At 35.8% G+C, this 144,179-nt stretch overlaps 2 long non-coding RNA genes and 1 pseudogene across 3 annotated transcripts; 2 read left to right on the top strand and 1 right to left on the bottom strand.

The window, feature by feature from the left end:
- Window positions 1-66,071: 66,071 nt before the first annotated feature.
- LOC127550213 (uncharacterized) lies at window positions 66,072-72,254 on the top strand. The gene is made up of 4 exons (XR_007950793.1): window positions 66,072-66,458; window positions 67,139-67,269; window positions 69,705-69,843; window positions 72,019-72,254. It is a non-coding gene; the product is annotated as an uncharacterized LOC127550213 (long non-coding RNA).
- Window positions 68,254-112,313, bottom strand: LOC127550214 (uncharacterized). Of its 2 annotated transcripts, none has more exons than XR_007950795.1 (3): window positions 110,613-112,313; window positions 106,376-106,416; window positions 68,254-68,928 (listed from the first exon to the last, which is right to left on the bottom strand). It is a non-coding gene; the product is annotated as an uncharacterized LOC127550214 (long non-coding RNA). The 2 variants fall into 2 exon arrangements; XR_007950794.1 differs by lacking the exon at window positions 68,254-68,928 and adding an exon at window positions 105,453-105,631.
- Window positions 112,314-115,342: 3,029 nt separating this feature from the next.
- On the top strand, window positions 115,343-116,176 carry LOC127546755 (aurora kinase A-like; annotated as a pseudogene).
- Window positions 116,177-144,179: the final 28,003 nt, after the last annotated feature.

Below are 144,179 nucleotides of genomic sequence, written 5' to 3'. Positions count from 1 at the left end.
GGAGCACAGCATGCGTTTCACCGGGGGGGGGGGGGAGGGGGGAAGAATGGCGGGAGACGGACGATGCACACAGAGGGTACCGTAATGTAGCATGTAGCGCAGGGGATCACCTTCACTGCAGTAGCAATCTCAATAGGGCTTATTTTCGGGGGAGGGCTTATTTTAGAGGAATCTTACACAGTAAGGGAAGGGCTTATTTTCAGGATAGGTCTTATTATCAGGGAAACACAGTATGTGCTAGGCTTTGTGCAAAGTGCTGGGGATAGAAAAAAAGGCAAAAACATGTTCCTTGCCCTCAAGGAATTCACTTTCTTTTTTAATGTATTTATTTATTTTTAGTGCATTTGAATTTTTTTGAATTTTATGAATCATGTTGGGAGAGAAAAATCAGAAAATGGAAAAACCATGGGAGAGGAAAGCAAAAAAACAGAAAAAAGAAATGAACATAGTATGTATTGATTTACATTCAATCTCCATAGTTATTTTTCTGTATGCAGATAGCATTTTCTGTCCAAAGCTTATTGGGATTACTTTGGATTACTGAACCACTGAGAAGAACCAAGTCTTTCATAGTTGATCATTGCACACTCTTGCTATTATTATATACAACATTTTCCTGGTTCTGCTTGTTTCACTCAACATCAGTTCGTATAAAACTTTCCAGGCTTTTCTAAAATCAACTTTTTCATCATTTTTTATAGAACATAATATCCCATTACTGTCATACACCACAGTTTATTCAGTCATTCCCCAATTGATGGGCTTCTACTAATTTTCCAATTCTTTGTTACTGGATGATAATAAGGATGGAAGAATCAAGTAAAGGGTTTTTTTTTTCAGGATATGGGAGATATGAATATATTTTAAACAGGAGAATAGATTGAAAATAAGTGAAAGACAGGAAACAGCAAAGGGATCACTTGAGATACCAGATGTGTTAGCCTTGGTACAGAGTAAAATCACTCTATCATATGAGACAAAAGTGAAGAAAAGGATAGCAGAAGGCATCTGAGTGGTAAGATTTGAGTATAAAAGAAGAAGAGGGCACATATGGGAACTGGCCTTAACTTTTTCTACAAAATCTGAAACAAATTCTGGGTTGTGAAGGATATGAGCAGGTATAAGAATGTTCATATAAAAATGTTCATCACTGAGTGGAGAGCATAGATCATATTCCCAGCAGTGGCTGGAAGTCAGCTTGGAGACAAGTACAATATGAGATGAGAGACACATAGTCAGATGGGGAAATCCAACATAGTCAGATGGGGAGGCCCTATTTCACAATTCTTCCTTCCAAAAGCAAGGCACTTTTTTCTTGCCTTCAAGAGAGAAAAAGGGCAAACCTGCATAGCAAGAAAAAGAAAATCCATTCCCTACCAGTTTTCCTCTTTCTCTTCCCTCAAAGGACCTGAATAGCAAGAGATGGAAGGTCTAATGCCAAATGATAGCCAGCCTCACTTTGTCCTAAAGGTTCCCTACATCTCAATTTAAAGACTGGGCTAGCAGCAAGAGTAGAAGTTGCCTTGCTTGTGATGGCACAGTTGCAAGTTATTATTTGAGGATAGGTGTCCCATTCCCTTCCATCCTGTCCTCAAGGATCTCCCTATATCTAGCTGAAGAAAAAAAGTACAAGGTACTATACACAGTCACATCTGGAGGTTGCTGAGTTCTTAATGTCACATTTTAAGAAGGACATTGACATGATGTCATCTACTGGGTGACAAGAGGAATTGTAGATTAAGACATATGAAAATAAGACAAAGAAAGCTAAATGCTTACCTTAGAGAAAAGAAGATTAAGAAGAGAACATTATAATCTATGCCTAGAAGAAAGATAGAACTAAATAGCTAATTCTTGTGGAAAGACAGATACAAGTTCAATTTAAAGGAGGAAAAGCCCTAACAACTTGATTTGCCTTAAAGTAAATATGCTTGTCTTTAAAGGAAACAAAAACTCACATTTTTATGATACTTTACAGTTTATAAAACACTTTCCTCCCAATAATTCTACATATGCTGGGTAGCATATTATTATCCTTATTTTTCAGATAGAAAAACTGAAACTCAAAGTAGTTAAACCTAGGGTCACACATTTAGTAAATATAGAAGTTTCAACATGAATTCAGGTCTTCCAACACAATTCCAATATTTTTTTCCATTTTACTATACTTCCTTTAGGGGTCTTTAGACAAATTCTAGAAAATCACTTATGGAAGATATTTTAGAATGGAATATATATTGAGCCTCAGTTTTTCTATCTGAAAAATAAGGATATATTTCATGTCTCTTATTGCACTTTGTACTAATTTAATGGCTTTTGTGTACATGCCTTGTCTTTCCCTATGAGATTGTAAGCTCAGAGGGCTATATGTGTATGCTAGAGAGCATTTCTGTCTTAGCTTTGCATCTCTCTCAGGGTCTAGCTCAGTGCACTCCTAGTGTAGTAAAAAGAGCACATTTGGAAGGGATCCTCAGTCTGCTATTTATTGCCTGTAAGTCTCAGACCAAATCATTCCACCTTTCTTGGTCCATTCCCTCATCTGTCAAGTGAAGAGCTTGGACTCATTTCTGAGGTCTCTTCCAACTTGTAATCTATGACCTTATGCTTGCACATGCTAGGCATTTAGTAAATATTTGTAGAATGAATCACTGCCCTGGTTTTTAGTTATCACTCTTTTGCTCCCCTGACTCTCTGTCTGGACTCCAGGACCCTCACTTTTTCATCATCAACCTCAAAAAAAAAAAAAAAAAAGAGAGTTCACTAGTTATTCTTATAGAATATTAAAGTAAGAAAGGACCATAAATAAAAATCATCCTTCATATGAGAGATGAAAGAAATAACTGAGGGCAGGGGTCATGCAGTGAGTCAGTGACAGAGCCAGCATACTTTCCTTCTGCCTTAAAAAGAGCATTAATAATAATAATGATGATGATGATGATGACAGCTAGCATTTATATAGTGTGTTTAAGTTTGAAATGTACTTTGCATGTTATTTCATTTTATCCTCAACAACAACCCTGGTAAGGAAGTGTTATTATTCTCATTTTACAGATGAAGAAATTGAGATTGAGAGAGATTAAGTAGAGCTAATAAGTATCTGACGCCAAAGTTAAACTGAGGTCTTCTGGACTCAAAGGTCAGACTCAGCCCTCTACTCTACCTAGCTGTAGAGTTATCCCTTTTCTGTTCAATAATATTTCAATTATCCCTTTTCTAATTACCATTTTAAGTCTGGCTTGCCCTACTCTTTAATCCTTTTTTTAGCTCTCCACCTTCTTCACTCTAAGTATCTGAATTAGTTTTAAAGATAGCAAGGTGGCAGAATGGATAGAGCTCTGGACCTAAAATAAGGAAGAACTAATTAAAATCTAGTCTCACTAGCTTTGTGAAACTAGTAAGTCACTTAACCTCTGACTGTTTTGTTTTCTCAACTGTAAAATAGGGATCATAGCATACCTCCCAGAGTCATTGTAGGGATCAAATGAGTTAATATTTGTAGAACAACTAGAATAGTGCCTGGCACATAGAAGGTGCTTAATAAATGCATATTTCTTCCCCATTGAATCTTCCAGTACTTCTGACAATATGAGTCCATATTGTGTGTGTCCATCAATATATTAATAAATTTATGGTGTATTCAATACACCTATCTCCAGAATCTGAGAGAGCCTCAAGGGAAGGAGGCTGGTTGGAATTAAAGGGGAAGAAAAGCTTTTATATGGGACCTGTGCCACCAAGGAGTTCTTTTTTATGAGGTTATATGCCCTCATAGCATAATGAGGTCAGAAATAGGGGTCTATTCCCAGGTCTGCCGCTAACTCACTGTGTGATGTGGAGCAAGTAACACCCTCTTTTAGTTTCCTTTAGTTTCCCCATCTGTAAGATGAAGGGATTGGAGCAGACAATTCAAAACTTTCTTCCAGCTCTGACATTCTATAAGATACGTGAAAATATAACAAGGCTTTGGAATGTCTCTGAGAAGCTCGTGGTAAGCAAGCCAAACATACAATTAAGTGCTAAATTTTTATATAAACACACAAGCACAAATACACATAGAACAGTACATGTCATTAGCTCCCTAACACAGATCCTGTTCCAAGCTCAATTTGAGTAGCATGAGCAAGGAACTATGGACAAAGATCTTGCCAGATGATGAAGTTGAAATGTTCCATCATCATTATTACAAATCCTCCTCTGTAGCATATGGAATGTCTTTATGTAATTACATATCTATGCGCACAGACCTGAAGCATCAGACTCAAGGACTCCAGTCCTCTTTCTCAGATGTTCAGCATATGTTGTTAGACATTGTGGAATTGCAGAACCTCTGGAGAGTGACCAGAGAGGGGCACACAGGATGACAAAGGGGCTCAAGACTGTGCCATACAAATACCATATGAATAATAGCAAACATTCAATAGCATTTGAAAACTTGCAAAACCTGTTGCATATATGACCTCACTTTTGAGTCATACAAGTCATAGTCCCCAGTTTACAGATTAAGAAACTGAGAAAAGTTAAGTAACCTACTAAGGATCATGAAGTTAATCAATATGAGCTGGATTTGAACTTCATATCTGCTGGATTTCCTGTTCAAAAATCTAGTCACTCTGCTGAGTTGTTCCATGAAGGGACCTCATCAGCTTGGGAAAAAAGAAGATAAAGGAGCTGTGTTTGCCAGTTTGAAGAGTTTTCTTGTGTAGGAAGAAAGATAATTCTGGTCTTGTTTGTTACCAGATGACAGAAGTAGGAGATAGGAGGTACAAAAGAGGAGATTAGGTTGAATGCAAAGAAAAGCTTCCTAAAAATTAGAGCTATCTCAAAATGAAACAGCAGCTTTGAAAAGAAATGGGTCTCTCCCCTCAGAGGAGATAAAAGCTGAAGGAGTAATTCTATTATTTAGAGATTCAAAGAGGCTATTTTGAAAGAATTGAAAGAAGTTGAAAGGTTGAAAGAAGTCTTTGAAAAAGACCTAATATAAACTCTGAATTTTAGTTATCGAAAGTGAGGCCCAAAAAAAAGGAAATGACTTGTCCATGATCACACTGTTACTCAGTAATAAATTTGAATTGAGAATCCAAACATCCAGATGTTCTTTCTACTGTTCCACGCAGTTTCTTGTTCCTTTCAATTAGGACCTGAAAAGTACTTTAGGTTTACATTTTAATTTTAGGAAACAATATGCACTTATATACATTTATACACAAAATACATAAAGGGTAGTTTTGAAGGAGAAAGGCACTACAAATATTATAAATCTATAATAAAGTACTATAAAATATGATCAGCTATTCTAAAAACAAGGAATAGAACAACAGGGAAAAAATGAAGTTGTTTCACATTTCTGAGATTTTGTTGTTGTTCCTTCAATGAACATCAGGAAGGCCATAAGGGGGCAGCTAGGTGACACAGAGGATAGAACACCAGACCTAGAGCCAGAATGATCTGAAACAAGTTATTTTCCAGATCTATAAAGTGAAAGATTTGGACTAGTCAACCCCCAAAGCTCCATACAACTATAGAATTGTGATCCCTATTAGAAGGGTTGATTGCATCAATCCATATCACTTGCCCCATTTAAAGTAATTGACAAAATACAACACCTGGATACCTTCCTTAGATGTAGATACATTTCAATTGACTTGATCAATCTGAAGTGTGGCCTGGCTGTGAGAAACCTGATCTCAGAGAAGTGTCTAGCTGTATAACCTTGGGCAAATGACTTTACCTCAATTACCTCCCCCCAAAATAAATAAACTTTTTTAAATTTCTAAAATGATCATCAGTCTTGTGACACAGAAGTAGTTATATTGAGTTGAGATTTTTAATATTTACTGGAATTTGATATATTTGTGTTTACATCAGTAGCAGTGGATAAGCTGTTGACTTCTTAGTAGATTTCTTGCTTAATACCAGGCAACCAGTAAAGCATCGAGTCTGAAAGCAAGGCTGCCCACAAGAGTGGTTACCGGAGAGAGGAATTAAGAAAGTAGCCACAAAGTTACATTGGCATTTCCTACAACTTCATTCAAAAGAAGAACATGCTACATCAGTGGAGACTGTGGTGTCACCTACATTCTAATTCCTAAAGTGACTGATTTGTTGTGATCTTAGACAATTTCCCTGATCACCCCCACCCCCACCCCCAATCTCCTCCCATGGATTCTCTGTTTCCTCCACCAGGAAATAAGAGGGGTGACGTGAATCAAGGGTTTTTAAGCTGAGTTCATGGGTCTATGGGTTAATTTCAAGAGGTGTCTGAACTCAGATATGAAAAAAACTAACATTTTCTCTAACCTTTGGTTTCTTTTGTAATCCTATGTTTTTTTTTTTATGCATTTAAAAACATAGGTTTTTCCAAATTGCAAAAGGGCTCCATGGCAAAAAAAAAAAAAAAAAAAAAAAAAAGTTAAGTATTCTATAGGGTGAATCCTAGCCATGACATTCTATGTTTACTTTATTTCTTTCTTATTTTTCTTTGCTGAGGCAATTGGAGTTAAGTGACTTGCCCAGGGTTGCACAGCTATGAACTGTTAAGTGTCTGAAGCCAGATTTGAATTTAGGTCCTTCTGACTTCAGGGCTGGTGCTCTGTCCTCTGCACCAGCTAGCTGCCTCATTCTATGTTTATTTTCAAGTCTCTGATATTCCATGTTCTATAATCTCAAGTCTCTCCCAGATCTAATATTTTATGTTTTAAGGCTTTCCAATTGTAGTCTAGTCTCTGCATCTAGTCAGTATTTAATCGGAACTTCAAAGTCTCTTTCGTGTGTGTGTGTGTGTGTGTGTGTGTGTGTGTGTGTATGTCTAATGCCAAAGTGGGATTCTGATTGGTTTTTAGAAATACAAATAGCCAATATCTCCTTTCTCAGATCATCTATCTAGTCTGAGCAATTAGATGTGGCCACTAAGCCTCACCAACCCTAGTCAAAATTATTGAAGGCTCTATAGAAATAAGATTCCTTATTGACCTTGTTTCCATTAAATTAAGTGATTGAAGCAACCAGTACTATAGTTGGTTACTAAGGTACAACTGGACCTTACTCCTATTGGAAGAAGATCTAGTAGTCAGAGAATAGGAGGTCAGAGACGCACAATTTGCTGTATAAATCTGGATCATGGATTATTCCTGGTTTTAGCAGCTGCTTCATGAATATTATCACTATTTATTTCTTCAACTAATTCCTTTCTCTGTTCTAGGATAAACAAATGTGCCAAAGCTATCCTCCTTAGATCCTTTCAATGTAATAGTGACAAAAAGGTTAAAATGAAAATTCTTGCTTTTAAAATATACTAGATAGTAGCAGGAAGTATCAGTCTTAACCAGCCCCAAAGCAGCAATAGCCAACTTTTAGCATGAAATTATTCCTGGAGAAAATTTGGCAAAGTTACAGAAGCAAGTATCTCAGTTAGGATTTGGACTCAGGTTTTCCTGAGTCCAAGTCTAGTGGATCTATTGAGAGTAGGAGAGTTTAAGCAACTTATCCACATTTATACTATGGATCCTAAAAGTCTTAGTTAAGTTTAAAGTTTAGCTTTAAAATTGGTCCTAACAAATTAGAGTAGGTAATGAGGAAACCAAACTATCACTCTTTGCAGATGATATGATGGTATACTTAGAGAACCCCAGAGATTCTACTAATTATTTTATTAGAAATAATTTATAACTTTAGCAAAGTCGCAGGATACAAAATAAATCCCCATAAATCCTCAGCATTCTTATATATCACCAACAAAATCCAACAGTAAGAGATACAAAGAGAAATTCCATTCAAAATAACTGTCGGTAGCATAAAATATTTGGGAATCTATCTACCAAAGGAAAGTCAGGAAATATATAAGCAAAACTAGAAAACACTTTCCATACAAATAAAGTCAGATTTAAATAATTGGAAAAATATTAAGTGCTCTTGGATAGGCTGAGTGAATATAATAAAGATGACAATACTCCCTAAACTAATCTATTTATTTAGTGCTATACCAGACTCTCAAGAAAATATTTTAATGATCTAGAAAAAATAATAACAAAATTCATATGGAACAATAAAAGGTTGAGAATCTCAAGGGAATTAATGAAAAAAAAATCAAATGAAGGTAGCCTAGCTGTACTTGATCTAAGACTATATTATAAAGCAGCAGTCACCAAAACCATTTGGTATTGGCTAAGAAATAAATTAGTTGATCAGTGGAATAGGTTAGGTTCGCAAGACATAATAGTCAACTATTAACATCTAGTGTTTGACAAATCCAAAGATCCTAACTCTCGGGATAAGAATTCATTATTTGACAAAAACTACTGGGATAACTGGAAATTAGTATGGTATAAATTAGGCATGGACCCACATTTAACACCGTATACCAAGATAAGATGAAAATGGGTCCATGATTTAGGCAGAAAGAACAAGATTATAAATAAATTAGAGGAACATAGGATATTTTATCTCTCAGACTTGTGGAGGAGGAAGAAATTTGTGACCAAAGAAGAACTAGAGATCATTACTGATTACAAAATAGAAAATTTTGATTACATCAAATTAAAAAGCCTTTGTACAAACAAAACTAATGCAAACAAGATTAAAAGGGAAGCAACAAACTGGGAAAACATTTTCATAGTTAAAGGTTCTGATAAAGGCGGGGATGTGGGAAAACTGGGACACTGCCGCCTTGTTGGTGGAGTTGGGAACGAATCCAACCATTCTGGAGAGCAATCTGAAATTATGCCCAAAAAGTTATCAAACTGTGCATAACCTTTGATGCAGCAGTGCTACTACTGGGCTTATGCCCCAAAGAGATACTAAAGAAGGGAAAGGGACCTGTATGTGCCAAAATGTTTGTGGCAGCCCTGTTTGTAGTGGCTAGAAACTGGAAATTGAATGGATGCCCATCAATTGGAGAATGGCTGGGTAAATTGTGGTATATGAATGTTATGGAATATTATTGTTCTATAAGAAATGACCAGCAGGATGAATACAGAGAGAGGATTGGAGAGACTTACATGAACTAATGCTAAGTGGAATGAGCAGAGCCAGAAGATCATTTATATACCTCAACGATACTGTATGAGGATGTATTCTGATGGAAGTGGATTTCTTTTTTTTTTATTGACAGAATCCATGCCAGGGTAATTTCTTCACAACATTATCCCTTGCACTCGCTTCTGTAACAATTTTTCTCCTCCCTCCCTCCACCCCCTCCCCCAGACGGCAAGCAGTCATATATATGCTAGATATGTTGCAGTATATCCTAGATATAATATATGTTTGCAGAATCGAACAGTTCTCTTGTTGCACAGGGAGAATTGGATTCAGAAGGTAAAAATAACCCGGGGAAGAAAAATAATCCAGGAAGTGGATTTCTTTGACAAAGAGAAGATCTAACTCAGTTTCAGTTGATCAGTGATGGACAGAATCAGCTATAGCCAAAGAAAGAACACTGGGAAATGTATATAAACTGTTTGCATTTTGGTTTTTCTTCCCAGGTTATTTTTACCTTCTAAATCCAATTCTTCCTGTGCAACAAGACAACTCTTCAGTTCTGCACACACATTTTGTATCTAGGATATACTGTGACCTATTTAACATGTATAAGACTGCTTGCCATCTGGGGGAGGAGATGTAGGGAGGGAGGGGAAAAGTTGGAATAGAAGTGAGTGCAAGGGATAATGTTGTAAAAAATTACCCAAGCATGGGTTCTATCAATAAAAAGTTATACTTATTTAAAAAAAAAAAAAGAAAAATAAATTAAATAAATAAATAAAATTGGTCCTAACAGTTGCATCATGAAGATAGAGCAGTTTAGTTTTAAGATTGTACTAAGATTCTTGAAACACCCAGTACAATTAGTATGTGCAAGAATGGGATTTAAACTTCAGGATTAGAGATCTTTTCACTCATGTAAACTGCCTCATAAAGGAAAAGAATAAACCTTGTGTCAAAGCGAAGGAGACTAGAACTTATAGAATGTGATTCTTGAAGGGAGACTCTAAAAGACTCCTCCCTTCACAAAAGCATTGTCCCCATTGGCTTACCATAATCCCTAAAATTACCACAATCAGGGATTCCTCCTTTGGGTTAAGAAAGAGGGACAATAGTCACCACTAAGAGCTAGTATGGCTTTAGGAAGAACAACTCATGAGCAATGTCACATTTTTTAGTAATGATTTGAAGGCAAAAATGTCACCATTATCAACTTTCCAGATGATTCAAAGCTTGGTAAAGCTGGCATGACAAAGCAAGCATGCCAAAGGTAAGATGCAAAAAGCCTTCAATGGAAAATCAATAGGCTGAAATGTTGTAGGAAACAATGTCAACTTCTACATATTATTACAAAGAATCAACTGCACAAGATGGATAAAGTGTTGCTACACAAAGTTTTTCTAAAAAAATTAAAAAATAGTATATGTGCTACATATTATCACAAACAGCAAAATAATTATAATACTATATATTACACATGCATAAGATGTAATTATATATAAAATTTCAGAGAGAGAAAATTAATATTTATATAGCACTTACTATGTTCCAGTTACTGTGTAACATGCTCTACAATTATGATTTCATTTCACCATCATAACAATTTTGCAACGCCATTTTAGAGAGGAAGAAAGCTGAGATTAAGTGACTTGCCCAGGGTCACCCAGCTAGGAAGTGTCTGAAGTTGGATTTGAACTCAATTCTTCCTGGCTCCACACCTGGACATCAACTATCTGTCATAACAACCACAATAACAACAAATTTGAGAGATTTAGTGAATTAGAATTACTATATGGAATAAAGAGTATGACATGGCATGATTTTGCTTAAAAAGCTAACATATTCTTAGACAGCCAAGAAAAGAAGTATAGCATCTCAAATAAGAAAAGTGATAAACTCATTGCTACATTCTTCAACACTGCATCTGAAGTACTGTGCTCAATTATAGGTGTCATATCTTAGTAAGAATGTTGAAAAACTCCATTTGGAGGGTAATCAGAATGGTAGAGAGTTTTAAGATGATTTCACAGAAGAATTAGTTGAAGGATTTGGAGAGACTTAGCTTATAGAAAAGAAGGAGAAACATGATTATTGTTTTCAAATATTTGAAAAGTTAAGAGAGATTAAATTTGTTCTGCTTGGTCCTAGAGGAAAAATTAGGAACAAAGGGTGGAAATTACAGAGAGAAGGGTTGAAGGTTGATATGACGGGAAACTTCCTGTTCCTGAGTTATAAAAGAGAGATTGTATTTCAAGAGTTTTAGTAGTTGCCCTTCTTTGGGGGTCTTTTGATGATCACTTGTCAGGGATGTTATCAGAGGGGATTCTTGCTTAGCAATACATTGGATTAGATGTTCTCTTGAAGTTCTTGAGAATCTGTAATTTTCTAACTTTCCTAGCTCCAGAAGTTCCCTTTCAAAATGTAATTGTCAAAGACAATAGTTCTAAATCACTTTTCAGAATGACTAAAAATTCACAGCTGTGGACAGATAGGTGGTACAATGAATAGGGTGCTGGGCATGGAGTCAGAAAGACTCATGTTCGTTAAAGGTTCTGATAAAGGCCTCATTTCCAAAATATATAGAGAACTGACTCAAATTTATAAGAAATCAAGCCATTCTCCAATTGATAATGGTCAAAGGATATGAACAGACAATTTTCAGATGATGAAATTGAAACTATTACCACTCATATGAAAGTGTTCCAAATCATTATTGATCAGAGAAATGCAAATTAAGACAACTCTGAGATACCACTATACACCTGTCAGATTGGCTAAGATGACAGCAAAAAATAATGATGAATGTTGGAGGGGATGCGGGAAAACTGGGACACTGATGCATTGTTGGTGGAACTGTGAACGAATCCAATCATTCTGGAGAGCAATCTGGAATTATGCCCAAAAAGTTATCAAATTGTGCATACCCTTTGATCCAGCAGTGTTTCTATTGGGCTTATATCCCAAAGAAATACTAAAGAAGGGAAAGGGACCTGTATGTGCCAAAATGTTTGTGGCAGCCCTGTTTGTAGTGGCTAGAAACTGGAAATTGAATGGATGCCCATCAATTGGAGAATGGCTGGGTAAATTGTGGTATATGAATGTTATGGAATATTATTGTTCTGTAAGAAATGACCAGCAGGATGAATACAGAGAGGCTTGGAGAGACACATGAACTGATTGCAAGTGAAATGAGCAGAACCAGGAGATCACTTTACACTTCGACAACGATACTGTATGAGGATGTATTCTGATGGAAGTGGATTTCTTTGACAAAGACTCAGTTTCAATTGATAAATGACAGACAGAAGCAGCTACACCCAAAGAAAGAACACTGGGAAACGAATGTGAACTATCTGCATTTTTGTTTTTCTTCCCGGGTTATTTTTACCTTCTGAATCCAATTCTCCCTGTGCAACAAGAGAACTGCTCGGTTCGGCAAACATATATTGTATCTAGGATATACTGCAACATATCTAACATATATAGGACTGCTTGCCATCTAGGGGAGGGGGTAGGGGGAGGGGGGGAAAAATCAGAACAGAAGCAAGTGCAAGGGATAATGTTGTAAAAAAAAATTACCCTGGCATGGATTCTGTCAATATAAAGTTATTATAAAATAAAATAAAATATTAAAAAAAAAAGAAAGACTCGTGTTCATGAGTTCAATCTGGTCCCAGACAATTGGTAGTCCTGTACTAGTTCTGGGTAAATTGCTTAATACTGTTTGCCTCAGTTTTCCCATCAATAAAATGAACTGGAAAAGAAAATGGCAAGACACTTTGGATTGTTTCCAAAGAAACAGCAAAATGGAGTCACAAAGAGTCATACACAACTGAAATGACTGAACAACATGGTGGATACAAAGTTAAGCAAAAATGAGTCTAGTAGAAGAGACAAGGCAAAAACAAAAGTAAAGTTAAAGAATAATATATCAATGAGCTACTCTCATGGCACAGATTATAACCCACCAATTCTTTCCCATATTTTGTGACTTTGGTCATATTCTCCTTATAAATTCTTCCATTGTGAGCTCCCTCCTCCTATCTTCACCTCCCCATGTTGGGAACCTATCTCTAGATCATAGTATCATAGAAGTAAATAGATGTAGATGTAAATGGGATCATAGAGGCAGAGCCAGAAGCAAACTTAGAAGTCATAGTCCAACTCTTCATTTTACAAATGAAGAAACTGAGCCTCAGAGGGTTTCAATGATTTGTTCAAAATCATAGGGGTAAAAAGTCATAGAGTCAGTATTCTTTTGATCCTAAGTTCAAAGCAATTTCTTTTTTCTTTTTTCTTTTTGTTTCATTTTATTTTCAGTTCTGAATTATCTTCCTCCCACCTACTAAGAAAGCAGAACACATTGAAAATTTGTATAGTCAAACAAAACAAATTCTACAATAGCCGTGTCCAAAACAAAGAAATGATTCTTTACCTCTATCAGGAAGTGGATAACATGTCTCATCATGAACCTTCTAGAACTATAATTGATTCCACTGTAGTTATCAATTCTAAGTCTTTTAAAATCATTGCATAAATTATTCTTTTGGATATGTTCACTTCATGTTGCATCAATTTTTACAAGTCTTTTCTAACCATTTTCTTCATAATTTCTTATAGCAAAATAGTATTCCATCACACAATAATATCATAATTTGTTTAGCCATTCTTCAATTGATAAGCATCCTCTCGGTTTCCCATTCTTATCCACCATGAAAAGAGCTGCTTTAAATATTTTTAAAATGAGTCCTTTTCCTCTTTCTTTGATCAGTATTGTAGACATAACAAAGGTGTTGCTGAGTCAAAGGCTATAATCATTATTTAAAACCTTTGGAAGCATAATTCCAAATCATTTTTCCAAATGACTGAACCAGTTTACAGCTCCATCAAACAACTCACAATTTGGAGTATTTGTAGATTGTGATAACCAATGAACTGCAGCTTTATAGCAACCACAAAAAATATTAGTAGTAAAAAGATTTTTTTTTTGTTTTTTAATGACAAAATTGGGGTAACTGAAGACATTATGCAGAAAATAAAAGATCCCTTATGTTTATTGTTTGTTGACTATTTTTAAAGAATTTATTTAAGTCAAACAAAATTTAGCCTATAAACTTTGCTTCAAGAAAGCATGTCCCATACAAATAAGATGAGACAAGACTAGAAAGAGTGATGGATTTGAAATCTTAGGGCTTAGATTCAAGAACTGGCTCACCTACTTACTCTGTGTCCTTGGATCCCCCATTTTACCAGGGTTATTTCCTCCTATTAGAAGAGAAGGTTGGGCTTAATGACCTCCAAGTCCTTTCCACTTCTAAACTGATGATCCCATGATAAGATTTCTTGATATATACAATAGAAGGAAAAGATTACTAGCTACATAACAATCCAAGAAATCAAAGTCATCTAATCTAAACTTTTTGTATTTTTTTAGATAAAGCTTATAGAGTGTGATGATCGTGTATTTAAAATCAGCCGAAGTCAGGAATTCAGGTTAAGGGAAAAAAATTTTCAATCTTTATTCTTTTTGAGGTGAAGGGGAATTGGGATAGCAATATGGGCAACTGTGACAGGAAGCCAGCCAGCAGAGGTGAAGGGGGATTGCAGGTGAAGGGGGGTCAGGATAGCAATGCAAGCAGCTGTGTCAAGAAACCAGCCAGCAGTCTCTCTTCCGCTTCCCTTTCCACTCCCCTGCCCACCTACCAAAATCATCATTTCCTATACAACACATCAGGACTTGCACAAAGAGTGGGCGGGGGCCATTCTTTCTCCAAGTATATATATTTAATAGAGTATGGTCCAATTACTATTTAGCCTCACGTGCTTGGGACCTCAGTGTATCAACTTAAGCCTCAGCCCATTACAATAGAGGACCAAAGAGAAGTGACTTGAAATATTTATACGGCAGCACAGAGTCAAATGTCCAATGAGTAACACATCAATGCTATTAGTTCAGAGGAAGAACAGGTCACTGTGAGTGATGTATTCTAAAATGCTTCATACCCTGAAACATAAGTTTATTAAGTATATGAAGTAAGCAAAACACTAAATTATCTACTAAGACACAAAAACAGATATAACACAAACCTTGCTTTTGAGGAGCTTAACTGGAGCTGAAAGACATGCATACAAATAGCTCTGTACTCTGGAGTCCCAAGTTCCATGAGAGGGTATTTTGAGTAATCATAATTGTACAACAATGGCTCAAGCTCCTATTTGGTACATTCTCTAACAAATGACTAGGTGGGAACCATTAAAGCAGATAGCCAAATTTTTAATTAGGATAGAATTGCAAAATAAATAACAAGAAAGAATAGAGTAATAGAATAATTCCTAGCATTCTACCTCCTGGATACATGAAGAGGTACAATCTCTCACAGACTCCCACAACAATGAGGGAAAGAACACTTCCTGGAAGATTCATGCTCTTATATGAAAGAGATTTCATCTTGGCCGGAAAACCTTTCATTTCTCTGTCTCCTGGCAACCAACTATGTCTCACTGATTCTCAGCTTTGCCTCTTCCAGCTCCTTTGGCATGGAACCCGAGCTACCCTTACTATTGTGACTTTATTCTATCCTTGAAACTGACACTTCATTACCATTCCCTTTTGTCTCTAAAGATGTCATTCACTGCTTCACTGGGGAGCTATTACCATCTGCTAGAGTTGTCTGCTACTATGGAGTATTCTTCCAGAGAAAGAGCAGTGTTCTCACTTTTTGTGAGTATGCTCAAGGCCAAAATCGTTCAGAGGTCAAAATCATCAGCTGAACTCAATTCAGCTAGTCAGTAGCAGATTAAAACCTAATATATCTGAGTCAAGTTCATTACTTTTTCTGACACACCTCAGTGACCTGTTCATAAGGTGAAAGGTGTACATAATAATAATATAGGAGAGATGCATTAGAAAGTTTCAGAGCAAAATGCTTTGGGAGGTTCAAGGTAGGAAAAGTCATTGCAGGTGAGGGAGTCGCAGGGAAGTTTTCCTGGAGTTAGTGGTAACTTGAGTTGAGTTTTTTTGTTCAGCTTTTTTGCTAGTCAGATACACTCTTACAAGGTTGGTACACAAAGTCCTACCCAGCAAAAGATACCCAGTCTTTATTCCCAGCTGGTCAGGTTGAGCACATTCCTTACACACCATCTTGTATGCACATACACACACATGTACTCACACACATAAACACACAAATACACACCACACACATTTTTGGATCTAGGAGGTGAGGATGGGAGGTATTTTCCTGGAAAAGGTAGTATATAATTTGAGTCTTAAAGGAAGGGAGGAATTTAATGTTCTCTACACTATATTTACTCTAGGCTACTCACTTTCCCCTATGTACACCCGGCATTTTTGGCCTCTGTGTCTTTGATCAAGGTTCTCTTTGTCTGTAATGTCCTCTTTTCCTCCTTCCAATGTTGAATTCCTACCCATAATTAAAACTCAACTCAAGTTACCACTAACTCCAGGAAAACTTCCCTGCGACTCCCCCACCTGCAATGACTTTCCCTACCTTGAACCTCCCAAAGCACTTTGCTCTGAAACTTTCTAATGCATCTCTCCTATATTATTATTATATACACCTTTCACCTTATGAACAGGTCACTGAGGTGTGTCAGAAAAAGTAATGAACTAGACTCAGATATATTAGGTTTTAATCTGCTACTGACTAGCTGAATTGAGTAAGCCACTTCTGAATCTATTTGCTCATCTACACGATGCAAGCATAATCCTTGTACTAGAGAGGTAATAGAGTAGATGGATATCTAGCTTCAGAGTTAGGATGTCTATAGTTCAAATTCCACTTCTGACATTGACTGGCTGTGTGATTCCAGGCAAGTCACTTAACCTCTCAGTGAGCCAGTTAACAGTGAGGCTATAAGTTACAAAAAAAGTCATTGACCTGAACTAGTAAAGGAAGTTCCTCACAAGAAAGCTCTAACATAGCTCTGGTAAGAAAAAATATATACTTGCATTATTGACCTCACAGGACTCTCATGAAGAAAGCATTTTAGCAATCTTAGAGAGAAAAATTTGAGCTATTGTTATTCTTATTCTTCATGTTTTTGTTCAATCTTACGAAAGAGTAAGTAAATTTTACTAAAGAGAAAGCTCCCTGAGGATAGGAATCATTATTTTTTTTGGACAAATACCAAAAAAAAAAAATTTTATTAAGCATCTACTATATATAAAGCTCTCTTCTACCTCAACAAGTACAAACACACAAAGTCCCTAAAGAAGCTTACATCTACTGAGTGGATATAACTTGTACACAGATAAATAAATCAAAATCATTTGGGTTCAGGGATAACACTAACAACTGAGGGGATTAGAGACAGCCTTGTACAGGTGGCAGCTGAGTTGAGTTTTCAAGGAAGGCAAGGATGTTTAAGAGGCTGAAATAAAGGAGTACATTCTAGGCATGGGAGACAGTCTGCATGAAGTTCAAGCAACAGGAGATAAAATACCAACTACCAAGAATTGCTAAATGGTCGGTTTGGTTAAAAAGTAGATCTCATGAAGGTGATTAATAAGAAATAAGTTTGGAAAGAAAGGTTGCAGATTGTGAACAGCTTTAGATAGTAGATTGTTTTCATTTTACCCAAAAAGCACTAGGAAGCCACTGAAGATTTTTGAGTAGATGAGTGACATGATCAAAGTAATGCTTTATTTTGGAGCTCTCCAGAAGATAGATTGAAGAGAAGTAAGATAATTAGGGATTTACTGCAATAGTCCAGGTGAGTAGTATAAAAGCCTAATGATAAGGTTGTTGTTGATGTGGAGGGGGGGGGGGGGGGGAAGAACTATCAGGGATGTGAGTAGAGATATAATTATCACTTCCATATGGCAGCTGTTAAGAGTACCAAAAATCCACATAAAATTATTTGGCCTTCACTTTATATCAGAGAAGTCTGGCTTTTTTCTTTTTGTCTTATGGAGTATTTACAATACTTTATTATAAAGTTTAGGTTAAATATTTGGTTGTTGACGCTATCATCTGCTGCCTCTACAAAACTCCCCCCAAAATTCCCATTTAATTTCTTATGCCAACCCACAATATAGCAAAACTATGATGGTGTGGAAAGGATAATTATAGAAGCAAAAAGACTTAGCAACTAAGGGATATAGGGGAGAAAAAGTGAAATAATAGAGGTCATAGTCATGAACCTGGATCATTGGACAGATATTAGTTAGGCCCTCAACAGGATCAGGGAAGTTGGGTAAGTGAAAAAATATTTGAAGGAAAAAATCATCAGTTCTATTTTGCACATGTTGAGATCAAGGTGCTGATGGAACACAAGAATAAATACCCAGCAGAGCTGAAGCTCAGGAGAGATAGTATTTGATTTGCATGTCATTTAAACTTCAGTCTCCTGGAGCATAGTGCTGTCTACATACAATAGACACTTCATAATTGTTCATTGTATTAAATAGAAACAGCCACGTCTTCACTTTCCTTCCTAGCCTTTTCTGAGATACTCACACATAGAACTAGGGCCTGACACCAGTCTCAAAAATGTGTTTCTTTAGGGTCATATAGAAAAATACACTTAAAGTACTGGTTTCAGAAACCACTGTGTTAACATGTAAATATAGTTTCCTCAAGAAGGATGGTTTAAATTATCCTGGGATTGCAGGTCACTTAGTAATTACAGTTTCACTAAAAGAAAGACATTAGAAAATTATTATCCTTCAGTATAAGCAGTGTGCAGCACAAACAGTTGATACTAGACAAGCATATTTTTAATGGGATATGAGAGAATATGGGACCCCATCCAGTAGGACCAGTCTGCCCTGGGACACCTTAAGTAGCCAAGGGTGACATGAGCCTGAGAAGGTGGGGATAGGGGTGAAAAATATGAGGTGAGGGATGTAAAAGAAGAGAAAGGATTGTGCCAACAGACAAGTTTTCATATTTCATCTGGAGAAGTATTATATTGTAAGGATAGTAACTGTTACATTTCAACTGCATATTGCCAACACCCAAAAGAGTGCCTTGCACATAGTAGGCACTTAATAAATATTTATTGAATTTAATTTAATGTTCTGTCTCCAACTAGCTTTGAAAATGTTTTTAAATTCTTGGCCATTAGATAATAGCTCACAGGCTTCCAGATGGCAAAGAAGTGCCTGGTCAAAACAGAAAGACTACTGTTGTATATTTTTGAGTGAGTTACACCATCACTCTAGTTGTGACAGAAGTATGGGAAAGAGCACTAGATTAGAACCCAAAGGATAATGGTTCAAATCCCAATTCTACTATATACAGAGTGACTTTATTAATAATAATAATACCTAATAGTTATTTAGTACTATGGGTCAATTACTATCCTAAATGCTTTACAATTATTATCTCATTTGATTCTTACAATAACTCACCAAGGTAGGTGCTATTATTCCCAAATTCTACAGATGACAAAACTGAGGAAAGCAAATTAAATGACTTGTCTAGGACCACAAAGTTGGTAATCTCTGAGATCAAATTTGAATTCAGGTCATTTTCACTCCAGGTCCAAAACTCTATTCGCTGTACCACCTCGCTTTAGGAAAGGCATTTAAGCTTTCTGGAGTTCAGTTTTCTTTATATAAAATAAGATTGCTGGATTTAGATGAAGATATTCTTAACTTTTTTGGTATCGTGAACTCCTCTGATATTCTGATGACTTTTAGGGATCCCTTCTCAGAATAATGTTTTTCAGTGTATAAAACAAAATACAAAGTGTTAAAAAGAAACCAATTTTTTAAAAATATGGTTATCAAAATATTAAAAAAAAAAAAGTTCACAGACCCCAGGTTAATAACCATTCTATCACCATAGGAAAATTGGTTCATGAATACTGTTCTAGTGCACTTATCACATAATGCTGTTGTAGTTTTGTATGTATTTTATTTCTCTGCTAGATTTTAAGTATCACAAGGGCAGAGATTGTGTCATATCAAAACTTTTGTATCTTTTCTCTCCCCTACAGTGGTCTGAGTAAAAGTTTTCAATTAATGAAATTTTGTCAAGTTATTGAAGTTGTTTAACTAAATCTATTGGTTTAGTCAAATGCGTTTCTGGATAAGTCATAGGGAGGAAAGGGGAAAGGAAAGGAAAAAGGAAAAGGGAAAGGGAAGAGATGGAGGAACATCCCCAAAAAGAAAAAGCTATTAATAAAGAAAAACAAAATGTCAGAATTAGAAGATGCCTTATAGATTATCCAGTCTAAGATTTCATTTTATCTAAGAGAAAACATTGGCTTAAAATGGAGAAAAGATGATTTGCTCCAGGTCATACAACCAATAAGTAAAATCAATAGCACACTGTATTTACACTTAATTATTGGCATGAATCTATCTGGATACTGAAGTCCTCATAGGTCCTCCATGTCTCACAGTGTATATTTATACCTATAAGTCCTTTGGGGCATGGAAAACATTTCATGTACTTTTCCCAAGTATGTTTATGGTACTGTACCAAAATCATATAATGGGCAGTCCATAGATATCCACTGATGAGACAGGATTCCCTCCTCCTCATTTGGAGAAGAAAAGAAGGTTAAGCAATCCTGTAGTGGAACTGGTACTAGAATTCAGGTTTCCTGACTGTTGGTCCAGTGTTTAGTACACGAGACTTAAGTTTCTCAGATATTGGCATCTTGCTAAGGCACCAGAAATGACTGGATGTGCCAATGGTCTGATCTGGTTGGGCAAGAGTGACCAAATTTCCGAAATGGAAAAAAAAAAGGAACACCCATCAATAATGTGAAATTTTAAAAACAAACCAAGAAAAACTTCTCTGTGCCTGCTGGCCCTCCTTCCCCTGTACAACTAAAGGGAAGAGAAGTGAAGCAGAGAGAAAAGGAGACAGAAAGAGGAAGAATACAGACATAATGGAAAACAAAGAGAAAGAAATAGAACAATAAGACACTGACAATTACCCAGAGAATGAGACAGACACATGACCATGTACAGAGTGGGCAAGAGACAGTCCCATAGAAAAGAAAGGTCATTTAAAGAACCCAAATCCAGAGAGTGTAGGATCCAGAATTCATGAAGGCATTTCCAGATTTGATTAAAAATAAAAAATCCTAATGCTTGCTGCTGTGAACAAGAGAGTTAAGGGAAGACATCTGGGCTGGTGGCTAATTGTATAATTAATGCAAACACAAGAGGCACAAAACCTTAAATTGGAATTGGAGTGATTGTGACCAAAGGCCTCAGAAGAAATTTAAGCTTAAAGAGATAGTTACATGGTCAGATAGATGGGGCAGCCCCTGGAGTCAGGAAGATCTGAATTCCAATCCAGCCTCAGACACTTACCAGCTGTGGGACTCTGGCCATTTAATTCGGTTTGCCCTCAAAAAAGAGAGAGAGGAGAGAGGAGAGAGGAGAGAGGAGAGAGGGGAGAAAGGGGAGAGAGGGGAGAGGGAAGAGGGGAGAGAGGGGAGAGGGGAGAGAGAGGGGAGAGGGGAGAGGGGAGAAAGGGGAGAGAGGGGAGAGGGGAAAAAGGGGAGAGAGGGAGAGGGGAAAAAGGGGAGAGAGGGAGAGGGGAAAAAGGGGAGAGAGGGGAGAGGGGAGAAAGGGGAGAGAGGGGAGAAAGAGGAGAGGAGAGGGAAGAGGGGAGAGAGGAAGAGGGGAGAGGGGAGAAAGGGGAGAGAGGAGAGGGGAGAGAAGGGAGAGGGGAGAGGGGAGAGGGGAGAGAGAATTATAGCAGTTCTGACGGGCAGCCAGGAATAGAATAGAGCCATTTTCAGAGTCATGGCTTTCAGTCTTCCCTCTGTAGAATGTTGACTATGTGACAATGGACATGTAACTTGACAATGTCCCAGTGGTCCTCTAAGGCTCTAAAATACAGGTGAATTGCCAGTCTGTGCGCATGAAGGGTGTTTCTACAATGGGAGATCATGAAATGATAAAATCACAAGTCTAAGACAACAATAAAAATGGAAATGTGCCTATAGTTAATTAGGCTTTTCTTTAGAAGCAGCATATAGTAGAAAGTTGTATAGAGTTAAGAGAACCATAAACATATCTCATTTTTGTCACCTGTATGACTTTGGGCTTGACTTCATATTTTGGAGCCTCAGTTTCCTTATCTATAAACTGGGAAAAATACTACTTGTATTACCTACCTAATACCTGGAGTGTTATTAGGAAAATGCCATATAAATGTGAGTCCAAGCTTACTCAGGAAAGATTGGAGGCAAATCAGGGAACCAGATAAAGCCTCCTGGGTGGATGCTTGATTTGCTACATTCTGATTTCAGAAATGGTTCAAGTATAATCCCTAGATTCAAAGAGTTCTACCAATTCAGAGTTCATGGTTCAAAGTCAAAATTCCTAGTGTCAATTATGGCCTGTATGTTAATGAAGCTTTTCATTAATTAAAGTCACTGTGTAATATAGACGGGCTTTATCTTGTATACACTTACACAAGCAACTATTCCCAAAAGATTGGGTACTAAAAACTTATTTTATGTTATTTTAATTCAATGTGTGAACACAGGTGGTAATAGATACAGAACCAGAAAAGCCCCCAGGAATTCACCTAGGCCAATCCCCTGTTTCTACAGTTGGGAAAATTGAGATCCCTGATGTCTTACAGGTCATAAGCCTTCTATTAAAGCAGGATATTAACTTAATCCTTTGATTGGGTTCCAGATCTAATGTTCTTTCCCCTAAACCATCCCATCTGCCAGCTGCTAGGATCCTATAAGCCAGGGGTAGGGAACCTTTTTTTCCTGCCAAAAACAACTTGGATATTCATAACATTATGCAAGGGCCATATAGAACTGAAGTAGTGGGAAGTTGTTGAGCCTAGCCTTCAGCTCATCAACTCTTGCAGTTGCCTTAACCACTGATTTTGTGGGCCTTATATAATCCATAGATTGGACACTCCCCAGCCCTGCTATAAGCAAACTCATTAAGCATGTTTTCTAGGGATGCAGTTCATTTTTTTTTATTTTAAGACGGAGTATCCCTTTCTGAGGGTATGTAGGTGGCACAGTAGAGAGAATGCAGGAAAACTCATTCAAATCTGGCCTCAGACTCTTACCAGGTGTGTGATGCTGGACAAGTCACCCATATTTGCTTTAGTGTCCTCATTTATAAAATCATCTGAAGAAGGAAAAAGGCAAATCACTTCAGTCTTTGCCAAGGAAACCCCAAGTAGAGTCACGAAGAGTTGGCAGACATAACTAAAATGACTGAACAGTAACAACTCATTTTCTTAGCAAGATGGAAGTATAGTGGCCATTCATGGTCCAGTCCTATTATAAATGGCACAGAAGCTTTGACCTGTTGCATTTTTGGCCTGGGCTGGTTTGTCCCAGGGAACCTGTGGCCAACCTCCCCTTAACCCCTCCCAGTTCACTACACTAGAGATTTAGTTCAATAATTTGATTAGCTAATGACTCCTGAGCTTCTTTCTGACAGAGATTACTGGTATCCTAACTATGCCTGCCATGAAAATCCCCAAACTCCCATAAAGATAAATCAGAAGGCTAATATCAATAGTTCCAAAAAAAATTATGACCACTATTAGAAACAGTTTGTTTGCCTATTCATTCCAAATAAATGCTTTTTCTTCCAAACATAAGATATACTGGGAAAACTACTTAATCTGGAGTCAGAAAACCTGAGCTCCAATTCCAACTCACACTTTTATTGATTTTATTATTTTGGCCACATTATCTGATGGACTTTAATCTCTTTATTATTTAAGTGAAGAATCCTTGAAGATCTGAATTCTGGGATTCTATGTTATACTTCCTTTAAAATTGCCATGAAAGGAGGGAAGAACTCAAATTTCTAATCATTAACCTCCAACACAATATATAACTCCTTACCTTACTTTATCCCCTCCATCTAAAGACAGAGAATTAGACTAGATCATTTTTTTTAATTTCCTTCACTTATTAGCTACTTATTAATAATAGCACAGTTCTGTAGAGCTTTAAGAGTTACAAAGCATTTTCTCACAATAATCCTATATGATGGTAGCTAGTGAATTTTTTACCTATAAAGATTCTCACTTTTCCATATAAAGATTCTAAATAGAGTTCAGGGGACTTCAAAATCATGTAGTCTCACTTCCTTACTTGAAGGAGCTGCAGCACTATTGGATAAATGTCCTTGCCCAATGTCAGAGACATATCAATGATAATAAAATGGTTTATAGATTGATGATCCATAGGAAATGAGTTAGAACTCAATTCCTCAAGAAAGCCTTCCACCATAACACCAAATCACTATGAATGAGAACCAACAACTTTGGATGAATATGAGTGTAATTACAGGCTCAAAACATTTTTTTAATTTCTTCAAGAGAAGTAATACTTAGTAGATATTTTTGACAGATAATGTGACCTCTTTCTAGAGAAAATTATCATAGATTTAGAGATAGAGAGGACTTCAGACTCTATCTACCACAATTCTCCATTTTATAGATGAGGGACCAAGACCCATGTCAGTGAAATGGCTTGCCCAGGTTACATAAGTGACAGGTATAGAAGCTGGATTCAAACCCATATTTCTGTCCAAATCCAGTGTGCTTTCCACCATAACACACTGTCTCGTTTACGTAAATGTGCCCATGCTTCTTCAGCATGCTTAGAAGGATAGATTGTTAGAATTTTTATTTAAGAAGGTCCTCAATGAAATACAAAATGAAGACTCTTCGTTTGGCACAAAGGGTCATTAAAATCAAAGGAACTACTACTGCCCCAACACACACACACACACACACACACACACACACACACACACACACACACACACCCCACAGAGAGAGAGAAACCCTCAGGCAAACCATCAATTTTACCAGATGGTCAATTCCCCCATGAGAAAAGGAGAAAAGTCATGAGTAGGAATAGCTGTGCTTTCTGTCCTGAGAAACATCTTGGGAAGTCCCAGGAATGTCTCGCTTAGCTTTAGCTCAGTCCAGTGATTCACTGTGAAGCCATTTTGCTTCCAATAACTGCCTCAGTTTCTTTACCTATAAAAATGAGTCTGGCCAAGATCATCTGGCTAAAAAGAGAAAATATAAAATGTCCATAGCCAAGTGATGAATTTGATCCCACCTGGCATCACTGAGCAGACAGACGGAAATCATTCACTCCACCCTTCTGACTGACTCTGAGAAGGACCAAATATAGATGTCATATGACATCATCTTTCCAGTTTCATTGCTGACTACATCACTTTACTTCAACAGAAGTGGGTCTATGATTCTCCCATCTGGTTGGTACAACATGTTTGTGTCAAGGATATTTCATTAGCCTCAACGAATCATTAAACAACTGTTTGTTCTATTAAGAAAACAACTCTGTGAGACCTTAAGTGATTTGTTATCCATTTACATTTTATCTATAAAAGATATGATGATCTGAGATAGTTAATAAAAGAGAATATTAGAATATTCAAGCCATGAAAGATCTGAAAGAAAAGACCATGGAAAAGACCAGGATCTCAGAACAAAGAAAAAAAGAATGTCAGAGCTGAAAGACACTTATGTTCTAAAATATGTTAGAGCTAAAAATAATCTTAGATTATAGAATATCAGAACTTGAAGGACCTTAAATTATAAAGTATAGAATAATAGGATTGATAGGAACCTTAGAATATAGAAGAGAGACTATCAAAGGTAGGAGAAAGCTTAAGGTCTGGAAAATTAGAAGTGGAAGGGATCTTAGATCATAGAATGCCAGAGCTGGAAGGAATCTTAGAGGTCATCTATATCAACTTCTTTGACAAATTGGAACATAACTTCTCAATGACTCACTCATGGTGGCAAAAACCAATCTAGGATTCTTCCCAGACCATTCCTCTTAGGGCTATTTTTGGCACCTCATTCTTTAGAGAATAAATGAGTAAAAAACATTTATTAAGCACTTGCTGTGAGCAAGCACACAGGAAAGTACCTTAAAAACTGAATGGCTTTCCAAGAAAAACAGGTAATTAGGTCAGAAGTCCTATATTCAAATTTTCACTTTGCTACTTATTAGCACTCTGACCTTAGGTAATTTATTTAACTTCTCTAAAATTCTATTTCCTATTCTTGTAGGATAATAGATATTGTTGGATAACAATACCTGCCTACCTACTTTACAAGATTGCTCTCTGAATTGAATTGGTAACTTCTGTGAAAGCTTTTTGTAATACATCACTATGCAAATATGAGTTTAATAATTTTTATTAGGATTTTTGATCTGGGGCAAAGATACTTAGCCTTGGAACACTCGGTTTCATAGGTCAGAGAGACAATGATGTGTCCTGGAAAGAACCCTGTGATTCACTATGGAAACAGAATGAGGCAGCTGCTGTCAGACATAAGTCAACGTATCTGTTTTGTATCGCTTTACTTCTTTATTATGAGTGTTCTATGCTGAGAACACACAGATATTTGGGAAATATTCTATAAACAAAACAAAACTATTAACAAAAATATCTTCCTTTTTAATTTTTTTTTAGTATTTCCCAATTACATGTAAAAATATTTCAGCAACTTTTTAAAAATATTTTAAGCTCCAAATACATTTGTCCCTCTCTTCTTTCTTGGGAAGGCAATTTGGTATTGATTACACATGTGAAGATATGCAAAACATATTTCAATATTAAATATGTTGCAAAAGACAACACAAATGAAAATTTAAAAATAAAAATAATTTTTTTAAAAGTATGCTTCAATCCACATTCAGAATTCATCAGTTCTCTCTCTGGCAATGGATAATATTTTTATCAAGGGTCTTTTGGACTTGTCTTGGCTCATTGTATTGTTCAGAGTAGCTAAATCTTCCAGTTGATCACTCTTACAATATTGCTGTTTCTGAATTAATTGTTCTACTGATCCTGCTCGCTTCATTTTACATCAATTCATGTAAGTATCCCCACATTTTTCTGAAAGTGCCCTACTTATCATTTCTTATAGTACAATAGTAGTCCATTACAAATACCATGACTTGTTCAGCCATTTCCCAATTGATAAGCATTTTCTCAATTTACAATTCTTTTTTACCACAAAAAGAGCAGCTATAAATATTTTTATATAAATAGGTCCAAAGAAACATTTTTCAAAGAGAGAAAAAACCCTGGGTGTGAAGTCATAGGCTTGCTATTCATGTTGTGAGTTTCCCATTTACTATCTGTTTAATCTTAAATAATCCATTTCCCCCTCCACACTTGCATAACAAGGAGATTGTACGAAGGTTCCCTTTGCTTCTAAATATCATCCTAAAGTATTCGAGCTAGCAAGAATCTAAAAGAAGAAATAGACAAAAGATCAGAGCCAGCAAACATATGGAATAGAACTCAGCCAGTAATCAGAAATATCTGAGTTACAATCGAAACTCAGATACTCAATATCTGTGCAACCCTAAGTTTTTAATCTATGTAACCTGTTTGTCACAAATTTTTCATCATAGAAATAATAATATCTATCTACCAGGATTGAATGAGGATCAAATGAGACAATATTTGTAAAGTGCTTGGAACCATGCCAGTAAATACTATGTAAATGTTAGCTATCACAGAATTTGAGAGAGGAGGGACATCAAAAAAAAGCATCCAGGTCAACCCCATAATTTTACAGATAAATAAATTGAGTTATAGAGAGGTGAAGTGATTTGCCCAAGATCACACAGAGACCGGGATTGTAAATTCATGTCTTTTGGCTCTGAATCCAGTGTTCTTTTCAAAGTACTATACTCCAACTCCCATATTTTACTGAATGTCAACCATAAGAACAAGAGGGAATGTGGCACTTTGTTCAAAACTAAAACATTCAAACCAAATTTTTTTTGGATACTCCTACTTTTTTCTTCCATATCTATACCACTGGAGTAATATATACATATGTGTATTATGCATGTTGCATATTTGCACAGATATATACATATAAAGTTTTTTATTTCTGAACACAGATATATATGCATGTATGTGTATACATGTATGCATTTATATAAAAAAAAAGAATCTAATAGATCCAGAGAAGGTGCAGATAAGGATATCTAACATGAGCAAGGAATATCATTTTATAGAGATACACCAAAAAAGGCAAAAAGGTGATGGCGTCCTTTCAGTTTGAGATCATAAACTAACAATTACTATTTCTATAGTGGTTTAAGGTTTATCAAATATTTCCCCCAGAATAACACTATGAAATAGAGAGTGCTTCAATCCCTTTCAATGCCATTTTTCAAATTTGGATACTAAGGCCCAGAGAGTTTGTAACATACCTTTAATCAGACACCATGTAAGGATTAGAGTTTAGATTTTGCCACTCAGAGCTCCTGTCTCTAATTCTAGTGCTTTTCCCATGATACCCCCTGCCTTAAATAGAAAAGGAATACAATATAAAATTTACAAAGCATCACAAAAGGAAAGCCTTATTTATCAGATTTTAAGGAAAAAATAATAATTCTTTTAAAGCTTGAGAAATGTAAGCTTGGGATAAATTATTAGGAATATGGCTTCATACAATAACCAGGGGATTTGTGAAAGTCATTACCATTACCATTACCACTTCAAAGTGATACTTTATCGTTTTAAGTAACATCCATTTTTTTCCAAAAATCCATACATACAGATTACATAAATTTCACTATACACATTATATATCTAATTCAATGAATAATTCACATTTAGATTAGTATGTTAAAATTTACAAACTGATTTTCTCCCAAATGACCCACTGAGGTAAATAGATAGTGCTAATATTTTGCAAAGGAGAAAACAGAGGTTCAGGAAGACTGAACAATTTATACAATGGTAAAATCATTGCTTGTGGAGTCAGGGGACATTGATCCAATCCCATGACTGACATGACCTATATGGCTTTGGCCAAATCATTTAACTTTCCTGGATCTCAGCTTCCTACTTGCCTGGATGCAAGTGGGCTAGATCACCTGAAGTCCATTTGAACTCCAGATCTATGATTCTTTCATCTATGATCCCAAGCAAGAGTCAGAACCAAGATCTGAACCAGATCTCTTTAATTCAAGTCCAATTCACTTTTGTAATTGAGTCAACTAAGCCTACATTTATCAGCATCAGATACAGAAATAACCACAGTGGCAAGGAGATAGGTCCTATCAACTCTATGGGAAAATTAATTAAATTTTTAAAATTTCTACAAATTCATAACTCAGAGTTAAGTGGACTGCATTTGACCTGTGGGCCATATTTTAGATTTCTGGTATTTAAATAAATTCACATGTGAAATTTCTTTTTAGTTGATACATCTATAAATATTGAAGATAAAGTCGCTGTCTCTCTATTTTTCTGACGATCTTGCAAGATAATGACTATGAAAAGTCTTTGGAAAAAGAAAATGGAAAAATAATTTTCTTTTAAAATATTTTGCTCAAATAACTGTATGGACATGTATACTTATATTGTATTTAACATATACTTTAACATGTTTAACATGTATTAGTCAACCTGCCATCTAGGGGAAGGGGTGAGGGGAAGGAGGGGGAAAAATTGGAACAAAAGGTTTTGCAATTGTCTGTGCTAAAAAATTACCCTTGTAAATAAAAAGCTATAATAAAAAATAAATAAAATAAAATATTTTGCTTCACTTCCAACCCAACAAATTAAGCAAGATGACAAAAGATGGCAATAATCAATGTTGGAGGAATTGCAGAAAAACAGGCACAATAATACATTGTTGATATAACTGTGAATTATTTCAGCCATTCTGGAAAGGAATTTGGAATAATGCAAACAAAATAGCTAAAATGCCCATACTCATTGTTTGATTTAGAAATGTACTTTAAGGCATGTACCCCCAGGAGGTCACTGACAAAAATGCTCCAAAGACACAATAATATTAATAGTATACTTTTGTGGTAGCAGAGAACTAGAAATGAAGTAGAAGTCCATTATCTGGGAGATAACTAAACAAATTGTGGTATATGAATACAGTAGAGTATTACTGCAATGTAATTTTAATATTGACAAATGACAAATACAATGAATACAGAGAAACAGGAACTTAACTGAACTGATGCAAAGTGAAGCAAGCAGAGCCAAGAAAAGAATATACTCAATAACTGCAACTATATAAATAAAGACAAAATCACCACAAAATAATAAAAATGAATGATGTAAAATCATAAAGAATGATAGGAACTCTGATCAGGACAATGACCAAACATAAAGCCAAATTCTAGTGTACTGTAAAAAGATATTTTCTCCTCACTCATAGAGACATGGAGAATATCCTAAGATCATTTGCCAACTATTTTTAAACACCTTTTAATACATTTGTTTTATCTGAGTAAATAACTCAGAAATAAATCTAACTATTACTTCAAGAGCTTGAAGCTGAAGATGGCAGATATACATCTACAATGTATATACAGTAGATTATAGAGTCAGAGGACCTGAGTTTCTGTCCCAACTCTGTACCTTACTAGTTGTGTGTCCATTCGTCTCTTTGGAGCTTCATTTATTCATTTGTAAAATGAAGAGTATGAATATTACATGACCACAGGGGGTTATTTTCCTCCTCTAGTTGTATAAACCTCAAAGATCCTTAAAGAATAAAAAATCCAACCATAAGCCCTTCTAATCATCCTTATCAACCCTTCTCAAATTACCTAAAATTAGCTATGGAACTACCTACCACGGCCTGATTCAACAGCCCTCACCCTCAAGGCATATTAACAGTAAATTTCTTTCATGTTTACACTAAAATCATTTGCTCTGATGCAGAGTGAAGGGAACAAAACCGGGAAAACATAAGAACAGCAACAATATTATAAAAACAAATCATTGTGAAAGACTTAGGAATTCTGAACCTAACAATGATCCATCCACCGAACTTGTGATGAAACATACTACCCACCTTCTCACCCACAGAGAAATGATAGATCTGTGACTGCTGTGGGAATTTGTTTTGATTAATTATACATATTAATAATAAGGTTTTTTTCTTTCTTTCCTCAATGGGGCAGGAAAGAACAAGGAGGAAGGGAAAGAATGCAAATCATAAAATAAAATAGAATTAAAAAAAAACTTTTAGTTTAAAAAAGGGAAAAGGACACAACTTACTTTTGAATTAAAACCAATGTTAATCCTTATTAACAACATCAAAACAAATCCCAAAGACTTGTCCAAATTTCTTATCATATCTTTAATCTAATTTTTTGCAGATCTACAAATTTAACTAGCTCCCATAAAGTGCTATTTGTCCAGGATCTGAAGAACCCTGTAGGGACAGAGTATCTATGACTTTAACCAAATCATTTCTTTTCAGGGTGGATCAGATGATTTCTAGGTTCCATTCCAGTTCTAATGTTTGTAGGATCACAGATTTTTAGAACTGGAAGGAACCTTCAAAGTTTTCTGTATTAACCACTAACTTTTACAGATAAAGAAACTGAGACCAGAGTGACTTACTCATAGTCACAGAAATATTAAGTTCTCTGTTGCTATGAAAAGGTGAGGCCCAGTGCATCACTGGTCTTATTAATTTCCTCTTAGAAAATTTCTACAAATCATACTTTATTACTTCAAGAATCTGTCACTTTGTCAGGGTTCAGCATAGCCAGCCCCACCCTCATCCAAAACAATCCTCAGGAGATCACATGCATTAGGGGATGGTCTTGGCTAGCTACCATGAAAGCAGCAACAACATCCATCAGCCATTAACCATCAACCCTCTGGTAGCCAGGCTTTCGTTACTTTTTTACTTTTTACTTTTACTTAAGTACTTAAAAAATACTTTTTATTTACTTTTTACTTTTTTTAACTTTTTACTTACTTTTTTACTTAAGTACTTTACTTACTTTTACTTTACTTTTTTTACTTTATTTTTTATTTTTACTTACTTTTACTTTACTTGCTTTTTTACTTGTTTTACTTTTCCAATTACATGTGAAGAAAACTTTCAACATTCATTTTTGTAAGATTTTGAGTTCCAAATCTTTCTGTCCCTTTTTCACTTACCCTCCCTCCGTAAGACACCAAATAATCTGATATAAGTTATAAATGTATAATCATTTTAAATATATTTCCATATCTGCATTCAGTCTCCATAGTTCTTTCCCTGGATGCAGATGGCATTTTCCACCCCAAATCTATTGGAATTGTCTTGGATTACTGTGTTGCTGAGAAGAGCTAAGACTATCACAGTTGATCCTTACATAATGTTGCTGTTGCTGGGGACAATGTTCTCCTGCTTCTGCTCACTCCACTCAGCCATCAGCTCATGTGAGTCTTTCCAGGCTTTCCCCAAATCAGCCTGTTCATCATTTCTTATAAAACAATAATATTCCATTACTTCATATACCATAATTAACTCAGCCATTCCCCCAACTGAGTACTTAAGGTTTTTAACCTTATTATCCTATTATCGCTGTCTTTCAGGTGAATAAACTGAAACTGAAGGGCAAGATTTGAACTTGGGTCTTCTTGATTCTAAGTCCAGATCATTATCTACTGTGCTACTTCACTGCTACTAATAATAATAATAACTAGTATTATTTAACACATTACAGTTTGCACAACATTTTACAAAAATAATCTTTTTATCTAATTCACTATATGATTCTGGACAAGTCATCATCTCACTGGCTCTCAGTTTTCTCATCTAGAAAATGAAGGGGTTCAAATATGTGATCTTGCTTTCTTCTAGATCTAAGAAGCTATGACCTCCTTTCTCTTCTGTGCTGTGGCAAGCTCTTCCAGAACTAAGATGAGGAGACCAAGAAGTTGAACAGGAGAGAAGGTTCTTACTTCCTTTCAAGAGAAAGTTTCTCTCTATATCCTCACTCCTTTTTCATTTAGACCTTTTCTCTTCATCAACATTAAATAGCACTAAATTTACAACATATTCCATTTTTGTGGGAGATTTCTTTTTTGATTGGCCGATTTCATCATTGATGCCTTCATTCAGTTTGTCCTAAGTCTAACAGTGATGTTGATTTAAGTAACTATCTTTTCCACTGAAAAAAGAGAGCTAAGAGGATGCAATACATTTCTTCTTCATTATCTTGCCTCAAATATTCATATTCTATTTTCCAAGTCAGCCACCTCTAACTTAAATTGCAAATCATAAACCCCTTCACAGGTCCTTAATACATTCTGGGATACAGATCAAAGCATTTTAGATTGAAGAAGACTCAAGAAATCATCTAGTCCAATCTCAATTTCCAAGTGAGGAAAAAAATGAAACTCAAAGCTCTCATAACCTTTGCCTGTGGTCATGCAGCAAGTTTATTACAGAGCTAGAAGTAGAATAAAAAAGTTATTCTACTTTTAGTTATTCTACTAAAAAAGTTATTCTAGTGATTGAGAAGCAAAAATTCAATCGCCAGTCATCAACCTCATGATGTCATTCTTCTTCAAGAATGAAGGACAAAAAAATGACAAAAATTAACTTAGCATTTAGTCCTAAAAGATACTGCTAGTTTTAGGAAGGCAGTTTATTCATAAAAGACTCCTCTAGGAAGGCTGACCAAAAGATATCTGACAAAGATCCAACAAATTAAGAGTAACATTTGCAACTGTTAAAAAAGCATAACTTGACCCTTTTGTAATATGTGTCCATTTTAGATCTATTGACCTAAAGTACCAGAACCGTCTTCAATAATTTTGTTCACTTTGGAACAAGAAACTAGCCTTATTTCAGAGATTGGTTATAATAAATAAGGGGACTAAAGACTTCCCTATGAAAATTGGTTGAAGACACTGGGATTGTTTATCCCTAAAGGAGAAAAGTCTTAGGCATGATATGAGAGTTCCCTTCAACTATCTGAAGGACTGCCATTAGGATGAAGGATTATACATATTTTGCTTGGCTACAGGAGGCAAGAACTAAAAGTAATGGATGGAAATTGCAGAGAGGTAGATTTCAGCTTGTTAAAATGAAAAACTTCCAAACAATTAGAGCTCTCCAAAAAAAGGAATGTGCTGCTTTGAGAGGTAGTGAGTTTCCCCCCACAGGGGGTCTTCAGACAAAGGCTGGATGAATATATTCCAAAGAATTTTTTTAATCAAATTCAGGTTGAACCAGAATGATTTTTGATTCAACTCTCCAGACTATAATTTTTTTTTAATTTTGTAGATAAATAAACCTGTCTAATATCCCAGAGATCCCTGAAACTTTTTTTTTCATTTTTAAAGGAGCAAATGATCTCCCTACCCAGAGATCTTTAATTGCCCAAATCCATTGGACTGGTGGGGAAGTGGAAACATACCAATGTTTGCTTGCCACTGTGGGAGTGCCCAAAGAAATGGCACCAGCCACAGGGAAAACACCAAGCATGGCTTGTGTCTGCTTTAGGCCATCCTCCTGGAACCTATCCCTGTCCTGCATTAAAGACAAATATGACCTCCCTTTGTTCAGGTACTGTTTGCATGGTTATTTTTCTAGTTGTTGACTCCTATAAAAGATATTCATAAATTTATTCTTAGCGCTTGCCAGTGTCAAAGTGATGTCTTCTTGGACAGTTGCTCCATATTAAAACAAGCCACTCAAATCTAACTATAAATAATTGTCTGGGCTTCATTTAGCTAACAAATGGCTTTTCTTTTTTTTTTTTTCTTCCTCTCTTTTTTTTAAGAACAAGTCTAAAATGATATCATAAACAACAGGAAGAATTTCCCATTAATATTAAAGTACGTCTGGGTTGGTATTTTTAATAGAATTTTCCAGAGAGAACAAGTCGTCCTTCCATCTTGTCCATGTGAAATCTGTTCCCTTTTCAGAATAAGATGCTTGGCAGGCTGGGTTCTGTAAGGCAATGTCTGAGCTTCCCCTCCCCATGGATCGCACATTCATTTCTTTTCCTCCTTTGACTAAGGAGGAGGGGCCATGGTTAGGCCATGATTAGGCCATTCAGATTGATGCCATGGAGAAATTCTGGTTTGAGGAGTTGAAGGATGTGACACTGAATACCAGTTCTTCTTGATAACTGAAATCCTGGCACTGAGGGGGATCCACTGGATTTCTCTATTCTAGTAACTAATCAAAAGTATGGGTCTTCAAAGTGCCTTACCTTCTTTCCTCCAGTCAGTACACACACTGAAATGTTTCTGATGGAAATAAAAGGGAAAGGATGTTTGATTTAAATTTATATATCTACAGAATAAAAAAATAAAATAAAATCTCTAGGACAGTCAAGCAAACCATATTATTACTCTGAGATATTTATGGTGTTTCTCCTCTGCTTTGAGTTCTTTCAGTTTTTACTCTCTCAAGCATAATTAAGCCATCATGATACCTAAAGTTAGTAGAATGGACTATATGACCTCTCAACTGCCCTTTCCTGGTCTTACAAATCCAAACTTCAGCAATTATTCCACTCTATTATATTCACAGAAGTTTATGTAATTTTATTCTTAAGAAGGATTTTTCTTTTTCAGCTTCCTAGTCTTTTGGGGCTGGATCGGAAGGATTTTGTCAATGAGCTCAAAAGCTTGGCTCTCCCTTTCAAGTCAGGAGAAACAAGTGCTCAAAGGACAGGAAGGAATGTCCTCTGCCTCTTTCCTGGATCCTTCCAGAATTGTGCCAAACTCAAGGGGAGAATTAATTAACTTCCTGCAGTAGGAAGCATCTAGTTAACCTCATATTTAAAGGGCCTAAGAAAATCGAAGGCAGCAAGTTAGTCTCAAATCAGGAAGCTTCATCTTCCTGAGTTCAAATCTGGTCTCATACACCAGCTGTGTGACTCTGAGCAAGTCAATTAACCCTATTTGCCTCAGTTGGCCTCTTCTGTAAAATGAGCTAAAGAGGGGAAAAAGCTAATCACTCCAGTATCTTTGCCAAGAAAGCCTGAAATGGGGTCACAAAGAATTAGAAACAGCTGAAAAACAACTGAACAAAAGAAATAGGGAATACGGTTCCCTATTGAAAAATAATTTCAAGTCTATCTTGGCTAGATCTGATCTCACATCTAGATAGAACTTAAAGTTTAGGAAATCGCTTGCTTCACAACTCCTTTAGGCAGACAATGCAAATGTTATTACCCTCATTCTCCAAAAGAGGATACAGAATGGTTAGGTACCAGGCCCAGATACCCATATTTGGTGTGCAATTCTGCCCAGAAGCTTCTGGATTCAAACTCATGGTTCTTTCCTTTGTTCTATCCTTCTAATCCACCTTAACTCAATCAAAAAAACTACAATATTCTTTGGAGAAATGAGAGAACAGAACTAAAGCTGTAGCCCAGACTGAAGACATTTGTAGTCGTGTTGACCCTCCCTACCGCTATTAACTTCTGAGTTCTAACTATCTCTGGAGTCTTGGAAGGCTACCTACACAAAACAAGGAGCTGGAAACTAATAAGTTTCAACTAATAAGTTGAATGAACCTGGGCAAGTCACAACTCCAATTGCCTTGCAAAAAATAAAAAATCTCTTAGTTAGCAGAAGAGTGCCATCTAGATTTTCATAAACCTCTCATCCCTGTCTCTCTTCAGAATGGGCCTAAAGGCAAGTGTGCTTGTTGCAATTGGAGGCAAGGAAGAACGGCATGGGCATCCCCTGGCTTGCAATCCTACTCTATTACACATCTCCCAATGGAACCTCACTTTAAACGTTTTGATTGAACTCTCTGTGTTATCCCAGCCCCTGATGGAGTGGAATTAGGTAGAAGGATTTGGGAATACAGTAGATCTCTCTTACTTCTTCCCCTCACTTGGGTTTGCAGATAAAACGGGAAGGGATATTAGAAGGCATTTAGTCTGACTGCTCTCATTTTATAGATGAGGAAACAGAGGTCCTTAGAAGTAAAGTAATTTGTCCAAGGTCATACAGATAGTGTATTTACATCATTAGTGGAATTTAAACTGAGATCCTCTGATCCCAAAGTTATGGCTTCTGTATCACACCATACTGAGTGAGATCCACAACTGTGTTGGAAGCACTTCACCCAGGCTATTGGCTTTCTAATGTACATTTAAGAAGATGGGAAGGGGAGAGAAAGAATCACCTAGAACCATTTTTAAATGCCCTAATCTATTTTCAATTGATTGAATGAGAGCTACTCAGTATAGCCTAACCCTACAGGGAGCCCTCCAAGGATATTTTAAAAGGAGCCAAACAGGACTCAAATGCCTGAAAAGATTGGAGTGGGGGGAAGACCTGGGCATCTGAAAATGAAGCTTGATGATATAGCTAGTGGCTTAAGGAAAGCTGTCTAGTCTGCTCTCCTATTCCCTCCCCAAGCTTGGTAGGGAATGTGGCAACATTCCAGGGATTAGTTACTGGTTATCTGAGCCCACAGCAAAGCAGCCTGGTCCCCTAGAAGGGAGGGGAAAAAGTCTTGGAAAAAGATGAGAGCAAAAAGGATTATAATTATGACTAAGAGATAAGAAGTTGGGCTCCACAGGGAGGGAAGCTGACCCAAAAAAAATGTACTTTAGTAACCTCAGAGTTTAATGCACATGTGTGATAAGGTGAGGGGAGAAGGGAGAAAGGGAAATTGTTCCTTGCACTTGGGGAGGGCTCTACAGGCTGAAGGTTTTTGAAGGGAGGGTACAGAGAGGACTGTTTTATTTTTGTCTTGGTATACCCAATGCTTAAGATGGTGCCTGGCATGTAGTAAGTGCTTAATAAATGCTTGCCAATCAATTAACTGATGGCAATCAACTAACTGAAACTACATATGACAATATTTATAATAAAAATTGACATTTATATAGGGCTTTACAATTTGAATAGTATGTTAATATCTCTTTTGATGCTGGCAACATGATGAATTAAGTCCTTATACCATCTTTTTTTTTCCCATTTTACAAATGAGAAAACTGATGCTCAGAGAAGAAAAATGACTTGTCCAGTATCACATAGTTAATAAGCATCCAAGGCAGGATTCCAATCTGCTTCTTCCTGATTCAAAATTCATTACTCTTTCTACCAGGCATCTGATAGCGTTATGGATACAGAGCTAGGATTGGAAGCATGAAGACTTGAGTTCAAATTTGACCTCAAATATCAGCTGCATGGTCCTGAGCAAGTTATGTTTATATTTACCTCAATTTCTTCAACTGTAAGGTAGGAATAATAATAGCATTTACTTTGCAGGATTGTTGTAAGCATCAAATTAGATAACATTTGTAAAAAGTACTTAGCACAATGTCTGGCACATAAGAGACACTATATAAGTACCTTTTTATCTACAATATTATGGAATAATGTCTATATATGTCGTACATAATGAAAGGTTAGATAATAATAATAAATATAACAATAGATAATAAATACAATAAAATATAAAAATAAATAAATAAGGGGAGCCTGATAATCAATAAATAAAAAATAAAAGTAATATATATGGGTTGCTGTTTTTATGACCCTGGCAGTATTATAGGGTCCACCATTCATAACTATGGTCCATGTGGATGAAGTCCTATAGTCTCTCCTTTTATTCTGCTTACTGTCTGGGACTCAGAAGATGTAATGATCTCACCCATGTTGCTGGTCAGTTGCAATTCACAGACTATAGCACAGAGTATCACTGACCTCGATCTTAGCAGGATTTCTATTGTCCCTCTAGCCTGTGCCCAAAACCACATACCTTGGAAAACCTAACTTAACCCTTGGACAAGGCATTTGCATTTCTCCTATTCTCTTGATAATTATACAATTAAAAAAAAAACGACTTCTTGGCTATCTTAAATTCTTTTGTTCCAAAAGGCACTAATAGACAAAACGATCCTCTTTAAGGAACAGTGTAGGATATGTGTAATTCCATGGTGTTCCTTACACATGAGAAGAATAGCCCCTGGTGAGACTTCTCATATAATGCTTTGTGTTACACTGATCTATATCTTTGCTTCTTCCTAGACTAAAAACTCCTAACATAGGGACTGACACATAATAGGTATTAAATAAATGTTTATTGATGGAAGGGGTGAGTGCTGATGGCTACTCTTATCTAAACTGTGTATTTTTACTTCTTTGCACAGTGTCTAATGAAGGAACAATGGAACAAAGAGAAAGGAATATTGATTTGGAGTAAGGCTTAGTTCAAATACTGCCTCTGACACTAAATAGCTATTTACAAATTTATTTCTCTTCTTTGAGCCTCATGTGTAAAATAGAGATAATTTTACCTCACAGAGTTTCTATGACACTTGAACGAATTAATATAAGTATAGCTCTTTGTAAACTTATAAATATATAGAAATTGTCATGTAAATGTAGAAATAAATATATAAATTCCAAATATAGTTGTGTTATATAATAGTATATAACAAATTATATAATTTATATATGTATATGCATATATTAAATGATATAAATTTTTTTGGTTATTTTGATTTTTTATTTCTTATTATAGCTTTTTATATACAAAACATATACATGAGTAATTTTTCAACACTAACTCTTGCAAAAACTTCTGTTCCAACTTTTTGCCTCCTTCCCCTCACCCCCTCCCTTAGATGGCAGGAAGTCCCATACATGTTAAATATGTTAAAGTATATATTAAATAAAATATATGTATACATATGTATATAAGTTATAAATTATATAATTTATATGTGTATATACATATGCATATATAAAGTAGATTAGAGGATGTGATCCAAATTGATTTAAAAGTATAAGCAAAATACTGTTCAGTGCCATGCTATAGAGATCTACTTAAACAATTTCAAAGTGTTGACTGTACTCATGACCTGAAGACCAGAATCATGGTTTCAAGCTGTAAGGACAATATCATAACGAATATGAATTTAAAGAAAACAGCATAGAGGAAGCAGCTCATGCAAAGTTTTTTTTAATAGTATTTTATTTTTCCAAATACATCCAAAGATAGTTTTCAACATTTACCTTTGCAAAACCTTGTGTTCCAAATTTTTCTTCCTCTCCTTCTATCCAAGACAACAAGCAATCAGATACAGGTTAAACATATGCAATTCTTCTAAACATATTTCCATATTCATCATACTGCACAAGAAAAATCAAATCAAAATGGGAAAAACATGAAAAAAAAAGCAAACAGATAACTACAACAAAAAGGTGAAAATAGTATGTTCTGACTCACATTCATTTTCTATAGTTCTCTCTCTGGATGTGAATGGCACTTCGGAATTGCCTTCAATCTCCACATTGTTGAAAAGAGCCAAGTCCATCACAGATCATCACATAATCTTGTTGTTGCTGTGTACAGGTGGTCCTGCTCACTTCACTTAAAATCAGTTCATGTAAATCTTTCTGGAATTTTTCTGAAATCAGCCTGCTGATCATTTCATATAGAACAATAATATTACATAACATACATATACCATAGCTTATTCAATCATTCCCCAACTGATGGGCATCCATTCAATTTCCAGTTCCTTGCCACTACAACAAAAAAGAACTTCATGCAAAGATTTTGCAAGAGATAGTATCAGGTAGGTATGGAATAGCAAAGATCCAAGTTTGAATCCTACCTCACCAAAGTATCAATTTGCTAGCTGTGTGACTATTAATAAACCAATCTACTTATCTATCAGTTTCTTTACTTGAGAATGGAGGTGAAAATGTCTATAACACCTGAAAGTGTACTCCCAGGGTTATTGTAAGGTTTAAAACCGATAATGAATATGAATAAGGGAGGTTGTGAATTTGAAAACAGACACAACCCTCACTAAGATAGACTTGCTAAGATAACTATATAAATATGTATACATATATTGTATTTAACATGTATTACACTACCTGCCATCTGGGGGAGAGGGGGGTAGGAAGAAGGAGGGGAAAAGTTAGAACACAAGGTTTTGCAAGGGTCAGTGTTGAAAAATTACCCATGCATGTTTTATAAATAAAAAGCTATAAAAAAGATTGACTTGCTACATTATAAGCTTCTTAACCAAAGCAGGTAACCATGGCTTTTTAAAATTATTATCCATCTTTCAGTATAGTGCCTTACTCACAGAAAATTCCCCCCAAATACTTGGTGAACAAATGAATGAAAGAAAGAAAATGCATAAATGAAATCACAATCAATTCTTCTTTGTGCCCAGAAAAACACAATACCCAGGGTACCCAGGGGAGGGGATTACTGGAAAAGATGGGAAATAATGATAGTCAATCCATGCATCAGAGTTGGAGGCAGCCCAAAAGTTATACTTTGACTCCTTCACTTTTCAAATTGCCTTGTCTCCTCTTAATGCCTTTGGAATGTTCAGCAGTTGCCAGTTTAGTTAACAAGGCCCAGTGGCCTGGAACCTTGATGGGCAGCTATCCAAACCCATCTTGAATCAGTCCCATGATGACATGTACCAATATCATACAACAGGAATCTCAGATCCATATCAATATACACCATGAGAATCACAGAACTCTCTATGAGGCTCTCTGTGAAGCCTAAATATTTCTGCTGCTACAATTAAATAAAATTTCTCCACAGAGGCAAAAAGGTCTCAATTAGTAACTTATTTCTCCACTTCCTGTTTCTAAACTACACAGTAATAGGTCTCTGACCAAAATGAGCTTTTAATTTAGCTCAGATAATTCAAGTCTAATCTATAAACACTGATGAAGCATCTACTTAATAGACAACTGTGAATAAAAATGTGAATAACTCTTGTGAGTTCTCACAAGAAACTCATAATATAATAGGGAGATAAGATATATACAAGCAAGATACTTCAAGGGAAATTATTATAAGAGCTGAGAAGAGGCAGAGTTAAAAGTCATCTCAGAGTCCATTTGTCCAAGCTCTTTGTTTTACAAGTAGGAAAATTGAAGCCAGGGAAGTTAAATAACTTGTCTAAAGTTTCACAAGTCCCAAGCATCAGAGATGAGCTTTAAATTCAGATTCTGTGACTACAAAGGCAAAGGTTCTTTCTTTTATATTATACTACCCAAATAAAAGTATCCTAAGAAAACTTGGAGAGAAAGATTAATTTCATGCAAGGTTGACTGTCAGGGAAAGCTGTACCTTAAAGGAAAAGAAAAATGTCAACAGAGAGCTATGTGGAAGAAATGAGGTTCCAGGTATGGGGACACCTTGCATGAATACACAGGAGGTAGAAAAGAGAGCTTAGAGGACAGTTCAGTTTGTTCAAAATAAAGTACATGGAGGGAATGGATGCCAGAAATTTACTAAGTGAATTCTAATTCCCAGTGATTCTTGGCTACTAATAAAGATTGATCATCAAAAAGAGCCCTGGACTGGAAGTCTGTTTACTGCTTTATAGAAGAGAGATTTTAGACCAATTATGTAATAAAAAAAAAAAAACTCTGAGCCTCAACTTCATTATTCATAAGACTGAACTTCATTGTGATAATCTAGAATTTCTATTGGCACAAGTAGGTGATTCAGTGGATAGAAAGCTGACCTCATGAATGAAGAAGAATCATCATCCTGAATTCAAATCTAGTCTTATACACTTACTAACTGTGGAAGCCTGGGCAAGTCACTTCATCCTGTTTGCCTCAATTTCCTCATCTGACAAAAAGATGGAAAAGCAAATGGGAAAACACTCCAATATCTTTGCTAAACCTCAAATGGAATCATGAGGAGCTGGACACAACAACAACAAAGAATCTCTGAATACTCTCCTTGCTACATTCCTTGTTAGGATGTAAGCTCCTTGGGGGCAAACTCTATCTTGTATCTGCAGTGCCTAGAATTTAATAAATATTTGCTGAATTGCCCAACAGTGCCTAAAGTCTCTGTTACATATGTCCTGCTGTCTCAAACTATTTTACAGTATTTATACTTTACACACAGGTCCTTCCCTTGATTATTTGGTAGCTTAGGCAGCACAATGGATAGACTGCTTAGCACTGGAGTGAGGAAGATCTGAATTTTAATCCTGCCTCGGATGCCAACTCACCTAATCCCTCTGAGTCATCTATAAAATCAGGGCATCTGACTCACTGGCTTCTAAGGTGCCTTTCAAGGCTAAATCCATGATTTTATAGAACAAGTAATGCCTCAAAAAATATGTGTCAATTTATTTGTTTGTTCACTGATTTCAGAATCCAGCAAGAATGGCTATAAAGACATTATCAGTGCCCATAGGTTTGTGGATAGGGAAAAGGGAACTGGGGAGACAGACCACTAGCTTCTTCCTGCATTCTTTGTGCTGCTAGACTTGGCCCCCCTCTGCAGCCTAATTATTTCAGCTCTGAGCCCCATTCAGGAACAAAGTCAGAGAGATAGGGTGAGATCAAGCACTGTGTGTGTCCTTGGGACAGACTTCCTCTGGGAAGTCCCACAGCTGCTGCTCTGAAAGAGGTTCAGGCTTCAAGCAGGAGTCATGGAGGCTGCTCCTGACAGATGAACAATGCTACTCCTGAACTAGGAGAAATTCAGTCAAATCAGAGGCTAACTGAATCAAATTGTAAACCAATAACTACAAACAAACCACATTAATTTGCTGAAACATTCTTTTCTTTTTTTAACTGAACAGTGAACCCAAGGGAAGTTTTTTCAAAAAACACCTCGTGAACCAGTTCAGACCAGAGTTAAAGCTGTGTACATTCTCCAGCCACTGAACCTGAACAATACAGGGGCAGCAAAATATCTCCTGATGAAACCAATATTTTCTGAGGTGCGTAGCCTTAAGAAACAGGACGGGTAGGGCAAAGAGGAAGGAGGGTTTTCTTCCCCCATGGCTCTGCAGGGTATGCTATTGTGCTCTGAAGAAGAAGAAATGAAACAAACAACAGGCCAATCTGAATTTTTATTAAGAGCCTACCATGCACAAGAGGCTCCAGGCTCTGAAACAACAGTGGCTCTCAGTAATCTTTGAAAGGTACATTCTGCTAGATGGAGACAAGTATGATAAAGAACGCAAAACAAGGCAGGGACAGTAGGGCCAGCCGGCTGAAAGATTACTAGATTGGAGGTCTCAGCACAGGGCTTCTCACCCTGCCTTGTTACTCACTACCTGTGTAAATTTGGGCAAGCCATTTAATATCCCTGGGACTAAGTCTTCTCATTTGTAAAGTGAGAAGACTGGGCTACACTGTTTCTAAGGTCCCCTTCAGTTCTTGCTTTGTGACTGCAAGTATTATATAACATTTGGAATGGTGAAGGAAATAAAGAGCTCCAAGGAATATTGAGGACGATGGGAAGGAACACTTTCAACATCAAAAATCAGATAAGGAATTGCTTGAGCTGAGGCTTAAAGGAAATATGATCCCAAATGCTATAAGAAGGGGTGTGCTCTAGCTATGGGGTAGAGGCTACACACAACACATGAAGGCTGGAGATGGCAAGCCAAATTTTGGAAAAACATTAGGTGGTCAGTGTGGCTAGAATGTAGAATACACATAAAAAGAGGAATAATGGGAGTTCAAACAAGGCTGGTATAGATTGGAACTGGATTGTGAAAGTTCCTAAATACAAAACTAATAGCTAAGGAATAGAATATTATAAAGCTACTGAACATTTTTCAGTGAAAGCAGTATAGTCAGAGTTGAACTTTTGGTATACTACTTCAGCAGCTTTGGGATCTGAAGGACTGGAGAAGATAGAGAGATGAGAGACAAGGAGATAAGTTAGGAGGCCATGACAATAGTCTAGGCAAGATGAAATGAAACCCTGAACTAAGGTTATATTAGCACTGTAAGTCCCAAGATGCCCAAATCCAGATGATGTTGAAAATATCTTTACAACTCATTGAGTTGAAATAAGAGAACTAAGATAACAGGATGTGAAAGATACCAGGGAGATAAAAATAGATGGAAGAATGTGATTGACTAGATAGGTAAAAGAAGAGTCAGTAAGTTTTTATGACTGAAAGTATCAATGGGACATCTATGGGAACAGCAGTTTGAAAAAGAAGGCATCTTTGGAAGGAAAAAAGATAAGATCCATTTTGACCAGGTTAAGTCTGAGGTATCAGTGAAACATCAAGATGAAAATGAACATCAAGGATTTAACAAGATTGAACTGAAATTACAACAGGCTAAGGATGGAAAAATAGATTTTGGAGTGATTGGCCTTGAAAAAAAATGAATGTAGATGAGAATTACTGAGGAAGAAAGGATAAAGAGAAAGAAAAAGAAGATTCAGTACAAATAGAGAGAGGAATACCACCCTAGAGAGAGGAACAATGAAATAGGAAATAAGAAAGTTAATCAAGAAGGCACAGTTAAACCAGAAAGCCAACAGTATTATTAAAGGCAAAAGAAAAACTTGGAAGAAGAGGCAACCAACAACAATGAATGTTGTAGATAAATCAATAAGCCATCAGATTTAACAAATAGGAGATTCAATAAGTCAATCAATAAGCATTTATTAAGCTTCTATAATATGCTAAGATAACAATGACAGATAAAAACCAATCCTTTTTTTCCAGGAGCTCACAGTTTAATGGGGGAGATGACATGCAATGCTCCTAGTTGGAAGATGGAGTGTAATGGGAGAAGAAAGGCAAGAAAGCCAGTGTTGTTGAGTGGCAGAGGATGTGAAAGGTAGTTAAACTTAAGAAAGCTGAAAAGGTTGGAAGGGAACATGTTATGAAGGACTTTGAAAGCTAAATAGAGGTTTTGGATTTGATCTTGGAGGTAACATTAGGGTTAATTGAATAGGAAATGACATATTCAAATTTATATTTTAGGAAACAATGACAGCTGAGTGAAGGAAATACTGGAGTGGGGAGAGATGAAGCAGGCAGAAACACTAGCAAGCCAATCTAATAACGCAAGCATGAGGTTATGAGGGCTGAAAGCACAATAATGGCAGCATCCAAGGAGAGAATGGGCTGATAAATGTGAAAGATAGAAATAACATGACAACTGGTTTGGAGGTTTGGGGGAGTAGAGATTAAAGAGTTGGACATGATATCCAAGTTTCTGAGTGGAGTGACTGGGAGGATGGTGATACTCTCCACAATAATAAGTAGATTCAGAAGAAGAGTAAGTTTGAGGAAGAAAGATAATAATCATTTTAATTTGGGATCTATTGAGTTTAATGTATCTATAGGATGAACTGGAAACATCTAAAAAAGCAGTTAAGAGATATAAGACTGGAGATCATAAAATAGGGTAGGGCTGGACAAACAGATCCAAGAATCATCAGCATAGAGATGATCATTGAATGCAAAGGATATGATGAGATTACAAAGTGAAAAAATAAAGAAGTGAAGAGGACCCAGGTCAGACCCATGTAGGACACCCACATTTAACAAGTGTAAAGATATAGCAAATGAAACAAAAATTAAAATTAAAAAAAAATTTTTTTAAAGATATAGCAAATGAGACTCAGAAGGAACCATCAGACAGGTTGGAGAACCAGCAAAGAACTGTGTAAATGTCATGAAAACCTAACAAGAAAATTAATAGTGTCAAAGGTTGAAGAGATGTCAAGAAAGATGAGAATTAAGAAAAGACTATTAGATATGACGAGATCATTGGTAACTTTAGAGGGAGCAATTTCAGTTAAATAAGGTCAGAAGAGAGTGTTTTAAAAGTGTTTGAAAAAAAGGAAATGGGGAGCTAAATGTAGACTTCTTTCTCAAGAAGTTTAGCCATGAAATGGAGGAGAAAAGGAATACAGCAAGGACAGGAGGATTAAGGAAAGGATTTTTTGCTTTGTTTACTTTTTGGGATTTGTTTGTTTGTGAGAATGGAAAAGAGGGGACATATTTAGACTTTAAGAAATCAGTCATTAGATAAGAAAAGATTGAAGATTCACAGAATCATTTAATCTTTGAGTTGAAAAAGATCTTAGAGACCATCTGACTCAATCAATTCCTGACCAAGAAGTCCCTCTATTACATCACCTATGTTATTGTACAATCTCTGCTTGGATAACTCTGGGGATAGGGGGATCCATTGCCCCTTTGATAGCCTCTTCCACTTTTAGATAGATCTAATGAGTATGATTTTTTTTCCTTCTGCCAAGCCTAAATCTCTACATCTTCCATCCACTACTCCATTGTCTCTCCCCATTGTTTATTGCAGATATGTGTATGGATTAATGGAATAATTCAATTTCATATCTGGAAATTTTTTTCAGCCATTTTATTTGTAAAGGTCTATTTAAGGTACTTATTTTTACCCATTGAACCCTTTGGCAGACAATGTACTCACAGCATTATGGTAAGTTTTGTCATTTATTCTGTAGACTTAACACCGGGCATTACACAAAAGTGACACTGACACAATTACTCAAGTTACTAGACCCCTATCCTCAGTTTTGGGTACTTCATTAGTTTCTTCTTCTGTAAGATGGAAGCTATCATCACATCCACCTCTCAACATAATGCTGAAGATAAAATAACATAATATCCACAATGTGCTTAGCACCGTGGCTGGCACATAATATATGCTATTCAAATATTAGCTATTATTATTATTATTATTTTCTGATAAAAATGGAATTGTCCACTTGTCTGGGACAGAGATTCTGAAATAAATGGAGCATCGTCTAAATTCACTTTTAAAAAACAAATGTTAAACAAAAATCTGCGCATTTTTAGGGCAAGGTATATAAAATCAGCTAATCAATAAACATTTATTAAGTACCTACTATGTGCCAGCCACTGTGCTAAGTGTCAAGGATACAAAAAGAGGCAACAGACAGTTCAATCCACAATCTAAAGGAATAATGGAGTAAATCTAATGGAGTGATGCTAAAGAAAGCTAATGTGATTCTAGGGCATATTAATAGAAGCAGAGTACCAGAGTGAGATGATAGTTCTATTGAGCTCAGACTGCATCTGTTTAATTTTAGGATTTCCTTTCCTTTTAGGAGGATATTGACAAAATTGAAGTATATCCCAAGAAAAGCAAGCAGGGAAATGAGGTAATTGGTAATTGCTATATCGGGATCATTAGAAGGAAATAAAGATGTTCCACTAGAGAAGAGTAGACTTTAGGAAGAGATGTTATCATACTTTAAATATGTGAAAGGGTATCATGTGGAAAGGGGTCTAATTCTTCTCTTGTTCTGCTTAGCTTCAGAAGTCAGGGTATAAATGAGTCTCCTGAGCAGATCTACCTGATGCCAGTAGTCATATGTCAGAAAGTACATGTAAAAGGATCAAGAATATTGACTCCTGGAAAGCAAAGTTTTAAATAATATGGTTTACTCTTTTATAGAATCATTGTAATTAAAAAAGAAGTCATTCTAACCATCCACACAGAAAAACAAAGTGGCTGAAAAAAATTTCCCAGTCATACTATTGAATTTATCGATTACACACACATACACACACACACACACACACACACACACACACAGCACTGGAAGACAGATAATGGGCCAGGTTCCAGAACTAATTAGGAAGATATTAAGTTGTAACTCATCAGAAAAGCTGTATAGCATTTTCAATGACTCCAGATTGTCCCCTTTTGATAAAAGTCTTTTTCTCACACAATATTTCGCTTGTAATGCTATGTAACTGTGAATGATGAAACACAGGTGGCTGTTTCAGAAGACTGCATCATATTAACAATAAAGACTGGTGCATAAAAAATGGCACAAAAGATATTAGCAATGATATGCATAAAGAGAAATGAAGTAAGCCAGTCATATTGTGAGAGTTAGGGACAACAGATGGGCAGCCCTCTGTAGCACATCTCTATCACACAGATATTAAAAGAAATGAATAAATCTTCCTACACACATTCAGATCCTCAATGGAAGAATGAAAGACAATAATTCTTGATACTAAGGCATCCGAGGCTGATGAATTGCTTAAGTTTTACAGTCCTGAGCTGTAGCAGGACTAAAGTAGACCAAGTGTCTTTATTAAGACTAGTACCAATATGGTAACATACCCTACACACATGCCTATGAGCAGGGGTGACATCAAAGTGGCTAACAAGGACAAACTACCCCAGGTTAAAAACAGAGGTAGTCAAAGCTTCCAGGGCAATCAACAGCAATGACTCCTACTGCCTTTTCAGCATAGGTGAGATAGGGAGAACCAAGGTCTAAAAATAAACAACAACTGCAACAACAACAACTGCAAACAAGAATTATACAGTATGAGAAAGAATGGCACCTACGCTGGTAGATAGAGTACCTATATGGATGGGATCCTGTATTTCTCCAAGTTTTTAAGGATAGAGTCTGTGAGCTAAAGTCTTTTGTAGGTAATGAACTCAGTTCTCTCCTTCAAGTTTAAGAATATTTAAAGTATTGATCCTGCAATGCCAGACTGGGTTTATATCCCAAAGAGATCATAAAAGATGGAAAAGGACTAACATGTGCAAAAAATGTTTGTAACAGCTATTTTTGTGGTGGTAAGGAATTGGAAACTGAATGGACACCCATCAATTGGGTAATAGCTGAATAAGGTATGATATTTGAATGTAATGGAATGCTATTGTTCCATAAGAAATGATGAACAGGCTGATTTCAGAAAAGCCTGCAAAGACTTAAATGAACTGATGCTGAGTGAAGTGAGCAGAACCAGAACCTCTAACACAGTAACAGCAAGACTGGGTGATGGTCAACTATGATAGATTTAGCTCTTCTCAGCAATACAGTATTCCAAGACCATTCCAACAGGGATAGGAAATGCCACCCACATGCAGAGAGAGAACTTTGGAGACTAAACACAGATAGAAACATTCTATTTTCACCTTGGTTTTATTTTTGTTTTTTCTTTCTGTTGGTTTTTCCATTTTGTTCTGATTTTTCTTTCACAACATGACTAACATAGAAATATTTTAAATGATTGTATATGTATAACCTATATCAGATTACTTGCTGTCTTGGAGAGAGGGAAGATAAGGGAAGAGGGAAATTTGGGGCTCAAAATCTTACAAAAATGAATGTTGAAAACTATCTTTCCATGTATTAGGAAAAAAATAAAGTATTAAATGGGGGGAGGGAAGAATATATAAGTTATTTGGGTGTGGATAGGTAGTAAGACCTGACAGAACCTTCCAGCCTTCTTTCCTCTACTAAGATATATACACCTACACTAAAGAAGGCTATAATGAGTCAGTTAAACATAGTTTTAAAAAAAAAAAACTCATTTAGTGTGCATGATTAGGAAAAAGTACAAAAGAATGGGATCAAGGGCCTGGACTGTTGAACTCTGGAAAACAACTAATTTCCTCATCATAGGAGTCATGGAAATACACTACAGACATCAGAAAGAGGTAGTAATTCCTCAGTTTTAATCCCCCTTTGGCCATGCTAGAAGTCAATTATAAACAGAGAGGGTACCAAGACTTTGTCCTATGGTGCCAAAATCCAATGGATGTTTATATCACCTATCCTACTTCAGCATGCATAAACAACAATTAAAATAGCATCTAATTAGAGAAAAAGAATTCTGTAAAATATAAAAACTACCAGATATGCATGAATTGTTAGTAAGACTCATCTGTGAACCACTATAATAATTAATTTTCCTTCCTGCTTAATCGAGTTTGTCTTAATCACTTCTTTTATTATTTTCAAAACATAAATTATAAAGTTGATTTTGGGGTACATTTTATACTGTTTGCCTCATGGGAGATACTGCTTGCCCAAAGTGCCAAAACTGCTGGTTTCCAGTTCTTCCCGCAGCCAAGGAAACATTTGTGAAAATTACTCTTCCTCTATATGAGAGAAAACATCATCAGGTTTCCTGGCCATGGAGAATGGGATCATAGTTTCATTACAACTAGGTTCAGGGATTCAATAATTAGGAGTTGACTGCATAAATGGTGTTTGTAAAGAATCACCACTTTAACTCTGAAACATTAGAACAATATAAAGAAACAGAAAAATAATTACTCAAAGAGCACAAGGCCAAATGAAACTTTACTTAAATACCAAGTGCTGAATGCTGTCCAAGAAACTGTTTTAACATAATCAGTTATAAAAACAAATGCCTTTAAATCAACAAGTTGAGAACCAAAGAAATATCAAAAGAGATTAATTAGTATCAATTGTTCCAAATATCCCCCCAAATTAATCTTACATGCTTTTTTTTTTCAAGGCCACAGAATCTGAATCCATGAAGATGAGGTCATTGAATTGCAAAATTTTCTGGACCAGGACAGCATTCTAAAATCATAATTGTTACCCACAGAAGAAATTTGTTGGAAAGAAAGAGAAAATAAACTTGTTTACTTATTTTTCCTAGAAGAAAACAATTGAATCTTCAACACTCATTTGGGGCTGACTGAAACCAGATTGTGCACAAGATGGTCTGTGAGCCAGGGACAGCCAAGATGACTTGGTCTTCCTGTGGAGTTTCTTTGTGCTGGCATTAATGTGTGTATGTGTATTTTCCTTTTAAAGAGAGGTAAACTTAAAGAGAAAAAGTTGTTTGTGAGCTGTGAAGGATTGATTTACAATATAGAGAAAAAGATCCAAATGAAGAACTTCAGGGGGAAAAACAAAAAGAAAATTCAATTTGTGAATGGAGCATAATAATCCAACCCTGGATACCACTATTGATTCTAAAGTAGGATTAACCTCTGGACATCTCATTTGGTTTCTATGGACTCTAGCTTAAATACACCTCCTGAAATAGAACTGCTGACCCCAACTCTCTCCAGAGGGTCCAGATGGTAAATACATATTACGTGGTCATCAAAGCTAAGACGCTAATGATTTTCATGATGGCAGAACATCTTAATTAAAACAAATTATTAGGTTCAACATCAAAAGTAGAAAAATAGGACCAAATAAATGGATTTACAAAATGTTCTTCTCTTCTGCCCTTAGGGAGAGTCAATCCAAGGTAAGAAAGGATGATAGATAATAACACAGTAAGCAGTTTTCTAGCAAACATGTTCACACATTGACTTTGGTAATCAAGACATAAAATCTTATTTAAGCTAACAAATCACCAATCTTCAAGATGGAACTATGAGGGATTCTAATGAATGTGCTAATTGTCTTCCCCATTTAAAGACTAGCCTGGATGCTATGGTGCAATAATTGTGTTGATTGCTGGGAGCTCTAAAGCATTCTAGGGCTGCTACAGTAAAGCTTGCCATTCAAAAGAGATGGATCTGAATGAGCATGCTGTAAAAGGGGAAGCATTGACTCCAGAGTCAAGACACTTAGATTCAAATCCCAGCTCTGCCCTAACTTACCACCTGTGTGACCTCCTAGGAGTCTCTTGGGAGTAACAACCCCTGAATGCAGATCCCAAGTCTACCATGAGTGATCTTGGGCAAGGTGTAGAGACCCCAGTTTCCTCATCTTTAAAATGAGACAAACTGGACTTAGATGACCTCTAGTGTCCATTGCATTGCTAAATCTATGATGCTATTTTACACTGGGGACACAAAGATATGTACATTCATCCCTGCTCTCAAAGAATTCACATAAATGGAGAGAGGGAGACTGGGAATAGGGAAGGAGGAACAAACTGCACAAAAATCAATAAATACAAAGTACATGTGAAATAAATGCAAAAAAAAAAAAAAAAAAAGGTGGGTAAAGAAGCAGGAAAGTTCTCTTAGAGGACAAAGAATTTGAGTTTGTCCTTGAAGAGATCTAAGTTTCCTTATCTGTATTCCACTGGAGACCCCTTTTCACCCAAGAAATTTTTACGTGACCCTAGGTATGTGTGTATATAAAATAAGTATACAAATCAAATATTTACTGATAATAAATCATAACTTCATGACACATTCAGCCATAAGACCTCATATGAGGTTGAAACTCAGTTTAAGAAGCAGGGGACTAGAAGATCTACCCCTAAGGTTCCTGAAGAAATTAGTTCTTTCATGTCTAGAACTTTCACTCTCTCCAAAACTGATTACATGAGGCACTGGGGAGCCCACCATGGTCAGCTCCCACATGGCTCACATTCCTTTCCCACTCTCTTCATCTCACTAGCTGCTCTGCACCACTCTTCCACCTTCTTTCCTCACCAGTCCTTCTAGTTCTGGAACCATAATCAAATCAATGTGACCCTTGCTACCTGAAAGGATGTATCAATATACCATCTCTGTAATTTTCCAAATCAAAATACATGCCCTCTCCCTTAACCGCTTGTTTATATGTATTAAAGGACAACAAGGGGAAGTCAAAAAGAATCATCTTTATGAATTCAAATCTGGCCTCAGACACTTACTAGCTGTGTGACACTGGACAAATAACTTAACCCTGTTTGCCTCAGTTTCCTCACTTGTAAAATGAGAGGGAGAAATAAATTACAAATAAATCTAGCATCTTTGCCAAGAAAACCCCTAAGGGGGTTATAAAGAGTCTAAAATGCCTCAACAACAATATATGATCCTTCCCCATTCTAATATAAGCTTTTTCAATATAGTCTCAGTTCTCAGCTTCATTTCTGTAGCCTTGGAGCTTAGTGCAGTGTTGGACACATACTAAGGACTTAATAAATGTACCTTCATTCATTCCTTGAATGAAATCCCAATGGACTCAACATTGCTAATGAGTAAATTGCAGTTGATTAGCAATGAGAACTTTTTGAGAGACATGATAATATGAAGAAGAGCTAGGAGAAACCAATCTTTTGCAACACTCTTGATGGGACTTCAATTAGATGTAGATCCTTTAGAGAATATGTTATAAAAGTAAAAACAATGCTCACACTTTTGCTCTACTGATTCCATTGCTAGTACTTTATTCCATAAATATCATATAAAGAAAAAAAAAAAAGACTAACTGTACAAAAATTTACAAGTTCCCTATTTGTAATGGTAAAAACAATAATTGAAAACAACTTATATATCCAACCTTTGGAGAATAGCTGAAAAAAATATGGCACATTAGTATAATGGAGTATTATTGATGAGATTGAGGTAGACAATTGACACCAAATAATGAGATTGATATAAATACACCAAATACTGAGGTTTTGTCATGTGATGGATTCACAATGGCCCTTCTCTTTGACAAAAGGTATTTTTATTTATGAGATGTTGCAAACAAAATTAAGAGTTAAAATACCAGAAGTAGAAAATATGAAATAAATTTGGGAGAGCATAGAGTTAACAAGGAAAGGAGTTTTAACAATTAACAATGGAAAAGACAAGTTCCATAATGGAACTCACAATTAACTAGGAGAAAGGAAATATACCATAAAGTGGGAGTATGTCATTGATTGACAGGCTAAATCCTAAAAGAGATTAGCACCCTAAAAAGAGTTAGTTATAACAACTATGACAAGGAGAAAGACATCATGAAGCATAAGGGAGGAATGAGAAAAGACCATGAGGTAAAACACTGTTACAGGCTAAATGAAATGGGATTCAGCAAAGATGGTGTAGGTCATGGGCAGATTTGTAGGGGAAATTAACTTTGGGGGTTTGACTTCATAAGTTGACTTTCTAATTGGATACAGTAAGTGAGACTGAAGTTCCAATTGAATGAAATTACTTCAATGTTGTCACTGCCCCCAGGCCTAGATTTCCAGTAGAATGAGACCACTTAAGTTCAAGCTAAGTAGGAATGATCCTGGACTAATTTTCAACTCAATAGAGGGTGCAGCCAGCTACTCAATAGAAATATTGGAGTTACCCAAGACCTTTATAGAGGGTGGGACTGTAAGGGTGATCCTCATCAGTGCCCTTCCCTGTTTGCCTTAGGGAATTATCAGTACTTCTTATCAGTACTTCAGGCTTTCTCTGCCAACCCCACCTAGTTACCCAGAACTTCATCATTATGGTGTTATAAACATGATAAATATGAAGCATAAAAGAAACAAGGCAGGATTTATATCAGTTAATGCAAAAACCAACAGATTCAGAACAGAACTGCATGTTAGCATATGAAAGAAAAGAAAGAAAAAAAGGAAAGAAAATAGGACATAAGTAAAAGAACTTTCCTAGAAAGAGACCCAGAAGAAAAGCAAGTTCTTTGCCTATTTACTGATTGCTAACTTGCTTAAAACTAAGAGTTTGGAGAGAATTTTAAACCATATTTAACCTTATAATCCTATGCCATATGGCAGGCATTGCAGACACAAAGACAAATAGATCTAATGCGGACATTCCCAATCAGGGAACCAAATGATGCAGTTAGGGAACCAAATGATGTGGTGGGTGGCAGTGCAGAGAATTATGGGAATTTTGGTCAGCACACAGTCAATGTGAAAGAATTCACAAACCCGAAATATTAGACTGTCAAAAGGAAGTTTATTGGCACCGCAGTGCCAGCTTTTTCTAGGAGACTGACTTCTTCAGTGGCAAGATCCTGACAGAGAGATAAAAAGGAATTAATGATGAAAAAAGAATGTCTTCACAACAGGCAGGGGTCCTGGCAGGCAGCTATGCCAAAGAGAGTTCCCTTGGTATGGTATGATTCCTGCTTTTAGGCCTCTGCAAAGAAATGAGCCCCCAAATTGCCCTTTAAATAGGAAATCTGAGACTGAAGTTCCAATTGAATGAAATTACTTCAATGTTGTCACTACCCCCCAGGCCTAGATTTCCAGTAGAATGAGACCACTTAAGTTCAAGCTAAATAGCAATGATCCTGGACTAATTTTCAATTCAATAGAGGGTGTAGCTAGCTACTCAATAGAAATATCAGGTCCAGATCTTCAGCTAAATGAGACCACTTAAGTTCGAGGTAAGTAGGGAGTGGTTCTGGGCCAATCTTAATAAAACCACTTAACTGCCCTAAGGGTGGATCCCTGTCAGGAGAGTTTCAGGGCTCACTCCAAATGTCAGATCTACCCCTAACCTCAGAGAGCTTTTATTAAGGGAGTGGGGCTTGGGGGAAAGTACAAAGTATAGGCAAAATAAATGCAAAAATAATTGGGGCAGCAAATTAACAATTTGTTTTGTATATTTACTTGGTTGTTTTTGTTGATGAAAAATAAATTTAACAACAGAGGTCAAAGAATAATAGGTTTAGAAATGGAGTCTCACCTCACCTTTTACAAAGGAGAAAACTGAGGCTCAGAGAAATTATTTGCCAAAGTTCATAGAGACAATAAACAGCAGAGCCAGCATTTGTATGCAGGTTCTCCTCTGTCTCCAAATACAGCATTCTTTTCTCTATGCCATGCTATTGCTCATATAATATGCACAGAATACCTAATTATGTAGAGAGAGAATGCCTCCTACATTGGATAGATCTTGTAATAATAGTTCAAATTTCTATAGCTTTACAGTTTACATAATACTTTCTTCCCCAACTGGCTCTTTAAAAATAGTGCAAGAACTACCTTTTTTCCCTCCCTGAGGCAATTGGGGTTAAGTGACTTGTCCAGGGTCACACAGCTAGGACATATTAAGTGTTAAGTGAAAGAGGCCAGATTTGAACTCAGGCCCTCCTGACTTCAGGGCTGGTGCTCTACCCACTGCACCACTTAGATGCCCCCAAGAACTACCTCATTTTACAGCTAAGGCAGATGAGGTTCAGAGAGAGGTTAAGTGGCCTGAATATAAGTCACTTAACTAATAAATTCCAGATCCAAAATTCAAAAACAGATCTTGGTTGCAAATTCTCTGCTCTATTATCCCATGCTGTCTTTCTGAGAATTTATAGAAGGATATGAACAAGAATAACACAAGATGAGAGAATATGGATGGATCCCAAGTTGCTTAGGAGAGGAATGACCACATCTGTGAGATAACAAATTTATGGAAGTAACAAATATGTACAGCATTTCATCTTTTTTAACTCATTGTTGGGAGAAAGGAGGCAGTTCAGGCAAAGCAGAAGAAATTTAGATCTGGACTCAAGAGAGATTCAGTTGCATATCTTAGCTCTAATACACAACAATTGATCCTGGGCAGTCACTTCAGTTCTAAGCTTCAGTTTCCATATCTCCAAAATGATTATAATATTTACATAACCAAATGTCAGTGTTTGCTATTACATAGATGCATTATAAATCTGATATCTCTATTGAAAGATAAATTATTATTTCAGCTGAATACAAGTAACATTAATTTCACTATTTTGATGCTTAATTTTTTTTATACTTAGATTATGTTTGGCTAATCAAAGACAAATTATATTTGTATAGATAATCTCACTTAACTTGCTAGATTCAGTAAAGTCTCATAAGTAAGAGGACCTCTATTAACTAGGTTATGGCATATAGGAGCTTCATTTAACTTTCTAATTAACTAATAGCTAATAAAAATCCAAACATGATTTGGTAACTCTTCCTCCTTCCTTGTACCTAACACAATACCTTACATATGGTAGCACTCAATACATATTTGCTGAACAAGTGAATTTCAGCCCTCCCTGGAAAATCTCTCTAAAACATCCAGAATAGTATAAACAATGACGACAGTAATGTAAATGAAGAGAACACTAGAAGAAAGTCATGCTGAGAGTAATTGTAATAACCAGTCTTGGTTCCAGATACAAATAATGAAAATTATTCCCTCTCTCTCAGCAGAAAAGTGGGAGAACACAGAGGCAGAACATATTGTCAGATGGTCACTAGATAAGCTATTTTCACTTGGATATTTTTCTTTGTTAAAAGGGAAGGTTCAATTCCAAAAGCAGGGGATTGGGGAAGAGTATATAAATGACTTTGATATAAAAGCAAAAAGTTTCAATAAATTTTATTTTTTAAATGACTAGGAAAAATGCATTTGTATACTTTCTTGACTTGTAAAAATCAAACACTGAATAACAATAGTTATTATTAATAATTAAAAGACCTCTAGGTCATGTTCTGAAAAACAAATCTTACTAAAAATGACAATAAAGGCAGAAATATTTACAGAATCATTAGAGTCAGAATAGATCACAAAGGTGATCTATTCAAACTGTATCTGAACAAGGATCCCCCTCTAGTACTTATCTAATAAGTGGTCAGCCATTCTTGGCTTAATGACATTCAGTGAAGAATTCACTCAAAGAAACTTACTGCATTTTTGTATAGTTATAATTGTTAGGAAGTTTTTTTTTATTATTATTATTATTTTGTTTTGTTTTTCTCACATCAAATCTAAATCTGTCACTTTGTACTTTATACTTATTCCTGTCAAGGAGTCTTAATATATCCCCCTCACTGGCCCATAATAGAGATTTAATAAATATGGAGGGAGAATATTTTTTTAATTGATCTGTGTCTTCTGGAACCAAACAAAAAGCATTTAATCCATCTTTTACAATTCAGGCCTTTCACAGAATTGAGGACAGCTCATACAACCTTAAATTGTCTCTTCTCTAGGACAAACATCTTTACTTTTTCCAAGTGATCCACTTATGGCAAGATCCTTCCTCTCTCTCTTTCTTTCTCTCTCTCTCTCTCTCTCTCTCTCTCTCTCTCTCTCTTTCTTTCTCTCTCTCTCTTTCTCTTTCCTGAGGCAATTGGGACTAAATGACTTGCCCAAGGTCACACAGCCAGAAAGTGTTAAGTATCTGAGGCCAGATTTGAACTCAGGTCCTCCTGACTTCAGGGCTGGTGCTCTATCCACTGTGCCATAGTAAGATCTCAAGCCTTCACACTGAGTTTCCCATTCCTGAAGTTCTCCAAGCAAAAGCTAGATCATTACTTCTAGATGATGTAGTAGAGGGAACAAGTGGTCAGGAACAATTGAATGAGGTGGTCTTTGAGATCCCTTCCAAGTCTATGATTCAATGATTCTGTGAAGTTTCATTCTCTCCTTGGTTACTGACTTCTTCCCTAACGCCTTCAAACATACCCACCTATCCCTCATCTTCATTTGGTCTGTCCAAATGTTGTTGTTGTTCAGAATTTCCGATTCTTTAGTGACACCATTTGGGTTTTTCTTGGCAAAGATACTGAATTGGTTTGCCATTTCCTTCTTCAGATAATTTTATAGATTAGGAAACTGAGTTAAACAGGATTAAGTGATATACTCAGGGTCACACAGTAAGTGTCTGCAGCCAGATTTGAAGCCATGAAGATGAATCTTCCTGGCTTTAGGCCTAGAACATTATCAGTTGTGCCATCAGGATTATTATACCATATCTCTTGCTTTATCTCCCAGTGTCTCTACTGACTTTCCTTTCATTCTCAATGCTTTGCTATATGCCTTCTGAACATATCATTCACTTGAAGCTACTCTTTCCAAAGTGACCAATGATCTTTAGTTACCTCTGGACACTCTCCATTTTATCAACTCAACAACCAGAAGCCATTTATTAATCATTAAGAATGTACAAAGTGTTAATAAGGTGCTGGGGGATATGCATTGAATCTAGATAGCTTCATAAACGGGATTTTGGAATGTCAATTTGGCAGTTGAATGGAAAATAGGTTGAAGAGGGAACAGACTAAAAGCAAGGAGACCAATTAGGAGACTAATGCAATAGTTCAGGCAAGAGGTAGGAAGACTTGAAGAGGGATAGAGGATTTATGTGGGGGAGAGATATGAGAAATGTTATGGAGGCAGTATTAACAAGGTTTGACAATTGGTTAGACATGAGGGATGAAGAGATAGGAAGAATCAAAGTTCATGCTAAAGTTGTAAATCTAGAGGAATGGAAAAATGTTGATGCCATCAACAGAAATGTGAAAGTTTGAAGAAGGATAAATATGAGGGAAAATAAAATGAGAACATGTTGAGTTTGAGGTACTCAATGAAGCAATGGATAATACTATACAAGAGTTCAGAAGATTATGACTAGATTGTATATTTGGAAGTCATCTTTACAGAGATGATAAATTGTAGTGTTCTCTTCTTTTTTTATAATATATAATCATTCTCTCTGGGAGCAGGTTTCTTGGAGAGGTTTTCTGGAGGCACCCTTAGTTTCAGTTCCGTATAATAATCACCTCAAATGCAGCCAGCTGATGAAATCCAAACGTTTATTTTCTCCTTCCAAGTCTTGTCTCTTTCCTTGGGCCTGGTTAGTTTTCTTAGAGGCCTCTCTCCCTCCTTGATTCCAAGAGCTCTTGCAGCTTGTCTTTTGCCTCTGCCAGCTTCTGCCTCTAGCTCAACTCAGACTCCTGGCAATCTTCCGAACTAACTGACTGACTGACTGACTGACTGACTAAAGCTCTTTGTATGCTCTTTTAGAGGTGTAAACTCAAAGGTTAACTCCTCCTCTGAGAGTGAGATTATGGGAGGTGTGAATCTGGATATCTCATACTGAACCCTGAAATCTCCCAAAGTGTGAACTAATGTGTGAACTCTCAAAGGTGTTAACTTAAGCATTGTTTCTATCAATACTAGTGACTTAACACCTTGTAAGGATTTGCTCTAATGTGTGAACCAATAAGCATTGTATCAATTCCATTGAGTTAACACCAGTATTCTAACAATAAATGACTCCATGAAAGGTAATAACTAATGGAAAGGCTTAACCCACCCTCCATTTGAGCCAAATAAGCCTACTTGCCGTTAGCCATGCAAGATATTCTATAATCTGCCTCCATGCTTTTGCACAGATTGTCCATCATTCATAAGATTCATTGCCTTATTTGTAATTCCTGATATATCTTAAAGGCTCCACTCAGGTGGTACTGCCTATAAAATTCTATTTTTTTCCTGACCACTATCCCAGTTGTTAATGCCTTTCTCCCACCTCTAGTTCCCCTGACTATACTTTGATGCATATCGGTTGAATTTTTCTCCTTCTTCAAATTTTCCTTTCAATAGGGAAAGGACAATTTTGTTTTGTTTTTTTCCTTGCTGTCCCTATCATCTAGCACATAATAAATGCTTAATGAATGCTTTTTTAAAAGTTTGATTGGATTACATTAAAGAATAAAGCCTCCTTCATCAGCAGAAAAATTGGGAACTGCTAAGACAGAAATATTGTCTATATGGTCAGACACAGTCATTGTAGCATACTTTTTACTTAATCATTATACTTTAATCACAAGAGATGGCTCAATCCAGAGGAGGGCTCCATAGAAATTGCTTACATAAAGATAATATTTGTCAAGAACAATTTTTACATTATAATATATGTGTGTATATATGCATATAATTTATATACACTAATACATATCATAGTATCATAGATTTAAAGCTTCAAGGTACCTTAGAAGCCATCCAATTTAACTTTTTACAGTGGAGTTCAGTGAAACAGATAGATGGATGATAGAAAGATAGATAGATAGATAGATGGATAGATGGATGGATAGACAAAAAGAATATCATAGATTTAGAGCTACAAGATAGCTTAGAAACCATCAAGTCCAATTCCTCATTTTACAGATGATGAAATTGTGTCACAGTCACAGGGTAATGTAGATAGTAAATATGTAAGACAGGATTTGAACACAATCTTACTGACTCCAAGTCTAGTATCCTATCCACCATGCCATACTATCACTAATCAAATTTGTATACATTATATTCTCCCTCCTCACCTCCCAACACATACACATATATATATACTTAGGCACACACACACACGCAAATATAAGTTCATTAAGGGCAGAAGCTTATTATTTCATTTTTTTTTCTCTGTATACTTAGTGTTCAGCCCAGTGCCAGCCAAACAATATGACTAAAATGAAATTTTATATTATATGTGTCAAAGTTAATTAATGAAAATGTGAATAGTAACTAAGTTTATTTATTTGCCCTCATATTCAATGTTTAAATTTGAAAAAGATATAATATTCAAGATACATAGAGAGTTGAGATAAATAGATAACAAAGTTATCTATTTAATAAAGGCTTGATGGATTGGAGTGGGGATAGGGGTCAGACCCCAGACATCCAGAAGGATGGAATAATTTCAAAATACATGAGCATTTCCAAATATTTGGTCATAGTTATGAAAAAATGACAAAGTTAGAAATCTATTAAGCAAGTATCAAGCACTTATTAAAATATTTCCTATGTGCTGTACACTGCTAAGTTCTGAAAATTCAAATACAAGCAAAAAGGAAAAGAAAAAAAAAAGACAATCTGAATCCATATTCTAATGAGGGAAGACAGAACATAAAAAGAGACTAAAAGGGCAGGGGTTGGAGGGAGAAAAAGAAATCAGTATCTGCCTGTGAGATGATCAAGTCCTGAGAGTCAGAAACACAGGCAAGAGAGACATGGGACTGTCTTCAAAATGGAGACTTTAGAAAGAACTCATCATAATGAGAAGGGGGTCAGCATAGAGCAGATAAATTCCAGGATGAAAAGGTAACTGAGTAATGGTGACAAAGAATCAATTGTAAACCAAGGAGAGAAATGGATGCAATATTCAATTAATCCATCTGAAAACTCTAATTTGAAAAACTTCAAACAAAAAATTCAGAATTTTAAAAGAAGTGGAAAGGGGTTGGAAATAGTAGAGAAAGAATTATTTTCCATTTTCAAAAGCTGCCCTTCACATTCATTTCAATTAATCTGACAACTTGTCTTGTGCATACATCGGGTATCAGTCTTACTTTAACTTCCTAGTAGAAAAGAATATCCACAAGTCAGAAGTTCACTAAGCCCTGTCTTATCAAGCTCACATTTCTTTAATACTTAAAGATTAATAATGTACTTTCCTTAAATCAATGGAGTCAAGTGGGAAAAAAACATTATTATTGTCTCATTTTATAGACTTAGAAACTAAGGCCAAAATGACTTGTCTATAGAGGCACAGCTAACAAGTAACAGAGCTAGTACTGAATGCCAGGATCTTTAATTCCATGTCCAGTTCTTTTTTCCATATATCATACTGCCATCTCACAGCAAAATGTTATCCTTTAAAAAGCATTTAAAACTTTTTTAATTAAAGGTGTTATTAGAAACTTAACATTGAATTTCTTTTTAATCTTATTTTTATTGATAGTATGTTTTTACATTATCTTCATTTCCAAATATATCCATACCTATACACATATATACAGCAAGTCATTCCTTATGGCATCGATTAAAAAAAGAGAGAGATTCAAGCAATATAACCAACTGTGTCTAATAGAAAACACAATATGTTATACCTATAGGCCCCACTTGAAAGAAGCAAAATGCATCTTCTTGACTCTTCTTCAGAGCTAAGCTTTGTCATAATTTCATAATGTTCAATTTCAAGCTTTTGTTCTTTTTATTTATATTGTTGTCTTCATTGTGCATATTGTCTTCCTAGTTCTGCTTTATTTCATTCTGCATCCTTTCATATAAATCTCCCCTTGCTTCTCTCACTTCTTCATATCCATTGCTTTTTATCTCATGGTAATATTTCTTTATATTTATGTGCCAACATTTGTTTAGCTATTCTCCAATCAATGGGCATGTACTTTGTTTCTACTTCTTTGCTATCGCTGAAGTGTTCCTATGAATATTTTACAAATAGCAGATCTTTTTGGTTTTGACCTTCTTGAAGCCTATATCTACCAGTGATCTCAAGGTCAAAAGGTATAGACACTTAAGCAATTTAAAAAAAAAATTCCAAATAACTTTCCCAAAAGACTAGACCAATCCAAAGTTCCATCAAAAAATGTGTAACTTTTTCTGGTTTTTTCAAAGCTCCTCCCACACTCTTTCTATCCTTTATTATCTTTTCCAATTCACTCAATGTGAGGTAAAAGCTGAGGTTGTTTTCTTTCCTATGTTTCATATTATTAGTTACTTGAAGCAATCTTTCATATGGTCAATAATACCTTTCAATAGGTTTTTTTGAGAAGTTTTCGTTCATATCTGTTGATTATTTGTCTGATTAATAATGGCTTTACCAATGTTTATGTTAACTCTCTATATATCTTGGATATCAGATCCTTATCCAATTCAAACACTGAATTTCAATGTAAACAATTGAATTTGCTCAGTAACTAGTCACACATTTTTATTCCTTAATTTTAATACAAATCATATAATATGTCTTTTTAATTCCCATTGGGAATCTTTGTTCATTTATTTCCATTTACTTTTCCTCATGGATCATAGCATATATTCCATTTTTTAAAGTACAATTGATTTTTTAAGTCACTATCATTGATCATCCTACAAGCTCTCCCTTCCCCAGGAATGTGGAATGAAGAAGTTTAAGCAAAACAAATGAACATGTTGATCATGAGTGATAAAATTATGTCATTACTTACCTATAGTCTCTTCAGAGGAGAGTATATGTTTCACTATAGTACTCTGGATTCAAAATTGTTCATCACATTGATCAGAGTTCTAAAATTTCTGAAGTTATTTTCTTTTATGTTATTGTGATCATGTCAATTTTTTTTGGCTCTTACTTCACTTATTCTCCTTTAGTTCATATAATGTCTCCCCAGTATTCAGTAAATTCGGCATGTTTATCAGTCTTACAAAAAAAAGAATTTTTTGACAGACTACAACTTATTCATTTACCAGCTAGTGAGCACCTATTTTGTTCCCAAGTATTTGCTACAACAATAAGAAAAACCTGTGTTTTACATGCCCATAAAAAAGAAGCAACTCTTGTGTACTTTTAACTTTAATTTGCAAAATGCTGAAAAATATAAAATAAATACACTAGTCTAAAAAATCCTTTAATGATATATTCAAAAATAACTGAAAGGTGTCCTGCCCCATGGTTGATAACAACATCCAGAGTCAAAGCTAATCTTCAGTGCTTCCTACCTATGACTTTAGGTAAGTCGCCTGAATGCTCTGTGTCTCAGTTTCTCACCTGTGAAATGGGAAGAAGAAACAAGGGGAAATGGGTAGAAGGTGAGAACGCTACATCCCAGAAAAAGCATGGGTTATTGGTACAGCCTTCTCAGACACTGCTGGAGCAGATAAGCCAAATCCACATCTCCAGTTCACTGAGAACAAGACTAGTTTCAGGTATGTCACCAACCAAATTCTTAATTTCCCAGATCACAGGCTTTAGAGCTAAAAGACAGTTCAGAGAGCATCAAACCCTTTTTTTTACAGATAGGAAAGTGAAATACAGAGAGGGGAAATATCTTGCCCAGCGGACATACAATCCTGAGTGCGAAGATTAGAATTCAAGTCCTTTGACTTTAAGCCCTGTATGCTTAACTCTGAAACATATTATTTGAGGCTCCATCATTCAGCTCATTCTAAAGTGATCAGTATTTTTAGGCAGACAGCATTCTTTTGGGTCCTCCAAACTCCCCCACCCCCTAGTGGAGAGAGAAAAAACTGCACCTCAGAGCCACCTAATAACCCCAGCTTCTGACTGGCAGAACTAGAGGCTTTCAGCAAGCCAGGACAATGCAGCTTGCCTTTGCTGGGGAGGGTCATTCATTCACAAAGAAACAGGAGGCCCCACCTCTCCAATTTCTTATCTAGTCATTTCTCTGGGGATGTCTACCTGTGGGGTCTTCTAATCTTTTCTGGGCTACTAAACTTCAGTTAAGACTGGGAGCAGAGAATGCCAAGTGCCTGGGAAAAACTGAGACTTTCTAATCATTTTGAGAGGAAGAGGAGGATTTGGAGTCCTTGCAGTCTGGACTGAAGATTTTTAGATTTAAAAATTTAGGGTGCTGACTTTAAGCTGGAGTAAACAGGTTCAGATTGCAAATTGCTCAAGGTCATAGAGATAATTAAGTATTAGAATCAAGACTTGAATCCAAGACCTCTAACTTCATGCATCCAGTGAATCCTAAACCACACTGTGCCTACACCAAGCTAAAGAGACACAACCCCACACCATCTGCTTGTTGGAAGAAGTTTTTATCTTTCCTCCCTGATGGCTAAAATCATATTCTCACAATTTGCAACTGTTCAAACCTGGATTTCCTAATCAGAGAGAAACTAAAATATGACCCTTAAGAAAGTCCGGGCAGCTAAATAGGTGACACAAAGCACCAGGCCTAGAGTCAGGAAAAGACTCATTTTCTTGAATTCAAATCTGGCCTTAAACACATATCAACTGTGTGACCCTGTATAAGTCACTTACCTCTGCCTCTGTTTCCTCATCTGTAAAATGAGCTGGAGAAGGAAATGGCAAATTATTTCAATTATCTTTGTAAGGAAAATCCCAAAAGGGATCACAAAGAATTGGACTGATCTGAAAAAAAAAAAAACAACTGAACAAAAGAAGAGCTTCTTCTCTTCCCTGTATGTCAACCTCCTCACCTATAAATTGAGGGGACTGGACAAGATGATTGCTTTGGACACTTCCAGCTCTAAATTCTTGATTCTCTAATCCTGAGTTTTAGAATCCTTCAATCTTCTGTGAATATTGTTAAAAGAAGATCTTGACAATCCAATTCTACAATGGGAGTAAGAGAAAATCCCCTAGTCCCTAACCCAGTCCTTATTGCCCCATATTACTGCACCATTTAATGAGGCAAGGGAAACAATAAGAGCAAAGCTTCTAGACAGTGGAACAGAGGGAGAATGGATCTGTCATTATGTCATAGAATTAGGAATCAGGATGACTTATTGGATGATTGGAATCCAGGATGACATGTCTTCCTGGACATGAAAGGGGAAAGGAGATATGGTACATGGACGGAGGGAATAACTGGTCTTCTTGCCAAAGTAGCTGAGACAGTAGATAGCATTCTGTCAATAAAGTTAAAATATGATAGAAAAGCTGGGAATAGCAAAAGATACAGATCAGTAATCAAGTTGGGAAAAGAACAATGGATAATATAGGGAACTACCATTAGCCCAGTCTAGGAGAAGAGATGTGATAGCTCCAAGTTTTGATAAACATCTGTGTGCATTCAGGAAGAGTTTTGAGAAGCAGACAACTGCACCTGAGAAATAAGATACCTGCCCTATTATAGGTTACCAACTCCGCGTGTGAACTAGTGTGATGTAATAGAGTATAGAATTTGGAGTCAGAAGTCCAGAGTCAAAGCTAATCTTCAGTGCTTCCTACCTGTGACTTTAGGTAAGTCACGTGAATGCTCTGTGTCTTAGTTTTCTCACCTGTGAAATGGGAGTGTGGGACTAGCTAAGGTCCTGAGGTTCTTTACCACTCTTAAAAATCCTAGGATCCTGCTATTCTCAACCACCTGATCTGGTACTGGCCTTGGGTGGAGTTCCCTGTAGAAAGCTCAGCCTGGCATTCTGAGTAGGTGTTGAAGCCCCTGACACTGTCTTTTACTTGGGGAATTCAGAATTTAGCCAAACAGGATGTAGTAGAGGGAAAATGTTGTCTCAGGAAGCAAAGGTTCCAAGACAGAGGACGGTACATCTCCCTCCGATGATGTAAGAGGATGATTATGCTTCATACTGAAGGCCTGGGTGAAAGGGGAGGGATGCCAAATGCTACTAGAACTAACGGGCAACACCTGTTGCAATGAAAACTGCTTCCTCTCCTTGACTCTATGAGAAGTGTTTATCTTTTGAATTAGGAAATGATCCTCCCATGTCTGAACTAGATTCTAGGAATACAAACATGTGTCTGGAGTTGATGCGTTGGCTCATGAGACAATTTAGAAAAAGAAAACAACTCACCAGAATACAAGGTCCAATTTCTATAGCATTCTCCCATTTACAAAGCACTTTCCTCCCAACAAGCCCATGAAGGAGACAGTGCAAGTATCATTATCAACCCTTTTTCTACAGATGAAGAAACTGAGGTGAAAAAAGTCATATGATCATAGACCTGAAACTTGAAGCACTCTGAGAGGTCATCTAAGATCAACCCTTCATTTTACAGACGAGGAAACTGAGGCCCAGGAAATTTCAGTGACTAGGTAATGGGAAATGAAAGAGTTAAGATTAAAACAAAAACCCTGTTATTCCAAGTTCTGTTCTTCTTTGTTGTTCTTTCCCTGGGGTCACTTTGCCTTCCTCCCAGATAAAATGACTTGGTCAGTAACATAGATGATGAACATCATGGCCAGAATATAAACAATAGAACCAGCCTCTGTCTCCCAGTCCACTGCTTTCCATTCTATGTAATGCTTAGTCTTTTTTTTTTGCTAGATGAAACATATCTATATTGAAATTTCACATTTTTTTAATCTATGGAATAATAGTTTCCATGGAAAAGTTAATTTACCTTATTTCTGGAAGAGACAGTTCAACTAGGGGAGAAAAAGAGAGAGAGAGAGAGAGCGGGGGATAAGGAGGAATAGAGTATGAAGAAGAGGAGGAGGAAAGAGAGGAGGAAAAAGGAGGAAAAGGAGGAAGAGAAGGAGGAAAAAGGAAGAGAGAAAGGAGGAGGAAGAAAAGGAGGAAGCGGAGGAAAAAGAGGAGAAGAATGAGGAAAACAAAAAGAAAACACTTCAACTCCTGGTATGCAAAAAGCAGTAGAATAAGACCATTTCCTTGTACAATCAGCAGTTTGCCCTTCTCCTCATAGGACTGCTCAGCTGCAAGCCTAGAGTTTTGTAACTATCACACTTTTCATTTGGCCACCTTCCCATCTAGGCCTGCCCCTTCCCCACCAACCCAGGGATCCATGTTAAATGGAAGTGTTAGGAAGGGATCCTCAGCCTTTGAGGATTAGGATTACAATTCCCTCCCTTGATCTCCTCAGCACTGAGGACAAAGTAAGCACTCAATAAATATGACAGTTGCTGTATTTTCTGTCAAGATTAAAAATCCATCCCTATCTTCTTCAGTTATCATTTGAGGGAGCTTCAAATCAGAGTCAGAGCCCTTGCTGCATATCCTTCTGGAGTTCACTGGATTTCTCTGCACTGTCCATGACCTATGGCTAGCAAATTCCTCCCCTTGGTCCTATAAACTCTATGATACAAAACCGACTTTTGTTTATCCAAAAACCTTTGCTCTCTGCTATCTGTTCCCATACTTATCGCTGTCTAGCTCAGCTCTAACTCTCACAACATATCCTTATCATCCTCTTCCCTTTCCTTTCTCCTGGACACCGGAGAACCCATCTCTATTGTTAACAAATGTCTCCTCTTTTTAGAACCCTCTCAAATACACAGTTCTGGTTCTCAGTGAAACCTGACTTTATCCTGAAGATACTGTATCGCTGGCAAATTATCTAAAACTGTTTGCTTCCTTTCTTAAACCCCCAAAAAGAAATCAACATACTGAATGTTCCATGATTCTATCTGCAGATACTCCCTCTATAAACATTACTCAGAAACTACCTCTTCTCATTCAAAGTTGACTCCATTTTCTTCAGATCCTTATTGCTGTAATTATGGACTTCCAAATCACTCTCCCCTCTTCTCAGTAAGTTTGAAACCTGGCTCACAGGTACACCTTAATCTCTAGTCTCTTCAATCCCTTTGGCCCTTCAATTCTTCAACCAGTTCTTCTCCAAATTCCATGGACCTTTTCTTCCATCTATACAACTATGAGTATAAATGGCCATAGCTTAGACTTAATCTCTCCTTGTCCAGCTTCAACTGAATTTGCTTCAGGTGTTAGAATTCCTAGATGGGATGGAAGAAAGAAATATAATTATATTGAGAAACTTCACATTTAAGACTATAGATAAGTCTAGAGATTTGACAGACATCTTGTGAAAGTAGAAGCAGTGTCACAATGCCATACTGGGTCCATGATCCCAAAGAAATAATAAAAGAGGGAAAAATATTTGTAGCAGCCCTTTTTGTAGTGACAAAAAATTGGAAATTGAGTGGATGCTCATCAATTGGAGAATGGCTGAATATGTTATGGTAAAGGAATATAATGGAATATTATAGAATAGAATGATTTCAGAAAAGCCTGGAAAGACTTACATGAACTGGTGCTAAGTGAAGTGAATAGAACCATGAGAACACAGTGCACAGTAATAACAAGATTGTGTGGTGGTCAATTATGACAGACTTAGCTCTTCTCAGCAATATAGTGATGCCAGACAATTGCAATAGGCTTTGGATGGAAAATGCTATCCATCTAGAAATAGAACTTTGGAGACAATGAAGACCAAAGCATACTTTTTTTTTCACCTTTTTTGTTGTTGTTTTTATAGTTGTTATTGTTTCTCATGTTCTTCCCTTTTGTTCTGATTTTCTTTCCAAACATGATTCACATGGAAATAAGTTAAAAATTGATTGTACATGTATAAGCTATATCAGTTTGCTTGCTGTCTTAGGGAAGAGGAAGGGGGGAGAGAGAGAGAAAGAGAGAGAGAGAGAAAGAAAGAAAGAGAGAAAAAGAGAGAGAATAAATAAGATACTAATGGCTGCCTAACAATAAATCACAGGTTCACAGAGTTGGAAGGGACATTAGAAGATAAAGGTCATCCAGTGAAGGCCTCAAGTGAGAATGCACTACTGCTCAAGACAGTACACTTTGGAAAGTATCAGTCCTCTTTACAGTTGCCTGAATAATCTTGCTCAAATGTAAGTCCTTGTAAGAACATTCATTCATAGGTGTGAGTTTTGTCTTTCTCGTCCTTTAGCAAAGCTTTTCTATGAGTGATTATTATGTGTGTGTTTGCAAGTCAAGAACTGGTTTTAGTGAAGTAGGGATTACCATTCATTTGGTTTCCCAGGTTTTCTAGACAGGGAGTATATGCCAAAAAAAAAAAGTAAGAAAATCTTCCCAAATGTGTGTACACACAAGTCCTTCATGTTATAAGAAGCATTGATTGACATAAGGATTACCTTTTCAATGCCAGGATCTCAAAAGAATCACAATTGCTGATAACCCACAGGACTATGAGAACAACATTATGTTTGTAAATGGATAACAAAACATTATCGATGATAGCACATTCAAGGAGAAGTGAAACAGACATTCTCATAAAAAAATGTGCATCAGGAATAGAAGTGGGGCTTGTCAAGCAACAAGACTGAGAGTATCTGGACACCCTGAAGGAGGCACTAGGTTGTTTATATTTGGGTCAAATATGACTTCATCAATATAGGGAGCCCCTTCTAGCTATGCTGATCAACACCTTCTCATCTTAGAGATTTACCTGAGAGCTTGGAAGATGAATGACTTATCCAGGATTAGTCAGACAATATATGTTGAGTTAAACCTGAATACAGGTCTTCCTGACTGAAGAACTAGTTGGTTCCACGCTACCTCTCAAATATATCCCCAGTATTAAAAGAACCAGAAGAAAGTTTCCAGCACATTATATGGGTTCTATATTTAGAAGTTATTGAAAGGCAAAGACAAGATTCACATCAAAGGCATAGAGGGATTGAGATCAGCATCATCAGAGGGAATATACAAAATAATGATGATGATGATGATGATGATAACATCTGAAATTTTATTGAGCTTTAAAGTTTGCAAAGTACTTTATGTAAATTAAATTACTCAAATCTTACAATATTACAAGGCAAATACCATGAGTATTATTATTCCTATTTTACACACTGGGAAACTGAGGCACAGAGAGATTTAGGTGATTTACCAAAAACCACTCAGCTAATAAATGTTAGAAGGAGGATTTGAGCTTGTCTTCCTATCCACTATTATATCACATGTGTCTCATGAGATCACAGATTCAAAGAAATATTGAAGTATAACATGATTCTTACAAAATGAAAGACTGGGTTTTTTACTCAAACCAAGCAAAAGCTCAATAATAACAATAATAATAGCTAGTATTTATATAAAGCTTTAAGGTTTACAAAGGATTTTAGAGATATTTCATTTGATCCTCACAACAAATCAGGGAGATAAGTACTATTATTATTATTCTCTTTTTACATGTGAAGAAAGTGAGGCAGATGGGAGTTGAATGATTTGTACAGAGTCATGCACCAGTAAATATCTAAGGCCAGATTTAAACTCAGGTCTTCCTAAATTTAAGCCCAACAATCTATGCACCAAGCCACCCAGATCCAAATTTACAAGAATCCATATGCATCTTTTATTTGTATTCAATTCAATAAATACTCATTAAGCACTGAGTATATACAGAGTATTGTACTGTGTGAAATACCAAATTTAAGTCACTTAAGGAGGGCCTCTCCTCATAAAACTGATTATGGAGAGGAGAAAGGGAAGAGAGCAAGCACTTACTCAGCTTCTACTATTTGCCAAGCACAATGTTTTACAACATTATCGCTAACTTAGCAAAGTCAATCTGCACTCACTGAAAATGGAAAATGATCACTCTTCTTTGTGTAGTTTCTCAGTCTTAGAATGCCATATGTTTTAGACAGGGGCCACATCTTTCCCCTTTTCTGGATCTAAAAAACACCCCCTGATTTCAGTTTATACTTTTGTTTATTGTAGGATAATCACAAAAATGAAAATAACATTAAAGAGATCAAGACAGAAAGACTCATAATGACACAAGGAAATATCTTGCCTTAATTTGAAAACAATGTTCTAAAAAATTAACAGTAAATATGTCATATTTTTGTTATCATTCTTCGTTATTTATTGGGTACACACAGTTACATCCAGACTGATATAGTATTTTAATATTGTTGTTCATTCTTGGTTTTCAAAAATCAATGACATCATGGGGTGATGTCTTGATTTACAAGTGAATTGTATTTAAGTGAGATAGAGTTGCACAAAGTCATCAACTTCAGTCTCTCTTCTTATAGGCATCTAAGTCCATATGCAAGACAAAAATCAAGACAATTGGCAATGGCCTGGGAGGCAAGTATTTGATTTTTAAAGCACCTCTGTGTGTTATCTTGGCAAAACAATCTCAACACACCATTCTGTCATCTTTTCTGCTCATTTCTGAAGGCTTTCTAGATTTATGAAAAGTTCTGGCTTTGGAATTAAAAGATCTGGGCTCTTAATGCCAACTCTAAAATTTATCATGGTCTTGGGAAATCACATGAATCTGTTTACTGCTCTATAAAATGAAACCATTGAATTAAGACTTTTGTGGTCCTTTCTAGTACCAGTTATCTCTGCTCTATAGTTATCTTTGATATACTACACATATTATATAGTTATATTATGCTCTAGTTATCTCATCGTTTTCTGTTTGTTATATGACTACAGCATTGCATGCTGGAAAAATATTGAATCAGAATCAGAAGACTTGGTTCAAGCCCTGATTTTGACACATTCCAATCATTGGACCATATGGCACTTGACCTGATTTCCCTGGGCCTCAGTTTCTTTCTCTGTAAAATGGAGATTCATTTCAATTAAATTCACTTCTATTCAATAAGTACTTATTGAATGCCTGCTATATTTCAGGCAGTATGGTAGGCACTGGGACGCTAAAGAAAAAAAAAAAAAAAAAAAAACACAGTTCTTACCCTCAAAAAGGCTTACATCTATGGTGGAGGAGGGGTAGAGATTGGGGAAGAGGACAATGTAAACATAGACAAATCATAGGAGAAAAAAAAAACATATTCAGGGGCAGCTAGGTGATGCAGTGGATAGAGCACCAGCCCTGAAGTCAGGAGGACCTGACTTCAAATCTGACCTGAGACACTTAACAATTCCTAGCTGTATGACCCTGGGCAAGTCACTTAATCCCAATTGCCTGGGGGTGGGGGGTGGGGGAACAAAGTTATGTTAAAAAAAAAAAAAAGAAAGAAAGAAAGGTGCCTGGCACATAGCAAGCACTTAAAAATGTTTTATCTAAGTGGGAGAGCACTTAACAACTGGAAAGATCAGGAAAGACATAATGTAGGATATGGCATCTAAAGTATTCTTTAAAGAAAGCTAGGAATCTCATCCCCTTGATGAGACAAGTTCAGCATTTCAGGTGTGGAGGATAATCTATGCAAAGGTATATTATACAGACATTTTGGGCAAAACACAGAGTGAAAGAGATAAAAGGATGGAAGGAAGGAAGGAAGGAAGGAAAGAAGGAAGGATGGAAGGAAAGAAGGAAGGAAGGAAGGAAGGAAGGAAGGAAGGAAGGAAGGAAGGAAGGAAGGAAGGAAGGAAGGAAGGAAGGAAAGAAAGAAAGAAAGAGATAAAGGAGAGGGGGAAGGAGAGAGAAAAGAAAGGATGGAGGGAAGGAGGAAGGGAGGGAGGGAGGAAGAAAGGAAAAAGCATTTATTGAATACAATAAATGTGCAAAGTCCAAGAAATGGGTGAGCCTAGAATCAGAAATCTCTTCTTCCTGAGCTCAAATCTGACCTCAGACCTATGTGATTCTGAGAAAACAGTAAATCTGTTTGTTTCGATTTCTTCATATGTAAAACAAGATGGAAAAGAGAATGACAAAATAACTCCAGCTAAGAAAACCCCAAATGAGGTCATAGTCAGACTTTACTAAAAAGACTGACCAGCAACAGCTAACAGTCCAACTATTTTACAAGCAGTAAAACAGTTCTTGTCCTCAGGAAGTTACAGTCATTTATTTCAATTTAGAATGAATCAAAAAAAAAAAAAAAAGGTGTAAAAATCTTCATATCCTTTGATCTAGTGATCTGGATTTATACTCACAAAGATTTTTGTGTGTGTGTGAAATATTCAAGAATGAAATTTAAAATATTCAGGAATAAAATTATTCCATGCATGTTTTCCAACTTACATAATCATGTTTTAAAATATCTGTTCAGACTATAAACAATTATTAAGTACCTACTATGTGTCAAGCACAAGTGCTATTAGCAAAAAGTGGAAACAAGTTACATGTCTAAAGAGTACAAAATGACTAAATAAAATGAAGGTACAAAATATTAGAATGATTCATTCAAAAATTCAATTCAATCAGCATTTAGTCAATTAAGCACTCTACCACATACTGAAAATGCTAGTACACAGAATAAAACAACTCCTAGTCACAAGGATCTTGCATTCTAATAGGAGAGACATAGAACATACATAAATAAACACAAAATAAATATAAAGTTGTTCAGTAATTTTTTAGTCATGTACAATTCTTCATGACCCCATTTGGATTTTTCTTGGGAAAGATATTGGATCAGTTTGCCATTTCCTTCTGGAGCTCATTTTACAGATGAGGAAACTGAGGCAAACAAGGATAAGTGATTTGACCAGGGTCACAGCTAGTCAGTATTTGAGGCTCAATTTGAACTCAGGAAGATGAATCTTCCTGAATCCTGAATACTGTATTCACTATGCCATGTAGCAGCTTATACAAGACAAATATGAAAAGACAAATATGTAAAAGATACAAAAAAGTTCAAAACATGATAACTTGAAAGGGAGGAAGGACATTTTAAATTGAGAGGATTAAGAAAGGCTGCATGCAGAAGGTTCTGCTTGACCTGAATCTTGAAGGAAGAAAGAGATTCTGTGAGGCAGAGATAAGAAGAGAGTGCAGTCCAGAAAAAGAGTAATAAAATATCGTGAATGAGAAACAGAATCAACTCTGGTTTAATTGGTTCACAAAAGAGGAAGAGACATAATATACAATGAAGCTAGGAAGATTAGTTGACTCCAAACTGTGAAAGGCTTTAAAAGCTAAATAGTGGTACACTGGATACAGCACAGTGCTGAAGTCAAGAAAAATCAGGATTTATCTGAACTGATACTGAGTAAAGTAAGTAGAGCCAGGAAAACATTGAACACAGTAACAGCAAGATTGTGTGATGACTATGAGACTGAGCTCTCTACATAGTATCTATCTATGTGGCTTCAGACACTTTGTAGCTGTAATACCCTGAGCAAGTCACTTTACCACAATTACGTCAACAACAACAAAAAAAAAAGATAAGTAGACAAGTTTATGTTTGATTCTAGAAGAGAAAGCCAATGGAGCTGATTGAGAAGGAGAATGACATGGTCAGATCTGCATTTAAGGAAGTGAGGTGACCAATTACGAGGTTGTTGCCATAACCTAAGTGAGAGGTAAAGAGAACCTAAATTTGGATATTTCAGATATAGAATCAGAAAAAAAAATCTGGCAAACTAATTGAATATGTTGATTGAGAGAGAATGAGTAGTTAAGGATATTGCCAATGTTACAAATCTGGCACTCTAATAGAAGAGTTGTCCCCTCAGCAGAAATAAGAAAGTTTATAAGAAGGAGAAGGGTGAAATATATTGAGTTTCGTTTTGAATATATTAAGTTTTTTTTAATATTTTATTTTATTTTATAATAACTTTATATTGACAGAATCCACGCCAGGGTAATTTTTTTACAACATTATCCCTTGCACTCGCTTCTATTCCAATTTTTCCCCTCCCTCCCTCCACCCCCTCCCCTAGATGGCAAGCAGTCCTATATATTGAACATATTAAGTTTGAAATGTCTATAAGACAGCTTATTTGGAATATTCAAAAGACAATTGGTGATATAAGATCAAAGCTTGAGAAAAGGACCAGGGCTGGATATATAGATCTGCTAATCATCCACATAGAGAATTCTAATCAATAAGCTATAAAAATATGCGGTCCTTTTGATCCAGACTACAGGGTCTGTATCCCAAAGAGATTATAAAAGAGGGAAATTTACCCACATGTGCAAAAATGTTTGTAGCAGCTCTTTTATAGTGGCAAGGAACTAGAAATCGAGTGGATGCTCATCAACTGAGGAATGGCTGAATGAGTTACGGTATACGGATGTAATATAATACTATTGTTCTATAAGAAATGATGAACAGTATGATTTTAGAAAAATCAGAATTTACATGAACTGATATTGAGTAAAGTAAGTAGAGCCAGGAAAACATTGAACACAGTAATGGCAAGATTGTGTGATGACTAACTATGAGACTGAGCTCTGTATAGTATCTATCTAGTTCTCGTGATATGAAGATAGACAAATCTATGAATCTATAGCACTGAGACCACTTTACTGGTATACAATCTACACCAGTTTCTATTTGGTAGCTAGCCAGTGTGAAGTGTAAATGTGATTCAATTCTAGAAAAGCCTGACTTGTAATATAGGGACAGTGGAGAGTGATTACATTATAGCAGTGGTTCTCAAACCTTTGTTCTCAGTATCTTCATATTGTTAAAAAAAAAAAAAACTATCGAGGATCTGTTCAAAGAGTTTTTGTTCACATGGGTTATATTTATAGCTACTTACTGTTGGAATCCTAATGTTAACTCAACTTGAAACAAGGTGATAACTCAAGGGAGATGTTAGAATCCTAGTGTTAACTCAATGTAATTGATACAATGCTTGTGTTCACACCTTTACTCATTGGAGTTCACATGTTTGGGAAATTTCAGGGTTTAGTATGAGATATCCGAATTCATACCTCCCTTGAAGCTCTTAGGGCCAGAGAGCATGCTGGGAGATATCCCACAATTCCTCTCTTTCATATATAAGAAACAGACAGAGGCTCTCAGACAGAATTCAGCTGAATTACATGAAGAGTGGAGCTGAATTTAGATTGAGAAGGGAGCGTCAAGTGAGTTCAGCCAGAAGCCCTCTCTGAGTGAGGAGTTTTACTTCAGAACATTGACTGGGGTCAGAGAGGAGCACTCTGGGAGATTGAGAGCCAGACGCCCTCTCTCAAAGGCAAGACAGATTCAACTTGGTGTTGGCTCGGGAGGCTGAAGAAAGCAGAGGCAGAAGCAAAGAACAAAGCTGCAAGAGCTCTTAGAACCAAGCAGAGAAATAGGCCTCAACTAAACGGGCTATTTTGGAAGGAGAAAATAAACATTTGCATTTTATCAGCTGGCTGCATTTTGGAGTGATTATTACTTTCAACTGCAACTAAGGCTGCCTCCAGAAAACCTCCCCAAGAAACTTGCTTTCTCCCAGAGAGAACCATTTTTTATATTATTTTAAAGAAGAACAAAACACCACAATTTACTATATTAGAAATAAAAAATAATTTTGAATTTGTAGACCCCCTGAAAGGGTTTCAGACAATTCTTGGGACTACATTTTGAGGACCACTGCATTATAGGAATAGAGTACAGAAGCATGGCAACTAGAGATGAGACATCATATGTGAGCAACAGCAAGTACATAAGCAGTACACATGGTCTGTAGAACATACAAGGGGAAATAATAATCAAAAATACTGGAAAGATAAGTTATAGCCAGGTTTTAAAGAACTTTAAATGTCCAAGAGAGAAGTTTCTATTTGAAGCTAGAGGCAAAAGTAAGCTACTAGAGTTTTTGAGTTGTGGGTGACATGGATTTAGCTTTAGAAAAATCATTTCAGTAGCTGTGTGGAAGATGGGTTAGAATTAACTGAGTATTACAGAAAAGGAAAAAATGCTGAAGTGAACTTTAAAAAATCAAACAAAATTCTATTTTACAAGTTATCATTATAATACATTAAAAACCACATATGCCCATTATATATCTCTTCGTTGCCCATTGAATTGTTCTCAAGTTTTATTCTCCAGGGAAATGATTTTGATTCACAATTCACTGCCATCTAGCTCTGGATCTGGTGTTCAAACAAATCCAGGCCTGATCTAGCATAGCCTCTGATCATAACTGGAAGCTAGCCTTCTTTCCCTAGAAGAGCTCTTCCCTTGGGTGCTATTACTTGACCTTAATCACCAGTGCAGAGCAATGGAAAAGACCAACAGTGGCTTAGCAATCACATCTGGAAGGGTTTTTGTTTTGTTTTCCTGGGCTTTTTTTTTTTTAATATCCTTGGATATAATCCATCTAGGCTCAGAGACTTGAACTCATTTAGATAAGCTAAGTGCTATCTCCTCAGCTATCTTGAACTTCAATTCCTTCTTAACTATGTTTGTCCTACTCTTTCCAGTGGAAGATCATTTTCCTTGATAAAAGAGATAGAAGCAAACTAGAAATTGAGTAATATTAATTATAATAACATTCTGCTTTCTATTATCTATTAACATTAAACCATCTGGCTTAAGCACCAGACTTATCTCTTATTTCTTGGCCTTCTTCTGAACATAACTTTAAAAAGTCTTTTTAAAATTTCTTTTGCTTTTACAAAATTCAGTTAATTTTCAGCCTTCTAGAAACTGTTCTTGGGAAATTTGTACTGGTCTTTTGTCATCAACTTTGGTTACATTTCTCTTCTACAGCTTATTCATTTCTTAAAGATATAAAATATTTCTACTTTTTATAAGCATTAGCAAAAGGGATACAATGGTGATCATTGAAAAGTTGCCATGTAGAAAGAAGAATTGTACTTTAGAACCAGAAAACAGACAAGAACAATGGAAGTTACGCCTTAGGTTCACCATTAAGAAAAAAATTATAATATAGATGTCCAAAAATGGAATGACCTGTTATACTAGGTAGTGAATGAGCCCCAGCAATGGGGCTTCAGGTGCTAGCCATATGACCATATTATAGTCAGGCATATTATAGAAATGATTTTTATTCAGGCACATGTTGGATAATCTGGAGAAAATGGATGGTTTCTCCCTATTCTGAAATATGTGCTTCCATTATTTTGGGAGGTAATGTGGAACTATGGGAAAATATTCTGTGAAATAAATCTGATTGGATTAATAACCAACATCAGTTAGATCTTCTGGTTTTCCCACTTTCCTACATCTTGGCCCCTTAGAACTGAAAACTGAACAAGGCCCTAAAGATCCTCTGGTCTCATGAGTCTCATAAAGCTACTAAGTGTTAAAATAAGGACAGGACTGTGTATGTGAAACCAGATTAAGATGTAAATGTTGCTAAACAAATAAAATTTTTAAAATTCATAATAAAATAAAAATACAGTAAAATGCAATACAGATATAATATAATAAAATATCAATTTGTGGGGTTTTGAAGTCACTATTTCTCTGCAAGGATCCCTTTCTTTTTGAGTGGGACACCACTGATCCAACCCTGATATCCATCTCTATTTTGTAGATTAAGACATCAGTCCTAAATAAATCCACTGACTTGCTCAAACTCCCAGGATAACTCAGTAGTAGAATTCACACTGGATTACAGGTCTCCTGATGCCTAAGAGACTTACCTTTTCTCACTATATCACAAAATCTTCCATCTCTGAGAATATTTCACAATACATCACTAATTGTATAAGGCCACATTTGAATTTAGGTCTTCCTTATTCCAGATCCAACAGTCTATTCACTGAGCCACCTGGCTGCCTCATATAGCTTAATAAATGGTAGAAATGGAATCTAACACAGATCCCAGTCAGTTATTTATATCCATGACTTCTGTACTATTTGATGATAAACTCTTAGGTAATAGAAATTGACTTTAGATGGAGCTTAGAAGTTTATAGTGCACATTATCCCAATTAGCTTAATTGTTCTTTATTTGCAAACCTGTTAAATAGTTGATAAAGGTATGATAATCCTTTTTTTTTACAGGTTGAGAGGTTAAGTGACCACCAAAATCACACAGGGAGGAAGTGTCTGTGGCAGAATTTGAACCTCAGGCTAGCTCACTCCAAGTCATAACATCCCCAGTGCCTGACTCAGGACCTTGTGAATGGTAGGCACTTCAGTGTTGGATGGATTGAATTGAAGCAGTCCTGATTGCAATCCCATGTACAGTAACACAGACTCTGTGTTCTGAAGCTACCCTGCAATAACAAATCCATGTGTGTGGCCCAACACTCCCCACTCTAGCAATCATGTCAGCGCCTCACCATGAATCCCCACATGAATTTGGCCAGTGATGGTCTATTTTGAGTGTTGACCTGGTATGGCTCGTTTCATCTTTGGGACAAGAGTTGGTTCTGGATAAATATGTTCTGGGAACATTTGCAATAGCCAGAGAAGGAGTACTTCCTTATATGCAGAACACAAAATTATCACATAAAAATCAGACATAACTGCCAATCCGGGGTTTCAAATAAACAAACAAAACCCTAAAATTACCTCTCTGGGCTGGGCAAGGGAGTACCTCTGGGTCACAGACTGAAATGGTGGTGAGAAGGCTATAAAAATCGAACTGCGGGAAAGGACATAACAAAACGGCTCTCTTGAGAACAGCTAGAGGACCAAAGGCTCTGTTTTTCCTCAGTGTCCAAGCCCTCATCTTCACTGGCACAAACATGTCAAATCTCCACCCTTTAAAAAAGCAGTGACAACAGAGATTTGGCTCAGTTCTCCCCACCTACCTTGGCTGAGGGCCTCCCCAGAATGACCTGGTCACTGTAATGCCAGAAGACAGATAGAATTGCTCTTTACATCCTATGAAGAGCAGAAGATTGGCTCTGAATAGAACCTTCAAGACCAGCAGCTTCCTGACTCTCTGCCTCTTGTGCCCCTTTTGGGAGCTCTGCCCTGGATGACTTCAGTGGATTTAAATGAAGGGCCTTGAAGATCCTCTAAGTCAATTCTTTTTTTTTTTTTAATGTGTTTGACTTTAGTCAAGTCATGTAGCCCATCTAGTTGTCATTTGTCATCTGCAAAATAAAGACCATGCATGAAATGATATCTAAGATCCCACCCATCCAACCTAGAGCCTGTCAATCTATGAACTGGCAGGGGCAAATCATCTAACATTTTTTGGGATTTGGGGCAATTGGGATAAAGTGACTTGCCTAAGGTCTCACAGCTAGTAAGTGTTAAATGTTTGAGGTTGAATTTGAACTCAGATCCTTCTAAGGCTGGTACTCTATCTCAGAGTTGGTACTTTATTCACTGTACCACCTAGCTGCCCCATTTAACCTTTTTAAGGTTAGCTTTCTCATCCAAAAAATGACTATGCATGCAATCACCTACCTGGATAGGTTGTTGTAAGAAAAAATCCTATGTAAATCTCAAAGCACTGAAGAAAGAAGGACTATCATGATAATAATATAGTAATATATGTAACATAAAATGTTATATAATATGACAGTATTATAACAACAATGCCTCAAAACAGAGGAAGCATGATTATGATCACATTGCCACTTTGTACAACTTTTCTTTTTTAAATATTATTTTACTGATGTTTTACTTTATATTATCTTGATAATTAAACATCTTTCTCCTCTCCCCTCAACTGTAAGTCTTCTTTTTTAACAAAGATTTTAAAAGAAAAAGAAATAGAGCAATTTAACAAAACCCACTAAGACATCAACTCTGTCTAAATATATATAAATATATACATATCTATGTATATATGTATGTGGAGAGACCAAGACAGAGAGGGAGAAAGAGAGAGAAAAATATGCAATTAGGTGGTACAGAGAGTAGGCACTGAGCTTGGAATCAGGAAGAATCATTTTCATGAGTTCAAATACAGTTTCAGACATTTACTATGTGACTACTTATTGTGTGACTCTGGGTTAGTCACCTCCTTTGCCTCAGTTTCGTCATCTATAAAATGAGCTAGAGAAGGAAATGGCAAATCACTCCAGCACTCCAGTATTTTTGTCAAGAAAACCCCCAAAAAGAGTCATGAAGGCTTGGACACAACTCAATGACAACAACTATTTTATTTATATATATATATCATACATATATACATATATATATATCATACATATATACATATATATATACCCTGTATGTATATATAATATTCACATACAATCACCTACCTCTACAAAGAAGAAAGGAGGATGCATTCTCTAGACTCTTCTCCAGAGCTATTATATTAGTATTGTAATTGAAGTACTCGGTTTCAGGGATTTTTTTTTCTATTTACATTGTAATTATTGTGCACATTCTTTTCTTGCTCCTGTTTTTCTCTACATCAGTTCATATAACTTCCCATATTTCTCTGCTTTACTTATGTTCATAATTATTTACAACACTGTAATATTCTATTACATTTATGTACCATGATTTTTAAGGCATTATTTAAGTATTTAACTGACATATCTACTTTGGTTCCAATTCTTTGCTACCAGTTCTTATGCTGGCATATATGGGACCTTTTTTTTTTTTTAAGTCTTTAATCAATCTGGCAGTAGAACCTTTGGGTATGGACAAATACTCACTTTTTAAAAGTATAATTCCAAATGGCTTTCCAGAAAGCTGGGACCAATTCACAGTTCCACCAACAGTGTATTAGTGTTCCTGTTTTTTTCTCACAGTTCCTCCAGCAATATTTATATATTTGCTATATATGAAGCAAAATCTCAAAGTTGTTCTAAATTGTAATTGTCTTATTAGCAAAGTCCCTTCCATATCTAAGATTTATGATTCTGTATGCAAATATTAAATAGTATCCAGATCAAAGATTTCTAAGGAACCTTTGAGTTCTAATTCAACTATCTCAAATCCCACATTACTCTCCACATGATTATCTTTTCACTGTTGAATGAACTCTTTTTAAGTCTTAGCCTGGGAAAAAAAAGGGAGGGGGCCTGCAGTGAGTGTCTCTGGCTTGTTTCTGATGCCCCCCCCCCAGCTCTGTTTGTCTTTTTATATTATGGAAATACAGCTGTTGAACGTTGACCAGAATTGGCTAGCCCTACCTTTCTTTTTCTGAATTTTACTCGGGCCAAAATTGGAAAAGGATTGAGGAAACTATAAATAGAGTCACTTCCCTAGGCCAATAGGAAGAATCTATCCTTCTATCTCTGATTTAGTTCAATTAAACAATTCCACTCAAGTAGCAAAACAAAACAAACTAACATAAATTAAGTGCCTATTGTGGAGGCATTATGGTAGGGGATGAGAATAGAAAAATTAAAACCAAAACAGTTTCTGCTTTCAAAGAGCTCACATTCTACTGGAGTTTTGAAGATGCTCTAACATAAATATGCTTGTAGTCATTTCACTCTCCATGGTGGAGGTAAAGGGATGGGAAAACATAAGAAAAAAGCCCATATAATAATAGCATATGTATTCCCAGAATAACAACATTGAAGAAACATTAGACTTGGAATCAAAATATCTGAGTTCAAATTTGCCTTACTCTACCTTAATCTCTGGTCAAGAACCTATAAAAATCTCAGTTTCCCATCTATAAAATAAGGACATTAAGAGATTTATTGTAAAGGAAGTGCTTCAGAGACTGCAAATAAGTGAAATATTTGTTTTGACAGATCTCAAAACATTTCCTACAATATCATCTATTTCTTCCTCCTTGAATCTAACAGGATCATAGAATCATATGATTCAATCAGAAAGAACCAGAAATCATTTAGTCTAGTTTCCTCATTTTACAAAGGGAGACATAAAGTTCAGTTACTTAGCCAAGGACATAGGTAGTAAACAGCAGAGTCAGGATTTGAATTCAGATTATTTGACTCTAAGAAGGTATTAGCTCTCAGCTCTGAACCCTTCTTGGATGGGCATGAAATGAACAAATCTGAAATTGTGTGCTCCATCACCATGGTGACCAGAGGATTCTAGAGAGATCATATATTTAGAGCTGTCATGTACCTGAGAAGCCATCTAATCCAACATCTTCTCCTGTAGAGGAAAAACTGAGGTTCAGGCATGGAAGAGATTTACACAGAGTCCAAAAGGCATAATCGAAAGAACTAAAATTCCAATCCAGGTCTTCTGACTCTAAATACAATTCTCTTTCCATTGGCGCCACTAGGTCCTTGGAATTTGTTTAATCACTTAAAATACTGCTGAAGAGACTGCAGGAATAAGAAAGGGTTGAGAGGTAGGAGATATGAATACAAGAAACAGTGATATGAGTTGAAACAATGACTTAACCATGGCTATCATTGCCAGTATGGAATGGGGGAGGTGAGAAGCAGAGCTCTGACTTCCCAGGCCAATCCTCACCCCCTGTGGACCACGCTAAATTCCAAACATGAATGATGGACCTTTGGCCCTACCCCCTCACCAAATTGTAAATTAAAAGGCTATAATTCCAGCCAGGGGTTTCTGGTGACATCATAAACCACAAGAGCCACAAGCTCAAGTCCCTGAAACCCTGAGATGGAATTACACCCTTTTTTCCTAATCCAGGCAGCTTTGGTCATTGCCATTTTTGTATGATATGATAGCAATGAGCAATATTGTAACCCTTTGTGAGATTTTTCTTATCCAGCATCAAACTCTCCATGTTCCTGCACTCCCAGACCATCTAGGACATTTGCTTTCTTCTGGTCCTCTCCTTCCCCGACTTCTTTCTGCTTCTGACAGCTTCCATTTCCTAACAATCTATCCTCCAGCCATCCCCTAGCCCACTACCCTCCAAAAGCACTTTCTCCATATTCTCACCCCTAAATCATTGAAATTTTCTTAGGATTTTAGAATTGGAAAATATTGTTATTAATTTTTTTGAGGCAATTAGGGTTAAATGAGTTGCCCATAGTCATAGAGCTAGTAAGCATCTAGATATCAGATTTGAATTCCTGACTCCAGGGAAGACATTCTATCCAGTGTTATCACTTAGCTGCTCCTCAACAACCATTTAGTAAGTGCCTACTGTGTTTCATGGACTGTTCTAAGCACGAAGTTTACAAAGAAAGGTTTGGGGGGAAAGTTCCTGATTTCAATAAGTCAGATTAGCCTACATAAATTCAAAAGAGCCATTGTTGGACTGGCCAATAATGATCTTTTTTTTTCAGCTACAGGTATACATATCAACCATCTGCCAGGGTGTGAGAAGAGGGGAGAGGTAGAGAATATAACCTGTGTATTACAAAAGGGAGAGTGTAATGCTTTACACATGGATGGCATTTAATAAATGTGTGTAAGATTTAAGTCCAGTATTAGCCTGTTAAACTGGTAGTTAACAGTCCTAGGTTGTTAAAATTTGAATGGAATGTAGAGATCATCCACTCTATCCTCTTTTCTTTACAGATGAAGAGATTGAGATCTAGAGAGGACAAGTTGTGGACTAGACTAAGATCACATATCAAGACAATACCAGAATAGGGATCAGAACCCAAGTCACCAAGGTTCTTGCTGTATAAAGACTCCTGTGATAAATCTATTTTGTGAAGCAAATAACACTACTCCCAAAACATCTGCTAAAAGGATCCAAGAGTCTGTATATAATCTTTGTGGTGCATGAAGTATGTCTAAGACAGAATCATAGATTGAGAGTGAGGAAAGACCTTGGAAGTCATCTATTAACCAATCACTGACAAATCTGGATCAGGATTACTGATGTCCCAAGGAAGCTCCACCCAGACTCTAGAGTTTGAGTTGGGAGGAGAAACAAAAGTGAAAAACAAATCAAGAAAAACACCAAATTTGGGCCTATACAAGAGAAACATTTTCAGCACAAATAAAACACTGCCCATGACTTCCGAAGGTCTAATGTCAATGCACTGAAAATTTTTCTGTTTTGGTTCTACCGTTTCTAGGAACAATAAAACCCAAGGTACACACATTTGTTCTACCATTAAAAAAAAAAGATAATAAATAACAATTGCTGAAATCCTTAAAAAAAAAGTACAAGTTGTACTAGCATACCTAAAGTTACAGCCAACAAATATTTATTTTGTTATTGCTCAGTTGTTTTGGTTGTGTCCAACTCTTTATAACTCCATTTGGAGTTTTCTTAGCAGAATTAAGGGAGTTTCCTCTTCCTCCAGCTCATTTTATAGATTAAGAAACTGAAACAAATAGGGTTAAATGGCTTACCCAGAGTCACCCAGATAGTAATGTCAAGATTACTTGCAAACAAGATTAGAAGGGAAGCAATAAACTGGGAAAACATTTTTGAAGTCAAAGGTTCTGATAAAGGCCTCATTTCCAAAATATATAGAGAATTGACTCTAATTTATAAGAAATCAAGCCATTCTCCAATTGATAAATGGTCAAAGATATGAACAGACAATTCTCAGATGAAGAAATTGAAACTATTTCTAGCCATATGAAAAGATGCTCCAAGTCATTATTAATCAGAGAAATACAAATTAAGACAACTCTGAGATACCACTACACACCTGTCAGACTGGCTAGAATGACAGGGAAAAATAATGTGGAATGTTGGAAGGGATGTGGGAAAACAGGGACACTAATACATTGTTGGTGGAATTGTGAATACATCCAATCATTCTAGAAAGCAATTTGGAATTATGCTCAAAAAGTTATCAAACTGTGCATACCCTTTGATCCACTTCTGAGCTTATATCCCAAAGAGATCTTAAAGAAGGGAAAGGGACCTGTATGTGCAAGAATGTTTGTGGCAGCCCTCTTTGTAGTGGCCAGAAACTGGAAACTGAATAGATGCCCATCAATTGGAAAATGGCTGAATAAATTGTGATATATGAATATTATGGAATATTATTGTTCGGTAAGAAATACCAACAGGATGATTTCAGAAAGGCCTGGAGAGACAAGAACTGATGCTTAGTGAAACGAGCAGGGCTAGGAGATCATTATATACTTCAATAACAATATTATATGATGATCAATTCTGATGGACCTGGCCATCTTCAGCAATGAGATGAATCAAATCAGTTCCAATGGAGCAATAATGAACTGAACCAGCTACACCCAGCAAAAGAACTCTGTGAGATGACTAAGAACCATTACATAGAATTCCAATCCCTATATTTTTGTCCGCTTGCATTTTTGATTTCCTTCATAGGCTAATTGTACAATATTTCAGAGTCTGATTCTTTTTGTACAGCAAAATAACGGTGTGGACATGTTTACTTACTTTGTATTTAATTTATACTTTAACATATTTAACATTTATTGGTCATCCTGCCATCTAGGGGAGGGGGTGGGGGAAGGAGGGGGAAAAAATGGAACAAAAGGTTTGGCAATTGTCAATGCTGTAAAATTACCCATGCATATAACTTGTAAATGAGAAGCTATTAAAAATTTAAAAAATAAAAATAAAAAAAGATAATGAACACATAGGTGTCATGTTATATAGAGCACTGTATTTAAAGTTAGGAATATCTGAGTTTGAATCTCACCTTAATTGTTACTAGCTTTGTCTGCCTCTCTTTTCTCATGACATGAGAAGAATAGAATCAATGGTATCTGAGATTCTTTCCATCTCTAAATTGACAATCCTATGTTGTGATTTGTAATTTTTCAAATATTGGTTATACCATCACAGATTATAAATAAATTATAGGCTCTCAAAGTTGCAATGAAACTCAGAAACCATATTGTCCAATGAAAATGCATGAGCCACTAACTTCATTTTCTCCCCACACTAATAAGACAAAATAGTATATTAGAAAGAGTACTCAATTGACAACACAGCTTCTTCTAACACTGGCTTTGCCACTTATCAATTGTGGCTGTATGGGTACCCACCTGTGGAAGTGTGCATAATATATGTGTATAGATATAATATAACATGTTCTTGGCAGAAATTTATTAAATAAAATATTGTGTTAGGTGATTTTGCTGAATTGCTTTTCTTTTCTGTTCTCTTTTTCAAATCTTTTTTTCAAAGTAGAGTTTGTTGGGGAGGGGGAGGAAGAATATATTTGAAAATTAACATGATATAAATACAAAGTCTCAATGATTTTTTAATATAAAGCCATTTCCTTTCAAACCAAAAAGTATTTCTTAAGTACCTACTTTGCATTAAGCTTCATGGATACAAGCATAAAGAATGAAACAATTCTTACTTGCAACAAATTTATATTCTATGGGAGAAGACTACAAATAAAAAATATAAACAGCATAAATAAAGAATTAATAAATACAAAGGAATACAAAGGAAAGGAAATAGAAGGTAATTTGGGAGGGAAAGTGCCAGCAATTGTGGGGATCCTATAAGACTTCATGCAGAAGCATGCTTGTTCCAAGTCTTAAAGAAAGACTCTGTGTTCATGGGGTCAGGGGTGGGTGAATTCTAGGTATGGAGAAAGGGATGGCTAAGGATAAGGGATGGAAACCATCATGTGTAAGGAACAAAGAAGGCCAGGATGTTCAGATCACAGAGTATGGGAAGAGAAATAATGTCCAACAAGGCTAGAAAAATAGGATGGGGTTAGAATATGAAGGACTTTAAAAACTAAACAGAATTTCTATTTTATACTAAATGAAGTAGAAAATCCCTGAAGTTGCTCATATCTAATCAAGGAAATGGAGATAGCTAGATGGTACCATAGTGTAACAGAGCACTGGGCATTGTATTTAAGAAGTTTCCTGTACCTCAATTCAAATACAGCCCCAGCCTCAGACACTTACTAGCTGTGTGACCTTGGGAAAGTCTGTTTGCCTCTGTTTCCTCATCTGTAAAATGAACTAGAAAAGGAAATGCCACACCACTCCAATAGCTTTGCCAAGAAAACCCCAAATGGGATTGTGAAGAGTCAGACATGACTAAAAAATTACTGAACAAAAACTGAATCTAGGAAAATTACTTTGGCAACAGTGTGTATGAGGACCTAGAGCTCTGAAAAACTTGAGGTAGAAAGACCAGTTAGGAGGCTATTGAAATGATGCAGACAAGAAATGATGGAGGCTGAGCTGAAGTGGTAGTTCACTGAATAGAGAGAGGGTATTATAAAGAAAAAAATGACAGCTGACTGGATCTTTATGGAAGGTTATGCAAGAGTAAGGATTCCAAGATAACATTGGGGAAACTGAAGGAATGATCATTGCTTTGACAGAAATAAGTAAGTTAGAAGATGTAAGGATATAGGGGAAAGATAATGATTTCTGTATTAAACAGTATAGTAGAAATGAAAAATTTAAACAGAGCAATATATTGAACTTGGAAATTTGACCTTGAGCAAGTCAATTGTCCTGAGTCTCCTCAATTATAAAATAAGGAAATCTGACTATATCAGATATAGCTCACAACATTCCAAAGAACATCTTGAATCAGATTAAAATGTAATTGTTAAACATTTAACAAAATATATGAAAATGCAATGAAACATATATAATATTACATTTTAAAACTAAGTTAATATACATCTCAAAAAGGATCCTTAGATATTAGTAACCCTTCTTCTATTTGAGTCTGTTACCACTGGTCTAAGATTTCTTCTGTATTTAAATCCTATGAAGTTTTCATTGTTAATGAACCCATCTGTGATGGGGACTTTCTAAGCCTTCTGAGATGGTTGAGCAGCACTTCATTATAAAATGCTGTGACTTTTGTCGTCCTTCCCCAGCACTGCATGCAGCATAGGGTGGTACTGATTGCCAACTCTCCAGGCCAATACTGATAACTGCAGTGCCGGCTTCTAAATTAAGAGCAGTGTGGTGGACATTCAACAAAAGTCAGAGGAGTGAGTACACAATGTCAGAACTGGAAGAAAACTTAGAAATCAATCAGTCATTCCTCCCCCTTGGTTTACAGAAAAGGAAATGAAGGCCCCAAAGCAGAGAACCTGGGACCAATCCCAGGTGTCTTTGCACTACACTAAGCAGCTTTTATTTAACTGAGCTTCCCTTTTATAAAGTCCCATCAATAATTCTAAAGTACTTAGCACAATGCCTGGCATATAGCGAGCCTTATTTAAATATAAGTTAACCTTATAATAATCCCTGAAGTTGGTTGTCTCCCTCAAAGAGATAAAGTCATCTGATTTAGATAAAGATGGCCCAGTTGAGACTAATTAGGATGATCCTGTGGCATCCTAGCCTCCTGCTGCAGGGGTCCACTCTAAAGTCATTGCCCTTCCCCTATTCCATAGTGATCTGAATCCTACCTTTAAGTGTAATTAGCACAGGGAGTCTCTCCCTCAGATAAGATTGTCTTCCCATCCCAAATCTAAGTTATATCATACAGTGGATCATAGTGAGAAGGTAGCTGTTCTCCAACTCGGATTAATTTCAAATTCTGGCTCCCAAATTTCTTAACTATGAAAGCCTGAGCAAGTCATTTTCCTTTTAGGACCTTCAGTCATCTTATTTGTAAAACTGGAATAATAAAGTTTGTATAATCTATTTCACAGAATTTAAAGTTGCAAATGATCTTGAAGGTCATCTAATACATTTTCTACAATTTATCAGTGAAAAACTTGAAGCCTTAAGTCTTAAATTATTAGATTTATCTTATTAGATTCAGAACTGGAAGGCACATTCAAGATCATCTAGGCTCATAGCTCATTCATTTTATAGATAATAATAATAAAACAGCAACAATAACAATGGTGATGATGATGCTAATATAAAACCAAAGCACTTAATAAATAATACCTCATTTAATACTCCCAGCGACCCTGGGAGGAAGGTGCCATTATTACCTCCCTTTTATAGATAAGAAAATTAAGGAAGTGAAGTGATTTCTGAAGTCAGAATTAGCACTTCATCCACTGAACCACCCAGGGGCTTCTATACCACCTTACTTCCAGATGAGGAAGATAAGAATCAGAAAAGTCACACAAGGCAGAGTGTATCAAAGATGATATTTGAACCTAACCCTCTGATTTTAAAACCAGATCTCATGTGCCTACTATCCCCACAGAGCTTCTAGACTTTTCCAAGGACAAAACTATTAGGTGGTAGAGCCCAGATTCAAACTCAATTGGTATAAGGAAAATATATTTTAAACTTCAAAGTACTGTATGGAATGAGTTATTCATTATTTCAAGGGACCATAACTTCATTATTGTGTGTCCTCCTCCACTGATTTGTCAATTTTTCATGCTTTAGTAGGTAATTTCATTAGTTGCTGAGGCTCCCTCCCAAGCTCTGCTCCCCAAATCATCAGCACATACTTAAATTTTTAGAACTGAGCATATCTCCAAACTTGGCTAAGTTGGTCTTCAGATGACAGACTTACAAGATCTTCACCAAGATAGTATCAGAAATCTTTTCAGCTTGATAGAACTTGCCATAGACTTGCTATAGACTACAAAAAAGCCAAGTACACCTTCACAGCACATTACAGCTCTGGAGGAGGACTTGAGAGAAACATCATTATTGTTGATGTTAATATTGAATAAAATTGATTCTTCAATTTCTCTAGACTGATTTGATAACACTCTCCTTCACATATGCCACATTCCTGCCAGACTGGACTACTTGTTATTCCTCATAGACAGTTTCTGGGCTTTTGCAAGGCTTCTGAGACAAGCTTGGCTCTATGATCTAAAGCTGGAAGTGCCATCTACTCCAAGCCCCTCTTTATATAGATGAGAAAACTGAGGCTGAGGAAAGTCGTGACTTGCCCAAAGTCATACAGGTAGTAAGTATCAAGGTCTTCTGATTTCACAGTTAAACTGCCTTCCTATTACAGAATTTGCTTGTTGAAGTCTATTTTTGAAATGTTGTCTTCCCTTACCTCTGCTTCTCATAATAATCCCTAGCTCCTTCTCTCCAGGCTTAGCTCAAATGTTATTTACTACATGAATCTTTTTTGCAATCCTTTCAGTTGTTCCTACCTCTAATCTTAATTTATACTTCTCCCTCTGTCCCTCCCTTTTTTCCTTCCTCCCTCCCTCTGTGTCTCTGTCTATCTGTCTCTCTTTCTCTGTCTAATGTATCTCCCTCCTCCCTTCTTCCATATATGTGTGTATGTGTACATGTGTATATACATATATGCACACACTTATATGTGTACACACCACATATTATATATAAACACATAAATATATATATATATGTTTTTACTCATATGTATATATTGTGTTCCGCCACAGTAGAATATAAATTCCTTTGCACAAATCAAGTGATTAAAATTCCATATTTATATCTATCCCAATAAGAAATGCCCCATAAATACCAAAATATATATAGCAGCACTTTTGTAGCAGCAAAAAAAACTGGCAACAAAGCAGCTGCCCCTTGACTATGAATAGCCAAACAATTGTAATATATGACTATGATAGAACATTACTGTCCTTTAACAAAAAGTCAGCCTGATGAATGATGAGAAACACGGAAAGAATTATATGAACTGAAGCAAACTAAAGAAGAATTAAGAAAGCAATAACTAAAACAGGATAAATAAAAAGAACAATCACTGCAAAGTAATCTAAAATGAATGATGGGAAACTATAATGATGAAGTTTAGCCATAAAAAAGGAGACATTTTTCTGCACTTCCTCCTTTGGCAGAAGTGGAATATTGCATATATTGTCAGACTTGTTCAGTGTGTTAATTATTTTTGCTAATATTTTGTTCTTCCTTTTAAAAAACTCTTTGTTGTAAGAAATATCTCTCTAGGAGGTAGAAGGGGAAATATAAACAAATAAAAACAAAATATATGAAGAAAAATGCATTTAAAATAAATAATCTATATTCCTTGAAGATGGATCTTTTTTTTTTGTCTAAGTATCCCTAGTTTTGGAGGGGGCAGGGGGTTGGGTTTTTTTTGTTTTTTGCTGAGACATTTGGGGTTAAGTGACTTCCTCAAGGTCACACAGCTAGGAAGTGTTAAGTGTCTGAAGCCACATTTTAACTCAGTTCCTCCTGACTTCAGGGCTAGTGCCCAGTATCCCTACTTCTTAAGTAAAATACTGGCACTTAGAAGGAACTTAAATGATTGTTGAATTACATAAGACAAATTGAGGCCAGCACAACTGTCACTAGTAGTTTATATGAATCTCAGAGAATTCCTTCTCAACTCAAGCTTCAATTTAATTCTTTCCATCTTAACTTTGACAATATGGATAAAGTCCTAATTTTCACATAGATTCAATAGCTGAATGATATTATCTATGTTTCTAACAGTAGCACTGGAGCTAAATATAATGTAATCACTTAGATTAATTTGTATCTTTGTGGTACTTTTCTCACAAATTTGATATAGTAATTTCAAAACATCTACTGAAAATTTCCCTTAGAAGAGAAAAAAAGTTGGTGCTGGAACTGATGTTTTACAAGGTGTTTTCAGATCCTTTATCAAGGGTTCTCAAACTACAGCCCACGCGCCAGATGCAGCAGCTGAGGATGTTTATACCCCTCACACAGGGCTATGAAGTTTCTTTATTTAAAGGCCCACAAAACAAAGTTTTTGTTTTTACTATAGTCCGGCCCTCCAACAGTCTGACGGACAGTGAACTGGCCCCCTATTTAAAAAGTTTGAGGACTCCTGCTTAGATCATAGTTACTGATTCTCCTCTCTCCCATCTCACCACAGCTCCCTCTCTTCTGTCCCCAACAAAACAAATGTGAAGATAAAATAACAAATATTTAAATAGCACTCTAAGGTTTGCAATGCAATTTAAATGATCTTATTTGATTCTTAAAACAATCATGTTTGATAAGTATTATTATTATACCCATTTAGAGACCTATTATTTATAGGCTGAAAGAGTTCAAATGATTTGCCCCAAGTCTTGCTACTTCTTAGTATCAGTGGCAGTATTTAATTTCAGGTTTTCCTGATTCCAGGTCTAGAACTTGAGGAAATTCAATTTCTACAGAGGAAATAAGAATTGATGCTTCACTGAGGATTGGAATGGCATACTAGGAGGATCACTGGATTGTAAGACTTGAGTTTCTTTAGTACTAGCTCTACCTTTTAGTAGCTGTTTGAACCTGAAAGGGTTACTAAAACCTTCTGGGCTTTAGTTTTCTCATCTATAAAATAAAGGGTTTGAACTGAATGTGTGGGTTTCAAAATATGGCATAAGATCCCCTGGAAATTCTGACCCTTTTAGGACATCAGCAAGGTCAAAAATTATTTCCATAATAATATTAAGATGTTTTAATTTTTAATACAGTAAATACTTGTAGATAAAACCCATGTCAATGAAAAATTCTTAGGAGTGTCTATATATATATATATATGTATGTATGTATGTATGTATAATGGAGTATTAGGATCAAAAAATAATAATTTGAGAATCTCTGACCTTAATAAGGTCCTTCCTAGCTCTTATATTATATGATTTGGTTATCTACTCCACCTCCCATAAAGAGGTAGTGATACTGTCTATGCTACTACACAAAGGTAGGACTTCATGCTCCAAAAATTGACATGGCATGAGCCAAGGACTATGGCTCAGGAAAGAAGATGGCAATGCTAGGCTAGACTAGGGAAAATATAAATAGTCACTGCTAGGAGACTTTATATCCCTCCATGCCATGAAGGCAATTCCTCCTAAACCCAAAAGGGAACATTCTATTTAAGTCTTTATTCTAAAATTCTGTGTAAAAGAAATTAAAATTTGTATTAATTTAAAAATTTTTATAGACTTAATCATCTTTATTTATCTTCAGGAATTGAATAATTAAAAGTCATTATAACATAAGTTTTGGGAACTGAAAAGGACCAATACACTCATTTTACAGAGATGAAAATTGAGGCAAACAGAGAGCATAAAATCACTAGCCCAAAGTCAAATAATGTCATAGGAGGAATTCAAATTTAGGTTTTCTGGCTTCAAAATCAACATCAAATGGTCTCTGAGTAAAGTTCATCACACTACCTATTAGCAGCCCTAAATTATCCTGAAATGATACTCTTCTACTTAAAAGGATTGAAAGGGAGTAGTGATAAATATCAGTAGCCAGAGGCAAGAGGATTGATGTATGTGTGTTGAAAGAGGAAGGGGAGGAGTTCTGAGTAATGGAAGTGAGAAAAGCATAATTCTAACCATAATCCTCTCCTTTTTCCTTTTCCCAGTTTCTTCAGCTTTTCCCAAATTGTATAACTTTAACTAAGGCAAATGACAAATCAGCTTTTAGTTTCACAAAGCTGAGCAATGGCTTGGATTCTCTTAAATTTGATGGAGACAGCATGAGTTAGAGAGAAAAGAAATATTAGTGATTCATATTCAAACTTTGTGCTTTACTGTTTGGCCTCTGACTTTGGGCATAACTATTGGTCATATATTGGTCATAATGGTCATAACTATTCACACTTGGATAGAATCTGATTTTAAAAGGCCTTTCCTTACAACCTCCTTAAACAGGTAGTATTATATATGGAGTCTAATTTTATGTGTTAGAAATTGAAGCTTGAAGAGGGGATATAACCTGCATAGGGTTTCAAAGCTAATGAACATAAGAGTTGTAATTCAAATCTAGAGCTCCTAATTCCAGTCTAGTGTCCATTTCCCCACCACTCCACATTGTCTCTCAGGTCACTTTATTCTTTGGAGTCTTAATTTTCTTTTTGTACAATCAAATTGTCACACCCATAAAAATGGCAAAATGATACATAATGGAAAATGCCATGGATTGGAGAAATCAAGAAATCAAGCAAACTAATACATCTTTGGTGGAGATGTAAAACAGTCCAACCATTAGCTGGAAAACAATTTGGAATTATATGAGAAAATTTACCAAATTAATAATGCTATTTGTAACCCAAGGAAATGAAAGTCAAAAATAATGTTTACAAAGTGTGTATAAAATTATATATAACTGCATTATATATAAATATTATATTGTGTATATGTATACACATATGCACATACATACTTATTTATACTTACATATGTGTATTCATAATATCATTCTTTTTTATTAAAAAGTGGAAACAAAATGTATATATATTGATCAAAGAATGGTTGAACAAACCATAGCATAGAAATTACCACAATAGGATATTTTTCTTACATAAGAAACAATGAATATGAACAATTCAGAGAAAGATGGGAAGAACAGTTTTAACTGACTCAGAGCCAAGTAAGCAGAATTAGAATAACATTCACAATGATTGCAACATAAATAAAAATTACATTTAAAAAAGCAATGGAATTTGTGTAATTGCACTGACCTATAAGAAATCAAAGCTGGCTGAATATGGATGCTGAATATGGCAGGCATAGCCCCAGTTGCTCTACTGTTTTAATTTTGCTTAACTGTTTTTCTTTGTTACAAGAGGTTTTCCAAGAGAAGATCCTAAAGGTGAAAAGGTTGAAAGGAAGGGTATAAAGTAATATTAAAAAAACTTAGAGACATTAATAAAATTTTAAAATGAAATGAAAGTATAGGATCTGATGAACTCTACCATCCCATCTAGCTCAAAAGCTTATGGTCCAATGATTTGAAACTGACCTGCAGCTGTAACTTGATAATGACTTAATTAAATTTATGAGGCATCAAGTACAGCTAAGACAAAAAACTCTTCAAAAGATACACAGGAAGCCAAGAGATATAGCAAGTCTTTTAAAGATTCTGATTTTATAGAACCAATCCCATAGTCAGCTCTGATCTAGTACCCTTCCTGGCTGTCAGCTGGGTATCATTTTCCAACTTTGCTCCTGAGGCTAGCACACTTAAGGTTGTGTATTTCTTTATATTGATGTGCTATATTGATAGGTCCCCTTTTCTACCTGAGAAGACAAACATAGAAAAGCAATTGAGTTTGCCTGGAATTTCAAATTCCTTTCCTTTAAACATGGGGATAAAAATACAAACATGTAATAATCATACTAATTTTATCGTTCAATCATTTTCAGTCATGTTTAAGTCAAGACAAACACCTCATTTGGGGTTTTCTTGGCAAAGATATTGGAATAATTTATCATTTCCATCACCAGCTCATTTTACAGATGGAGAAACTGAGGCAAAAAGAATTAAGTGATTTGCCAAGGGTCACACAACTAATAAATGTCTGAGGCTGGATTTGAACTCAAGAAAGTGAGTCTAACTCCAGGCCCACCATTCTGATCAGACTAGTAGACCCATGGTATTCTTAGGTCTTTGGGGCAGAAATTCTGCTATTCACAAGGAAAGAGGAAGGAAAGCCCTCTTGCTTCTGGCTGTGCTATATATTGAGTAGATTTCCCCGCCCTACATTTCTGATTTGTCTCACTTTCTTCAAAGGCAAGTACTTGTTCAGTGCTACCTCTGTTCCCGCTCCTCTCACTATAGTGAAATTCTACTCTGACAGCCAATTGAGGGAAAAAATGAAGAGTAATCTATCCTGTCCGATGAGCATGTTTTCAGAGGTGACACTGATTGCTCACTTAGATTCAAGATAGCCACTGAACTCTTTGCAGAGCTTCTTACGTTATTTCTCATGACACCCTTGACAGTATAGTGGGAAAAACACTGAAATGAGAGTGAAAAGGCCTGGGATCAAATTCCAGTTCAGCTAATTAATGTCTATGTGACTTCAGGCAAGATACTTGATTCATTCATCAACATTTCTTAGGCTCTTAGTGATATAAAGGTAAAACAAAAACCAGCCCATACTCTTTGGAACTCACTTTGTTCATGTTTTAAAATCAAAAGTTAGAAGTAGATAATGTCTTAAAACTTCTCTGGCTCTAAATTCTATTGTCCAAATTTGATCCAAATCTTCAGGAAAATATGGAAGGGAAAGGCTGAAGAAATGAGAGTGCAGTGAAGAGAACAGTCAAGAGATCTGGCAAACCTAGATTCAGCTCTGCCACCACTGTCAAAATTCTTGGTTGCTTTGTGCCTCAGTAGCCATACCCTCTCTAGCTATCTCAGAAGATTGTTTGGAGGAATCTCCTTTGTAAAAAGGAAAAGAGTGATACAAAGAATGAGAAATTATATAAAAGATATCATTGAGAAAACGTGTGACTGAAAAAGGAAATGGGCATCTCATGTCAAGTAAGAAACAACAAAAGGACAGTTCAAGTGAAACTGTGGTATCCTTATGAAATCAAAAGTACCACAGGAAGTTCTCCAGCATTTTGAATAGGGAGATGTACACAAGAGTCACACAAGAAGAGAATGCATAAAAGGTCTGCAAAGTACAGTGATGGCTTAAGAAGAAGGCACATGAATAAGATAGTGAAGCCATCCATGTTTCTAAATTACTAAGTGTTGGATTTTGGCTATTATTTAATCTAACATTTTTATAGTAGCAATTTAAAATAGGACCAAATGGCTTTGGAAGCAGAATCAGTGTCCTTCTTGGCTTATTGAGATACCTTCCACTCCCACAACTATCTCTCAGCTATTTCCAAGGTTGGAAGAAATGCACTCCCTACTCTTGATGGAGAAAATGTGAAGCAGAGCTTCTTAGAGAACTCAGAGACTAAGAGAACACCAACCATCATTTGTGGTTTCTTTTTGGAGCCAATGGCCTTGATGCAGAAGTTAACCAATGACTGATGAATGAAAAGATTTCAAGATCCTTTAAAGCAAAAATACTCTATCCTGTTAATTTGACCAATCCAGACCATAGGACAGTGTTTTAAACTGACAAGTACTCACTCGTGGAAAGAGACTATTGAGCCAAGTCAGAGGGTTAAAGGAATTAGTCTTTATGACAGCACCAAGGGCTTGTGTCAGCCTACCAACATTTTTTCTGAGACCTAAAGCACAAGAATAATTGGGTTAACATTAGGTAAAGTTCTTAAAGTCAAGCTTTGATATCCTTAACAGTTTTTTTCATGGGGCATCATTAAGGGTTTATCTAATCAGAAAAGGAAATGTGTCAGTCATTCATTTTGCAAAAGGGCTGGTTAATTTTATATATTTTGCTTAAATGTTTTGCAATATTGAAGGAAAAGTTCTACTGAAAGTGGAAGGGGAGGGAGAATCATATCAGTAATACTTGCAGTATAAAAGGCATCAACAACATTTTAAAAACTTATAGTTGACAGATGGATCATCCAAGTATCACATAATACTTCAAGGAACCTAAATATTGTGTAGGTACAGGTACTCCCTTCATGGATATAGACAGCATCCCTTTCTATAATAATTAACACTTATGTAATATTCTATGACTTGCAAGAAAATTTACATGTGTTATTTCATTTTAGCTTATAATAATACTTTGGTAGGTACTATCATTGCCTCCATTTAACAGATGAATAAACTGAGGCACAGAGATTAAGTGATCTGCCCAGGGTCACCCAACTACTAACTGGATGAGATATATCACTTATCCACTGTCAGCCTCAGTTTTCTCATATGTAAAATAAGGTTTATATGAGCACCTATCTTAAAGGGTCGTTACGAAGATTAAATAGATAATATTTGTAAGGCCCTTTGCAAATGTTAAAATTTTCAAAAATTCCAGCTATTATTATTATGATTTTTATTATATCTAAGCTCAAGTCTTATAAAGCCCAGGTTTGTTTCTGGGATTTTTTTCCATTCCATTTTCAATGTTCATTACATTATTTCAAATTCCCACTGATACACATCCCTATCAGAGGAAAAACAATTCTACCTGGGACAATGAACAATATTCACTTGTCTATTCTTGGTCTCCTTGGTGGTATAAGGACATGGAGGTAGAGAGGGACTGTACACAAATTACATTAACAAAGAACACATAATGAAACTGTTTGTTCCATTATGAATCTTGGTGCTCTGAAACCACAAACAAAATTAAAATAATTGAACCAAATTATTTGGAGACTGATTTTCTAGACATCTATCCTCAAGAAAAAAAAAAAAAACCTAAAATAATCATTTCTCAAGAAGTGATAAACAGCCATGAATGGTCCCATGTTGACTAGCTCAGTTGTAACCCAATCTCTGTATTCTGCTGACAAGCTGCTCTCTCGTGGTTTATGAGCTCAGTGGAATCCTTCAGTAGAATTATACCCTTTTATTCAGTCCTGAACCATATATTATCATGAATCCTAAACCAGTTCAAATGGTCCATCCATCCTGCCTTAACATTAGACAAAGCCTTCAGCAATTACCCATCTCTTCAAAGAATGTATTTTCATTGGCATAGAATCCTGCTGAAATCCAAAGTGGATAGGTTTTACTGCACTTTACACTTGGGACTTCATGTCCACTCCAGAATGATGAAAAAATTTAGTAATTCAGACCCTTTGGGATCTGAGATTGTGACCATTTGTACAAAGACTAAACTTTTTTTTAAAAGGTTTCACAAGTAAAATAATAGCAGCAATAAGACTTCATGTGGAGGGCATTTAAACTATTAAAAGAATAAACTCTTCTCAAGCTCTTCAGAAGTACTATTTAACATACAAATAATTGATGTACTTATTACAAATCATTGGATCATACACTTAGAGCTGGAAAATGCCCTTAGAGGTCATTTAGTATGACCCCTTCATTTTATAGCTAAGGAAATGGGGGTCCAGAAAAGTTATAGCACTTCGTAAAGTCACTCAGATAGTAGTAAGTTTTGTTGTTGCTGCTCTTCAGTTATTTCATTGATATCTGACTCTTCATGATTCCATCTGGAGTTTTCTTGGCAAAGATATAGGAGGAGTTTGTCATTTCATTTTATAGGTGAGAAAACTGAGGCAAACAGGGTTAAATTACTTGGTTAAAATCACACAGCTAGTGAATAACTGAGGTCAGATCTGAACTAAGGAAAATGAGACTTGCAGATGCAGCACTCTAGCCACTATGCCACCTACTGCCCTAGTAGTAAAGGTTGAGATATTCCAAGGCAGATCCTCTGTCTATACCCACTTTCTTTTCTTAGATGATTGCTAAAGCAGGTTTACTTTATTAACCTTAAGTTAATTATTAAATTATTATAGGTACTTGAAAATAATTTTTAAAAAAATTCATTTCTTCCTACCATAAAAACTCCTTACTCATTCCATCAGACTTCTTGTTCTGTCTCCTTAGCATTAATCAAATTCGTGATATTTTGCTTTGTTAAAATACTGATTTTTTTAATCAATTACTTTATTATCAAGGTACTCTCACAACAAACCATTATTATCAAAGTAACTCGATGATCTATAAATGAGATAGATTTATTCTTCAAATAAAAATATTATTTAGTACTTGCTGAATCAATAGCATTGTGCTAGGCACTTGAGAGCATAGGATTTAAAATTGGAAGGGACAGACCCCCTCATTTTATTATTGACTTGACTGAAACCATGAGGTCAAATGGCTTACCCAAAATCCCACAGACAGCAAGGATTTGAAATCAGTGCTTCTGATATCCAAATTCAAGTTTTCTTGCAATGAGTGGAATTAAGAGTGAATAGAAAAGACATTTATTGGATTGCCATGTTAGAAAAGGCTAATGGAATGGAAGGGCCTTAAGGGCAGGGATTTTCTCACTTTTAATGGAAAACTCCAGCCCCTATGCATAGTGCTGAGTAGAGCAGGCAATAATTAAATGGTAGATTGATTCATGTAGAGAAAGAGGCTTAAGCTGAGCCTTAAAGAATAGGTAGGATTTAGATAGTCAAAGAGCAGGAGAAAAAAGCATTCCCAGGAAATATTAGCAGTCATATGTAGAAACAATAATGAATGAATCATATAATGTACATTGACTAGCCTCACTAGAAAGGAAGCATTATATTTCAGGACAGAAGGCTGGAAAACTGAGATAAGATCATAGAAATTTGGAATTGGAATTGACTTAAGAGATTAACTAGAATAAAAAATATGGAACCAAAAGGAACTTTATAGAATAACATTTAGTTGAAACCCTTAATTTTCTAGAAGACACTGGTCTTTTAACTAGATGACTTTTCCAAGATCTTATAGATAATAAATAGAAAAGCAAGCAATCAAATTTAGTTCATTTGTGTCCAATTCTATACTCTTTCTACTATGTTTTCTGCTTCTCTTTTATGCAAATTAAAATACATTGAAAAGCATTTGACTAGACTGGAAGCAGTAAGAATATGAAAGAAAAGGTGTCTATGTGAGAGCATTGAATTTGAATGTCAAGAAATCTACATTCTAATCCCAGCATTGTACCTAATAGATTAATGATATTAGGCAAATCATTAAACTCTGAGACATTCAATTTATTCATTTGTTTTTTTTTAATAAGACCTTTAAAAAGTTGTTAGAATATAGTAAGATAAGATTATGCAGCACTCTGTAAATAATAAAGCAGTTTGCCAATATAATTTATTATTATCATTAACTTATTGGCAGAAAAAGAAAAAAGTTAAAGGACTACTAGATAATAGAATTCTGAGCTACAGGAAACCTTAGAGTTTGTAGAGTCAAAACTTTCTCATTTTAGAGATGAGGAGATAAAACCCTATCAAGGTGAAATGATTTGCCTAATGACATACAACATAAATAGCTTGGCTGAGATTTAAACCCAAGGCACTTGATGACACATCTAATATCTTTCCCTCTGCATCCAGATTTTAGTCTTGAGAAATAATGGTGCCATTATGTGAAATCAGCCATCAGTTGGGGTTGGAGAGAGGGAAGATAGCCATGAAGATAATGAACTGAATTTCTGATATGTTATTTAATGATACAGTGAGTCATCCCAGTGGAAATGCCCAGTAAGAAGATAGAAATATATACCAGAAGTTGGATAAGTCAGAATGAAATCAAATTTAAAACCATTTTAAGTGCTCATTATGTACACCACAGTACATATTAAGGATACGATTAAAAAGCAAGACAGTATCTGTCCTCAATAAGCTTATGTTCAATAGGGGGAGAAAACATATATAGAAGAGTGACCACAGAGGAGTGTTTTTCTTTGGGAAGTCACTGAGATGGTAAATGGAGCCTTAAAATAGTTAACTGTCATGTCCTTTCCAGTAGAAATGGCTATTATTGACCCAATTATAGAATTTGAAAGTAATGGAGGAGGGAGAAAGAGGGAAGGGCTGAGATGGGGCTTACAAAATCATTGGAGTAAAATGAGAAGAACTAAGATTAGTTAGAAATAGGGAACCATGTATCTCATTCACTAATCAAGAGAGAGTTAAGAATCACCTACAAAGAAGTGATGGTTTAAGTAGATAAATTCCCTTAATGAAAAACTCTAAAGAAAAAAATTAAAGTTTAAGATTTCATAATAAATAAAATGATAGAAGGAAGAAAGTAGCTTATATTTATTTTAATGGAATAAGGAATGAGAGAAATGGATTTCTCTTCTTAGACTGTTTTAGAGCATTAGAAAATGAAGCCAGAAAAGCTTTTCCATTCTTCTCCCAGAAGCTCTCCATCATGGCCTTAGACTCAGAAGCAGGTGATCACAACAAGACCCATGCCCATTGAAATTAAATCTCATTTTAAAACAAGCAACTTTGAATATCTGTCATGATCCTCAACAGGGATAGAGGCAGCTATATGGTATCCCCTAAGAAAAATCAAGATTGCCTATTGAACAATCTTCTCTTTCCATTGCCTTCATCCCTTTTGAGACTATCCCCAAAGGACCATCTAACGGCAATATGACAGAATCTATTGTCCAGTTCTGATCATATACTTCCATGGCTCAAAAATCTTCTCTAATTCCCTATTATCTATAGGATAAAATACAAATGCCATAGTCAGGCAATACAAAATGGTTTCAACTTATCTTTTCAGTCTTCAGATCATTGATCTAGTGTTGGAAAGGTTTTCAAATGCCATCTAACCCAACTCCCTCATTTTATAGTTGAAAAACCTTAGGTCCAAGGGAAAAGGGAACTGAATCCACTGGAGAAATACTTGCTCATACAGATCAAGTAGAGGAGCAATAAAGCTTCTGGGCATCCTGGGTTTATGCTAGATCACTTTCTGCCTATGAAGATGAGGCAGTTCATGGATTTTGATTCTCTGGAGAGAGAATGTCCCAATCTAGATATTGTGACAATGGAGAGAAGAGGCATTTCAGGTTCCGTGGCTCTCCTGGGATAGGATCAAAACTGGGGGCAAGACAAGACTTCTCTATTGATAGGAAAGGAACTAGAGGCATTTGGGGATCCTGGGTCATCTGGGGCAAGAAAGGAGCTCTTCTTGAATAGCCCTGGAGAAGAATTCCCAACACATAGGAGTTCTTAGAGTGAGGTTCTTAAAAGACTTCCCAGTATATTATACCTGGGGACAAGAGGCATTTCTGCATCATCTGCTCCCAGGAAACAAGAGTCAGGATACACCAAGATTAGGAATATATTTTTTCCATACTCCAAGCAGTTCAGGAAAAAGATTATTATAACTTCTAAGAAGTCACAGGATAGGTGTTTCTACCCTCAAATGGATTTGTCTCTTGAGGCACAAATCTTAATTACAACTCTGTTTCCCAACAGTGTGATACCATTCTGTGAATGTAATGGAACTTAATACTCCCACCTATGATCAGGGCAATGAAACTAGAGTTCTGTTGCTGGAATCAGGAAGATACATCTTCCTAAGTTCAAATCTGACCTCAGACACTTACTAGCTGTGTGTCCCTGGCCAAGTTACTTAGTTCTGTTTGTTTTGTTTTCCTTAACTGTAAATGCGTTGAAGAAGGAAAAGGCAAACCATTCTAATTTCTAGACATAATTGATAATGACTGAAAAGCAATGATCAAGGTACATCTCTTTAGGAAAGTTGCTCCAAGGTAGTACATATTCAATTATCCAGGGAAAATGTACAAACAAATATTGTTCCAGGAGTCAAGAAGAGAAAGTTCATTTTGTCTTGTTGAAGGCGGGGGAAATCACTGTTCCCTAATAGTCCTATCAGTGGTGCCAATTTTTTTGGTTGATACCACGTTAAAAGCAGCAGATATTCTGAAACATCCTTCTCTCTGTCACTCACCTTCTGCTTTGTCATACCATGTTCCAATATTCCTCTATATTTCCAACATCCTTTATCTCCTTCCTATACTTTTAACTTAAACGTAATTCTGAGAGGATCTAAGATATTATCTATGTGGGTATACCTTCTTCTAGTGAATATCATTACCCCTATATAATAATCTATCAAAAGAATACTTTAGTGGATAATAATTAATCTATCAACAAGCATTTATTAGGCAATATATTAGTGCTTAAGATAGCACGCAAAAATACCTCATTGAGTTTATATTCTATATTCAGGGTAAATATGTGCATATATGTAAAATAAATACAAAGTAACTTGGGATGGGAAGCAAGTTGCAACTGGAATGAGTCAGATAAGGCTTCATGAAAAGAGCACTGTTTTAATTGAACTATGAAAAAAACTGGAGATTCTAAGTAACAAGAGTGAGGAAGGAATGTGTTATAGATGTGCTTGTGCATTCCTATAATCTCTGCTTTGGGAAAGCCTGAGACTGGTGGATTGTTTGAGCTGGGGATCTGATCCAGAATCTGATGGGGTATCCTCATGAAGCTCAGTACCAATAGAGGAAGTACCTAATAGTAGCTGAAGGGAGACCAGCCCAAGTCAAGTGTAGAGCAAGTCAAAGTTTCCATGTAAATGACTTGTGTGCTAAACTCAAAAAAGCTTGTATCTCTTGCAGTCAAAGAGACTTGGTATCAAATAACAGGAATATGTTCTTAGTATGGGGGATAGCCAACACAAAGACATAATACATGAAAAATAATACAAAGCCCAATCTTACTAGACTATGTTGTATATAAAGGAGAATAAGCACAAAGGGGCTGGAAAAGTAGATCAAAGCCAGTAGTGAAGTTTTTTAAATGCCAAGGAGTTTATACTTGATTTCAGAGCTATATGGCTTTCCTGAGATGAAGAATGACAGGTTAGGCTAACATTTGTAAGCTGCTTCTTGAAAGGCTGAAAGATAGACTGCAATTCTGACTCTACCACTACCAGTTGTGTGAAAATAAGAAGTTTATAGTCTAGTGGGGAAATAAAATTTCTTCATCTGTAAAATTAAAATAATTCTTTCTCCCCTACCTAGCTCCCAGAATTGATACAAGTATCTAATAAATTCTAGTTATTTGATACCTTAGTGTACAGAGCACTGGGCCTGGACTCAGGAAGATTCATCTTCCTGAGTTCATATCTGGCCCCAGATACTTACCAGCTGTGTGACCCTGGATTACTTATTTAACTTTGTTTTCCTCAATTTCTTCATCTATAAAATAAGCTGGAAAAGAAAATGGCAAACCACACCAGTATCTCTGCCAAGGAAAGCCCACAGAGAGTCATGAAAAATCAGACTAATCAATTGAACAGTAGCAACATATATACAATTAAAGACCTCATAGCATCCCTACATGGTAGATACTATTATGGTTCCCATTTTACTGTTGAGGAAACTGAGGCAGACAGAGATTAAATAACTTGTCCAGGATCACCCAGGGAGCTAATGACAAAGCAAGGACTAAAAGCTAGGCTTTCTGACTCCAAGTCCAGTGCTCACTACAATCAACCATGCTGCTACATATAACCAAGCATTCTCCCTTTCTCACATTCTCCCACACTTCCCCTCTCTTCATATAAGCTCACATCTTCTTACACACTTTCTTATTCTCATACATTCCCTCTACCTCACATATTCTGCATTTTTGTTTTGTTTGGTTCCTTAAAAGTAAAAAAATGGAGAAATCATGAGTTTTATTTATTTATTCCATCATTTATGTGCTTATTGACATAGTTGACATAGTAAGAGGCTGGACTTGAAGCCAAGGAATTTTGAGTTCAAATTTACCTTCAAATATTTATTAGTTGTGTGACACTAGGTAAATCACTTGTCTCTCAACTTGAGTTTTGTCATAGGTAAAATAAAGATAATAGGGATTTGAAGGTTATGAGAAACAAGATGGTGGACAAGGCATTTTCTGCAGACAACAGTAACTGTAAAAACTCTTTAAAACAAAAAATTATGTACCAGAGATAAAGGACCTTCAGCAGTTCCATAGTCTAAGGCACCTAAAAACCAAAAAAAAAAAAAAAAGTTAAAAGAAAAAACCCTGATAATCCAAGAGCTAACATTCACTAACCCTGAGCTCACTTAACACTCCTCTGCCTTCAATGCTACCAGAAGTATGGCCACATTAACCAAATAACTCAAAGGATAAAATACAGGTTACATCAAAATCCATCCCTTCATTCTTTTACCCCCTCCCTCTTTCCAGTGCTATAGATATCCCAACTCCATCTGAGAAAGTTTGCTGAGGCCTCAAGAGTCAATTTGATTATAGCCCTTCAGAAGTTGGGGGCTACAGAACTCTAAACTGACAGCCCTAGGGAAAGTAGGTTCTAAACTTTTGGTGCAGGCCAGAGAACTAAGAAATGAAGGGAGTGGGACAGACCACAACAGCAGCATGCTCTGTACACAGGAAACTGTGCAGCACTCTCCCAAGCTTCTGTGTTTGTGAAAAGCTTCTTCACAAACATTAATGCATATAGGATAAGAAGGGTAGCCAATCAAATGGCGAAAAAAATTATTGCATCAAATTTCTCTGATAAAGGTCTACTATCCAACATAGACAAATTATACATATAACTATTCACTAAGAGATAAATGTTAAAAGGATATTTTCTCAAAAAAGAACTGCAAAGTATTTGTAAGTACATAAAAAATTTACTGCAAATCACTAATAATAAGAGAAATGCAAATCAAAATTGATAAAAAGATGGTAAATGGGCTGGATAACATTCTAGAGAGTTTCTCCCTGCCCCCAAAACCAAAGTACAAAACAGAATACCCTAAAGAAGCTAAATATCAGGTTACCCAATGAGCAATGGGAAGATCCATGGTGAATATGTAAGCAGGCTATGTGTTATATATATAAACACAACCAATGATGCCTTCTAAGCAATTAATTGCCCCTTTATGGGACTCATGTTCTCTCTCAAATGGAGATATTAGACTAGATTAGTCCACAAGGTGCCTTCCAATTTGAATTTTCTGATACAATTATGTTAAGTCATCCAGAAATCTAAACATATTTGAAAAACTGTGTTGAATTTAGATGTTGGAAAACGCATATGTTAAACATAACCAAAAACCTAAGGCTTCTGAACATGCAAAAAGATGGATAAGTCAAGGGCAGCAACTCTAACAAAGGGGAAAAAGAAGCAAGGCAAGGAACTTATTCTTCATGTCTTAGGTTTTCAGTAGCTTTTTTACGATCTTAGATGTAAAATGTACTACAATGCCAGGATGATCTGAGTCCAATTTCAACTGCTATCAACTGTCTCTGTGATTTTATATATTTTGGGATATTCAAGCTAAAAAATAAGAGAGTAGTAAGGTGGATTTATCCTTTCCTGAAAGATAGAACGATACAGCAAGGACTCTTCATTTGAAAACAAAGGACCTCACTTCTTTTGTTTTAAAGTGATAAAGATGAACTACATTCTCTTCTCAATTCCCTTCTGTCTCTAATTCTATGGTCCTACCTAAGATTTCATAATCCTAATAAATACTATGTCATTCCCCACTATATAAATGATCAAATCAAAAGAAAAAATGCAAATTATCAAAAAACACATGAAAGAATGTTTTAAATTTCTAATAATAAGAGAAATGCAAACTAAAACAACATTAAAGTTTTATCTACAAGCCTTCATATTGGCAAAAATGAAAAAAAGAAAATTGTTCCATATTGGAGAATCTATGGGAAGACAGGACTCTAGTATATTAATGATAAAGCTGTGAATTGGTGTAAATGTTCTGGAAAACAATTTAAAAGGATACTAGATCATTCTGGAGAGCAATATGGAACTATGCCCAAAGGGCTATCAAACTGTGCATACTCTTTAATCTAGCAGAGTCTCTGCCGGCCTATATCCCAAACAGATCATAAAAGAGGAGAAAGGACTCAAATATGCAAAAATATTTATAGCAGCTCTTTTTCTAGTGACAAAGAATTAGAAACTGAGTGGATGCTCATCAACTGGAGAATGGCTAAATAAGTTATGGTATGTTATAGAATGTTTTTGCTTTATAAGAAATGATCAGCAGATAATTTCAGAAAAAGCCTGGAGAGACTTAAATGAACTGATGCTAAGTGAAGTGAACAGAATCAAGAGAACATTGTACACAGCAACTACAAAATTATGTGACAACCAATTCTGATGGATGTGGCTCTTTTCAACAATGAGGTAGTTCAGGCCAATTCCAATAGACTTATGATGGAGAGAGCCATCTTATCCAGAAAGAGGATTGTTGGAACTGAATGTGGATCACAACATAATATCTTCACCTTTTTGTGGTTGTTTGCTTGTTTTTTGTTTTCTCTCACTTTTTTTTCCTTTTTGATCTGATTTTTCTTATGTAGTAATTGTAGAAATATGTATTGAAGAATTGCACATGTATAACATATGTTAGATTACTTCTTGTCTGGGGAAAAGGTGGACAAAAAGGAGGGAAAAAATTTAGAATAAAAAGTTTTATAAGGGTGAATGCTGAAAACTATCTTTGTACAGATTTTGGTTTTTTAATAGCTTTTTATTTTTTAAAATATGTGCAAAGATATTTTCAACATTCAACCTTACAAAACCTTATGTTCCAATTTTTTTCTTCCTCCCTTCCCCCTACCCCTTTTCCTAGACAGCAAGTAATACAATATATGTTAAACATGCACATATTTTGAAAATAAAAAGCTATTATTTTAAAAACAAATTTTAAAAAGATACTAAAAAAAGTACCATAACAACATATATCATAGTTATCTGAAGGAGAAAAAAAGCTCCTATATATTTATAGTAACATTTCTTATCATAGCAAAAAAAAATGGAAGCAAAGTGGGTATCTATCAATTGGGGAATGACTTAAAAAAATATGGTACATGAATGTAATAAAATATTACAATGCTATATGTAATAATGAATATTAATAAGCTTGAGAAACTTAAGAAGACTGATATGAACTGATGCAAAACCAAATGAGTAGAAGAAGAATAGCAAATTATACAATGATTAAAATAATGTAAAGGATTGTGTTGTGGTGGAACTAGAGCTGGCTTTGGTATCCAAAAAAATCTAAATTTAAATGCTGTCACTGACACATACTAGTATGAACAAGTCCCTTACCCTCTCAAATCGTCAAGTGAAGCTCTAAGATTCAGAGCAGTTGCATATTTGAATTAATAGAGGGAATATTTTATTTGGGAGTACAGGAATTGAACAGGGAGTGGTCAAAGCCACAAAGGGAGAAGAAACACAAGTTTTCCTGAGATAAGTAAAAACAGAGGAACATGTGTAATGTGTGAAATAATATAAGGCAACAAATGAAATGAGATTACTAAATTTTTGGATGTCAGGGGACAAAATTCTAATAACAACAATAATAACCACCTACATTTTGATTACTTTAAAATTTATCAAGTTTACATTCATTATCTCTCTTGAGTCTCATAACAATACCAAGAGGGTGGTGTTATAATATGCAATAACACATAATTAGTCAAACATGAGAGTAAAGTAATAGGAATGCAGAACTGATTGACCTGCCAAACCTACAGAATGGTCATTGATGTTTTAATGTCTACTTGGAAAGAAATCTCTAGTCCAGTGCCTTGAGGATTTGTGCTGTTTGCAATATGGCATTCATCATTTTTATCAATAGGTCAAATGAAAGCATAGATCATATACTCGTTAACTTTGCCATTCATATTAAGTAGGAAGGAACAACCCAAACTGTATCTAAAAAGACCTTAATATTCTAGAATATTAAGGGGAAAAACCCCATGAGATAAAATTTATTAGAATTAAATGTAAATGCTCAAAAGGGCTATTAAACTGTGTATATCTTCTGATCCAGCGATACCATTACTGATATCAAAGAAAAAGGAAAAGGATTCATTTGTACAAAAACTTTTACAGCAGTTTTCTATAGTGACAAAGGATAGGAAATTGAGGGGATGACCATCAATTGGGGAATGACTGAGCAAGTTGTGGTATATGATTTTGATAGAATACCCCTATGCCATAAGAAATGATGAAGCAGATGAATTCAGAAAAATTTGGGAAGACTTAATATGAACTGATGTAGAGTGAGTAGAACTAGGAGAATACCACACTGCAAAATTATAATGATAACTCTGTGGTCAATACAATAATCCATTATAGTTCTAAAGGACTCATAATAAAAATATTATCCACCTCCAGAAAAGTACCTGATGAAGTAGAGATTGAAGCTTTTTTCGTTTTTTCTTTTTTTTTCTTTTTTTTGCAACTTAGGTAATGAATTCACACACATAATGGATATCATATTGCTTGCCTTTTCAATGGATAGGTAGAAAAACTTGAGGGAAGGAGAGAATTTGGAATTAAAAATTTGTAAATGAATATAAAAAAATTTTAAAAAGATAAATTTAGAATCCTAAGCTTGGGTTCAAATAAATTTCCCACATAGGATGGGTAAGGTATGTCATATGTTAAAACAATAATTCATTTTTAAAAGATCTAAAGGTTTTAGTGCAACCTAACAACTGAAGGAGCTAATACAATCTCTTTATATGTATTGAGAAGTCTAATGTACAAAATCAGGCAAGTGAGAACTCCACTCTACTCTGCCCTGGTCAAACCATATTTTTAAATATTGGGTTCAGTTCAGGGTGTCATATTTTTTTAGAAACATAAAATACAGGAAAGCATCCAAAGGAAAGTGACAAAAAATGGTTAAGTACTTCAAGATCATGCCATGGTCATTTGCTGAAGAAAATGGAGATGGATGACCTAGAAAAGACTTAGGTAAATATCATAGTTTTGAAAGCCATAATATTTTCACATGTTTGGGTATCTATAATAGGGATAGAAGGTTAGACTTGTTCTGTGTGTTCCCAGAAGGCAGGACTAAAGAGACTGGATAGAATTTAGAAATGAAGATTTAGGTCTGATATAAGGATAAAGTTCCTCACAATGAGAGTTCTCCTAAAAAAAGGAGGTTCTGTCCTGAGAAATAGTGGGTTCTCCTCTTAGGAGGACTTCAAATAAAGATTGCACAACCACTTTTTGATGTTATAGAAGGAATTCTCAGGTATAAGTTGCATGAAATAGCCTTAGGTCCTTCCAGTTCTTAGATTCTTTGAAGCTAATTCATTCCTTAATTACCATCTGATAAGGAGACTCTTATATCTTACTTTGAACCCAGATTTTTTTCCCACTAATCTAATCCTACCACTCAATTTAACAGATTATTATAAAGAATGTTGCTCAATATATAGCATTCTTTACTTTTCTTTCCTTTCAAATTTTTCCCACATGTGCATATGGCTCTGTATGCATTCCTGATGTTTCCCTTTATCTGAAAAGCTATTTCCAATGTGATTTAGTTGATGAGGTCATAGAAAAATTTGTAGTTGATATGTTCATATTGAGCATGATTGTATGAGAAGCCATAGAACATAATAATGGCATAAATTCTTACCACTCTATTCACAAAGGAAATTACATGACAGCCAGAATTTGGAGGAATAGAAAAAGACATGACATTTTGTGGGTGGGGGGGAAGGGAAGGGAGGGGAGGGAATAGAAAATGACATAAGCTTGGGATCTCAATGACCCAAGGAACTCCGGTTGAAGAAGACCTATTTAACCATGCAGGTCGGCGCCTTCTCTGCAACTTATAAATAGAGAGTTACTTGGTGTAGAGGTTAAATGATTTGTCCAGGGTCACAGCCAATGTGTGACAGAGGCAAGAATTCAAAGCAGGTTCTGAGGTTCTGAGACCACCTCTATAGTCTCTAAAGCTTGTCCCTTCGACTTGAAAGATAATAGTTTCTGATATTCCCAAGAAGATTCCTTTCCAAATACTCACCAAACTCAACCCTGTTTAAATTTTTACATCAGGTCATAAGAAGCATGTTCAGGGGGAATATGACATAGATGTTTGGTAATTGTTAATGGAAGCCCTACTAAAAGAGGAATGTTTTGATAGTAATTCTATAAGCTGTAGTGGTCTCTATTTTTTACCTCTCAGCATACATTTCTGACTCCCTTCTCCATCTTCTTTTCATACAGATACATAGGGATAATCAGATTGTCATCCATTTATTCAATCATTCAATAAATATTTAGTCACTGGACTTGAGTCTTAAGGAAAATGCAGTTTAGGTAAGACATGGTCCCTGCTTTCCTGGCACTTACAAACCAGCAGAAGGATAAGATAGAAACATAAGTAATTAAATTATATAACATTACATGATAGGAGATACAAAAAACAAAATCAAAAAAAGCTACATAAAATCATTATTGGCCTGAAGTATCAGGGAAGATTTCATTAAAAATGTTCATTTTGACTAGGGAATAGAGAAGGAAAGATAGAATTTGGAATTTAAAACAAAAAAAAAGTTTTAAATTGTTTTCACATGCAGTGAAGGAATGAAATATTTAAAAGAAAGAAAGAAAATATGCATGTGAGTTGGTTCTTAAAAGACTGATGAGAATTTAGCCAGTGAAAAGAAAAAAGGAAATATTCTAGGCATGGTGAATAGTAGGAACAAGGGGATGAGGAAGTGAGAATGGGGGATGTTTATGACACATTTTAAACTACTTTGGATGGGAACAGGGAAAGAGAAGAGTGGACATATGAGAAATACTGTATAAGTAGAATTTCCAATTCCAACCCAACTGATTGAATGTGAAAGATAATGGGAGCTTGCCAAAGGCAAAAAAAAAAAAATTTGCCAAGATTTTGAATTTGTATTTATGAAGTGAATGGTGGTATCCCAGACATAAAGGGCAAAAAAAGTCAGTTTGGGTTTACAATCACTTCTAATAGCATACAGCAAGAAAGTACAAATTAAAGAAAATTCATGAGATAACAAGAATACTCTAGAATTGAATCACAGGACTTGACGCCAAAAAAGGTCACTATCATTTAGTGCAACCTCCTTATTTTTCAAAAGATGAAATTGAGCCTTAGTAACAGAAGTAACTTGTCTTATGTCCCATAAGCAGTAAATAACAGAACTAGAATTTGAATCCAGGTCCATTCACTCTTAACCCCATGTTCTTTGCACTATACTGGATTGCTTCCATTACTTATAATAACAAAGCATACTACAACTATAAAGAAAAGTAACCATTAGGAACTTTCCTCATCTTTTAAGTAACCACCAATGTTATTTTGAAGGGGTAGCTTATACGGAAACTTTCTTAAAATTTTATAAAAGGATTACCTCTAGTAAATGATGAGTATTATGAGGATCCTATTTTATATTTCAGTAAACTGAGGCAGACAAAAATTAAATGACTTGTCAAAGATCACACAGGTAGTAAATGCCCAAGGCTGGGTTTAAATTCAAGTCTTCCCAATTTCAGGCCTGGTGCTCCTATCCCTTGTGCTCCTTTCCTTCTCTAGATGCTTAAAGTGGCTTGCCCAAAGTTAATAAGTGGCAAAGCTGAGATTCAAAACAAAGCTTTTGATTTTAAAGTCAAAACTTTCTTCATTAAATCACAATGTTTCAGATGAATGAATGAATGCCCAATTATGTTTGTAAGGAGAGAGAACTAAGTCCTGGGAAATGCTTTCTTAAGGGAAAAAGATTTTGCATTCAGATAAACTCTGGCTTGAATCAGCATGGTTTCTCATTTATCTCTGATAAAAATTTGTACAAGCCATGTTTCCCCAGGAGGGTATTTCCTGAATGATTCCCCTTGATTGCTAGTATAACTTGTTCCCATCACCTACCATAATGGAAATTAAATAACAACAAAGTGAAGAAGTTGCTGGGGCTAAATGTGGAGTCAAAGCAATATATATGAGCAGTGGAGGGAGACAATGTCTTGGCTTGAATCTGACAATCCACCACTTATAAATTATATGGCTTCTTGTCTCTTGAGTCTCAGTTCTCTCAACTATTAACCAAATGGGTTGGACTAGATGTGAAATTATTTAATTTTTGTGTGTGTGTGGTAATCTTATTAAGCCTGTGGACCCCTCCTCAGAATAATAATATATTTAAATAGATAAAATAAAATACATAGGATTTCTTTTTTTTCCCCACAGTTTACTTTTTTTTGTTGTTGTTATAGCTTTTTATTTGCAAGATAGATGCATGGGTAATTTTTTAGCATTGACAATTGCAAAACCTTTTGTTCCAATTTTTCCCCTTCTTCCTTCCATCGCCTCATTCAGATGGCAGGTTGACCAATACATGTTAAATATGTTAAAGTATATGTTAAATACAACATAAAAATACATAGGATTTCAAAGGAAACCAATTATATTGGAATCATTAAGAAAATATAAAGGAAAGAAAGAGAAAGAAAGAGAGAGAGAGAAATAAAGAAAGAGAGAGAGAGAGAGAAGAGAGAGAGAGAGAGAGAAAGAAAGAAAGAAGGAAGGAAGGAAGGGAGGGAGGGAGGGAGGGAGGGAGGGAGAGAAGGAGGGAGGGAGAGAGGGAAGGAGGGAGGGAGGGAGGAAGGAAAGAAGAAAAAAGAGGAGAAGGAAGGGAAGGAAGAGAGAGGGAGAGACAGAGGCAGAGAGAAAGAGAGAGGCAAAAGTTGTCTTATTTCTCCCATCTAGTAACCTTCTGACCAGATTTGACTTGAGGCAAGAGGGAGTTGAGGGCCTCCAGAGTTTAATGTTTCTGGACAAATCTAAAGAAAAGAGTGTTTCAACAAGAAACCAAGACAAAAACTCCACTTGGGGGAAGGTCTAAAATATGCCAGTGACTCAGCAGATTTTCTCTCAGAATCAGTTACCTACAAATAGCTAATAAGCTTGGTTAATCTTATGTTCCTCAAATACTCTCTTCCAGTTTCTTCACAGGCACAAAAGAATGTTTCTAGTTATAAACAATTTATAATCAACAGCCAAAGAAGCCACAGCCAGCACCTGTAATTTATCCCACATTAGGATCACCAAATAACATTCTAAACACAGCTATCTCAGACATCAATGTCTGCATGTACTCCTGAAAAGGGAGAAACACCAAGGCAGAAAAATGAGGAAATAACAACAAACAGGCAGTGGATATTGGATGACATTGAAACTGGTTGTCCTTTGAAGAAAGAATAATTTGAAAAATGCTTATTTGGCATGAGAGAAGCAAGGAAAGTTTATTCTGGCACTTAAAAGAGGTAAGAAGGAGAAATACAATCTCATCTTACACATCCTAATATTCTGAAATTATTTGCTTATTTTCATGATGACACAAGAGTTTCCCTAATTCTAAAATATGCACGTCATGGAGAAGTCTACAGAGAGCTTCTAAAGCTTTCGCCATCTGATGAACAAAGAATGACTACTTACATCACAGAACTGGCAGATACTTTGTTTTACTGTCCCTCAAGAAAATGTGATTCATTAATATATTAAGTCAGATAATTTACTACTTGGATCAGATAATAATAGATTGAAGATTTTGGCTGATTAGTTCATGCTCCAACATCTACGAGGCTAACACTTTGTGCAACACTTGACTATCTACTGTGATAATTGAAGGCTTAGATGTATGATGAAAAAGTGGACCTGTGAAGTCTTGGAGTTCTCTAGTTGGAAAACCTCCCTATGGTGTACAAACATGTTAAGAAACTTAGAGAATTTCAAAGGGTGAATATAAATTTCCAACTTTGTAAAAGAAGGTGCTAGGAATCTCATTTCAAGGCTTTTGAAGCATAATCCTTACCAAAGATGCTAAAGAGACTCCTTCAACATCCTTAGATAAGAGCAAATATTTCAAAATCACCAAGCAGCCAAAAAAGCAAAGAACTAAGCAGTATAAAATCTTAAAATTCTTGCTGTCTAGAAAATTTTATGCAAGTGTATTATGTTACCATACGAGAAATGCTACTGAGTGGGGCAGAGCCAAGATGGCGGAGATGATACACCATCTTTCTAAGCTCTCCTTTACCCTCAAACTATTTTAACAAAATTCAGACTCCAAATTAGTGCTTGACTGTCAGAACTCATGAATATTGGGAGTACAAAACATTACCAACTGAAAATAATCTCAGTACTTGCTCAAAAAGTTCTGTTTTTGCTCCACGTGTCGGGACAGAATGGGGCTAAGTCAGGAGCAGACTCAGCCAGATAGGCAGTGAGAGCATGGAGAATAGTTCAAGCTGAGCAAACTGGAGGGGGCAAGGTGTGGTCTCTGCTGGCAGAAAATCTGTGAGGAGAACTCTACCACAGCGTCAGCTACTCTGCCCTGGCAGCAAGCCAGTAGATCAGTAGAGAAGCTATAAATACAGGGGGTAAAGACTATAACCCCAAAATGCTCAGGATCTGATCACACCCACCCAACACCCAGAGTAACTCAGTGTGATCCAATCATAGTCACAGTTGCTGTTCCCAGAGCAGACACTGCCTTTCTGCTACTACTGATTTCAGCACAACTGCTAATCCCAGCACAGCCAGTGGGTGCTGTCCCACTGCCCCTTCACTGCCACTACCTATTGTCTGTAGAGGCAGCTTGGAAATACCCCACTGCCCTCCATAAGCAGACCAAAGCATTTTTTTTGTTTTGGTTTCATTTGGTTTTGTTTTTTTTTTGTTTTGCTTTGTTTTGTTTTTTAAGTAAGCAAAAAGGCAAAGTGGGCTCTAACTACAGATAGCTTCTATGCTGAAAGAGAGAAGATTTCAAACACTAAAGAGACTAAAAACAGTATATCTCTAGATGAAAATCCAAAGGTGGATATGATCTGCTCCCCACCACATAAGGCTCTTATAGAAGAAATTTAAAAGGTTCTAAAAAGGGAGCTAGAAGAAAAAATGGGGAAAGGAAAGGAAAACTTGGCAAGAGGTTCAGGATAAGGCATATAACTCATTAAAAGATAGAGTGGAAAAAGAAAACAACTCCCTGAAAAACAGAATTTGCAAATTGGAAAAGATAAACAACTCCCAGGAAAACAGAATTTGTGATTTGGAAAAGGTAAACAATTTCCAGGAAAACAGAATTTGTAAATTGGAAAAAAAATAATTCCTTAAAAAAAAATTGACAAAATGGAAAAAAAAAATCCATAGAACAAAACAAGTCATTTAAAAACTCAATTGGTCAAATACAAAAAGAACTTTAAAAAGTAAATTAAGAAAATCATTAAAAATCAGAATTGGACAAATGGAAATGAATGAATCAAAGAGACACCAAAAATCAGTCAAGCAAACCCTCAATCAAACCCCCCAAAAATGGAAAAAATAGAAAAAACGTTAAATACCTACTTGAGAAAACAACAAACCTGGAAAATAGATCTAGGAGAGATAATCTAATTATTGGACTCCCTAAAAATCATGATAAAAAAAGAACCTAGACATTATTTTTCAGGAAATCATCAAAGAGAACTGTCCAGATGTCATAGAATCAAAAGGGAAAATAGCCGTTGAAAGAATTTATCGATCACCTACTGGAAGAGATCCCAAAATTAAAACTCCAAGGAATATTGTGCCTAAATTCCAGAACTATCAGACCAAGGAAAAAATACTACAAGCAGCCAGAAAAAAAAAATTAAAATATCAAGGAAGCACAATGAGGATCACTCAGGATATAGCAGCATCCACATTAAAGGACTGAAAGGCCTGAAATCTGATATTCCAAAAGGCAAAGGAACTTGGAATGCAACCAAAAATAACTTACTCAGCCAAACTGGGCATTTTCTTCCAGGGAAGAAGATGGACATTCAATGAAATAGGTAAATTCCATTTATTTCTTATGAAAAAACTAGAGCTAAACAAAAAATTTGACCTCCAAATATAGGACTCAAGAGAAGCCTAAAAAGTAAAAAGAACTCTTGAGAATTGTATTTCTGTTATGGGTATACATAAATAGTACATGTATAATTTGGTTTTACTGTTATGATATAAAAAACAAACTAGAGGTGGAAAGAAAATTGTATCAGGAAAAGGGAAAAGTAGAGGCAAAAAGAGAGAAACTATATCACATGAAGAGGCAAAGGAAACCTGTTATAACTGAGGGAAAGAAGAGAGGGGGATGAACATAGTGTGAATCTTACTCTCATCAGAATTGGCTCAAAGAGAAAATATTAAACATATTTGGTTTATATAGAAACTTCTCCCACCTCACTGAAAAGGAGAAAAGGAAAAAGGAAAGGGGTAGGATAAATAGAAGGGAATACAGAAATTGACAGGGAAAGGTTTAAGAAAAGGGGAAGGACTTTAAGGGGGAGGGAAGGATTCTAAAGAGGGAGGGCTACATGAGACAAGTGTTGCTCATAAATTTAATACTGAGGAAGGGGAAAAGAGGGAAAAGAAAGATAAAAGCAAAATGTGGGGGAAATAAGATAGCAGGAAATATAGAATTAGTAGTTTTAACCATAAATGTGAATGGGGTAAACTTCCCCATAAAGTGGAAGTGGGTAGCAGACTGGATTAAAAACCAGAATCTACAATATGTTGTTTATAGGAAACATACCTGAAGCAGGACAATGTGTACAGAGTAAAACTGTATCAGGAAAATTGATCTAATTAAAAGAGATAAGGAAGGGCACCATATCTTGCTAAAGGGTAGCATAGATAATGAAGCAATAGCAATACTAAATATATATGCACCAAGTGCTATAGCATCTAAATTCCTAAAGGAGAAGTTAAGAGAGCTGCAAGAAGAAATAGAAAGCAAAACTATAATAGTGGGAGATCTCAACCTTGCACTCTCAGAACTACATAAATCAAGCCACAAAAAAAAAAAAAAAAAATAAGAAAGAAGTCAAAGAGGTAAATAGAACACTAGAAAAGTTATGTATGATAGATCTTTGGAGCAAACTGAATGGAGACAGAATGAAATATACCTTCTTCTTGGCAGTCTATGGAACCTATATAAAAATTGTCCATCTATTAGGACATAAAGACCTCAAATTCAAATGCAGAAAGGCAGAAATAGTAAATGCATTCTTTTCAGATCATGATACAATTAAGAACTACATTCATTAAAAAGCCAGGGGAAAATAGACCAAACAGTAATTGGATACTAAATAATCTCATCAAAAAGAATGAATGGGTGAAACAGCAAATCATAGACACAATTAATAATTTCACCCAAGAGATTGACAGTAATGAGACATCATACCAAAATGTGTGGGGTGCAGCCAAGGCAGTAATAAGGGGAAATTTTATATCTCTAGAGGCTTACTTGCATAAAATAGAGAAAGAGAAAATCAATGAATTAGGCTTGCAATTAAAAAAAGCTAGAAAAGAAGCACATTAAAAATCCCCAAACACTAAACTTAAAATTTTAAAAATAAAAGGAGACATTAATAAAGTTGAAAGTAAAAAAAAAACTATTGAATTAATAAATAAAACTAAGAGTTGGTTTTATGAAAAAAAAAAACAAAATAGATAAACGCTTGGTAAATTTGATTAGAAAAACAAAAGAGGAAAATCACATTGTTAGTCTTAAAAATAAAAATGCCACTAATGAAGAGGAAATTAGAGCAATAATTAGGAGTTACTTTGCCCAACTTTATGCTAATAAATTTGATAATTTAAATGAAATGGATGAATACCTTCAAAAATATAGGTTCCCCAGATTAACAGAGGAAGAAGTAAATTGGTTAAATAGAAAAAGAAATAGAACAAGCTATTAATCCACTCCCTAAGAAAAAATCCCTAGGACAGATGGATTTATATATGAATTCTACCAAACATTTAAAGAACAATTAACTTCAATGCCATATAAATTATTTGAAAAAATAGGGATTGAAGGAGTCCTACCAAATTCCTTTTATGACACAGACATGGTACTGATACTTAAACTAGGTAGGTTGAAAACAGAGAAAGAAAATTATAGACCATTCTCCCTAATGAACATCAATGCAAAAATCTTAAATAAAATATTAGCAAAAAGATTACAGAAAATCATCTCCAGGATAATACACCATGTCCAAATAGGATTTATACCAGGAATTTAGGGCTAGTTCAATATTTGGAAAACTATTAACATAATTGACTATATCAATAATCAAATTAACAAAAACTGTATGATGGTTAGATGCAGAAAAAGTATTTGATAAAATCCAACATCCATTCCTATTAAAAACACTAGAAAGTGTAGGAAGAAGTGGACTTTTCTTTAAAATAATTAGTAGCATCTATTTAAAACCATCAGCAAGCATCAAATGTAATGAGAATAAACCAGAACTATTCCCAATAAGATCAGGGGTGAAACAAGGTTGCCCACTTTATCACCACTGCTATTCAATATTGTATTAGACATGCTAGCTTTGGTAATAAGAGATGAAAAAAAGATCAAAGGAATTACAGTAGGTAATAAGGAAACCAAATTTTCACTCTTTGCAGATGATATGATGGTAAATTTAGAGAACCCCAGAGATTCTACTCAAAAATCTATTAGAAATAATCCACAACTTTATCAAAGTTTCAGGATACAAAATAAATCCACATAAATCATCAGCATTTTTATACATCACTAACAAAATCCAACAGCAAGAGATACAAAGAGAAATTTCATTTAAAATAACTGTCGATAATATAAAATATTTGGGAATTTATCTGCCAAGGGAAAGTCAGAAACTATATAAGCAAAACTACAAAACACTTTCCACACAAATAACATCAGATCTAAACAACTGGAAAAATATTAAGTGCTCTTGAATAGGTCAAGCAAATATAAGAAAGATGACAATACTACTTAAACTAATCTATTTATTTAGTGCTATACCAATCAGACTCCCAAGAATATATTTTAATGACTGAGAAAAAATAACAACAAAATTCATGTGAAAGAACAAAAGGTCAAGAATTTTAAGATAACTAGTGAAAAAAAAAATCAAATGAAGGTAGCCTAGCTGTACCTGATCTAAAACTATATTACAAAGTAGCAGTCACCAAAACCATTTGGTATTGGTTAAGAAATAGACTAGTTGATCAGTGGAATAGATTAGGTTCACAGGACAAAATAGTCAATAACTATAGCAATCTAGTGTTTGACAAACCCAAAGACCCCAACTTTTGGAATAAGAATTCATTATTTGACAAAAACTGCTGGGAAAACTGGAAATTGGTATTGCAGAAACTAGGCATTGACCCACACTTAACACCATACACCAAGATAAGATCAAAATGGGTTCATGATCTAGGCATAAAGAATGAGATTATAAATTAATTAGAAGAACATAGGATAGTTTACCTATGGAAGAAGAAGGAATGTGTGACCAAAGAAGAACTAGAGGTCATTATTGATCACAAAATAGAAAATTTCTATTATATTAAGTTAAAAAGCTTTTGTACAAACAAAACTAATGCAGACAGGATTAGAAGGGAAGCAATAAACTGGGAAAACATTTTTACAGTTAAAGTTCTAATAAAAGCCTCATTTCCAAAATATATAGAGAACTGACTCTAATTTATAAGAAATCAAGCCATTCTCCAATTGATAAATGGTCAAAGGATATGAACAGATAATTTTCAGATGAAGAAATTGAAACTATTTCTAGTCATATGAAAAGGTCATTATTGATCAAAGAAATGCAAATTCAGACAACTCTGAGATACCAGTACACACCTCTCAGATTGCCTAAAATGACAGGAAAACGAATGTTGAGGGGATATGGGAAAACTGGAACACTGAAGCATTGTTGGTAGAACTGTGAACAGATCAAACCATTTTGGAGAGCAGTTTGGAACTATGCTCAAAAAGTTATCAAACTATGCATACCCTTTGATCCAGCAGTGTTTCTACCGGCATTATATCCCAAAGAGATCTTAAAGAAGGAAAAGGGACCTGTATGTGCAAGAATGTTTGTGGCATCCCTCTTTGTAGTGGCAAGAACTGGAAACTGAATGGATGTCCATAATTGGAGAATAGCTAAATAAATTATGTTATATGAATGTTATGGAATATTATTGTTCTATAAGAAATGATCAGCAGGATGATTTCAAAGAGGCTTGAAGAGACCTATATGAACTGAGGCTAAGTGAAATGAGCAGAACCAGGAGATCATTATACACAGCAACAAGACTATACAACGATCAATTCTGATAGACATGGCCATCTCCAGCAATGAGATGATTCAAACCAGTTCCACTTGTTCAGTGATGAAGAGAGCCATCTACATCCAGAGAGAGAACCATGGGAACAGAGTGTGGAACACAAAATAGCATTCTCACTCTCTCTTGTTATTTGCTTGCATTTTGTTTTCTTTCTCAGTTTTTCTTTTTCTTCCTTCTTGATCTGATTTTTCTTGTGCAGCAAGATAACTATATAAATATGTATACATATATTGGATTTAACATGTATTTTAACATATTTAACATGTATTGGAATACCTGCCAGCTAGGAGAGGGGATGGGGGAGAAGGGGAAATTTTGGAACAAAAGGTTTTGCAAGAGTTAATGTTGAAAAACTTACTCATGCATATGTTTTGTAAATAAAAAGCTTTAACAATGTATGTGTGTGTATATATGTGTGTACATATATATATGTATGTATGTATGTATTCTTTGTACTTGATTATAAAAATGGAAGAACAAGGATATCATTAGAATATATTTGTAGTAGCTGCCAACAAATATTTTAAGGGTTTGGTATGTTCTATAAATAAGCAAGCCCTAGAAAATGCTCAGGATTGAAAGCTAACAACAACATTGTTACCTATGTATATTTGGGGTAATATCTGCTGCAAAGACAAACTACTTAGACTGTAACCAATCCATGAAATGTTTAGAACTGCAACAGAATCATTTGCTAAAGTAGTTACCTTATATCATGATTATAACTTTTGATAGAAATATTGACTGATCTTTGGTATAAAATAAAAGAATTTCTATTTTTAAGAAAATAAAAAGATATAAAAACAAATTTATGTCCCTAAATTATAAATAGTCAGTTAACCAACAAAGACTTCTGGAATAAGCACCAAGCATGTGAAAACAAGCAAAAATTATCCCCACAACCAACAAGCATACATCTTAGATAATCTCTAAAATTATGGTTACAATGGAAAAGGAGCTAAATTGGGGGTCAAAGGACATGGGTTTGAATTCTAATTCTATTTAGCTTTCATTTTACTGAGCACCTCCGATTCCTCAACTATAAAATAAGGAGGTTGGATTAGATCAGTGCTGTCAAACTCAAAGGATATAGATTGACTTTGAAAACTATAAACTCACATTTTCTGTGTTGTATTATATTTTTAAATTTATTTTATTTGTTAAATATTTCCCAATTAAATTATAATATGGTTCCTATTGCTTGGGAGATGACTTATAAGTTTCCTTCCCCCTCTAAAGCTATAATTGTCCTATCTCTAAATCCTATCATCCTTTCTTTCCCTATTAGTTCCAATCTCCTTAAATAGAAGATATTTTGCCAATACCTCATTTCCTCAGCTCTCTCTCTTCATTTACCCAAAGGCTGAAATGAATGAGGGGAGAATTTCTTATTACTCCAGGATTATTCTGTACTGGGTCCAAAATGAATTCAGGTTATGTCTACACACACCAAACATCTGGATGGAAACCGAAAATCTGGCCCATAAATCCAAATATCCCCAAATATTTGGTTGTCTAGCATCATGTAGATCAAACATCCAGACCACTGACTGAATTTTTCAGTTTTCAGTCCAGATGTTTGGCATGTGTAAACAAAGTATAATTCCCTGAATGCAGAAGCCATTCAATAAGTAGATGTCCACTGTCCCTAGAAACACTAAGGCAAGGCCAAACCTGTCACTTCATGAATAAGAACTCTACGTTTTTTTTAACCTCTTCATCTAGATAGTAGCATTTGGCAACATGAAGGGACTTTTTTTGATAACCTTTCAGCCAAACCCAGGGCATGTTTCAACAAGAGCAGTAGTTAACCCAGCCTGTTTATCATTCTCCATCCAGCATTAGCTATAATCACATCATATTTTTGTTTATATCACAAATAACAAAAACCATGCATATTTTAACTTCATCTTTGAGATTAAAGTAAATACATAATTCTGGCAAATTACTTGGAATTACGGGCTAGCAGCATCTGGTTCAGATATTCTGTAGTCAATTGTTGGCACCAACCCTGATACATTTTTCATTTGAACCAAAATGTTCTCAGAAACATGTGGTTTTTGTCCAATTTGCATGTAATCAGTTTTAGAAAGTCCATAAAGCTTAAATAGAGGTTTTCAAAAATTAGCCACATTACCTGAATGGTGCAAAGGTCTCCAACGCTCAAAAAAGTAATCTTGGCACACAAAACTACTGGAGTTTTGTTTTCTGGTCCCAGGATCTAGGACTGGAAAGGACCTCAGAAATCATATAATCTAACCTTATTTGAAAGGAACCAGAAGGCCAGAGAGAAAAAAAAATAAAATGACTAAGGTCAAACAGGTAATTTGCTTTTAGGCAATCTAGTAATACTAGGCTTTGAACATCCAGGGTCCTGTGCTTCCAAAGCTCCAGTGTCTGTCTAGTACATCATGCTCAGGTATATTGGCTATGTTCTATTCCCTCTTCTCTTTGCTCTGAAATTCCATACCTCGCTTTTATGTCAAGTCCAATATAGCTTCCTTTTTTCCCCTTATTCCACATCAAGAGTACCCAATTACTTTTATAAATACTTGTTTTAAAAATATCACAGTGGTTTCCTGCTGCTTCAAATTCTGAAGGGCTATGCAGGATTTCTGGGTTCTTATAAATCTTTCAAACAGTTCATATTTTATCAACAAAGTGTGCATTTTTGTAAGCTCTGAAAATGATTCCTCATTGAGAACATTTTTTTCATCTAGGTGACCTTTAATTTTAAAAGGACAAAAAGAGGCATCTTAGCTGTTTAAAAAAATAATTTGTGATGGCCACCTTAGATCCATTCATTTTGTCTCATCCACAAACAGAAGCAATGTTTTGAGTTAAAAGAAAAATCAGAAGGGATAGTGGATTCATAACAGGCTAACAGAGGTAAAATAAAATTATATAATGGAATATTGTAATTTTTGCATTTTTTTCTTGATTTAATTTGAGGAAGGTCTTGGCTTTAGTTAAACTGAAAGGGTCTCCTAATTCCACTCCTGGACCTGTTCATCAGATAATCAGTAGTTTTATACCATTACATAGGGAAATATTATGAGAGTCACAAATGGGATTAGGTTCAGCCTTGTCCCTGGCAGAAGTCCACTTGCTCAGTTTAATGCTGTGTCAGCTCCAATAGGGCTGCCTGCACTGTGTATGCAAGGTTGTGGTTATAGTTGTTCAAGAACCCAAAGAAAGAAGCAAATCTCAGGGATCCTTGCTGAAGTGGCAAAATCAATTTTATGCAAGAAGGTTTATTAATGAAAAAGATTGCTTTAGGTAAGCCAGTATGACTACAACTGAGTATTCAATTATTAAGCATTTATTAGGATCCTAGTATTGAAAGCTGTAGATCTTTGACACATTCTAGTCCAATTTTCTCTTTTTATAGATGAAGAAACTGAAATCCAGGAAAGAAAGAAGTTTTGCTCAAGGTCACAAAATTTTTCGAACACAGGTTTTTCAAGGGTGAATATTTAAAACTATCTTTGCATGTATTTTGAAAACTTAAAAGCTATTATTATTTAAGAAGAAAGAAAGAAGGAAAGAAAAAGGAAGGAAAGAAGGAAGAAAAAAGAGGAGGGAAGAAGGGAGGGAGGGAGGAAGGAAGGAAGGAAGGAAGGAAGGAAGGAAGGAAGGAAGGAAGGAAGGAAGGAAGGAAGGAAGGAAGGAAGGAAGGAAGGAAGGAAGGAAGGAAGGAAGGAAGGAAGGAAGGAAGGAAGGAAAGGAGGGAGGAAGGCACAGAGGGTTTGCCCAAATAACATGAAATTCATTAGAATACTAAGCTTACACTTAAAACAACAAGGTTCTGGATTTGATTCAACTTTCTTAATGATTCTAGTCTCTCTTTAATGATCTTTTGGAGTTCCCTTGTTCTTTCATTTTTTGTGTGTGCATTTTATTTTTCCTACTGAATTGTAAGCAGGATCAAAAATAAGCACAGTCTACAGATATTTGTTTAATGAATAAAAAATGAATGAATAACAAAATGAACAAAAAAGTCATGAAATTACTAAGTAGAGTAAAGATTACTATTTAGATCCAAATCCAGTGTTCTATTACAACCAATTCAGACAACTATCCCTGCCCCAAAAGAACTTATAGTCTAGTGATAACAAAGGCAGGGTGACTGGGCTATCACATATGTTTCTATTGACTTTCAGAAATCATTCTAGAAAAAGTAGGAAAACTTAAGCTGAGATCTATATATACACTCCCCCAAGTGATTTAAGGGTAGATTTCAAGGGGTATGTGAATTTGCATGAGAAAAAAAAATCTTGATTTTCATTAACCTCTGGCTAAAATTTATTATTTTCTTGAATTATTTAAAAACATTATTTTAATAAGTTCATAGGTATCACCAGACTTACATACATGACACAAATAGGGACCCCAGTTCTAGGATTTAATGTACCATTGTTGTTGCTGCCACTGCTGTTGTTGAGATTTACTTTGTCTAATTCTTTATGACCTCATTTGGAGTTTTCCTAAGCAAAAATATTGAAGTGGTTTGTCATTTTCTTCTCCAGATCATTTGATAGATAAGGGAATTGAGACAAGTAGGGTAGGGAACTGAGACAAGTAGGGTTAAGTGTCTTGCTCAGCATCATGCAACCAGAATGTATCTGAAGCCACATTTGACCTCAGAAAGATGAGGCTTTCTGATTGCAGGCCCAGCACTCTATGCACTATGGTACCACCTTCTATCCCTTACGTCTCATAGGTATGTCATTCATATATAGTTATCCCTTCCACATCACTAGAGTTAGGGACATAGTATTCCTCCTCTCTCCCTTCCCCATCTGAAAATCTTTGCAAAAAATTTTGGCCTTCCCTTCATAGTAGAGAAGAATCTTCCACCTTTATGGATTTTCTTCCCTTTTTTCTTGATATTATACAATACTATACACATATTTTATGCATTTCTGAGTTTCTAAACTTTTTCTGTTGTCTGCTCCCTTCATGTATCATCTGTGGTTTCCACAAAAAATCCCCCAAAATTCCTATTTAATTTCTTATGCTGACCTGTGTAGAGGACTGAAACTCTGAAAAGGTGTGCTTGAATCAAACAGCAGAGCATTTAAGGGTAATTACCTATTCGATGTGAGATAAGTATATGCTTAGATGATATGGTAATGTGATGGCTCTACTCATGAGGCTTGCTGAATGTTTGATAGTGAGGTAATGGTAGACAAGGATTGGAGGGCTGAGGGAGAGAGGTCAGGGTTACTTGGCTGCAGGATGAGGAAGAGAGAGGCTAGAGAGGCAAGGATACATCTTTGGCAAGCTACATGGCAGCTTGCCTGCCTCTTTTACTTCTCCCCCTAAAGATCAAGGACTTGGATTGATTATGACTCTGATTGATCCTGAGGCTCTCCAGGGAGCTAACCTGGACATTATAGACTTGCAAATATAATGAAACCTTGATGAGAAAGTCATGATGTAGAGGGGATAACTATACTCAACATTACAGTCAAATTTACTTTTTGTCCTCAATTCACAGTTTCTCTTTCTCTTTCTCTCTCTCTCTCTCTCTCTCTCTCTCTCTCTCTCTCTCTCTCTCTCTCTCTCTCTCTCTCTCTCTCTCCTTCCCTCCCTCCCTCTCTCCCTCTCTCCCTCTCTCCCTCTCTCTCTCTCTCATCTCTTTGTTCATTCATGTTTAGAACAGACCTTACTGCTCCCTAACTTTAAAACTCTCTATTGACGTCTTTTCCTTTCTAAAAAGTCCAATTAAGATGTTTCCCCCTCCAGGAAGCCTTCCCTGACCTTCTCATAACACTATAACACTATGCCCAGATTTCTGCTATATACTTCTCTTTTTTATATCACAGTTACTTGTGTACATATCTTTACCTTTTTTAATTGTAAACTTATTAAGAACAATTCCAATTGTTGAGGATACAAATATATATTATATTTGTATATATATGTATATATATACAAATATATATTATATATATACAAATATATATATACAAATATCCTCAGTTTCTAACACACAACTGGTACTTAACACAAGAGTTTTATAAAATTATATGATTCAAAACTGGAAGCCTTGGCAAACATCTAGTCAAACTCTTTCATTTTACGGAGGTAGAAACTGAGGTCCAAAAAGTATATAACAACCAAAAATGGTGTAATGGAAAGAGACCTGGATTTGTAAGCATAGAGCTATGATTTGAATCCCAACTCAATACCTTCATAATGGTACCTTGGAAAAAACATGAGCTTTGGAGTCAGAGAACCTTGGTTCATATCCTGCTGGTATGACCTTAAGCAGGACACTTACTCTGAGACTCATTTTCCTCATTTGTAAAAGTTGAATAAAATGTCATCTAAGGCCCCTTTAAACTTTCAATCTATGATTCTAAAAGTATTTAATTCTTCAAGGGACAAATCCTAAACATTTTTAAGTAACTAGGATTCATCAGATTTTGAGATTAGCTCTACAGTTCCTGGGTCCAATGTGCTTTCCATTATCCCACATTGTCTCTCTTCTTTTTGTTTCCTAGTTTTGGTAGGAGGGACAAAGGGGCATAAAGTAATCTAAGGCAAGGTCCCTGTCTTTGTTATGCTGTTAACCCCGTGAGTGAGAATAGAAAAATGGGAGTTTAAGTAACAATGCAGAAGCTGCAAAGTCTTCAAGTATGGGGCTAATGATAGACAATATGTCCATTTTCTGAGGATCAGACTAAATTTGGAAAGACTCACTCTGAGGATGGCTATTGGATGATGAATTTTTTTTGGCAACACAACTCCTTAAAATCATTCACTAAAGCTAGAGAAGGATTGTGATCTACATTGGTAGAGGAAGCCCCCATACCATTAAATTCACAGCACATCATTAAATTCCCAACATGGGATACAGACAGATGCAGAGCAGAGAGAGGTCATTAAAGGCTATAGCAGTTGGGAAAGGCTTCAAGCATAAAGTCAGACTTTAAAAATATTTGGAGAGGAAAAGGTATGGTATGAGAAACAAAGTTAGGGAGCCATGTACCTTTTACTGGAAGAAAGAAATATTTGATTAGGATGATGGGAAAATAGAGTTTATGGAGAAATAATGATAATAGCTATCATTTACATGACATTTTAATGTCATGTACAAAATACTTTACAAATACTTTCTCATTTTATCCTCCCAATAACCCTAGGAGGAAGCTGCAATTAGTATCCTAATTTAACAGATGGGAAAACTGAGGCAGAGAGTGGTTAAGTGACTTGTTCAAGATCACACAGCTGATAAGTCTCAAAGCCAGAATTTGAATTCTGGTCTCCTGTCTCCAAGTTTGATGCTCTACCTGTAGCACCATCTAGATAGTAGATTCAAGGAATCTCAGGATTTAGAATTACAAGGAATCTTAAAATCATTAGGAATCATAGAAGATTAGAAAGAATACTGATCTTGAAATGAGAGGTCCTGGATTCAAATTCTACTTCTTGCTACTTATTAGCTGTATGAGTATAGATAAATTACTTAATCTCTCTAACTGCCTTACAATTCTAATTTCTTGTCCTCGGGTCTTGTTAAACTCCTCATTTTTACATATGAGGCAAATGAATCTCAAACATGCAGATCATGTAGTAACAGAGGCCTGACCACAAAGGTGTTTCTCAAAGATAAAGTTAAAGATAACTGGGTCCTCCCAAAAAATATTCTGGAGAAGAGATTATTAAATCTACCTTTTCCCTCATGATAGAGAGATGGAAGACTACGGAAACAGAATACTGAAGATATTGTTAGATAAAATTTCTGGATCAGATGTTTTTATTTATTTTCTTTGTCCTGTGAGACACTTTGGTAGGAATTAAGATTGACTATATAAAGACACAGAATATTAAAAAGAAAAAAAAATAGTTTCAAATGACTGTGAGAGACTTGAAGGACAGGCTAAGGCCCTAGGGCTTAGCCCTGTATGAAATAGGAAATATTTGAAGTGTTAGTTTCTTTGTTTTTAGCAGAGTGTTTTACACTTTAGAAAAAATAATCTAGCAGGTGTCCAAAATGTATTATAGGCAAAGGAAACTAGAAGTAGGAAGAAAAGGTAAGAGATAATAATGGGCAGTAGTGTCATAGATACATAGATACATAGATAGATGTAGTCCATCAAAATCAATACCATTTAAAAGAAAAGCTATAATTGACCCTTAAAATATTTAAAGACCTATCTGTTCAAAAATATTGTAAAAAAATGGAAGCAACCAAAATGTTCACCAATGAAAGAGTGGTTAAATGAACTGTGTTGTATTGATATTGAAGAGTATCAAAATTGTAGTAAAATATGAAAAGTTTTATGAAATATAGAGTAGGGGAAACACTATCAGAAAAGCAAAGTACCATGTAAAAGGAAAAACAAATGAAATGCACAAAGAATCTTAATGGACATTTAGTGAGAGTAAATGAAAAGCTATGATATTTTTATATGTGGAATTTCATTTACTTAAATATACTGGAAATTGTACTGAATAAAATAATGTTGTTGGATTGTTTGTTTTAAATTGAAGGAGACTATAACATTAAAGTCAGAAAGACCTGGGTAAAGCATTTAAACATAAAGGTGCCTTACAATTTCACAGAAGTAATTCAATCTGCTCTCCTTTTATTTACTTCTAGGACTAACATGTTACTAATAAATAGGTGAATGAATTAATAAATCAAGAGAGACAGACAAACAGAAATAGAAACAGAGATATGGTCAGAACATAAAAAGGAAAGAAGAGAGGATGTCACCTGAGGACTAGTTGAAAGGAATGGGAAGTTTAACCTAAAGAAGAAAAGACATGGGAATATGATAATACTTTCAATTATTTAAAAGATTATTATGTGGAAAAAAAAAAAAAAAGACAGAATTTGTTCTGTTTGGCGCCCAAAGAAATAATAGAAAGAAAAGGGAGGAAGTTGAAATGGGGCAAATTTCAACTTAACAACCAACTTCCTAATAAAGGAAGTACAGTGGGCTGTCCCATGAGGTAATAGGTTCCCCCAAACTGGAAATTTTCAAACAGAGGTTGCCTATTTGCAGGTAATATTGCAGATAAAATATACCTGTTCTGGCATATGATGGGCTATGTGATCTCTGAGATGCCTTCCAATTCTAAGATTATCAGATTTTAAGATGAAACAAAGTCAGGCACAATTTTCCAAGATTTATAGCAATATCTAAATATTCAAATGGATCTGTGAGTTTACAAACTTGGATATTCCCTCCAATAATGTAGAGTCGACCCATTCATCCTGTGACTCTTGTCTATGTCCCTCCATAATCCACCACAAGAGGGAGTCCCTCCAACATGCTGGGACCTTCCCCAAATTCTCGATATCACAAGGCTACCAGTGGAGCACCTAGTCTGCATGGTTAGTCTACATGGGAACTAGTTCAACTTCTTTTCTGGACATACATTTTGCTGATAATATCTTTTCCTTCTTCTAAGTCCTTTATTTATTATATGTTGTGGTCTTGCACCACATTCTTTTCTATTACTTTCTATGTGGGATTCATTAATTCTTCAAAACCTTTATCTCCTAGGATTCACTGCCACATACTATTGATTGAGTACTAGTAATAAAACATGGACATTTTCTTCTGAAAAAAGTATAGGTCATGAAAGGTGCCTTACAATTTCCTGGAGGCAATAAGACCTGCTCTCCTTCTGTTTAATTCTAAGCCCAATTCATTATTTGTATTGGTTGTCCAAGCCAAATCTATTGATAAGACAAGCTCATAGACCACTCACAGAAACACAATCAAGAAGTATTGTAAGTTCCCATTGGCTGTAAGTGAGTAGCTTCTTGTAAAGCAGATAGACATTTTATTTATTGCAACAAGATAACAAGTCACTTTGAAATACTGTCCACTCCCACACACAACAAAGAAGCCCTCCCTCCACCTCATTCAAACCCCACCCAGTGGTCTGGCATCGTGGAAATGTGCCTAGCCCACTATAAAAAGCTAATTTGAGTTAACAGGGATTTGACCCATGGAAAAAATGTAGAGAATGAAATGATGGAATCATGTCATCATCTCTGTCACACCATCTCTGCAGCTCACCATGTGCTGTCAATCAACCTAATTCTCTCCTATCCACAGCAGAGAAGAATGGGCTTATTTAGGATTTGAGAAGCACGCCATCCCCCAAGATTGGTCTTCACTCTGAAAAAGACAAATGACAATGGGCCTCAGTTTCCTCATTTGTAAAATGAGAAAAATTGGACTTGGTGACCTCTAATGTCTTTTTCAGCACTATTCATAATCTTGTGGCCATCTAGGGAGGTGAGATAGAAGCCTGACTTCACAAGATTTCAGGTTCAGGATGTTTCTCAAAAAAACAGAGAGAAAACACAGAAAATTTAGATAGCTCTAAAAATTGATGTTATACTATTCAAAAGATGGTGACAGATGAAGTAAAATTGAAGTATTAAGGCTATAGTGGTAAGAGACAGGGCAAAGATATCAATGAGGATGCTTGCAATAACCTAGACCAGAGGTGATGATAACCTGAACTAATGCCATGGCCTGGGGGTGTGGAAAGAAGGGTTTTGGTTTGAGGAGATGTTACAGAGGTAAAACAGCAAGATTTGGTAGCTAGTCTTTTCTCAGTCCTCATCTTTATCTGCCATACTTGACATTTTGCTGACTACCCTCTTCTAAAGAATCTCTTTTCTCTAGGTTTTCATGACTCCTCAAAATCTTTTGCTGGCTCATTCATATCATGCCCATTATCTATGAGTGTTACTTTTGGTTTTACCCTAGATTCTTGTCTCTTCTTTAGCTATACTATTTCTTGGTGACCTCATCAGCTCCTTGAACTCAATTATCATCTTAATACAAATGAGTTAACATATATGCATACATATATATACATATGTTTATATATACATATGTGATATATACTTCATTGTGTTATATTTATATTATATATATGTCTATAAATGGTAATGGCTAGCATTTATATAGTACATGCTATGTATCAGGTACTATACTAATAAGTACTTTACAAGTGTTATTTCATTTGATTCTCACAACACTGGGTGTCAATTATTATTATTCCCATTTCAAAGATGAGGAAATTGGGGCAAGCAGAGCTTAAATGACTTGCCTAAGATCAGGTAGCTAATAAGTAACTAAGGCTGAATTTGAACTCAGGTCTTCCTAACTGCAGGCCCCACTATGCCCCAAATGATCAGACATATGGCCAGAGATTTAAATGTGTATATGTATATAAATTACATATGAATATATGTGTGTAGATGTATGTATTAGACATCTCAAACCAGATGTCCCAGAGACATTGGAAATTTAACATATCCAAAACTAAGCTCATCATATTTTACCCAAAACTCATCCTTTTTCCAAACTTCGCTAATTATATAGAAATCATGACCATTCTCATAGCTCTCAGATTCATAATTCTGGTATTATCCTGCATGTCTCAATATCCCTCACCCTAAATATCCAATCAGTTGTCAAATCTTGCTGTTTCTACCTCTATAGCATCCCCCAATCAAATTCCTTCTCTCCACTCCCCTAGATATGGCATTAGTTCAGATTATCATCACCTCTCACCTAGGTTATTGCAAATTTCCTTGTTAATACCCTTGCTTCTGATCTCAGATCACTGTAGCCCACTCCATTTCACTGTAGCCCACTCCATCTCACTGTAAACTCCAATAAAAAAACATCAAGTGCTTTGCAAACCTTAAAGTTCTATATAAATGATGGTTATTATTCCTTCAGTACAAATCTTACCTACATAATCAATTCCAGTGGCTTTCTATTGCCTTTAGGGTAAAATATAAATTTCTCTATTTAGTTTTTAATCAGATTTACTAAGGTTTGTCTATTTTGTTGGTTTTTTCATAGAACCAACTCTTAGTTTTATTAATTAATTCAATAGTTTTTTTTTTTTTTACTTTCAATTTTATTGATGTCTCCTTTTATTTTTAGAATTTCAAGTTTAGTGTTTGACTGGGGATTTTTAATTTGTTCCTTTTCTAGCATTTTTAATTGCGAGCCCAATTCATTGACCTTCTCTTTCTCTATTTTATGCAAGTAGGCCTCTAGAGAGATGAAATTTCCCCTTATTACCGCTTTGGCCGCATCCCACACATTTTGGTATGATGTCTCATTGTTGTCATTTTTTGGGGTGAAGTAATTAATTATGTCTATGATTTGCTGTTTCACGCAATCATTCTTTAGTATGAGATTATTTAGTTTCCAATTATTTTTGGTCTGTTTTCCCCTGAGATTTTATTGATTGTAATTTTTATTGCATTGTGGTCTGAAAAGGCTGCACTTACTATTTCTGCCTTACTGAATTTGAGTTTGAGGTCCTAATATATGGTCAATTTTTGTATAGGTTTCATGAACTGCTGAGAAGAAAGTGTACGCCTCCTTTTTGTCTCCATTTAGTTTTCTCCAAAGATCTATCATCTCTAGCTTTTCTAATATTCTATTTACCTCTTTGACTTCTTTCTTATTTATTTTGTGGTTTGATTTATCTAATTCTGAGAGTGCAAGGTTGAGATTATAGTTTTATTATATTTATTTTATTATAGTTTTACTGTCTATTTCTTCTTGCAGCTCTCTTAATTTCTCTTTTAAGAATTTAGATGCTATACCACTTGGTGCATATATGTTTAATATTGATATTGCTTCATTATCTATGCTACCCTTTAGCAAGATATAGTGCCCTTCCTTATCTCTTTTAATTAGATCAATTTTTGCTTTTGCTTGATCTGAGATCAGGATGGCTACCCCTGCTTTTTTGACTTCACCTGAAGCATAGTAGATTCTGCTCCAACTTTTACCTTTACTCTGTATGTTTCACCCTGCTTCAGGTGTGTCCCTTGTAAACAACATATTGTAGGATTCTGGGTTTTAATCCATTCTGCTAACTGCTTCCTCTTTATAGGGGAGTTTACCCCATTCATATTTATGGTTAAAATTACCAATTCTGTATTACTTGCCATCTTGTAATCCCCTGTTTTTGCTTTTCTCTTTTCCTTCCTCCTTACCCCCCTCTCCAGTATTAAACTGGTGAGCACCACTTGCTTCTCACAGCCCTCCCTTTTTAGTATACCTCCCCCCACTTTAGAGTTCCTCCCCCTATCTTATTCCTTTTCCTCACAATTTCTGTATTCCCTTCCCCTCAGCTTACTGTTCCCTTTTCACTTTTCTCCTCCCACTTTTCAATGAGGTGGGAGAAGTTTCACCATAAATTGAATATGTCTAAAATTTTTCTCTTTAAGCCAATTCTGATGGCAGTAAGATACACACTATGTTAATCCCCCTCCATTCTTTCTCTCAGATATAATAGGTTTCCTTTGCCTCTTAATGAGATGTAGTACCCCACTTTACCCTTTTTCTGGTACAATGTCCTTTCCACCTCTAGTTTCTAGAACTAAGTATAAATGTGTTCTTTATATATATTTAGAGCAGAAATATAGTTCCCAAGATTTCTTTTTACCTTTTTAGATTTCTCTTGAGTTCTATATTTGTAGATCAAACTTTTTGTTTAGTTCCAGTTTTTTCATCAAAAATAGGTGAAATTCACTTATTTCATTGAATGTCCATCTTCTTCCCTGGAAAAAGATGCTCATTTTGGCTGGGTAAGTTATTTTTGGCTGCATACCAAGTTCCTTAGCCTTTCGGAATATCATATTCCAGGCCCTTCAATCCTTTAATATGGATGCTGCTAGATTCTGGGTAATCCTTATTGTGGCTCCTCTGTAATTGAATTGATTTTTTCTAGCAGCTTGCAGTGTTTTTTCCTTTGTCTGATAGTTCTGGCCTTTGGCCACTGTATTTTTTGGTGTTTTGATTTTAGGATCCCTTTCAGTAGGTGATCGATGAATTCTTTCAATTTCTATTTTACCCTGTTTCTATAACTTCTGAATAGTTCTCTTTGATAATTTTCTAGAAGATAGTATCCAGGCTCTTTTTCTCATCATATTTTTCACAGAGTCAAATAATTCTCAGATTGTCTCTCCTAAATCTCTTTTCGAGGTTTGTTGTTTTCCCAAGAAGGTATTTCACATTTTTTTCCATTGTTTCTTTTTTTGGTTTTGCTTGACTGATTCTTGGTGTCTCCTTGAGTCATTCAATGTCATTTGTTTGATTCTGATTTTCGATAAAGTATTTTCTTCACTCACTTTTTTTATATCATTTTCTAATTGTCCAATTGAGTTTTTAAATGAGTTGCTTTGTTCTATGGAATTTTTTTCCATTTCACCAATTTTATTTTTTCAAGATCTATTTCCTTTTTCCAGTTCACTAATTCTGTTTTTCAAGGATTTGATTTCTTTATCCACTCTATCTTTAAATGAATGGGATGACTTATCCAGTCTCTCTTGCCAAGCTTCCCTTTCCTTTCCCCATTTTTCTTCTACCTCTCTTGTGAGAGCCTTTTTAATTTCTTCTATGAGAGTCTTTTGTGTTGAGGACCAGATCATATTGCCCTTTCGGGGTTCATCTGAAGACCATCTGTTTTAAGTCTTCTCAGGGTTTAAAGTCTGCTCTCTCTCCATATAGAAGCTATCAGTGGTTAAGGTCCATTTAAATTTTTTGCTCATTTTGTCATAGAAGAATCAAAGAAGACAAACTAGCAAAAAAAAAAAAAACAAAAAAAAATGCAATCTGCTTTTTACAGGGGGGGAGGGGAGGAGGGCTGAATGGTGTTACTGAGCTTCCTCTACAGACTACAGGGGGCAGCAGCGAGGCACTAGCAGGACAGCAATGGCTGCACTGTGTCTGCACTCTGAGACTCTGAGAGCGTGCTGAGACACTGTGGGTAGATGTGGCCAGGTCCTGAGAAACCCTAGCTTTTCAGGGTTGTAGTCGTCACCTCCACTGTGTTTTTAGCTTCTCTGCTTGTCTACCAATTTGCTGCCAGGACAAAGTAGCCAATACTGTAGAAAAGCTCTCCACGCAGAAATGGCTGAGATCACACCCTACTCCCCTCCAGTCTATTCATCTGTGAACTGCTGCCATGCTCTTGCTGACGCTGCCTGCCCTCAGTCTGTGCCTGATCTAAAACCATCCCTGCCCTCGAGCAAAAACAGACTTTTTCTGGCGAATTTCAAGGATGTCTTCTCTTTGTAATTATTTGTGGAGGGGTTTTCAGTCAAACATTAATTCCAAAGCTTATCATGAAATAAATTCTGAGAGAAAATACAGAGCTTAAGTAGATATGTGAGTCCTCTCCGCCATCCTGGCCAGAAGTCCCTAAAGATGCTTTTCTGGCTGCACTTTGAATCTCTATTTAGTTTTTAAAGTCAATCACAACATGGCCCCAATTTATCACTCTAGCTGGACTTTGTCCCCCCATCACATTCTGCCAAGTTGGTCTTCTCTCCGGTTCTCCTATATGACATGCTATCTCCCATTTCCATGATTTTATCCAGGCTACCCCACATATCTAGAATGTACTTCTTCTTTACCTCCATCTCATAAACTTCTTCTCTTCATTTAAGACTCAGCCAAAACACTTCTTTTACATGAAGATTTTCCCAATCCCTCTCATCTGACCTATGTTTTATCTCTCAAACTCCTTTAGTTTTAACTGCTTTGTAAATATTTGTATTTATGTTGCAGTGGGTAGAGTGCTGGGCCCAGACTCAGAAAAATCTGAGGGAGTGGACCCAAGATGGCATAGACAGCACACGGTTCTCTCTGACCTTCTCTATCACCCTCACAATAATTAAGAAATCCAGCCTCTGAATTAGCTCTGGATTGGTAGAACCCACAAATATTGAGAATGTAACAAATTATCAGCAAAAGATAATTTCAAAGATTGCCAGAAAAGGTCTGTTTCAATCAGAAATGGGAGGGAGGCAGTGAAGCACAAGCAGTTGAGTACAAATACCAGCTCACAGAGTACAGAGTCCCAGGACTGTGCAGACTCCACTGGGCAGTGCAGACTTTGCTGGTGGCCCATCCATGGAACAGTGCAGAGACTCTAGGTGGCAGAGAATCTAGGGGAAGGAATCTACAGGAATCTACAGCCGTTTTGGCCACTCTGCCCTGGTTGCAAACCCGTAGATCAGCAGAGAAGTTATAAAACATCCAACACAAATACAAAAGATCAATAGTGAACCCTAAAATGCCAGAATCTCACAGGACCTGGTCACACTCACCCAGCACTAGTTGTGAATCATCACTGACCCAGCATAGGCTGCTTGGAAAACCTCCCCCACCTTAAAGACAGACCTTAACTTTTTTAAAAAATGAGTAAAAAAGTAAAGAGTCCTCTGACAATAGACAGCTTTTATGATGAAAGAAAAGAACAGATTTCAAACCCTGAAGAGACTAAAGGCAGATTATTTCCAGATGAAGGCCGAAAAGGCAATATAACCTGGTCCCCATCACACAAGGCTCTCCTAGAAGAAATTAAAAAGGATCTTAAAAGAGAGCTAGGAAAAAAAATGGGGAAAGGAAATGAAAAAATTGCAAGAGAGTTTAGAAAAGGTAACATAAAAACTATCTGAAGAAAATTCACTACAAAATAGACTTAGTGAAATGGAAAAAGCATTAACTCATTAAAAGATAGATTTGATAAAATGGAAAAAGAAACCAACTCCCAGAAAAACAGAATTTGTGAAAAAGAAAAAGAAAATAACTCTTTAAAAACAGAATTTGTGAAATGAAAAAAGAAAATAATTCCTTAAAAAACAGAATTTGTAAAATGGAAAAAAAATCAATAGAACAAAACAACTCATTTAAAAATTTAATTGGGGGACTTCTGGCCAAGATGGAGAAGAGGAGGCACATAGCTGTGTAAGCTCCATGTTTTCTCTCAGAATCCATTTCATTACAAGCCTCTGAATTAATGCTTGACTGAAAAAAAAAAAAAAAACCACCAAAAATTACCAAGACAAGACATCTTTGAAATTCACCAGGAAAGATCTGTTTTTGCTTGAGGGCAGGGACGGTTTTAGATTGGGTGCAGACTGAAGGCAGGCAGCGGCAGCGAGAGCCTGGCAGGCAGCTCAAAGCCAAGCAGACCTGAGGGGGCTGGGGTGTGATCTCAGCCGTCTCTGCGGGGAGAGCTTTGCTACAGGATTGGATACTTTGCCCTGGAAGCAAGTTAGTAGCCCAACAGAGAAGCTAAAAACATCGGGGGTGAAGAATGTAACCCAAAACAGCTGGAGTCTCTCAGGATCTGGCTACTCCTACCCCACAGTGTCTCAGCACACTCTCAGAGTCTCAGAGCCCAAGCGCAGCACAGTCCTGCTAGTGCCTCACTGCTGCCCCCCCCCAGTCTGTAGAGGAAGCTCGGTAACACCACCTAGCACCTCCCCCAAAAAAAAGCAGACTCCATTTGGGGCAAGGGGGGGTTCTTTTTTTCTTTGCTAGTTTGTCTTTGATTCTTCTCTGACAAAATGAGCAAAAAATTGAAAAGGACCTTAACCACTGACAGCTTCTATATGGATAGAGAGCACACTCTAAACTAAGGAGTTTAAAACACATTGTCTCCAGAAAGAACGAGATTATAAATAAATTAGAGGAACATAGGATAGTTTATCTCTCAGACTTGTGGAGGAGAAAGAAATTTGTGGCCAAAGATGAACTAGAGACCATTATTGATCACAAAATAGAAAATTTTGATTACAAATTAAAAGGCCTTTGTATAAACAAAACTAATGCAAACAAGATTAGAAGGGAAGCAACAAACTGGGAAAACATCTTCACAGTTAAAGGTTCTGATAAAGGCCTCATTTCCAAAATATATAGAGAATTGACTCTAATTTATAAGAAATCAAGCCATTCTCCAATTGATAAATGGTCAAAGGATATGAACAATTTTCAGATGATGAAATTGAAACTATTACCACTCATATGAAAGAATGTTTCAAATCACTATTGATCACAGAAATGCAAATTAAGACAACTCTGAGATACCACTAAACATCTGTCAGATTGGCTAAGATGACAGGAAAAAATAATGATGAATATTGGAGGTGATGTGGGAAAACTGGGACACTGATGCATTGTTGGTGGAGTTGTGAATGAATCCAACCATTCTGGAGAACAATCTGGAATTATGCCCAAAAAGTTATCAAACTTGCATACCCTTTGATCCAGCAGTGTTACTTCTGGGCTTATTTCCCAAAGAAATACTAAAGAAGGGAAAGGGACCTGTATGTGCCAAAATGTTTGTGGCAGCCCTGTTTATAGTGGCTAGAAACTGGAAATTGAATGGATGCCCATCAATTGGAGAATGGTTGGGTAAATTGTGGTATATGAATGTTTATTGTTCTGTAAGAAATGACCAGCAGGATGAATACAGAGAGGCTTGGAGAGACTTACAGGAACTGATGCTAAGTGAAATGAGCAGAACCAGGAGATCATGATATACTTCAACAATGATACTGTATGAAGATGTATTCTGATGGAAGTGGATTTTTTTGACAAAGAGACCTATTTCAGTTTCAATTGATCAATGATGGACAGAAGCAGCTACACCCAGAGAAAGAACACTGGGAAATGAATATAAACTATTTGCACTTTTGTTTTTCTTCCCGGGTTATTTTTACCTTCTGAATCCAATTCTCCCTGTGCAACAAGAGAACTGTTTGATTCTGCATACATATATTGTATCTAGGATATACTGCAACATATTTAACATATATAGGACTGCTTGCCATCTAGGAGAGGGAGTGGAGGGAGGGAGGGGAAAAATCAAAACAGAAGTGAGTGCAAGGGATAATGTAAAAAATTACCCTGGCATGGCTTCTGTCAATAAAAACTTATTATAAAATTAAAAATTATAAAATTAAAAAAAATTTTTTTAATTGGACAAATACAAAAATAAGTAAAAAAAAAAGTAAATGAAGAAAATAATTCACTAAAATTCAGAATTGAACAAAAGGAAAGGAATGATTCAATGAGACACCAAGAATCAGTCAAACAAAACCAAAAAAATGAAAAAATAGAAAAAAATGGAAAAATAGGGAAAAAAATGTAAAATGTCTAATTGGGAAAATAACCGACCTGGAAAATAGATCTATGAGAGACAATCTAAGAATTATTAGACTCCCTGAAATACATAATGAAAAAAAAAAAGAGCCTAGACATTATCTTTCAGGAAATCATCAAAGAAAACTGCCTGGATATCATAGAATCAGAAGGCAAAGTGACCATTTAAGGAATTAACCAAACACTTCCTGAAAGAGACCCCAAAATTAAAACCCCAAGGAATATCATGGCTAAATTTGAGAACTCTCAGCCCAAGGAAAAAATATTACAAGAAGCCAGAAAGAAACAATTCAAATACCGAGGAGCCACAATAAGGATTACTCAGGACCTAGCAGCTTCCACTTTAAAAGATGCAAGGGCCTGGAATCTGATATTCTGAAAGGTGAAGGAATGCAGCCAAGAATAAACTACTCTACTAAACTAAGCATTTTATTTCAGGGAAGAAGATGGACATTCAATGAAACTGGCAAATTTCATTTATTTTTGGTGAAAAGACCAGAACTAAACAAAAAAAAAATTGATCTCCAAATGTAGAACTCAAAAGAAGCATAAAAAGGTAAAAAGAAAAAAAAAACTCTTGGGAACTGTATTTTTGTTATGGGTATACATTGAGAGTACATGTATAATTTGATTTTACTGTTATAATATAAAAAAAACTAGAGATGGAAAGGGAATTATAACAGAAAAAAGGGGGTAGTGGAGGTAACATGAGGGAAATTACATCTCAAGAAGAGGCAAAAATAAAAACATATTATAATTGAGGGAAAGAAGAGAGGGTGATGAATATTGTGTGAATCTTACTCTCATCAGATTTAGCCCAAAGAAAAAATATTCGATATATTTAGTTTCATCAAGAAACATCTCTCATCTTATAGAAAAGTAGGAAGGGAGAGGGGAAAGGGGAAGAGGTAGGCTAAATATAAGAGAAAAAAATAGTAAGGGAAAGATATAAGAAAGGGAGAGGGTCCCTAAAGGGGGAGAACTGCTTGAGACAAGTAGTGCTCATAAGTAAACTACTGGGGAGGAGGGAAAGGGGAAAAGGAAAGAGAAAAGTATAATTTGGGGATAATAAGATGGCAGAAAATACAGAATTAGTAGTTTTAAACATAAATGTGAATGGGGTAAACTCCCCCAAAAGCCAGAATCCTACAATATATTGTTTACAGGAAATATACAAGAAGCAGATCAATACATACAGAGTAAAGGTAAAAGGCAGGAGAAGAATTTACTATGCTTCAGGTGAAGTCAAAAAAGCAGGGGTAGCCATCCTGATCTCAGATCAAGCAAAAGCAAAAATTGATCTAATTAAAAGAGATAAGGAAGGGCACAGTATTTTGCTAAAGGATAGCATAGATAATGAAGCAATATCAATACTAAACATATATGCAGCAAGTGGTATAGCATCTAAATTCCTAAAGGAGAAATTAAGAGAGTTGCAAAAAGAAATAGACAGCAACACTATAATAGTGGGAGATCTCAACTTTCCACTCTCAGAACTTCTTATGGGCCAGAACTCTTGCACTTGAAAGAAGGATTTTTACAAGATGCTAATTCAGTGGAATTGATAAATACAATGGTTATCTAGTTTAGCGTGGTAATTAATAGTTCTCTAGTTCAGTATGATTGATTTAATCTTACAACAAATAATGGTTCCCTAGTGATATAATGATTCATTTATACTCAGGATACTGTAAATGACCTAATTATAATAGAGCATATAAGCTGGGACAAACTCAGCCAGGGTGGGACTGAGAGACAGATTCATTCCATCGTCCACCTTTGTGGTGGCTGGAGGCTGAAGCACAAGCCCTTGGACTCAGAGAGATTCATTCCATCTTCATCAGCCTCGTAGTAGCTGGCTTGTCCTTCTGCTCCCCTCATTCAGACTAAGGCCATTCTGAAGGGCCTCCAGAAAGCTGGTCAGGGCCCAGGCAACGAGGCAATAAAGAATTTGGACTTAAACATCTGGCTATTCTTGGGGTGATTACAAACTGAAAGGAAGGCTGGTCCAAAGACCTTCAGAAAACCAATGAGAACACTATAAGAACTAGATAAATCAAATCACAAAATAAATAAGAAAGAAGTTAAAGAGGTAAATAGAATACTAAAAAAAAAAAAACCTCGATATGATAGATCTTTGAAGAAAACTAAATGGAGACAGAAAGGAATATACTTTTTTCACAGCAGTTCATGGAACCTCTACAAAAACTGACCATGTATTAGGACATAAAGACCTCAAAATCAAATGCAGAAAGTTAGAAATAGTAAATGCATTCTTTTCAGATCATGCTGCAATAAAAATTACATTCAATAAAGGGGAAAATAGAAGAAAAAGAAACTGGAAACTAAATAATCTCGTTGTACAGAATGAATGGGTGAAACAGCAAATCACAGACACAATTAATAATTTCATGCAAGAAAATGACAATAATGAGATAACATATCAAAATTTGTGCTTGGAAGCCAAAGCAATAACAAGGGGAAATTGTATAACTCTAGATGCTTACTTGCATAAAATAGAGAAAGAGATGATCAAGAAATTGGGCTTACAACTAAAAAAGCTAGGGAAAAAAAACAAATTTAAAATCCCCAATCAAATACCAAACTAGAAATTCTAAAAATAAAACTGAAACTAAAAAAACTATTGAATTGTTAAGTAAAACTAAGAGTTGGTTTTATGAAAAAACAATAAAATAGATAAACCTTTAGTTAATTTGATTAGAAAAAGGAAAGAGGAAAATCAAATTGTTAGTCTCAAAAATGAAAAGGGAAAATGATCCACCAATGAAGAGGAAACT

Source organism: Antechinus flavipes, chromosome 2, assembly GCF_016432865.1.
Source record: "Antechinus flavipes isolate AdamAnt ecotype Samford, QLD, Australia chromosome 2, AdamAnt_v2, whole genome shotgun sequence".
NCBI lineage: Eukaryota > Metazoa > Chordata > Mammalia > Dasyuromorphia > Dasyuridae > Antechinus > Antechinus flavipes.
The sequence above is the reverse complement of the archived record's forward strand: the minus strand, read 5'-3'. Positions and strand labels throughout refer to the sequence as shown.